Source organism: Arachis hypogaea, chromosome 9, assembly GCF_003086295.3.
Source record: "Arachis hypogaea cultivar Tifrunner chromosome 9, arahy.Tifrunner.gnm2.J5K5, whole genome shotgun sequence".
Taxonomy (NCBI): Eukaryota; Viridiplantae; Streptophyta; class Magnoliopsida; order Fabales; family Fabaceae; genus Arachis; species Arachis hypogaea.
The window spans coordinates 56,256,252-56,400,430 of NC_092044.1; the positions used below are offsets into that span (position 1 = coordinate 56,256,252).

The following is a 144,179-nucleotide window of genomic DNA, read 5'->3' on the forward strand; positions in this document are numbered from 1 at the left end:
TTGCACCTGTTCATTCTTCTATTCTACTGTGTTGTTGGTTGCTTGCCTTGGAAGATAGTCATTACTTGTCTTGCTTGTTTCTTCATTACTTTGTGATTCTGGAAACACTTTCAAGGTGATGCTTTCCTCATGCATCCTGAGGGTTAGCTCTCCCTGCTCTATATCTACAATGGCTCTAGCAGTGGCCAAAAATGGTCGACCAAGTATTATGGAGTCATTCTCGTTCTCTGCTAAATCTAGGATCACAAAGTCTGCAGGAAAGATGAACTTATCAACCTTAACTAAAAGGTTTTCAATCAACCCTTTAGGATATACCACTGATTGGTCCACCAATTCCAAGGACATCTGTATTGGTTTTGCCTCTCCTATGCCAAGCTTTTTCACTAAAGAGGATGGAATTAGATTTATGCTTGCTCCTAAGTCACACATCCCCTTGTTGATGAATAGACTTCCAATAGTGCAAGGTAGGAAGAAACCTCCAGGATCTTCAAGCTTGGGAGGGAGCCCTTTTCTGATTAGTGCACTGCATTCTTCACTGAGCATTACAGTCTCCTTCTCATTCTAACTCCTTTTCTTATTGATGAGCTCCTTTAAGAACTTGGCATATAAAGGCATTTGCTCCAATGCCTCAGCCAAGGGTATGTTGATCTCTAGCTTCTTGAAAGTCTCAAGGAATTTGTGGAAATGTTGATCTTCTACTTCTTTTTGGAATCTCTGTGGGTAAGGTAGTGGAGGTGTAAGACTCTTCTCCACTTGCTGCTGTTTTGGAATTGGTTCTTCCATGATCTGCTTTCCTTTCTTTAAATTATGTGGTTGATTGTTCTCTTCTGTGAGTCTTTCTGGGACATTCTTACTTGTTATGTCCTTGTTGTTAGCTTTATCTTTCTCTGTTGGTTCTTTGTCACTCTCCATGAACTTCTTGGTTGCCCCTTTGTTACTATCTACCAATGTCTTCCCACTCCTTAGTTGTACACCTTTGCATTCTTCTTTTGGATTAGGAATGGTATCACTTGGTAGTGAGCTTGAAGGTCTCTCAATAGAAATCTGCTTGGAGATTTGCCCAATCTGCCTTTCTAGGCTCTTCATGGAAGCTTCTTGGTTCTTTGTTATCAATTCTTGGTTCTTCATCATCTTTTCCATGAGCATCTCCAGATTAGTAATCCTTTGAGAGTCTTGTGAGATTGGTTGGTTTTGGGGTGTTGATGGATGATGGTAAGTGATTTGGTTAGTTGGTTGGTTATTGGATGGATAGTGGTTGGGATTGGGGTAATTATTTTGGGGTTTTCTGTAAAAATTTTGGTTAGTTGGCTGCTGGATGTGATTTTGGTTGTTTCTTGGAGTGTTTTGAGCTGAGTTTCTTTACCATGGTTGTTGGTTTTGGTGGTGGTTGTCTCTCCACCTAAGGTTTGGGTGATTTTCCCAAGAGGGATTGTAAGTGTCACCATAGACCTCATTTATCCCAGAATTTTGGTTGTACATGTATTGGACTTGCTCTTGCTGTTGCTCCTCTTGAGTTTCTTCATTTTGCCCCCATGTGGTTGATGGCTGGCTTGTGTTGACTGCTGCAACTTGGAGACTATCAATCCTTTTGGCCATTTGCTCAAACTGTTGTTGAATTTGCTGTTGCATCATTTTATTCTGAGCTAGGATTGAATCCACTCCTTCCAATTCTAACACTCCCTTCCTCTGTGATGGTTGGCGTTGCCTTTGGTGAGCAAAGAAGTATTGGTTGTTGGCCACCATATCAATGAGGTTTTGAGCTTCCTCTGCAGTTTTCATCAATTGCAATGATCCTCCTGCTGAGTGATCAAGTGCCTCTTGAGCCTTCAGAGTAAGTCCTTCATAGAAGTTCTGCAACTTGTCCCACTCAGTGAACATCTCTGGTGGACATTTCCTCAGCAGAGCCTTATATCTTTCCCATGCTTCATATAAATTTTCAGCATCCATTTGAGTGAATGTCTGCACCTCAGTCTTCAATCTTATGATCCTTTGAAGGGGATAAAATTTGGCCAGAAACTTGGTTACCAAATCATCCCAATTGTTGATGCTGTCTCTTGGGAAGGATTCCAACCATTGAGTGGCTTTGTCTTTGAGAGAGAATGGAAAGAGCAGTAGCTTGTAGCTATCAGAAGGCACACCATTGGTTTTGACCGTGTCACAAATCCTCAAGAAGGTAGATAAGTGTTGATTGGGGTCTTCAAGTGGTCCTCCTCCATAGGAGCAATTATTTTGAACTAGAGTGATAAGTTGTGGCTTTAGTTCAAAATTGTTTGCATTGACATTTGGAGTTAAGATGCTGCTTCCACAATGTTTGGGATTTGCAAATGTGTAGGAGGCCAAAACTCTCCTCTGTGGTGGATTGTTGTTGTTGTTAGCTACTCCTCCTGGTGGATTGGTTGAATGTTCCTCCATGTCTTGAAATTCTTCTTCTGACTCCTCCTCTCCAACAATGTTTTTCCCTCTTTCAGCTCTTCTTAATCTCCTGAGGGTTCGTTCGTCTTGTTCATGAAAGATGGGTGTAGCTCTTCTTGTATCTGTCATATAAACAAAACATAAGAAACACACAAAACCAGTGACACTTCAATCTATTGCTAGAGTGAAGTTTTAGTTAGTTTAAGCAAAAACTCAAACAGTTAGTGTGTTAGTCAAAAATTAAAGAAACAGAAAAAAAATGCTTGATCTAGATCTCCACTTCACTTAATCATTGTCAATCTATTTCAATCCCCGGCAACGGCGCCAAAAACTTGATGTGTGGAGAACGATCCAACACAAAACTCACCGGCAAGTGTACCGGGTCGCATCAAGTAATAAAACTCACGGGAGTGAGGTCGATCCCACAGGGATTGAAGGATTGAGCAATTTTAGTTCGGTGGTTGAGTTAGTCAAGCGAATCAAGTATTTGTTGAGTGATTTTGTATCCAACAGTAAGTAAATAGCAGAAAATGTAAAGGGAGATGGATGAATTGTAGAAAATAAAAAGAACTGAAAGTAAAAGAACTGAATCTTAAAGAACAAGAAATTAAATGACTGAAACTTAAAGTGCAAGAAACGTAAATTGCAGTAACTTAAAGTGCAAGAAATATAAATTGCTTGAATGGAAAAGGGATTTGAGGACTGGGATTTCAGAATTCAAGCAAGGGAAATTAAATTGCAACAATTATCAAAGCAAGGGATGATTTGAATTCTGTTAGATCTCAAACAGAAAGGGAAATTAAATTGCAGCAGGGGTTCACAGAAGAACCAAAAGAGAAATGGGATCTCAGGACTCCAGAGACTAGATAGCAAAGTCTAGATCTCAATTGCCTTCCCAGATCCAAACTCACAAAGCAATTAACAAGAAATTAAAGAAGAAGCAGTAAAGGAATTGGGATTCAACTCAATTATGTAGTAGAGAAATCAAGAGATCTTAAATGGAGATTGAGACAGAAATTCCTCAATTCTTCACATTCAAGATTCAAACAAGAAAAGTAAAAATGCTCAAGCAAGAACGAGGAAGAAGAGAGATCAATTCTCCTTCCCAATTCTCTCAAATCTCAGTTCAAAGCTCTCAGAGAAAATGAAGTTTCAAAATGTAAAAATTCAAAAATCAAAAGAAGGGTGTTCAAAGTCAAAAAAAGATATCCTAATTACATCAAACTATCTCCTATTTATACACTTTCTATTCTTGGATTTTGGAATTTGGATGGACTTTTGATTTGGTGAAGAAATGAATTAAATTGGATTTTTAATCCAATTTTCAGCCCATGAGAAAGTAGCTTCCAAGAGGCTGCCCTGCCCTTGTGGAGGGCAGAGCAGGAAATGGTGCGTGCGGCCCTCGTTGCGTGCGTGCTTGGTGCGTCAGGATGCTGCCCTGCCCTTGTGGTGGGCAGGGCAGAGTTGCCATGGTGCGCGTTTGTTGCTGGCCGAAACTCCTTTGGTGCGCGACAATTGTGCAAGCTGGCCGTGCCAATTTTTGTGCCATGCACCAAGAATTGCTGCCCTGCCCTTGCGGAGGGCAGGGCAATGTTGCCAAAAGGTGAGGTTCCAAGTTTGAAACTTGGTGGAGGCACACGCTGCTCCTTTTCCTTGGTTTTCTTGGCACCAAAGTAATGCCTAGTTCCTTGCTTCATCATGGTGCCATGTTCGATCCTGGGAGATTGAAAGCAAGCCAATTTTTGCTTGTTTTCCTTGTGCTTGAGCGCTACTCCTTTCCTCCTTGTTCTTGGGTTCGAAACCCATAGGAAGCACTAGGAAGCAATTTCCTTTGAATTATTCTTGGATGAAGCCCGATATTGCTTTTGAGGAGGGCAGGGCAGAGTTTTTTGCTTCCTTTGGTTCTTGGCATCAAATTGTGCTCCGCCCTTGTTGTGGGCAGGGCAGTGATGCTTTTCAAGGTTTGGTTCAATATGCTGCTCTCCTGGAGGGCAGTGTAGCTTCCTCCCTTCCATGCACCACATTCTCTTTTCCTTGGGCCACGCTTTCTTAAGCCACGTTTTACTTCTTTTCTTCCTTTCTTCACCTTCAAGAAACCAAAACAACCAATCAAAGTATCTCTAAACTCATAAGGTTTATAATTCATTAAAAATCAATAAATTTTAGCTCAAACCTCATGATTTAGCATCAATTTAATGGTGGTTGTTTGATTTAAAGAAGTTATGCATTTTCATTCCAAATTACTTACTTAGGATGCAAGAAAGTGCATAAAGACTAATGAAACAAGTGAAATTAGCTTGAAAAATGGGTATATGATGACTTGTCATCAAGAGTGACCTTCTTAGATAAGATAAGTTAGTTATCTTATCTTATCTTTATCTTCGAGCGAGGTCATCTTATCTTTAAGGGAACCGCCTTTATCTCTATAGGCTTGGGCTGTCCTTTGATTCGGGTCGTGTTCCTCTGCTTGGGCCCTTTATTGGGCTTTCCTGTGACTTGGTCGAGCTCTTTAAGAAGAGGTCGGGTTGTCCTAGCCTGAAGAGGTCGGTCGCTTTGTCTGTAGAACATCCCGGGACGGACAGCTCAACCCAGGGTATGAACAGAAACCAAGAGCAAGAATGCATTCCTTGGTTCATCTTCACAGTAGTAGCGAGCTCCCACGGCAGTGGCGAGGAGAACACCCACCAACGCGTCCTTCGACTCCCTCCTCTCTCTTGGCCAGTCGCAGATCTTCCCTGCTCTCTCAACGTCGCTCTCCATTTCTCCTTCAAGCTCGATGGCAATGGAACCAATGGCAGTGGCGGCAACGCATGGAAGCGACCAGGATGAATGGCGTGAGCGTCTCTGTCAATCTCTCTCTTTGCTGTTATGCTTCTTTCTCCGTCTCTCTTCTCCACGACAGTGACGGTGGGCGGCGAGCCTCTCCCTTTCTTTCGTTTCTTTCTCTCTCTCTCTCTATGTGTGTGTGTGTGTGTATGTGTGTATTTTTTTTTTGGTTGTATTGTGTGTATAACTAGGGAGGGTTGGCAGTGGGTGAGGCGGTGAGAAGAATGAGCGTGACTCACTGAGAGGTAACCAGTTGGGGGAGTACGTGTGTGAGTTGGGTAATAGAGGTTTATACACACAATATAAAACTCTTTATTAAAATTGTCTTAGTTTATAAAATTAATCAAAACCTTTAACTATTCAATTTTAAATTGTATAAAACTCTCTATTAAGATTTATAAATTGTAAACTTAAAACATAATGAAATATAATTTAACTATTTTTAGGACAATAATTTTCTTTAAATAAAAGTATCAACGAATATAGTAAATTATAAATAACTTACTATTTAATTTTAAAAAATCTGGGTCTTACGTTTGCCTACAAAAATAGCTACCATGCGAGTATCGGAATAACACCATACGAAGCATCCTATGGACATAATTGTCAATCCCTGCTTTACTGGTACGAAAGAAAGAAATCTAGTAGTTTGAGATCAGAATTGATCCAGGAAACAACTGAATAGATAAGGAGGATTCACGAGAAGATTCTAACGACGCAAAGCCAATAAAAGAGCTACAACAATAAGAAGAGGAGATCCTTAAAATTTAGTGAGCGCAATCACGTTTTCCTCAAGGTTATCCCCGCTATGAGAGTAGGCTAGAGTCTTAAAACCAAAAGGTTAAATCCTAGGTATATAAGCCCCTTCTAGATCCTCAAAAGAGTATGTCTCATAGCTTACCAAATAGTCCTAAGGTCAATTGAATAGTAATATCTGATGTCTAGCATTCATGATGATGTGCTAGAAGTCGGGTCATTACAAATAACAAACTAAAAAATTTAACAAAATGGTTTGGCTCTAAAACTTAGATTCATGAACAATAAAAAAAAACACTATATATAACACTTAGTCCCATGAAATTAATTATGAAATGTTCAATCAATATATGTGTTATTAATGCACACGTGCATAACAGAGTTATAAACGTAAATATCATATAAATACTAATTATTTATAATTGACAATTATATTAGAAAAATTGATAATTAGAATGATTGACCATTAGTATAATTAAAATTAGAATGATTTATAATTAAAATAGTTGATAATTAGTATAATTATTTATTAAATGCTAATTTTATTCAATTTTAAAAAAAATATACTTTTTTAAAATAAGTTTAAAAGAAAAAAACATGTATACTAGTACTAGAACTAGAACGTGCCACGTCAATATTTTTGGTATTAGAATGTGACCCGTAATAGAATAATATAATGATAATGGTAATGATATATATAATTAAATTTATTAAAAAGTTAAAATTATATTTTACTTTAAAATTTAATATAACGATAATTTTTAAAATAAGATTATCAATTATTACAAAATTATTTTAATCATATATTGTTTTTATCAAATAATTTTATTACAAATTGTTAGTAGTAACATCATCTTCAGGTCAACTTACAGATCAAAACCTAGTTGTAATTTGTTATGTTGTCATGGATGTTGGCTTCCTTTTTCTTTCCACCATCAATAACGTTAATAATACATACAGTCATAATAACATAAATAAAGCGAAGAAGCTAAGGCTCTTATGCATGCAAAATTATCCTCTTAGTCTCACGAATTTTTGTTTATACTATTCATAATCGTTCTTTTTAAGCCGAGAGTTAAGCAAAGAGATGAAAATAAAACCCAAGAATAGAACTGCAGCCCCTCCAGCAACTATTGCTGCTAACTTTGGGGTGTTATGGCTGTTACTGCGCGATCCTGTGTATTCATAAAATCATATTTAATAGATCAGTGCAAAGATTATTATGGGTAATGAACATATTTCATTACTAATCTATGATGTATAGAAACTAACACAAACATAGGATATAACACGATAAATTTTTATAAGATACGAAGACACAATATATATATAAAATATGAAGCATTTTTTTAGATAAATTATAATAATATTTTAGTATTTTATTGATTTAAAAAATAAATTAATATTTTTATTATTTTTAATATTTTTAATTATATAAAATATTTAAAATAATTTTTATTTTAATAATTAATAATATATATTATTTATAAACTCATTTTAAGAATATATATTAAGAATAAAATTAAACATACTGACATATGATGATATTTAAATATGTTTAAATATATTTAATAAAAATTATTTTTTATTAAAATACAATTTAAATATAAAAAATACACATATTAAGTAAATATTAACGAGTACCATATCCAAAATCGAACACAACAAAATCAAAAAATTGTCCATGATTCATAGTTACTAATATTATGAGTTCAATACACATATCCATATTCTCAATATTCTTTTCTTTTCCCAACTAGATATTCTTAGTAGTTAGTGCTACTGATACGATGAAAATATACCATAGTAAAATTAGATTTTTTTTTAAATGATTTTATTATATATTTTAAATGTTTATTCTTGTTTCATTCAACTGTTGAAAAAAAAAAAAAAATATATATATATATATATATATATATATATATATATATATCCACCACCTATATATGCTTAGTTGCTATTTCTCTTTAGACGTTGAACTTGTAGCTTAAGATTCTTTTTCTATATGATTTATTTACATGAATTTTTATTTAAAATATCATTTTGAATAATTATCAACTTTCTGAAACTTTTAAAATTAGATATTTTAATCTTTTAAATTTTAAAATATATAAAATAATTTATAACATTTATTTTTATTAAACAATACAGTATAATTTCTCTTTATTAATTATTAATAATTATCGTTGATGTGAAATATTAATTCACACACGTGACCGTTAAATATTTATGTGTGTCAGTTAGACTAATTAATCTCCAAAATAAAATATAAAATAGTCTTTAAAAAATTTAAAAATTTTCAAAACAATTTCTAACATTCAAAAAATTTTAAAATAGTCCATTCAAATATTTGTTACCTGGTCTTTTTCAAAAATCAACATCTTATAATATTTTTATTAATCAAAATAATAAAATATTATTAAAAATAAATAATATAAAAAATAACAAAATATATACTAAAAGATAATTTTATTTATTAACTCTAAAATAAAATATCATAAAAAATAATATTATTTAATTATTAACCTATGATATCTATATAGATGTGATATAGAAACTATAATAATAATAAATAAATCTAAGAGGTCATTGTATTATAAATATCATTATTTATATACCTAAATTTTTAAGATATTGACAAAGAATTACAAATTCAACTTTATAAATAAATTAGTTCGCATTGCATGTAAGTTCCAAAGTGTTACTTTCATACGTATTTGCACAAATAATATTTTATATTTTTAATTGTTTATGTGAAAATTTTTATATTAAATGAGAGTTTTTCTATCTTTTCAAACAACAATAGCATATTTCCTTCTTCATCATTAAAGAATGACTATAAAATATGGTATCCTCAAATTAACTTAATATCTTGTATAATTAAAAATAAACGTAAGTATATTTCTTTTAAATTATTCTTTTAAAAAAAATAGGATCTTTTCAAAATTAATTTATAATTTAGGATTTTAAAAAATATAAAAAAATTCAGTATATATAAATAATAAAATTTGGAATAAATAAATAAAAAGTTTTAGAAATAAACCTTTATTGATTAAGAAATAATTATATATAAGTAATTTGAAGGCACCATTTTAAAAAGTTTAATTATTTTGTTGGTTTTATAGTTTTGCAAAATTTTCAATTAGGTTCTTATACATTTTTTCTTTTAATTTGGTCCCTGCACCAATTTTTTTTTCAATTAGGTCCTTTTTCACAGTAATCGGTTTAATTGAATAGGGACCTAATTAAAAAAATATTGATGCAGGGACACAAATAAAAGAAAAAAAAGTATATAGACCTAATTAAAAAAAATTAGTGCAAAAACTCAATTAGAAAGAAAAAAGTATAGAGAACTAATTAAAAATTTCGCAAAACTATAAAGACCAATAGAGTAATTAAACCTTTTAAAATTTTATTTGGGACTATTTTGATATTTATTAAACTCTTTAGAGACTATTTTATACTCATCCTATGGACAGATTTATCCTGATCGCACATATGATCATTTAATGATCACGTGCGCGAGTCAATGTTCTACTCAACCGTCTACTCAACCGTCGTTGTTGGTAACTAACAAATAAGAATTGTATTATCTAACAGAAGTAAATGTTACGGGTTATTTTATGTATTTTAAAACATAAGAAATTAAAATGTTCAATTTTAAAAATTTTAAAGACCGATTTATATAATTACTCTATCATTTTTATATATTCATATTAAAAAAATCTACATAGACTTCAAAAATCAATCACCACTTATATGGTGTTTAGAAACCTCCTAAAATTCAATTTTCATAAAAATTGAATTGAATTATACAATGTTTAAAATAAAAAAGATAAAATTAATTTAAATAAAATTTAATTCAATTCTACTATTTTTTTCTAAAATAAATTCCTATCCAATTGAATGTGATTTAAAATTTTATTCTATTAAAATGTCATATAAAACATAAAATGTCCAAAATATTCGTATAACCTAATTCTTTTCTTTTTACACATTCACTTTCAAAGTTTCCTACATTTTAACATACACGTCTTCCACGGCACCTCCATCCTCCTTCTCTTTACTGCTTCACCGACTAAAGCATAAGGTATGTATATGTTTTGTGAATTTAACGTAAGTGTATTCCTCCCCTTGCTTATGTTTCAATTTATATATGTTTTGTGCATTTATTCGTATGTGTATGCTTTGGGAATTTCAGGTATGTGTATTGCTTTTTGTTTCAACTTATTATATATTTTCGGACTTCTACTTTTTTATTTTGCAAACAGAAGTAGACAAATTTTAATTGAAGAAAAATTTAATTGGAAAATAATTTTTTTAAGTTATTTTATATAATTTAATAAATAAATATATTTATTATTTAAATATAATATTATATTAATAAAGATTAAAGATATTTACTATAAAATTTCAATTTATTTGATAAACATTTTAAATACTGAAATTCAATTCAATTCCTAATACAATTCAATTTAATTTTATATTATTACAAGTTTTTGTTTTCTTTATAGGAATACATATTTGATATTTATAAAAAGAAAAGATTATTATTATACCGTGACATACTTAATATTTAATTATTTTACTATAAAAAAATTGATCTTTATAGTATTGTTCATACCCGATCCAAAAACATTAAACTAGATTCAAAAAAACTAAAAGCCCACTTAAAAAGGTGCAGGCCTCCTCACTTACCTGACCTCACAGAAGTCGGACATGATAAAGGTGGTTCTACCCTATTTATCTAAATAAACAATTGACTCCTGAAATATCTTCTACTATTTCTCCACTTTATCTGGAATAGAGATCTCAATAAATTAACAAGAATAAGGAACAGTTATTCACCATCAAAGGTGGAACTACTTTAAAAATTTGGTTATCTTTCTACTATAAATACATTGACAAAACTTCAGGTATATTCAGACCCAACCTACTAAAAACCTACTTAAAACCTTTGCTAACATAAGTATCGGAGTCTGTTGCAAGTATCACTGATAAACCACTAATTCATGGTTTATCTTGTGCTTAATTGAGTGGATTTTATCAATCTTTCGTACACTTATTCATACTAATTGCATGAGTTTACGTTTTCCGTCCTGATTTTGTGCTATGATTGAAAACATGCTTTTTTGGCCTTATATTTGCTAATATTAATCCTCTCTTATTACCATTAGATGTCGTGATATGTGTGTTAAGTGATTTCAGAGATTACAGGGCAGTAATGACTTAGAGGATGGAAAGGAAGCATGCAAAAGTGGAAGGAATACAAGAAGTTGAAGAAACTGTAAAGCTGTCAGCCTGACCCTCTCAAACTAAAACGACCATAACTTGAGCTATAGATGTCCAAATGATGCGGTTCCAGTTGCGTTGGAAAGCTAACGTCCGGGGCTTCAATTTGATATATAATTTGCCATAATAGCCGTACATCAAGGCGACGTGAACGCGTGCTTCACGCGGACACATCGTAGTGACGTAAATCAGCGTGTTGGAATTCGCATCCAGCAATTTCTGGGCTGTTTTTGACCCAGTTCTCAGCCCAGAAAATACAGATTAAAGGCTGCAAAGTAGAGGAATGAAGAGAGATAACTCATAATTCACTTTTCATAATTTAGATGTAGTTTTTAGAGAGAGAGGCTCTCTCATCTCTCTTAAGATTTAGAATTTAGGATTTAGGATTTCTCTTATTTTAGGATCTCTTCTTCAGTCACAGGTTCAATATTCCTTTTATTTTATATTTCTCTTCTACTTTTAAATACTCTAATGCTTTTATTTGTTAATTACTTATGTTGCCAAATTGGCTTATGGACCATTCATGTTATGATTTTCTTAATTAATATAATTTGAGGTACTTCAGACTCATGCTTGCTCTCTTCTATTTATTATATAAAAAATTTAGATTTTTTTCTTTTGGCTTTGGTTGATTAATTGGTAACTCTTGAGTTGTCAAACTCATCGTGATTGATAATTGATATCTTTGCTGATTGATTTAGATTCCTATAACTCTAGTCTTTCCTCAGGAGTTGACTAGGACTTTAGGTGTTAAATTGATTTACCCACTTGACTTACCTTTATAATTAGAGGTTGACTGAGTGGTAGCAACAATATAATTCTCATCACCATTGACAAGGATAACTAGGATAGGACTTCCAGTTTTCACACCTTGCCAAGAGTTTTATTAGTTATTAATTTATTAATTCCTGCAATCTATGTCTCTTGTTCAAAACCCTTTCAAAACCCAAAATACTATTTTCCATAACCAATAATAAATCATACTTCCCTGCAATTCCTTGAGAAGACGATCCGAGGTTTGAATACTTCGGTTTATAAATTTTATTGGGTTTGTTACTTGTGACAATCAAATGTTTGTACGAAAGGATTTTATGTTGGTTTAGAAGCTATACTTACAACGCGATTATATTCTTGTGAAATTCTTTACCGATAGGAAATCTGATCATCAAAATGGTGCCGTTGCCGGGGAGTTGCAAACGTGTGCCTTATTATTGGTTATTATAAATATTTTTTTTACTTGTTTATTTGTTTTTGTTTCCCCTTTTTATCTCTACTAGCTACTATGAGTTCTCACCCCTCTCGCTTTGAGTTTGGATCTAATTTTGTTGAAAAGAATGGAAGCTATAATAGGAACATGCATCAAGGTCAACACAATCAAAGATGGACGGAGCCACGAGGATTTGATCAACCCTCATGGCAACAACCACCTCCAATGGACTATCAACAACCATTCTGTGATGCATGCCAAGATAACGGCTATGGTGAGCACTCTTTTGATTATCAACAACCACCACCATACGCCTATGAACCCCCTCATCAACATAGCCTTGGACCACCATACTCACAAGTCCCCTACAATCATTCACCTCTATATGACCCTAACCCATATCCACCATACCAACCACCCTATGAACCGTATGAACCATATATAGAACCACCCCAATTCCACCCCAATTACTCCCAAGAATCACCACCTCAATATACACCATCTCCATATCCATCAATCCAAGAGCACTATGATCCTACTTATGACAGCCGAGCGCAACAAGAATCAAGGGATCGTCTCAAGGAAACAGCGGAAAAATTTCATGCAACCCTTCGCCAACTGGATCAAGCGATAAATCGATTACCTTCCCAACGTTCGGACATTCAAGGAATCCCCATGGCTTCATGTGGAGAATCTACTGAAGAACGTGGCATGAAGGAGAAGTTAGAAACTCCAGTGGACAGTGAGTAGCACAATTTTGTATTGGAACAATTGGAAGAAGCTACGCCTGCCATTAAAGAGGAAGAAGTGGTTGAAGACTTAGGAGATGCGGAACCTCCATGGGAAACTCAAGTCACAAAGCCACCTTCTAAGGAGCTTGAATTTGATGTTGATGAGGGTGTACAACCTCCAAGGCATATCATGATTGAAGACTTTGAAGGGGACGATCAAGAGATGGATTCAATCATTAATGAATTCTTATCTACATTTGAATCCTCTCCCATTAGACTTGACATGGAGATTAAAGAAGAAGAAGCACAACCTCCCATGCCCTTGGTGAGAAATGAAGAAGAGATTGAATTGGAAGAAAGCTACCAAGAGGAAGATGTTGATATTGAAGAAGCTTGCAAAGAGGTGGTAGTTGTAAAAGAAGAACACAAAAGAGTGGAGCTTGCAAGTTCATTAGAAACCCCTCTCCCTAAGTTGCCATCATCCTTCACAACATTCAAGTGGGTAAAATTCATATCCCTTAGCTTTCTAATTCCACTTGAATATGGGCTACGGGAGACGGATGATCAACTTAGAGCTCTTTGTGGCATTAAGAGTAAGAGGAAGATGGTCAGGGTAAGAATTGTCCTGCAAGGTTCATTATGGTTGGAAGCTTTAAGTTTAAACGCAAAGGTTGGTGTAGAGCTCAACTGAATGGATCTAGGAAGTTGTTTGGCCGCTTTAGTGAGAATTCAGATTGCTTGCTACCCGGATGGAACAATATTGCTCAAAAGAAGACGGGTGCAAAAGCAAGGTTTGGGATCCTGGAATCCGCTCTGACATTCAACATCCCGAAAGCCTGAGAACCTGTTTGCAACTGCTCAAGGGCTTTACATGCCTTGTTTGGGACCCCGGAGGCTGTTGGAATTCCAAACACTGCTGGAGGTTTTTGGATGAATACAAGCACAAGCCACCATAATAGGAAGCTCACCAAATGTCCAACTTAAGGACTTTAACTAAAAGTGCTAGGTGGGAGACAACCCACCATGGTATGATCGTTCCTTTTTTTTCAGTTTTAATTTTAGTCTGTTTTTGAGTTTTGATTGAACCTGAAATCATGCATAGCATTCATATTAAGCATTGCATTTTGCATACTGCATTATAAAAAAGGCACGCAACGCGACAGCGTCGCCGACGCGTCCGCGTCATAGGTGCCTTAGGAAGAAAAGAAATTTTACAGAAAGTCATGCGAAAGCGCGGCTGGAGGCATGCCTTTGGCACAAATTGATCCACGCGATCGCGACACTGATGCGTTCGCGTCATGTGAGAAAAATGCCTCCCACGCGTCCGCGTCACCCACGCGAACGTGTGGCCCTGTATAAACGACGTCAAGAGGTGTATGGCAGAAAGTTGAGCGACCGCGAGGCTGCCCTCGCGCTAATGGCACAAATCACTCCACGCGAATGTGTGACCCACGCGCTCGCGTCGCCTGCGCTGCACAACTTATTCAGATCAGCGCCAATTATCTTATCTTTTCTTTTCTAATCTTAATTTCTTCTATCTTTTCTTCTTTCTTCTTCCTTTTCTTACTTTCTTCCTCTTCATCTCTTTAACTTATCATCCCTCTTCACTTCCATTCTATTTCATTTAATTTATTTGCATACTTTCATTCATTGTATTATTTTCGTTGGTGTTAAAAATTAATTTGGGTCATTATTTCTTATATTTTGCTTGTGGATTGTTAAGGAATTGTTTGACAATTATATGTTATTTTTTTAAGGGTTCTTGCATGTTCAATTTAATACTTTCAATACCTTATTTACCATGCATGCTATGTGTTTGTGAAAAAGCCCATATGGCATTGTGCACTATTTTTAGATTTCTTTTAATCTACTACTCTAAATGCTTGCTTTTCACAAAACCCTTTTTCTATTTTATTAATTTTATATAATTGTTATTACAAATATATTGTTAATTTGAAAGACTTGGTAATCTAACTTGGACATTGAATGCTTGATCTATGCTACTCATGCCTTTGCCGGCATGCCAATAAATACCTTGCATTTAACTGTCATCACATGCACTTGCTATATTTCCATTGATGACTTTTCACATGTAGTCATGACCATGTGTTAAAGTCATTCTTCTTTACTGTGCATTGATTACCACCTTTCTCGTTCTCTTCCTTGCTCTAACCCTTAGCTTTAAAAGTTACTTTCTTTTTCCCTTTTCAGGATGGCCACCAAGAAAGATAAAGAGAAAGCTACTCCCAAACCACTGGCAAGGAAAGGAACAAAAAGAGCACCAGCTGAAGAACCACAACCCCCATCCACTTGCACATCTTAGCATACACCGAGGACGGTGCAATCTTTAAGTGTGGGGAGGTCGATACCAACTTCCAGGGGTTAGTTACCTTCTTTTCAACATCAATACTCTATTTTCTCTGTTTGTTCATTGTTTCATTTGCATATTTGATTGCATGTTTATTTGATTTTATGCATTTAGTTACTACTTGGATGAAGTAATATTTTCCTTTTCCAAGAAATTTTTATAGTATTTCACTAATTTAAATTGAAAAATTTTTGGAAAACTTGTTTGGAAGTTGTATCTGGAACATAGTTAAAAGCTAGAACACACAACCTGTGAGATTTTGAGCCTAATTACATGGTTACATTATTTAACCATAAATATTTTTATTCTTGTGTGTTTTCTTCTCTATGATTGTAATCTTTATTTTGTTCCAGTCTATATGTCCATTATTTAGTATATTTACATGCTTGCATATGATTGAGGCCATTATTTAAATTTTTACTCACTTATCCCAAATAAGCCTACCCTTTAAATCACCTTTGTTAGCCCCCTTGAGCCTTTTAACCCCCTTCTATTTCATAACCACATTACTAGCCTTAAGCAGAAAAATAAAATAAAAATCCCAAGTTGAATCCTTAGTTAGCTTAAGATAGATATTGTGTATAATTTAAGTGTGGGAAATTTTACGGGAACATGGGATGATAGAAAAAAGTAGGGAATTAAATTGAATAAGTTATTTGAAAATTTGGGAAGCATGCTCATGTGAAATCAAAATAATTAAATTACCATGTGCATTGAAAAAAAAATTATTAAGTAATTAAATAAGGGGGTACAAAAAAAATATTACCCCAAAAGCAAAATAAAAAGAATCAATGCACATGGGACAAAATTCAAAAATAAGTTTGATACATGAACATGTAATACAAAAGTGGGAAAATTTTGGATAGCTAGGTAAAGCATTTTAAATTATATAAAGTATGTATATGTTAGGTGAGATCTTAGACTGATCAAGGATTCACTTTGTTAGCTCACTTAACCTTATATATACATTCTTACCTTTACCTTAGCCCCATTACAACCCTGAGAAGACCTCATGATGTTTGCATTGGTATGCTAAATATTTGTTGATTTGTTAGATGAAGAACAAAGTTTAGAAAGCATTATTAGAGAAGAGTAGAGTGAATTACCCTATACACTTGAGAGACTAGAGTGATATACACTACCAGTGAGGGTTCAATGCTTGATTCTATGTTCCCTGCTTTCATGAGCTATCTTCTTACAGGTTTACTTGTCTTTTACTGTGTAATTTGAATTAGTGGAATTTGATTCATATTTATCTTGGAAAACTTATTTACTTTTAACCAAGTAGGTAGAAACATTTTGCATGTAGTTGCATTCACATAGATAGGTTGCATTGCATACTCTCTATCATTCCTCTTCACTCCTTTATAGCTTCTCTTGAGCTTAGCATGAGGACATGCTAATATTTAAGTGTGGGGAGGTTGATAAACCACTATTTTATGGTTTATCTTGTGCTTAATTGAGTGGATTTTATCAATCTTTCATACACTTATTCATACTAATTGCATGAGTTTACGTTTTCCGTCCTGATTTTGTGCTATGATTGAAAACATATTTTTTTGGGCTTATATTTGCTAATATTAATCCTCTCATATTACCATTAGATGCCATGATATGTGTGTTAAGTGATTTCAGAGATTACAGGGCAGGAGTGGCTTAGAGGATGGAAAGAAAGCATGCAAAAGTGGAAGAAATACAAGAAGTTGAAGGAACTGCAAATCTGTCAGCCTGACTCTCTCGCACTAAAATGACCATAACTTGAGCTACAGAGGTCCAAATGATGCGATCCCAGTTGCGTTAGAAAGCTAATGTCTGGGGCTTCGATTTGATATATAATTTACCATAGTGGCTATACATCTAGGTGACGTGAATGCGTGCTCTACACAGACACATCGTAAAATTAGCGTGTTGAAATTCGCATCCAGCAATTTCTAGGCTGTTTTTGAGCCAGTTCTTGGCCCAGAAAACACAAATTAAAGGCTGCAAAGTTGAGAAATGAAGAGAGACAACTCATAATTCACTTTTCATAATTTAGATATGGTTTTTAGAGAGAAAGGCTCTCTCCTCTCTCTTAGGATTTAGAATTTAGGATTTAGGATTTCTCTTATTTTAGGATTTCTTCTTCAGTCACAGGATTAATATTCCTTTTACTTTATATTTATCTTCTACTTTTAGTTACTCTAATGCTTTTATTTGTTAATTACTTATGTTGCCAAATTGGCTTATGGACCATTCATGTTATGATTTTCTTAATTAATATAATTTGAGGTACTTTAGACTCATGATTGCTCTCTTCTATTTATTATATAAATAATTTAGATTTTTTTCTTTTGGCTTTGGTTGATTAATTGGTAACTCTTGAGTTGTCAAACTCATCGTGATTGATAATTGATATCTTTGCTGATTGATTTAGATTCCTATAACTCTAGTCTTTCCTCAGAAGTTGACTAGGACTTTAGGTGTTAAATTGATTTACCCACTTGACTTACCTTCATAGTTAGAGGTTGATTGAGTGGTAGCAAAAATATAATTTTCATCACCATTGATAAGGATAACTAGGATAGGACTTCCAGTTTTCACACCTTGCCAAGAGTTTTATTAGTTATTAATTTATTAATTCCTGCAATCTATTTCTCTTGTTCAAAACCCTTTCAAAACCCAAAATACTGTTTTCCATAACCAATAATAAATCATACTTGACTGCAATTCCTTGAGAAGACGACCCGAGGTTTGAATACTTCGGTTTATAAATTTTATTGGGTTTGTTACTTGTGACAACCAAACGTTTGTACAAAAGGATTTTCTGTTGGTTTAGAAGCTATACTTACAATGCAATTATATTCTTGTGAAATTTTTTACCGATAGGAAATCCGATCGTCAATCACCCCCACCTCCTCACGAGGAACTCGGACGGCGGCTCCTCGGCACATATAAAAGTCAGACGATGCCTCAAAAAGAGTCTAGACCACACACCTAGACCCAAAAGCAACCTAGTTTCAGGTAACTCTCAGAATATTGGCATCGTTGATGGGGACCTAGAAGTCTACTTCACCTACGTATGACAGACAACTAGTATGAAGATGGTCATATGGCATCTGAGTCAGATCCAGAGCCTCACAACAATGACCTGACGCTTGCATTCCCTCGACCAAGGGAGAGAATAAATTCCCCCCCACGGGGAGGGAACGCCAGGAAACCATCATTTGCAACGAATTCACTCAGAAGTCCACCCACCTAAAGACGAAGAACCTCCCCATCCGATGGAGATATTAGGGTTGGCTCATGGACATCGCGGTCGATTGGAACAACTCAAGCAGGAGGCTGAACGATAACGAGAAGCAGATAGAGAACTACGAAAGGAAGTAAGACAACAAAAGAACTGGAGGAGAAGCTTTCGAAGTTGGAAGCTTACCTTCGAAGACGCTCCAATCGAGCAGATTGGGAGGAAAGTTCTCTTGGAGAGGAAGATCCATTTGTTGAGGAGATCATGCGAGCAAGGTTCTTAGAAATTTCAAGACTCCCGACATAGATCTCTATGATGGAATGTATGGCCCAAGACATCACCTCAGTAACTTCAAAAGTCGGATGTACCTAGCTAATGCTTGTGATGCAACTCATTGCAAGGCCTTCTCGACAATATTGATTAACGCAGTAATGAAATAATTTGGCAACTTTCCACCTAAGCAAGTAACCTGCTTTAATGACCTGGCAAGGAAGTTTCTTACCCAATTTCAATTCATAAAGACAAAGTTAAGCACGCTCCAAACCTGCTTGAGGTCAAACAAGAAATTGCAGAGACACTTTGAGATTATATAGAGAGATTCAACAAAGCCTGCTTGAATATATAAAATTTACCCCCTGAAGCGGTAATAATGAGTTTGGTTAATGGCTTTAAAGAAGGGTCATTCTCCTAATCCATATCCAAGCGACACCCAATTTCCTTGTATGAAGTGCAAGAACGAGAAGAAAAGTACATCAACATGGAGGAGAATTTCCGACTTAGAGAGCCTCTTCCAAGGCCAAGCTTGTCGTACCAAGCTCAGGACAAGGAGAAGGAAGCTAAGAAAAAAGAGGAGTACAAGTCAGAAAAGTCTCGAAGATATCACAACTACACCTCACTTTGAGTTTCTCTTGTAAATGTTTACAAAGAGATATGTCACACCAAAAATTTTTAACCTCTTTGGCCTATCAAACACAAAAAGTCAGAAGTTGAACAGAATATTGCGAGTACTACAAGCTATACAAGCATTCTACAAATGATTGTTTTGACTTAAAGAATGTCATAGAAACGTTGGCTAGGGAAGGTCGGTTAGAAAGGTACCTGGCCATGATGTAAGATGACAAAAGAAAAAGGAAAAGAGATGATGTTGACGTAGGACGGTGAGACCGACCCCGTAAACTATTGAGAGGAACTTACACATGATAAATGGAGGGTTTGCAGAGGAGGAATCTCTAAATTCTCACGTAAAAGGCATCTTAAAGAAGTATACCAAGTCGAGGAAGACAACAGAATTTTTTATTTACCCACAATCTCGTTCACCAAAGAGGATGCACAAGGGGTGACACCTAGACACGACGACCTAATAATAATAACAATGATCCTTGCTAATGAAAATCTCCATAGAATTTTGGTGGACCAAGGGAGTTCGGCGGACATACTGTTTAAGCCCACTTTCGACAAGCTTAGGCTAGAAGAAAAGAATTTGAAGGCGTATCCAGACAACCATTTTGGGTTGGGAGACACGCTGATCCGACCTTTATCTCGTTATACACCCCTTTTACTAAAGGCACGAGGTCAAGAACGTTAAGCGTCGACTACATTGTTGTCAACATCATGTCCACTTATAATGCCCTAATAGGATGGTCTACTTGAAACCGACTAGCGGCAGCTGTCTCTACACCCCACCTATGTATGAAATTTTCAACTACAAAAGGAATCAGTACCATAAAGGGAGATAAAAAATTGGCAAAAAATTGATACAATAAAAGGCTTAATTTAAGAGGCAGTACTGATGGCAAAGAAGTTAACACTATTGAGCTCGGCGGTGTCTGAATTCGAGAAGAATTACGTCCCCAGCCTGAAGGAAAGATAGAAAAGGTACAAATCATGGATCATGCCGAAAAGACAACGAGTATAGGGGCCAACGTGGAAGAAGGTCTAAAGGCATAGCTCGTTGATCTCTTGCAAAGGAACTCCGACCTCTTTGCTTGGAAAGCCTCTGATATGCCTGGTATAGACCCCGACCTCATGTCTCACAAGCTCGCCGTTTATGGATTCTCGACCTGTTCAACAAAATCGGTGAAAGCTCGGACCTGAAAGGACATAGGTCATGGAAGAACATGTGCAAGCTTTGTTAGAAGTCAAATTCATAAGAGGGATAAAGTATCCTTTGTGGCTGGGTAACGTGATTCTAGTAAAAAACAGAACAGAAAATAGAGGATATGTGTTGATTACACCAACTTCAACAAAGCTTACCCTGAGGATCCATACCTTCTCCCTAGCATTGATTATCTGGTTGACTCAGCTTCAGGGTACAGGTATTTGTCCTTTATGGACGCATACTCGGGATATAATCAAATTCTGATGTATAAACTAGAATAGGAAAAGTCCTTTTTTCATCACTCCTAAGGCTAACGATTGTTACATAGTAATGCCTTTCGGATTAAAGAATGCTGGAGCTACAACTAACAATTGATGAATAAGATATTTTTCTCTCACCTAGAAAAACTCATGGAAGTATATATGGACGACATGTTCGTCAAGACCAAGCATGAACTTACTCTTTTGTCTGACCTCTTTGAGGTATTCTCCATAGTAAGGAAGCATGGGATGAGATTAAACCCTTCAAATACACCTTCGTAGTGGAGGCTGGAAAGTTCTTAGGCTTCCAGTGCTATTTTAGAAAACCACAACTAAACCGGCAAGTGTACCAGATCGTACCAAGTAATACCTCAAGTGAGTGAGGGTCTATCCCACGAGAATTAATGGACCAAACAACAATAATTGAGTGATTTGCTTAGTCAGACAAGAATAAAGGAATGTTTTGGGTTCCAATACATTAAACAGTAATTTAGGAATTTAGAAAGCAAATGGTAAATGGGTTGAAAAAAGTATGTGAAAAAACAGTTAAGGTTTCAGAGTTATTTATTTTTTCAAATTAACGATTCTTACCGATTACCTTAATCATGCAAGATTCAATTCATGGCAAACTTCAATTGATAAATCCTTATTTAAAGTAATTAAGCGATTGATTTGAGAATAAATGATTTTTGAATCTTATGAAAGAGGTTTAAACTAGAAACGATTTTTAAGTATTGTTAGGGGATTTTTGTTAAGTGAAAATGAGATTTTACAAAAGAGAAATGACCTTAAGAAAGTGGCATTAGTTTTAAAGAAAAAAGACTTGAGAAAATGATGAAATGAGAATTTAACTTTTTTCAAAAGAATGAATTTGGAAAAAGGTCTATTTTAATTGTGCATCTATGTGATATTATTTGAGTTTAATTAATTATGAAAACGGATTATGCTTTGAGCTTGAAAAAGGAATTGAAGTTGGTTAATTTGATTGAAGCTTTTTGTTCTGAAAAGTTTTAGAAGAGTTAAAATATTTGAACTTGATTTGGTAAAAATGAAATGGGTTTCGAGACCTTTTGAGAATGTCTTAAATTTAAAATTGAAACTAGAAATTGTTTTGGAGAACTTAGTAAAATCAAAAGTGAGTTTATTTGATTGATTCTAATTAAAGAGTTATGACTTAAGGATTTTAATGAATTTAAAGTAGTGAGATTAAAAATGATTATTGATTGGGTTCGGATGAACAACACAAGATAAGGTTTTGGGAGGATCTAGAGAGTTTGGTTCAAGGCATATCTTTGGGAGATAAGATTTTCTTAGGAGGATATTTAAATGGCCATGTTGGGAGAGAAGTGACTGGATATGGGAGTATTCACGGAGGCCATGGTTTCGGGGTGATCAATGCCGAGGGTAAAACTATTTTGGACTTTTCCTCAACTTTTGATCTTCTCATCGCAAATACATGTTTTAAAAAGAGAGACGAACATCTTATAACCTATAAGAGTGGCATGACAAGCTCTCAAATCGACTTCTTCTTGTTGAGGAGAGTCGACCGGAAATTTTGCATTAACTGTAAAATTATCCCGGGAGAGAGTTTGACAACACAACATAGGGTGCTCGTCATGGATTTTCGCGTTGAGCAAAAGTTGAGGAAAAGACATCATACGAAGAACCCAAGGACGAGGTGGTGGCGGATGAAAGGTGAGGAACAAAGAAGCTTCCTAAGACGGGTAGGAGAAGAGGCAAAGTGGGATGGGAATGGAAGCGCGGAAGAAATGTGGAGGGAGATGGCAGAAGTTATTAGAAGAACAGCAAAAGAAAGTTTTGGTGAATCTAAAGGAATAGGACCAAGAGACAAGGAGTCCTGGTGGTGGAATGCGAGTATACAAGAAAAGATAAAGATAAAAAGAGAATGCTTTAAAGAGTGGTCTTTATGCCGCAATGCAGATAACTGGAAAAAATATAAGGCGGCTAAGAAAGAGACAAAAGTGGCTGTAAGTGAAGCAAGAACAAGAGCATATGAGGGTCTCTACCAGTCTTTAGGCACGAAAGAAGGAGAAAAAGGTATATATAGAATTGCAAAGAGCCGGGAAAGAAGAACGATAGATTTAGATCAGGTTAAGTGCATAAAGGATAAGGATGGAGAGGTGTTGGCTCAAGAGGAGAAGATTAATGAAAGGTGGAAGAGCTACTTCTACGAGTTATTTAATGAGGGACAGAAGACTCTTCCGAGCCTTGGTCGATTATGCACAAGCGAAGAAGATCAAAACTTTGACTACTATCGAAGGATTCGAGACTTCGAGGTAAAAGAGGCTCTAAAGCAGATGAAAAATGGCAGGGCAGTAGGACCTGATAATATCCCGATTGAGGTTTGGAAGGGTCTTGAAGGAAAAGGCATCAACTGGTTAACCAAGTTTTTTAATGAGATTTTAAGGTCAAAGAAGATGCCTGATGAGTGGAGAAAGAGCACCTTGGTACCTATCTACAAGAATAAGGGGGATATACAAAGTTGCGGAAATTATAGAGGGATTAAGCTTATGAGTCATACTATGAAGTTATGGGAAAGGGTGATAGAACGGAGGTTGAGAAAAGAGACACAAGTAACAGAGAACCAATTTGGATTTATGCCAGGCAGATCTACCACTGAAGCGATATACCTATTAAGAAGGATGATGGAGAGGTATCGTAGTAATAAAAGGGATCTACACATGGTGTTTATTGATTTGGAAAAAGCGTATGATAGGGTACCAAGGGAGGTCTTATGGAAGGTTTTAGAAAAGAGGAGAGTAAGGATCGCATATATTCGGGCAATTAAAGACATGTATGATGGGGCCACAACTAGTGTGAAGACTCAAGGTGGTGTGACAGAGGAATTCCCTATTGGTATAGGATTACACCAGGGATCATCCTTAAGTCCATACCTTTTCACATTAGTCTTGGAAGTACTCACAGAGCACATCCAAGAGCCTGTGCCATGGTGCATGCTTTTGGCCGATGATATCGTCCTTATGGGAGAGTCAAGGGAAGACCTAAATAAGAAGTTGGAGTTATGGAGAGAAGCTCTAGAAGTGTATGGTCTGCGCATAAGCCGTAGCAAGACGGAATATATGGAATGTAAGTTCAGTCTGAGAAGGGAAAACTCCAATATAGAGGTGAAAATTGGAGAGAACACCCTACGAAAAGTTAAAAGTTTTAAGTATCTCGGGTGCATCATACAGGATAATGGAGAGATTGAACATGATGTAAATCATAGGATCCAAGCAGGTTGGTCAAAATGGCGGAGTGCATCTGGTTTTATATGCGACAAAAAAGTGCCTTTAAAACTTAAAGGTAAATTCTATCGCACCGCTATAAGACCGGCGATGCTGTATGGTACGGAGTGTTGGGCGGCTAAAGGGGAGCACGAACATAAGCTGAGTGTGGCAGAGATGAAGATGTTGAGATGGATGAGTGGTCATACGCGATTGGATAAAATAAGGAATGAAGATATAAGGGAGAGAGTTGGAGTAGCACCCATTGTGGAAAAGATGGTTGAATCGCGTCTCAGGTGGTTTGGACATGTGAGAAGAAGACCGATAGAACATCCAGTCAGGAGGGTGGATGAGATGGAAGATGGACAAAGGGCGAAAGGCAGAGGAAGACCTAAGAAGACCATCCATGAGGTGGTCAGACGAGATCTACATGTAAACGGTCTCACTGTAGACATGATACATGACAGAGCACAATGGCGTCGTTTGATTCATGTAGCCGACCCCACTTAGTGGGACAAGGCTTTGTTGTTGTTGTTGTTGTTGTTGATTGGCAAGGATGAAGGTCTTATCCCGCTTGTGGGTTTGAGATTGAAAATAATTATTGATTAGTAAGGATGGAGGTCTTATTCTGCTTGGTGTTTGAGATTAAAATGACTATTGATCACCAAAGACAGTGGTCTTGTCCCACTTGTGTGATTGACATCCCAAGAGAAGGTGACAAGGCACTCTCTCTTTCTCTCTCTCTCTAAGATCATCTTGTGATAAGCTTGAAATGTTCCTCTTGGGGATGTGGTGGGCCGTTCCGCCCACATTCTCTTTGATTGCAAGGTGACAGAACACTCTCCCTCTGAGACAGGTGACATGGCACTTTTCTTCTGGGACAAAATGATACCTCCAATGAGAAGGTGATAGGACACTCTCCCTCTGAGACCATAATATTTTTCCTTCTGGAGATGGGCAACAAAGAGACCATGTCTGTGTTAGCTACCGGATGTGTCAAATTTTGGCAATTTAACTGACACGTGAGCTCATGGTCAGTAGGACAGGCATGCATCATACTGCATTTATTTGTCATCGTTTGAGTGTGCTTAATTGTCTTTAATTTATCTATGTGAATATTTTTGTTTAACTGCTAATTGCCATATTTGCTGTAATTATGTTTGAACTTCATTACTTGTCATTGTGACTGGTTGATTCAAATTATGGTGAATGCGTTGCGGTGTAAGTTGGGTCGGAGACCGTGATTTGATTATGTTTGGGCCGGAGGCCGTAAATGGGTAAGTTATATATTTTTGTAAGTTTGATGAGAATGGTTCTTTAGTATGTAATAAAGTCTTTTAGATATTATGTTTGATTGGCTTTTATAAATTTAAAATATGAATTTGAATTTTTGACAACTAATTGTTGATTTTCCAAAATGGTCACCGTAGTTGAAAATGACTTTATTTTATATATCTTCTTATTAAATATATGGAAGTCGTCGTAATATCCTCACTATTAAAGTGGCGCAGCCAACAACATGACATTATAATAATAAAGATGTTACAGATATATAGACAGAATTACTAGTCTTTGTTAAAATAAAAAATTTTTATTTTTATTTTAATAAGAATAAAATTATAAAAAAATAATAGGAAAAGATTCTCATAAAGTAAACAATAATAATAGAATGATAATAATTGAGATATAAGTATATATTATATCAAATAATTTAATAAAATATATTAAATTATTTAAAAATATTTTAAATATTATCTTTACATAAAAATTATTCTAATAATCTTTATGAGTAGTAAATCTCAATACTATTGTATAATTTTTCTTTAAATAATTATATATTACGAATAAAAAATATTAAAAAATTAATATTTTTATTAATATTAATTAATATTTGATTAATATCTTATTTTTATGCTATTAAAATTTAAATTTAATATTTAATATTTAATATTTAATATTTAAAGTGTTAGAAAAAATAATAAATTTTATTACTTACAAAATATTCCTTCTTACAAATTATAATATTATATATTACCTGGGAGGGAGTTGGTAGGAATTTCAGGATTTTCATATGATCCCACGTGGTATAAATAGCTTATAAAACACTTGTCAAGATATATCCGAACAGAAATGGAGGCAGAGCATTCTTCCTTAGCAAAACGCACCGCATCACTGACGCACTCGTTGCACTCGCAAGTGTCCGAGTCACCCTCACACTGTGCCATCAACTCCACCCATTCGTAACTGCTTCTGCAGAATCTATCCTCACTCTTTGCAATTTCATTTTCAAGTGCCACAAATGCATTCTCCATCAACTCTCTGAACTTGAAATACGTCTCGTTATCACTGATTGGTTCTCCACACTCTTTATGAATTATAATATTGTTACCTATCTTGCACAATTATACGTATAATAAGTACTGAATACAAAGATTCCATACACAAATATGATAATTAAAAAAAAAATTTAATAACTATTTTGATTCTTAGAGTATGAACTAAATTTTGTGATTTTTAACATTTTAAATATTTTATTATAATCTTAAAAATTTTAAATAAATTTAATGTTGTCTATTGTTAAATTTAATAGGAATAATTTATATATTAAAAAATTAATAATATTTAATTTTAATATATAAGTAAAATTGATTTTTAACGTAAATATGCATTTTTTTTGTTTGTTAAATTTGTCATGGCTTGGAATTTTTCAGGAGAAGAAGAACAAAAAAGAAAAATCTTTTAAAAAGGTTTTGATTATATTTTTCTAATATAGAAATAAAAAGATATGACTTAATTAATAATATTGTTAGTCAAAAAAATTAATAATGTTAACGTTTACGTCACTTACTCAATTAACTATTAATGTTAAAATTTAATTGTAAGATAATATTAAATTAATTTAAAATTTTTTGAGACTAAAATAAAATTAAAATTATAAGAACTAAATTAAGATTTGACCGAATCTTTAAAATAAAAAATAGTACTTTATTTTTAAAAAATAAGAAAAATATTTAATTCTTAATATTTTAGGCTAAATCTTAATTTTATTCTTCGAAAACATCTTATTTTTATTTTAAAAGTCTTATTTTATTTTATTTTAATTTTTTGGTCAAAATAAATCTTTTTAAAGCTATTAATGGGAGAATCTGAGTTTAGGTCTGCCCGCCTAAACCTGCAAGTTATATAAGATGACCCGTTTATTTTTTTTTCACGGATTTTTATTTTTAATTCGTTTACTTTTTTATTTTCCCATGTTTGTATTTTCAAGCATGCACAATTCATGACTAGTCCAACAAGTCAAACGGACTAGGCCATTTATTTCTTTATTTTTTTAAAAAAATTAGATAAAATATCAAATTATTTAGACTAATTTTTTTTTAATAAAAGAATTATTTTTTGCAAAAAATCTTAAACAAAGTAATTTTTTTAGTTGTTCAGGATATCTTTCATCCTGATAGATTAAGTACTAATCTATCGTGAATCTGAGTTTTATTTAAGGGTTTATCATTGGCCAATGAATTGCTGCATGCACAAGATGAGATTCGAAATTCCAATACTTATTTAAGCAGACGAGTGAAACAAACCATCTGTTAAGCTCACAGGCTAACCCGTTTATTTTGCAATTTGTTCGAGTTAATCTAGTTCAGTATGTTTAACCTAAAATTTAAATAGGTTTGATTTAGAGATAAAAGCTCGTCCGTTTAAATGAGTAAACGGATTGACCCAATAAATTTAATTTATTTTGACCGTCTTAATTTTTTTTAAAGTGTCATCTCCTAAATTATAATTTTTTTATGTAGTGGCAAAAATTGTAATTATAATAATTATGATAGTAGTTGTAGTAAATTTAAAATGAAAATGATAGAATAATAAAAAAAATAATAAAATATTTTTAAAAATAGATAATTTTGATCAAATAATAAAATAAAATAAAATAAAATATTTGAGGTAAAAAAATATTTCAAATATTAAAAATAAGATTAGAACTTAGGCTAAATGTTAAAAATTAAATAAAAATATTAAACATTAGACTTGTCACTTACAAATATTATAATATTATAATATTAGACTTAAAAATTGTGCTATAACCTATTTCTCACACACGTACTACCAATTCTTGGTCGGTTTGGTTTTGTCCTCCCCTCTCTCCGTCCTGAGGCTCGAAATCGGTACTTGGTACTGCCAATTATTGATAATAACATAACGTTGTTATTTTCCTCCTGTGGCCTACTTCAACTAAAAATGTAAGTTTAAATATCTTTTAACAAATTACGACACTAAACACATTTTATTTAAGAGAAATTTTAGGTGATTAATATTTTGTTTTTGTCTTATATTTCAACTAATATTAGTCAGTTCCTTTTCTTGACACTTAATTAGGGATTGTCATGATTAAGTTTATTCATAAACTAAATTAAAATTGCATCAAACCACTTTTTTAAATAGTAAGTTGGCTTTAAACTATTTTATAATATGATATACCAGTTTACATCAGTTCACAAAAAATAAAATTAGTTTAAACTAGTTTTAAAAAAAAAACAATTTTTAACATAGAAACCGATCTATATATATATATATATATAACCTCCTTTGACCTCAACATTTTAGCAGAGGAGGAAGATGAGATTGTCCGTTCCCGCCCCCTTCCTCAGCTCGACCCGGGGACAGAGGATCATATATATAGAGCTGTCGATGCAATCATTACAAGTTGCGAAAATGAGAAAGCTCTTATATATATATATATATATATATATATATATATTAACCCAGTAGTTTGCCTGGGCGGGCAGGTCCCTGACGCTGGATCGACCGACATGGTTTTCGGACCGGTTTGGAGAAAAAAAAACACTGCTTGATGAAAACAAGTTTTATTTGGTTTTAACCAAATAAAATTACAAAAACTAATTTTTAATAAATTGAAAAAATACTATAACTTCAGTTTATTTTTTTATTTAAAAAAAATTGTTTTATATAAAATGATTTGATTCAATTTCAGATCGATTTGGTTAAACTGAAAATCCTTTAATTTTAACACTTCTAACCTATATAAGTGTAAGTATTCAAGTTTTTTACTTATTTTTCACTTCTTTTCTCAACCCTAAACGTATACTTTCGTGGCGAAAATTTTTTAAAGACTTGTTTGATATTTTTCTTTCATAAAGACCTACTTAATTATCATACAATTCAAAATATAAAATAGAAATATGTGAATGATTTGTTTATTAATAAAAATAATTTATTTATATATTGTTCATACTCTGACCTAAAAATAAGTTAGGCCCAACATAAAAATTTGTCTTCACTACACCTATCCGACCTCATATAAGTCGGGCGCAACGACAATAACTTAACTCTACTTATTTGAATAAGTAACTAACTCCTAAAATATCTCCCATTTATCTAGAAGAGATATCTCAATAACTTCCTTAGAAAAAGAGAACGACTATCCACCATCAAAGGTGGAACTACACTAAAAGGTAGTTATCTATTATACTATAAATACACTGACATTTCTCAGGTATGTTTAGGACTTAATCTACTAAAAACCTCCTTTAAACCCTCACTAATTTAAGTATCAGAGTCCCTTGTAGGTACCACCTCCACATCCTCACGAGAAACTCGAACAGCGGTATCTCGATACCAGAAGAAGTTGGACACTGCCTCAAAAGGAGTCTGGACCTCACGTCTAGGCCCAAATATAATCCAGTTTCAGGTAACCCTTGGAAAATTGGCGCCGTTGTCGGGGACCTAAAAGTTTACACCCAATCATGGCAGACAATCAGTTCGAGGATGGATACACGGCATCAGAGTCAGAACTAGAACCTCATAATGATGATTGATTGCTCATGATACCCACACGGCCTGATAGAACGAGTGGTCCCCATGGAGAAAGTACATCAAGAAATCCACCACCTCGGCGAATCCATTTAGAGGTACATCCACCAGAAAATAAAAAGACTCCGCATTCAACCGAGATCATGGGACTCGTACACGGGCACTATGGCTGATTAGAGCAACTTGAGAAGGAGATTAAGCGATAAAGAGAAATGGAAAGAGATTTGCGAAAAGAGGTATAACGATAAAGAGAACTGAAAGAAAAATCCTAAAAACTAAAAGTCAATCTTCGAACTTTGAGTAATCAGACGGATCGGGAGGAAACCCTCTTGGAGGAGAAGATCCATTCATTGAAGAGATCATGCAGGCTAGGGTTCATAGGAACTTCAAAAGCCCCGACATGGACATCTACGACGGAACAACCGAACCGAGACACCACCTCAGTAATTTTAAAAGTCAGAAGTACCTGGATGACGTGTCCAATGCAACTCGCTGCGATGAAGTGGTTTGATAGTCTACCACATATATCGGTAACTCGTTTTGACGACCTAGCAAGAAAATTTTTCACCCGCTTTTCGATCCAGAAAGATAAAATCAAACATGATCCTAGCCTATTGGGGGTCAAACAAGAAGTTGAAGAAGCTCTTCGAGTTTACACGGAGTGATTCAACAAAGCCTATTTGGAGATCCAAAATTTACCCATAAAGTTAGCAATAATGGGGTTGTTTAACAGCCTTAGAGAAGGGTCGTTTTCTCAATCTATAATCAAGCGACATCCGACCTCTTTGTATAAGCTACAAGAATTAGCAGAGAAGTACATTAGCATAGAGGAGAATTTCCGACTTAGAGAGCCAGTTCCAAGGAAAAACCCTCCCTACCAAGCTCAAGATGAAGATACAAAAGCGAAGAAAAAAAGGAATACAACTTAGAGAAGCTTCAAAGATATCACAACTACACCCCACCCCGAGTTTCTCTTGTTGACATTTATAGAAAAATCTGCCACGCTGAAAAACTTATAACCCGTCGTCCTATTAACCACAAGAAAGTTAGAAGTTGGATAAAATATTGTGAGTAATATAAACTATATGGGTATTCTACCAATGATTGCTGTGATCTGAAAAATGTGATAGAGAAACTAGCCAGAGAAGGTCGGTTAGAGAAGTACCTCGCTGAAAGGTCAGATGATTCAGAAAAAAGGAAGAAGGGTGATGAAGATAGGGGTTGACGAGATTTTCCACCACAAACCCCTGGTAGGCACATCCACATGATAGTTGGAGAATTTGCAGGAGAAGGGGTAACCAAGTCTTTTCACAAAAGACATCAAAAAGAAGTCTACCAAGTTGATGAAGAATGTGAAGTTTCAGACTTACCCACAATCTCATTCACGAAAGAAGACACTCAAGGAATAACCCCAGGGCAAGACGATCCTGTTGTGATTACAATGATACTTGCCAATGCAAATCTCTACAGAACTCTAGTAGATCAGGGGAGCTCAGCTGACATCTTATTCAAGCCTGCTTTTGACAAGCTACAGTTAGAAGAGAAAGAACTAAGAGACTATCCCGATAATCTATTCAATCCCTTGGCATCATCTGCTTGCATACCACTTTCGGTAAAGGGTTGAAGTCCAGAACTTTGAGCATAGAATACTGATGAGTGGATATTTTATACGCTTTTTGGGGTAATTTCATGTAGATTTTAGCATGTTTTTATTAGTTTTTAATAGAATTTTATTAGTTTTTAAGCAAAAATCATATTTCTGGACTTTACTATGAGTTTGTGTGTTTTTCTGTGATTTCAAGAATTTTCTAGCTGAAATTGAGGGAGCTGAGCAAAAATCTGATTTAGGCTGAAAAAGGACTGCTGATGCTGTTGGATTCTGACCTCTCTGCACTCGGAATGAATTTTTTGGAGCTACAGAAGTCCAATTGCCAAGTTCTCAATAAGGTTGGAAAGTAGACATCCAGGGCTTTCCAGCAATATATAATAGTCGATGCTTTGCGCGAAGATAGACGATGTAAACTGGTGTTTAACGCCAGTTCCATGTTGTAGTCTGGCGTCCAGCGCCAGAAACACGTCACGAACCAGAGTTGAACGCCAGAAACACGTTACAACTTGGCGTTCAACTCCAAAAACAGCCCAAGCACGTGAGAATCTTAAGTCTCAGCCCCAGCACACACCAAGTGGGCCCCAGAAGTGGATTTCTGCACTATCCATCTTAGTTTACTCATTCTCTGTAAACCTAGGTTACTAGTTTAGTATTTAAACAACTTTTAGAGACTTATTTTGTACCTCATGACATTTTTAGATCTGAAATTTGTACCTTTTGGTAGCATGAGTCTTTGAACCCCATTGTTGGGGGTGAGGAGCTCTGCAGTGTCTCGATGAATTAATGCAATTATTTCTGTTTCTCATTCAAATATGCTTGTTCCTATCTAAGATGTTCATTCACACTTCGCTATGAAGGAGGTGATGATCCATGACATTCATCACCTTCCTCACCCCATGAACGTGTGTCTGACAACCATCTCCGTTCTACATCAGATTGAATGAGTATCTCTTAGATTCCTTAATCAGAATCTTCGTGGTATAAGTTGGAATTGATGGCGGCATTCATGAGAATCCGGAAAGTCTAAACTTTGTCTGTGGTATTCCGAGTAGGATTCTGGGATTGAATGACTGTGACGAGCTTCAAACTCGCGAGTGTTGGGCGTGATGACAAACGCAAAAGAATCAATGGATTCTATTCTGACATGATCGAGGACCAACAGCTGATTAGCCGTGCTGTGACAGAGCATTTGGACCGTTTTCACTGAGAGGATGGGAAGTAGCCATTGACAACAGTGACACCCTACATATAGCTTGCCATGGAAGGAGCCTTACAAATTCTGAAAGTAAGAAAGCAGTATGTTGCAGAGATTCAGAGGACAAAGCATCTCCAAAACTCCAACATATTCTCCATTATTAAGTAACAATTATTTATTTTATGCTCTTTTATTTTTCGTAATTCAAACTTATAATTATAATTGATATCCTGACTAAGAATAATAAAATAACCATAGCTTGCTTCAAGCCAACAATCTCTGTGGGATTCGACCCTTACTCACGTAAGGTATTACTTGGACGACCTAGTGCACTTACTGGTTAGTTGTGCGAAGTTGTAAGAAATCTTAATTTTGATATTGGCATTACAATTTCGTGCACCAAGCTTTTGGTACCATTGCCGGGGATTGTTTGAGTTTGAACAACTAAAGGTTTATTTTGTTACTTAGATTAGGAATAATTTATTTTTGTTGCTATAGAGTCATTAAATTCTGAGTCCTTTATTTCTTTTTCAAAAATTTTTCAAAAATATTACTTTTCTTTATCAATTTTAATTTTTTTTCGTGAGTTTAGTGTCTTGTTCTAAGTTTGGTGTCAATTGCACATCTTGTATTTTCCTTTAAATTTTCGAATTAGTGTTCTTTATTTTTCCTTGATCTTCAAATTGTTCTTGTCAATTTTTCTTGTTTGATCTTTGGTCTGTCTTGTTCTGTGTCTTTTCTTGTTTTTCTTGTGCTTTTTCAAAACATTAGTTTTCAAAAATTTATTTTTATCTATAAAAATAATACATCTTTAAAACACGTTACATTTATAGCTCAGTTGGCTAGAGCGTTGGCTTATGTTCTTGGCAATTGGGTATCTTCTTTTTAAAACTTTTTCAAAAATAATTTTTCTTTGATTAATTCTTGTGCCAAACTTTAAGTTTGGTGTTTTCTTGTCAATTTTTTTTATAATTTTTGAAAATTTTATTGAAGTTTTCTAAAAATTTTAAGTTTGGTGTTCTTTCTTTTGTTCATGTTGTTCTTCTGAATCTTCAAAGTGTTCTTGAGTCTTCTTTATGTTTTGATCTTAAAATTTTTAAGTTTGGTGTTCCTTGGTGTTTTCCCTCCAAAATTTTTGAAAACAAGGAGCATTAGATATAAAAATTTTAAGTCTTGTGTCTTTTGTGTGTTTTTCTCTTTCATCATAAAATTCAAAATTCAAAAAAATATCTTTTCTAACTATTTTTAAGCTACTTTTTCGAAATTTTTTTATAAAAATTCAGATTTCAATTTCAAAAATTTTCAAATCTTATCATTTTAAGAAAAAAAATATTATTATATCTTTTTCAAAAATATCCTAACCATTTTCTCTCTCCTCATTTTTTTTGAAAATCTTCATAAAATATTTTCAAATTCTTATTAATTTTTTATTTTAATTTTCTTATTTTATCTTATTTTTATTTTGGTTTTTATTTTATTTTATTTTATTTTATTTCGAAAATCATTTTTTATTTATTTATAAACTAAAAATTTAAATCCACATTACCCCCTTTACTCCAACATGGATATAAGTGGAAATGAACAGTCCAGAAGGACTCTGGGGTCATATGCTAACCCCACTACTGCTTCATATGGGAGTAGTATATGTATACCCTCCATTGGAGTTAGTAGTTTTGAGTTGAATCCTCAGCTCATTATCATGGTGCAGCAAAGTTGCCAGTATTTCGGTCTTTTACAAGAAGAACCTACAGAGTTTCTGGCACAGTGTTTACAAATTGCTGACACAGTACATGATAAGGAGGTAGATCAGGATGTTTATAGGCTATTACTATTTCCATTTGCTGTAAAAGACCAAGCTAAGAGGTGGTTAAATAACCAACTTAAGGACAACATAAAGACATGAAAATAGCTGTCAGAAAAATTCCTGAATCACTATTTTCCTCCGAAACGGATGACACAGCTAAGGCTGAGCATCCAAGGCTTCAAACAAGGGGATAATGAATCTCTCTATGATGCCTGGGAGAGATACAGAGAGATGCTAAGAAAATGCTCATCTGAAATATTTTCAGAGTGGGTGTAGTTAGACATCTTCTACTATGGGCTTACAGAAAGAGCTCAGATTTCTCTAGACCATCAGTTGGTGGATCTATACACATGAAGAAGACAATAGAAGAAGCTCAAGAGCTCATTGATACAGTTGCCAGAAATCAGCATCTGTACCTAAGCAGTGAACCTTCCATGAAAGAAGAGGCTAAAATAGTAACTGCTGAAATGAGTCCTGCAGAATAAGTTACAAAATTCAATTAGCAATTGGATTTTCTAACAAAACAGTTAGCCAAATTCAAAGTGATGTTACAAGAAACAAGAATGGCTAATATGAATATGAAAGTGCAATTGAAGCAAACAGAATAGCAGTTATAAAACAAATAACAGAAGAGTGCCAAGCAGTTCAATTAAGAAGTGGAAAAACATTAAAAACATCACTTCAAGATAGCAGAAAGCCAAGAAATGAGCAAACTACCCAAAATCCCTCTGAGGACATTAAGAGCCCAGAGAGGAATAATTCTGGCGTTCAAACGCCAGAAAATGGGTGGGAAGCTGGCGCTGAACGCCCAAACCATGATCAGTCCTGGCATTCAACGCCAGAAACAAGCAAGGAATTGGCGTTGAACGCCCAAAGGAAGCATAGTTCTGGCGTCCAGACGCCAGAAACAGGTGAGGAGTTGGCGTTTAACGCCACTCCAGCTTCCACCCCTGGCATTCAAATGCCAGTGGGGGATCAGACACATACAAGTGCTGATAATAACCCTTCTAAAAAGGCTTCTCAACCTACATCTGTAGGCAATAAACCTGCAGCAACTAAGGTTGAGGAATACAAAGCCAAAATGCCTTATCCTCAGAAACTCCGCCAAGCGGAACAGGATAAGCAATTTGTCCGCTTTGCAGACTATCTCAGGACTCTTGAAATAAAGATTCTGTTTGCAGAGGCACTTGAGCAAATACCCTCTTATGCTAAGTTCATGAAAGAGATCTTAACTCATAAGAAGGATTGGAGGGAAACTGAAAAAGTTTACCTCAGTGAAGAATGCAGTAAAGTCATTCTAAAAAGCTTACCTGAGAAGCTTAAAGATCCCGGAAGCTTTATGATACCATGCACATTAGAGGGTACTTGTACCAAGCAAGCTCTATGTGATCTTGGGGCAAGTATCAACCTAATACCTGCATCTATTATCACAAAGCTTGGTTTGACTGAAGAAGTCAAACTAACCCGGATATGTCTCCAACTTGCTGATGGCTCCATTAAATACCCATCAGGCGTGATTGAAGACATGATTGTCAAGGTTGGGCCATTTGCCTTTCCTACTGACTTTGTGGTGCTAGAAATGGAGGAGCACAAGAGTGCAACTCTCATTCTAGGAAGACCTTTCCTAGCAACTGGCCGAACCCTTATTGATGTCCAAAAAGGGGAAGTAACCTTGAGAGTCAATGAGGAGGAGTTCAAGTTGAATGTTGTCAAAGCTATGCAATATCCAGACACCCCAAATGACTGCATGAGTGTTGATATTATTGACTCTCTGGTAAAAGAGGTCAATATCACTGAGAGTCTCGAATCAGAGCTAGAGGATATCTTTAAAGATGTTCAGCTTGATCTGGAGGAATCAGAGAGAATGATAGAACCTCTGAAAATCCCTCAAGAAGAGGAGAAACCTCCTAAACCCGAGCTCAAACCATTACCACCATCCCTGAAATATGCATTTCTGGGAGAAGGTGATACCTTTCCTGTAATCATCAGCTCTACCTTAGAGCCACAGGAAGAGGAAGCACTAATTCAAGTGCTAAGGACACACAAGACAGTCCTTGGGTGGTCCATCAGTGATCTTAAGGGCATTAGCCCAGCCAGATGCATGCACAAGATTTCTATTGGAAGGTGACGCCAAGCCAGTGGTTCAACCACAAAGGCGACAGAATCCAGCCATGATGGAACTAGTGCAGAAGGAGGTCACTAAATTACTAGAGGTTGTGATAATTTATCCTATTTCTGATAGCCCCTGGGTGAGCCCTGTCCAAGTCGTCCCTAAGAAGGGTGGCATGACAGTGGTTCATAATGAAAAAAAATGAACTGCTTCCTACAAGAACAGTTATTGGGTGGTGTATGTGTATTGATCATAGAAGGCTCAATACAGCTACCAGAAATGATCATTTTCCTTTACCATTCATAGACCAGATGCTAGAAAGACTAGCAGGTCATGAATACTACTGCTTCCTGGATGGATATTCAGGTTATAATCAAATTGCAGTAGATCCCCAAGATCAAGAGAAAATGGCATTCACATGTCCATCTGGAGTATTTGCATACAGAAGGATGCCGTTTGGCCTGTGCAATGCACCTGCAACCTTTCAAAGATGCATGCTCTCAATTTTCTCTGATATGGTGGAAAATTTTCTGGAAGTCTTCATGGATGACTTTTCAGTATTTGGAGACTCATTCAACTCCTATCTTGACCATCTAGCACTTGTTCTAAAGAGGTACCAAGAGACTAACCTAGTTTTAAACTGGGAGAAATGTCACTTTATGGTGACTGAAGGAATTGTCCTTGGGCACAAAATATCAAACAGGGGAATAGAGGTGGATCAAGCTAAGGTAGAGGTAATTGAAAAATTACCACCACCAGCCAATGTTAAGGCAATCAAAAGCTTTCTGGGGCATGCATGATTCTATAGGAGATTTATTAAGGATTTTTCAAAAATTGCCAAATCTATAAGTAATCTGCTAGCTGCTGACACGCCATTTATCTTTGATAAGGAGTGTCTGCAGACGTTTGAGACTCTGAAAGCTAAGCTGGTCACAGCACCAGTCATCTCTGCACCAGACTGGACATTACCTTTTGAATTGATGTGTGATGCCAGTGACCATGCCATTGGTGCAGTGTTGGGACAAAGACATGACAAGCTTCTGCACGTCATTTGCTATTCCAGTCGTATTTTAAATGATGTACAGAAGAACTACACAACCACAAAAAAAGAGCTACTTGCAGTGGTTTACGCCATTGACAAGTTCAGATCCTATTTAGTAGGATCAAAAGTGATTGTGTACACTGATCATGCTGCTCTAAAATACCTACTCACAAAGCAGGATTTAAAACCCAGACTCATAAGATGGGTGTTGCTTCTGCAAGAGTTTGATATAGAAATAAGAGACAGAAAATGGACAGAGAATCAAGTAGCAGATCACCTGTCCCAAATAGAACCAGTAGAAGGAGCATCCCTCCTTCTTACTGAGATCTCTGAAAACTTTCTGGATGAGCAATTCTTTGCCATCCAGGAAGTTCCATGGTTTGCAGACATTGCGAACTACAAGGCAGTGAGATTCATACCCAAAGAATACAGTAGGCAGCAATCAAAGAAGCTGATCACGGATGCAAAGTATTATCTTTGGGATGAGCCGTATCTCTTCAAGAGATGTGCAGATGGAGTAATCTGTAGATGTGTGCCTAAAGAAAAAGTGCAGAAGATCCTATGACATTGCCATGGATCACAATATGGAGGACATTTTGGAAGTGAGCGAACAGCCACAAGAGTCCTCCAATGTGGCTTCTACTGGCCTACTCTCTATAAAGATTCCCGAGTATTTGTACTTAATTGTGACAGTTGCCAAAGATCTGGTAATCTGCCTCACAATTATGCCATGCCTCAACAAGGGATCTTGGAGATTGAGTTGTTTGATATATGGGGTATTGACTTCATGGGGCCTTTCCCACCATCATACTCAAACACTTATATTTTGGTGGCAGTGGATTATGTATCCAAATGGGTGGAAGCTATTGCAACACCCACTAATGACACTAAGACAGTGTTAAAATTCCTCAAGAAATACATCTTCAGCAAATTTGGCACCCCTAGAGTGCTAATCAGTGATGGGGCACTCATTTCTGCAATAAACAGCTTTATTCTGCTTTGGTTCGTTATGGAGTTAGCCACAGGATAGCCACGCCATATCATCCACAGACAAATGGGCAAGCTGAAGTCTCTAACAGAGAACTTAAAAGAATCATGGAACGAACTGTAATTAACCGTAGAAGGGATTGGGCAAGAAGCTTGGATGATGCTCTATGGGCATACAGAACAGCATTCAAAACCCCTATAGGGACCTCCCCATACCAGCTTGTGTATGGAAAGGCATGTCACTTGCCAGTGGAACTGGAACATAAGGCCTACTAGGCAACCAGATTCTTAAACCTTGATCCCAAGTTAGCTGGAGAAAAGCGTTTGCTCCAGTTAAATGAGCTAGAGGAATTTAGACTCAATGCTTTCGAAAATGCAAAAATTTACAAAGAGAAAGCAAAAAGATGGCATGATAAGAAACTGTCATCCAGAGTTTTGAGCCTGGACAGAAAGTTCTGCTATTTAATTCTAGGCTCAAATTATTCCCCGAGAAACTGAAATCTCGGTGGAGAGGACCGTATGTGATTACAAGTGTGTCACCATATGGATACGTAGAGCTTCAGGATAATGATTCTAACAAAAGTTCATTGTTAATGGACAGAGAGTTAAACATTATCTTGAAAGCAATTTTGAGCTAGAATGCTCAAAACTGAGGCTTGATTAAAGCTCAGTAATAGTCCAGCTAAAGACAATAAAGAAGCGCTTACTGGGAGGCAACCCACTCAGTTACAAAGTTTATTTATTTATTAATTAATTTTTACAGGTATATCTCAGTTATCTTCAAGGTAGAATAGCAATTGCTTGAGTTCACAGAGTTACAGGGGAATTTGGAAGCTCACTGGCGTGAAAATCAATAAGAAATATTTTGGGCGTTGAACGCCCAAAAAAAGCATCGACTGGGCGTTCAACGCCAGTAAAGATAGCCATCTGGGCGTTAAACGCCAGAAAGAAGCATCTTCTGGGCATTGAATGCCAGAAAGAAGCTCCTTCTGGGCGTTTAACGCCAGAATTACAACGTCCTGGGCGTTCAGAAAAACGCCCAGTGACAAAGGACTTCCTGGCATTCAACGCCAGAAAAAAGCAACAGCTGGGCGTTGAACGCCCAGGAGAAGAAGCAATTGGGCGTTAAACGCCCAAAACATGCAGCGTTTGGGCGTTTAACGCTAGGATGGTGGGGAGGAGGTAAAATTCGTTTTTCTTCACAAATTTTCTAATTTTTTATGTTTCAATTCATGTTTTTTTGCATAAACATGTTCAAAATTCATCCTTCAATTTCAAAAAAAAAAATTTCTAAAAACCCTAATTTCTAAAATCCCTTTTTCAAAAATATCAAATATATCTTAATACATAAATACAAATCTTTTTCCAATCTAATCCAACTCTTTTTCAAATTTTTCAAAACTCAATTATCTTTTAAAATCTTTTTCAAATTAAAAATTCAGATTTATCTTTTTCAAATATCATTCACAACTTTTTAATTTTAAATTATATCTTTTTCTTATCATATTTATCTTTTATAAATCATATCTTCTATCTTATCTTTTTAAAATTTTTGAAAACCCACCCCCCTCCTTTTTAAATTCACTTTCGGCCTCCCTCTTCTCATCCACCATTCGACATTAGCTCTCTTTCTATCCCTCTCCTTTCTTTTCTTTTGCTTGAGGACAAGCAAACCTCTAAGTTTGGTGTGTTTATCCGTGATCACAAAAATATACTCACTAAGATCATGGCTCCTAAAGGAAAACAACCCACTCCAAGAGGCAAGAAAGAGAATATTCCATATCCACTTTGGAATCAAGGGAGATTCTTAACCAAAGAACATTCAGACCATTACTACAAAATAATGGGTCTAAGGTCAGTGATCCCGAAAGTCAAGTTCGATCTGAAAGAAGATGAATATCCGGAGATCCAAGAGCAAATTCGAAACAGGAACTGGGAAATCCTAGCTAATCCTGAAACAAAATTGGGAAGGAATATGGTTCAGGAGTTCTATGCTAATCTGTGGCAAACAGACAGACAGAGAATATCTGGAACTGCCCTCTATGACTACCGAACCTTGGTCAGAGGAAAGATTGTTCACATCCACCCTGACAAAATCAGGGAGATCTTTAAGCTGCCTCAGCTAAAAGATGACCCAGACTCCTTCAATAGGAGAATGATGAGAACAAACATAGGCCTGGACAAGATTCTAGAGGATATATGCATCCCTGGAGCCAGGTGGACCACCAGCACCACGGGTGTCCCAAATCAACTCAAGAGAGAAGATCTCAAACCAGTAGCCAGAGGCTGGCTGGACTTCATTGGGCGTTCCATATTGCCCACTAGCAACCGTTCTGAAGTCACTGTTAAAAGAGCAGTGATGATTCACTGCATTATGTTGGAAAAAGAAGTAGAAATTCATCAGTTAATTTCGTGTGAACTCTACATAATAGCAAACAAGAAATCCAAAGACGCCAAGTTGGCTTATCCAAGCCTAATTTCTATGCTTTGCAAAGATGTCGGAGTAAGGACGGGAATAACTGAGTATATCTCAGTTGAGCGGCTAATCACTAAAATATCAATGGAAAAACAACAGTTGCAGGATGACTCCATCAAGAGGAGATCACAGGAATACCTCCCAGAAATCCCTCAATTTGAATACTGGGAGCATCTTGAGGCATCTGTTTCCAAGTTGCAAGAAGCTATGGACCAAATAAAGGAATAACAGAATAATCAAAATAGCATGCTTTGCAAATTGCTTAGGGAACAAGAGGAGTAAGGGCGTGACTTAAGGGAACTGAAGCGTCTAAAATTAATTCTTGAAGGACTAAGCACCCCACAGACTAGAGGAACATCCACTTCCCAAAATACAGGTTGTTAAGTTCTAATTTTAGCTTTAACTCTGAGATAGTTGTTGTTATAGGAATTTACCTTAGAAGATATATAGGAGTAGTGGTAATTAGTACATCTATTTTGATTTTATTTTCAATTAAGTTATAATTTATTTTTCTCATCATCATCAAACATGAATAAAATAGTAGATTTTTAGAATAAAGAGGTAATTTATATTTTTTGAGTTCTTAATAAGAAAAATTATAATTAATTACATGTGGTGGCAATACTTTTTGTCTTCTGAATGAATGCTTGAACAGTGCATATTTTTTATCTTGAATTTCATGAATGTTAAAATTGTTGGCTCTTGAAAGAATGAGGAACACAAAAAATATTATTGATGATCTGAAAAATCATGAATTTGATTCTTGAAGCAAGAAAAAGCAGTGAAAAAAAAAGAGAGAGAAAAATTACAAGGAATCATTGGATCAAGAAAAAGAAAAAAAAGCCAATAGCCCTTAAAACCAAAAAGCAAGGGTGAAAAGGATCCAAGGCTTTGAGCATCAGTGGATAGGAGGGCCCAAGGAAGTACTTCCAGGCCTAAGCGGCTAAATCAAGCTGTCTCTAACCATGTGCTTGTGGCATGCAGGTCCAAGTGAAAAGCTTGAGACTGAGTGGCTAAAGTCGTGATCCAAGGCAAAAGAGTGTGCTTAAGAACTCTGGACACCTCTAATTGGGGACTTTAGCAAAGCTAAGTCACAATCTGAAAAGGTTCACCCAATTATGTGTCTGTGGCATTTATGTATTCGGTGGTAATACTGGAAAACAAAGTGCTTAGGGCCACGGCCAAGACTCATAAAGTAACTGTGTTCAAGAATCAACATACTACACTAGGAGAATCAATAATACTATCTGAATTCTGAGTTCCTATGAATGCCAATCTAAATAAGAATTTCAAAGGATAAAGTGAGATGCCAAAACTGTTCGGAAGTCAAAAAAGCTACTAGTCCCACCCATCTAAATAAGAATCTGAGCTCCACTTAAAACTCTGAAATATTATTGCTTCTTAATTTCTTTTCATCCTATTTTATTTATCTAGTTGCTTGAGGACAAGCAACAGTTTAAGTTTGGTGTTGTGATGAGCGGATCTTTTATACGCTTTTTGGGGGTAATTTCATGTAGATTTTAGCATGTTTTTATTTGTTTTTAATAGAATTTTATTAGTTTTTAAGCAAAAATCATATTTCTGGACTTTACTATGAGTTTGTGTATTTTTCTATAATTTCAGGAATTTTCTGGCTGAAATTGAGGGAGCTGAGCAAAAATCTTATTTAGGCTGAAAAAGGACTGCTGATGCTGTTGGATTCTGACCTCCCTGCACTCGGAATGGATTTTTTGGAGCTACAGAAGTTCAATTGGCAAGCTCTCAATTGGGTTGGAAAGTAGACATCCAGGGCTTTCCAGAAATATATAATAGTCTATACTTTTCACGAAGATAGACGATGTAAACTGGCGTTTAACGCCAGTTCCATGTTGCAGTCTGGTGTCCAGCGCCAGAAACACATCACGAACCAGAGTTGAACGCCAGAAACACGTTACAACTTGGCGTTCAACTCCAAAAACAGCCCAGTCACGTGAGAAGCTTAAGTCTCAGCCCCAGCACACACCAAGTGGGCCCTAGAAGTGGATTTCTGCACTATCCATCTTAGTTTACTCATTCTCTGTAAACCTAGGTTACTAGTTTAGTATTTAAACAACTTTTAGAGACTTATTTTGTACCTCATGACATTTTTAGATCTGAAATTTGTACCTTTTGGCAGCATGAGTCTCTAAACCCCATTGTTGGGGGTGAGGAGCTTTGCAGCGTCTCGATGAATTAATGCAATTATTTCTGTTTCTCATTCAAATATGCTTGTTCCTATCTAAGATGTTCATTCACGCTTCACTATGAAGGAGGTGATGATCCGTGACATTCATCACCTTCCTCACCCCATGAACTTGTGTCTGACAACCACCTCCATTCTACATCAGATTGAATGAGTATCTCTTAGATTCCTTAATCAGAATCTTCGTGGTATAAGCTGGAATTGATGGCGGCATTCATGAGAATTCGGAAAGTCTAAACCTTGTCTGTGGTATTCTGAGTAGGATTCTGGGATTGGATGACTGTGACGAGCTTCAAACTCACGAGTGTTGGGCGTGATGACAAACGCAAAAGAATCAATGGATTCTATTCTGACATGATCGAGGACCAACAGCTGATTAGCCGTGCTGTGACAGAGCATTTGGACCGTTTCACTGAGAGGATGGGAAGTAGCCATTGACAACGATGACGCCCTACATATAGCTTGCCATGGAAGGAGCCTTGCAAATTCTGAAAGTAAGAAAGTAGTATGTTGCAGAGATTCAGAGGACAAAGCATCTCCAAAACTCCAACATATTCTCCATTATTAAGTAACAATTATTTATTTTATGCTCTTTTTATTTTTCGTAATTCAAACTAATAATTATAATTGATATCCTGACTAAGAATAATAAAATAACCATATCTTGCTTCAAGCCAACAATCTCCGTGGGATTCGACCCTTACTCACGTCAGGTATTACTTGGACGACCCAGTGCACTTGCTGGTTAGTTGTGCGAAGTTGTAAGAAATCTTGATTTTGATATTGGCATTACAATTCCGTGCACCAAATACATTTTGGTCGACGTAGCATTAGCCTACAATGCATTGATAGGTTGGACAATGTTGAACCGACTAGCTGTGGTTGTTTTCACCCCTCATCTCTGCATGAAAATTTTCACGTCAAAGGAAATTGCCACCATAAGAGGAGATCAGAGGTTGGCATGAAAATACTATAATGAGAGATTAAATTTACGAGAAAGCATAAAGGGTAAAGAAGTTAACATTATTGAGCTCGGCAGTTTTGAACACGAGAAGAGCTATGACTATAACTTGGTGAAAAAATTGAAGAGGCAGAGAAAATAACAAGTATAGGAGCCTACATCAGGGAAGAATTAAAAGTAGACCTCATTAAACTCTTACAACAAAACTCCAACCTCTTCGCACGGAATGCCTCCGATACGGCAGGGAACCTTGACCTTATGTGTCATAAGCTTGCTGTCTTCCCGAGCTCATGACCTGTTCAACAGAAGTGACAGAAGCTCGGTCCTACCAAAAGCATGATAACTTCCACGTGACACCCCCAGAATAGTTCATTACCATTAATTCACCTTGGTCATTTGCAAAATGGGACTTAGACCTCCTCAGGCCATTGCCATAGGCCCCAGACAAGTAAAGTACCTCATAGTGGGTATTGATTATTTCACTAAGTGGATCGAGGCAGAACCTTTGGCAACCATCACAACTCAAAGAAGTTAGAGGTTTGTCTACAATAACATTGTCACCCGGTTTGGAGTTCCACGCTCTATCACCACGGATAATGGAACTTAGTTCACCAACTCAGCCTTCAGAAGCTTGGTGGCAAGCTTCAAGATTAAGCACCAATTCACGTTAGTGGAACACCCCCAAGTCAACGGACAAGCAGAAGTTGCGAATAAAGTTAGTTTGGCCGGATTAAAATGCCGACTACAAGACATAAAGGGAGCATGAGTGGATGAACACCCTCAAGTTTTGTGGGTATATTGGACAATCCCCCACTCAACAGCAAAAGAATCTCCTTTTCGACTTGCTTAAAGCATAGTGGCCATGAAACCTATAGAAGTCAATGAAGAATCTCCAAGGGTTAGATTCTACGATAAGGTAGGAAACATTTGAGCTCAAAAGGAAGAACTTGACCTCCTCCCAGAAGTCCGAGAATAAGCTCGGATAAAGGAGGAAGCCTTGAAGCAAAGAATGGTCACAAGGTACAACAAGAAATTCGTCAAAAGAAGCTTCGCCATGAATGACCTCATATCGATCCAAAATGACATTGGAACATAGAAGTCTGGTGAAGAAAAGTTGGCTGCAAACTGGAAAAGATTTTATAAGATCACTGAGGTCCTAGAAGAAGGTTACTACAAAATGTCTGACCTGAAGGGTAATGATCTTCCAAGGTCATGGTATGCATGTAACTTAAAATGCTACTACAATTAGAAAGCGAGTCTTGCTCCCTGGTGTACTCTTTTTTCCGAGTTCATGATTTTTTTCCGAGAAGGTTTTTTCTAGAGGAGGTTTTAATGAGGCACCATAACAAGTGTTAAAGGCTAAATATAAAACTCTTAGAAGCAACAAAACTTACGTAAATCATTCTTTATTAATGATAGTTCATTTTTCATAAAGTTTTCCATTCAGTTGCACTATTTTAAGTTCGAAAAATCACAAAAATAATTGGCTGACCTAAATGGTCGGCAAGATGAAGCGACGAAATACAAATTAGTGTAAGAAGTTATATAAGCAGATCGTGGTCCAACCTCATTACAATCTAAAGAGTTGGGCCTAAAAGGAAATACAAAAGTAACTTGTTAAAACTGACTACTTAAAGTTAGAGCACAATCAATTAAGGGAAATAGCATTAACTTTATAAACAAAAAGTTCAACAAAACAACTGAGCTACTTTGGCTAATGTCTTAAGGGACTTAACAAAATTAGAAGTAAAAGTTTTCAAGTGACTAAAAAATCATTAAGTCATCGAGAACTAAACTACGAGGTGATTTAACAATCATTCATATTAAAAGCTACTACTATAGGGAGAAGAAGTTCTTAAAATAGCGAAATAAAAAAGAAAAAAATTATTCCAACTACAACTATTACAAAACCAAATTGTTCATAAAGACCCACAAGTCGGGCCATCCAAATACTTTGAAATTAAAACTAAGGAGGAGGCATCTATTCGCTGAAGGTCATGTTAGTATTTTTTAGATTGTACAGAGGAGGTCAGGAGCATTTCTGGCTGAGAAGGAGTAGGCTCATCGTCCACTCGAGGAGCTCCTTCAACTCAGACTTCAGAAGCCTTTGGATCGAGCATAGGAGTATCCTCCTCATCTTCTGGTGCAGAGACAATCTTCCCATTCAACATAATATTGTTAGGGCTAACGGGAGAGGTCTACCTCGGGCACTATAACTAGGAATTGGGCCTTTAAATTTTCAGCCAGCTCGTCCATTTCCTGAGCTATAGTGTCTTCCAAATCTGCATACTTCTCTCCCATGACTTGGCAACCTCATCCATTAAGTCCAACTTCTCCCCAAGGACCCTGGCATAGCTTTTTTCAGCTTTCTTTTTCAAGCCCTCCACCATGGCACAGGCAGCCTTGGATTGTTTCACCCTCTCCCGAGCCCTGGCAAGTTCGGAAACAAGTGCCTCCTTTTCACCCTCCAACTCCTTTTTAGACTCCCTCAAGGACGCCACTTAAGCTTGAAGGTTGGCCAGAGTATGCCGAGTGGCACCAAGGAGAGTCTTCTCCAACTCTCTAAATATAACAGATGCTACCCCAATCATCCGAATTCTACCTCAGGCAAGTACTTAAAGATGGTTCTTTATAGAAACATCATCCACACTAATGAAGCTGTGTGGAAGGATGTGTTTCTCATAGAACTCTATACCATCAAAACTAGTTTCATAAACGCTTCCCAACTCAAAAGTCTTACGTTTTTTAGGATTAGGCTTGGAAGGAGGAGGTGAGAGGAAATTGCTTAATTATCAGAGTTTGAAGGAGGAGTGAGAGGAGGAGGAGTTGGATCAAGAGTAACTTTGGGGGAGGTCGAGGCACCCGAGTCCGATTTGAAAAGAGAAGGAAGGTTGCCTGACTCGCCGACTTCTTTTAACTGGATAGTACGAGCAACAACATTCTTCTTGGCAGTCCAAAGAGTTTTTGTGTCAATTGACTTAGGAACCGTTTTTTCTGTAAAGCATCAAAGTTGGGTTATGACAAGCTAGTAAAATAATCAACAAAGTGTATCTAAAAAATTAAAAGGAAATGCTACCTAGCTTGGACGTTATTTGCTTGGATTTTCTAAAAATTTCTTCATATCCAGGTAGGGAGCTCAGCCTCAACACTCCTGAAATAAGGCGACTACACTCTCCTCAACTACATCCAAGTCATCCAAGTCGTACTTAACAACTACAAGATTTTCCTCCCAATACAAACTAAAAATAGGCTCATCCCTCACATCCAGAAAGAAAGATTAGACACTTTCAACAGATTGGATCTTAAAAAATTACTTTTTGAAGTCATGAAAAGAATCATCAAAAATAGCAAAGACGTCCTCCCTTGAAAAGTTTGGAAGGAAACTCAGCCCCATTTCTTAGAGCTAAAAAGTTTTGTAAAAACAAAAAGGTAAAAGAAAACTTTAATAGAAGGACAAACGTCAAGTTTTCGACAAAAAAGTTGATAAATTTCGAGAAAACTACAAGAATTAGGATGAAGGTGGGAAGGGGCAACATTATAGATCTTAAGGACCATGGATTCAAAGTCAGAGAAAGGAAGGCTAACTCCCAATTTTGCGAAAAAAAAAATCATACACATATATAAAATGATGTTCTGACTTATCAAGTCGGAGAAAACCAACCCTCTCTTCTGGGTCAGTAACCACAATCTCATATTTTCTCTCATCCTCTCGACTCAAACATAACCTATGATGCATATGAAAAGTCTCGGCATACTTTTTATTAACATCAAGGATGGGAGTAAGAACAGATATATCTACCAGGTCAGGTCGGACAGAACTTTAGAAGATATCTTGTGAATTACTGAACAAGACATAAAATCTATACCTACAAATAAAACAAAGGGAAATTTATCACGAAAAGTTGGAGAAAACAAAAGCATTCGGATAAAATTGCAAAATGTCGGGTCGTCTTCATCAAACACAAAAGAAAGTTACGACCTCTCGTATGCAAAACAAACAAATCACGTTATCAAGTGTGAAAATGACGCCATCTTCAAAAACGCAAAAAGACACCATTTGAGGGCAACATAGAATAGAACCCCCCACACTCAGATTCATAGCGGCAACAACAAAAGTTCAAAGTCAAGAAAGAAGCAAAGTTTTTGAAACTTCATTTTTCAAAGCAAACAAAGAAACATTGCCAAAGCCAACAAAAATAATAAAGCAAAAGCATCACCTAGAGCGTAAAAGCAGAAACTAAAATTCCAAAGGGATAAAACGCCAACCTTGAAGGAATGCAAAGCAAGAAAAGAACACTTGAACAGCAAGACATGGACAATCCAAGAACCTCCAATGAACAAAGAAAAATTTCCAAGCAGAAATTCAAATTTTGAAATGCAAAAGGAGTTATGGAGAAACCTGAGAGAAAACAAAGAGTGCAAACGTTTCAGGAAGGAGCGAAAAGATAAAAGAGAAAAGAGAAAGGAGTTTGGGTATTTATAAGGCACTAGGAGCAAAAGAGTAATTCCACACCCCCTTGTTTATGGCGCACGGTTATTGATGCGTGAGCATCTTTCCTATCTTTTCCTAGTGAATTTGTATTTAATTTGTTGAGTTTAATCAAGAATTAATTATCTTTTAGCCACTATGGAGGCTACTTTGAGTTGTCTACAATTCTGTTTATTTTAGGTAGCATTCGGATGGATTTGATGGAGTTTCTGCAGAAAAAGAGAAGAAGGCAAATGATGCTGTCAACCCTGACCTCTCTGCACTCAAACCTGAATAACTCAAGCTACAAAGGTCCAGTTGACATGATTTTAGTGGCGTTGGAAAGCTAACTTCCAGAGCTTTTCAACAATGTATAATAGTTTATACTTCTTTTCAACGATGTATGCGTGAGCTTCTCAAGTTAGGTGCAAGACATAACAACAACATGCAAGATTGGTTGGTTCCTCCAAGTTAGGCATGGATCCTAGTGAAGCCAAGTGGTTCCCACGTTACAATGCGAAGATCTTTAATTAATTCTTATTTAAATTTAAATTTTATTTTTTTTTAAAATAGGAAAAGATATCATTTTAATTTTAGAAATTAGATTTTAAATTAATTAGGATTAGATATAAAAGAGAAAAGAAACTTCTCTTTTGGGGATTATTCCACCTCATTCCAAGTTTTTCTAAGAGAATCCTAGTTTTCACTCTGAACCATGAGCAACTAGCCCTCCACTGTTAAGGTTAGGAGCTCTGTCTATTGTATGGATTGATTCTGTTTCTTGTTTTTTCTATTTTAATTTATGTAATGATTTATATTTCAAGAATTGTTTTCGTTCCTTATTTTATGAAATTGGGTGGAACGGAAGTATGACCCTCTTTCTAATTGAGTTCTTGGAAAAACTCTTTACTTGAAGAACAGCTTGAAAACATATTCTCTTAAATTTCTAATTATCTGAATTTAACGGGATACGTGATATATAATCCTCTTATATTTGGGTAATTAGGATTTCCGTGGCATATAACTAGAATTGATCTTCACCCTCTAATTGGAATTAATTGACCAAGAAATTGGCGGTTGATGAATTTTAGAGGAGACTAAAAAGGTCTAAGAAATTAGGGTTTAATCATATATAGTTTGCCAGGAATTAAATCTTGCATGATTAAAATAAATTAATAAGAAAATTCAATCCGAAAAATAGATAACTCTGAAGCCTTAACTGCTTTCTCCATATTTTATTCCCAACTTATTTATTTGCCTGTCTTTTGATATTCTGAGTTTCTTGTTTAATGCTTTTTGAACTCTCAAACACCATTTTCTATTTGCCTAATTAAGTAAATCACTTAACCATTGTTGCTTAGTCATCAATCCTCGTGGGATCGACCCTCATTCACTTGAGGTACTACTTGGTACGACCCGGTGCACTTACCGGTTAGTTTGTGGGTTATAAATTCCGCACCAAGTTTTTGGAACAATCCAACCTCTACCCCAACAAGCAAGGTGAATCAAGCTAATCACAATAAAAGAAAGCTTGTTAGGAGGAATTTATTTCAGGGGCCCCTAATTTTCACCTCTCCCCCCTTGAAGACATTTTAACCAACTGGAAGAAGAGGAAGAAAATTCAACAATCAAATGTCAAGCTAGTGACATTAAAGAAGCGCTTGTTGGGAGGCAACCCAACTACTAGTATCCTTGTTTTTGTAGTTACTGTGGTTTTAACTTTATAGTTATTTTGATTTTAGCATTATAGTTATTTTAGTGTTGATTTTAAATTACTTTATCTCTTTTTTTAAAGAATTTTTCTTGTTTTACATGTGTTCTAGTCATGCAGAATGATTAGAATAGGAACAGGAGCAATTAAGAAGAATTTTTGACACCCTGTTTTCAGATTTCCTTTGCTTGAGGACAAGCAAACTTTTAAGTTTGGTGTTGTCGCTTCGCTTTTGGCATTTTCTCTTTATTTTAGTAGCACCAAATGGAGATGAATATTTTTCATGGAGGAATGAGATGGCCACCAGCATAACTAAGGTGGTTGAGTTCTTTTCATTCTATTTCTCTTCCGTTCTTATTTTGTTGTCTTCTGTTTTCTGTTGCTTTGATTGCCTGCATGATCTTTAGTACTTTCAGTTCTTAGATTTAGTTTCATTATGTCATTTGCTTTTAGTTAAAAAAATTTGCCTCATCTATTACTCACTGAGCTTGAATAAAAAAAACAAGTGATGTATCGTATGAGAAATTGAGTTTATATTTAAGAGTAATCATATTTACTTAATTGTGGTGGTGTTATTTGTAACTCTGAATGAATGACATAAACAGAGCATATTTGAAGTTGAATTAAGGGATGTTGATGTTTGAGGAACATGGATTTAGAGAATTATTATGACTTCTCTGAAATAAACAAAAATTTAATCCTTGAAGCAAAAAAGACAGCAAAATAAGCATAAAAGCAAGGTCCAAGGCTCTGAGCATCAATGACTAGAGAGTCTAAAATAATCAAAAGCTCAAAGAGTTGTTTTCCTTGTTATATGCTTGTGAAATTCTTGTTTCAAGTAACCTTTGAGACAGAATATTTAGAGTCGTGACCAAATGCATTCAGCAGAGTATGCCAAAGGTTTTGAGCACCACTGTCTGGGGAAAACTGAAAAAGCAATAAGAACTTAGAAAAAGTTTCCCAGTCAAGTGGTTGTGGTATTTTTGTGTCAAGTAAAACTTGAGACAAAACATTTAAAGTCGCGGCTAGAATAAAGGTGCAAAGCACCAAAGAAAAGAGAATTAAAGTAAATTTTACGGTGTTCAAGGATTAAACTAAAGTCTAAAAGACTAGAGAATTCATAATATTATCCAGATTCTAATTCTAAATGACAATAACATCTTTCTGATTCAAAGGAGAGTGAGATGCCAAAATTATTCAGGATTGCAGTTGTAAACCCCACTATAAGAAGAGACATGGCTTAATCAAACTCTCATTCTCATGCAAATTCACATCCTAAGCGTATATTAGTTTTGGTTGCTTGAGGACAAGCAACAATTCAAGTTTGGTTTTGTGATGCGTGAGCATCTTTCTTATCTTTTCCTAGTGAATTTGCATTTAATTTGTTGAGTATAATCAAGAATTAATTATCTTTTAACCACTATGGAGGTTACTTTGAGTCGTGTGCAATTTTGTTTATTTTAGGTAGTATTCGGATAGATTTGATGGAGTTTCTGCAGAAAAAGAGAAGAAAGCGAATGATGCTGTCAACCTTGACCTCTCTGCACTCAAACCTGAATAATTCGAGCTACAAAGGTCCAATTGACATGGTTTCAGTGGCATTGGAAAGCTAACTTTTAGAACTTGTCAACGATTTCTAATAGTCCATACTTCTTCTCCAAACACGCTGCTGCCTTCTCAAGTTAGGCGCAAGACACAACAACAACATGCAAGATTGGTTGGTTCCTCCAAGATAGGCGTGGATCCTAGTGAAGCCAAGTGGTCCCCACATTACAATGCGAAGATCTTTAATTAATTCTGATTTAAATTTAAATTTTATTTATTTTTAAATAGGAAAAGGTATTATTTTAATTTTAGAAATTAGATTTTAAATTAATTAGGATTAGATATAAAAGAGAAAAGAAACGTCTCTTCTGGGGATTATTCCACCTCGTTCCAAGTTTTTCTAAGAGAATCCTAGTTTCCACTCTGAACCATGAGCAACTAACCCTCCACTGTTAAGGTTAGGAGCTCTGTCTATTGTATGGATTGATTTTGTTTCTTTTTTTTCTATTTTAATTTATGTACTGATTTATATTTCAAGAATTGTTTTCGTTCCTTATTTTATGAAATTGGGCGGAACGGAAGTATGACCCTCTTTCTAATTGAGTTCTAGGAAAAGCTCTTTACTTAAACAACAGCTTGAAAATATATTCTCTTAAATTTCTAATTATCTGGATTTAACGGGTTACGTGACATATAATCCTCTTATATTTGGGTAATTAGGATTTCTGTGGCATATAACTAGAATTGATCTTCACCCTCTAATTGGAATTAATTGACCAAGGAATTGGCGGTTGATGAATTTTATAGGAGACTAAAAAGGTCTAAGAAATTAGGGTTTAGTCATATATAGTTTTCCAAGAATTAAATCTTGCATGATTAAAATAAATTAATAAGAAAAGTCAATCCGGAAAATAGATAACTCTGAAGTCTTAACTGCTTTCTCCATATTTTATTCCCAACTTATTTATTTGCCTGTCTTCTGATATTCTGAGTTTCTTATTTAATGCTTTTTGAACTCTTAAACACCATTTTCTGTTTGTCTAACTAAGTAAATCACATAACCATTGTTGCTTAGTACATCAATCCTCGTGGGATCGACCCTCATTCACTTGAGGTACTACTTGGTACGACCCGTGCACTTGCCGGTTAATTTGTGGGTTATAAATTCCGCACCAGTTATCAAGGTAATCATAGGGTAACGTGTACAGTACTATGAAAAGATGCAACGTTTTAAATTTTTGAAAAAATACATCGAGCACCCGACTTACCTTAAAAAGGCGGCATACCCGACATGGCGTGACCACATCCCAAAGATTAGGCAAATCTACAAATGCTCGAGTCTAACCTTGTAAAGCTCGGACTCAATCAGAGGCACTATTCATACCCTGGCCCAAAGATAAAGCCAGGCTCAAAACAAATAAAGCCCCAACACATAAATCCGCCTTCACTACAGCTACCCGACCTCAAAGAGGTCAGATGCAACAACAATAACTCAGCTCTACTTATATGAATAAGTAACTAACTCCTAAGATATCTCTCATTTATCTAGAATGGAGGTCTCAATAACTTTCCTAGAAAAAAGGAATGGCTATCTACCATCAAAGGTGGAACTACACTAAAAGATGGTTGTCTATTCTACTATAAATATATTGACATTCCTCAAGTATGTTCAAGACGCAATATACTAAAAATCTGCTTTAAACCATTGCTAACTTAATCATTGGAGTTTCTTACAGGTACAACCTCACCTCCTCATGAGGAACTCGGACGGTGGCACCTCGATACCAGAAGAAGTCCACTGTCTCAAAAGGAATTTGGACCTCACGTCTAGACGCAAATACAACCCAATTTCAAGTAACTCTCGAAACATATGTAATAACTAGAGTATTTATGTACAAAATATTTATCCTTTTTGCCATATATAAAATCATAAAACCTGTCACTTTCACAATTTTATTTCAAATAACATTTATGGTTGTCAATGTACTTTAAAGAATAGTCACAAAACATATTCACTTTAAAGAATTTATATCAATAATCAAAATTAAAAAGGGCGTGTCAATAGACACACATCAAAATATTTATAGTAGATTTTTAAACAATTATTTTAGGTATTTTCAGGTTATCCAAAGAATAGACACTACTTTAAAAATGGAATGGAAACTTTTCAAAAAATTAAGACACAAAGTAAGAAATGTTAGATAGCGCGCACATCATGTAAAAAGGTAAACAAAATTAAAAAAATATGTGTGAACCATATATTGATTATTGTTACTATTACCATTGTTACGGCCCTCAGTTTCATCACCATTTGTTGTCTCTGCTGAAAGATTCTCGGTATTATATTGAATGTGGCAACCCTGAAGTTGTACCCTTGCAGACGTGGAACTGGTGCACAATGTGTTTGATGAAATGTAAGGAGGAAGAGAGTTCACACAGCTAAAACAATCTTCTATGGCAATGTCCTCTCTGCATTGGAAAAGGCCGGAGATGACGGCGCTTTCGTCTAAAGCGAGTTCCTTGGTTCTAAAGAACTTGGACTGGGAAGACTGGGCAATGAGTTGGTTGAACAGAGAAGTGAGTGTTTGTGAATAAGACCGAGATGATAACAATAATTGATTATTATTGTTGTTGAATGAGGTTCTGTTTGAACAGGTTTTGTAGACTAGTGTGCTGTAATGGGAAGATGATCTTGAAGAAAATGGAAGAAGCAAGAAAGTGATGAGGAAGAGGATGATGAAGATGGTTGAATGGGAAAGATCCATATTTGGGAGACGGGTTATTGTTTAATGTTGAGACATTGACATTGGAGATAACAATCGGTGAAAATTCATTAGGTTGGGTTGATATATATTATATATATATATATATAGATATAGATAGATATTAATATTATTTTATGGAAATGATGATGGTGGCTATGAGGAGTTGGGTTTTGGTATGCTTTTTTCTTTCCTAATCCTATCTACCGAATGATCTAGCAGAAAGTGAACTATAGCAATTAGCAATGCGTAAAATTAAAGTGTATGAGAGGTATTGTATTTTGGACGTTTGGGCATGCTAATGAAAAGTTGCATATAATAAAGTCAAAAAAGCTAATCCTAATCCAATCCTATGCTAGCTTTATCTTTAATTTAACTATAGTAACCGATACTAAAATAAATTATTAAAATCGACTACTAACATAAAATATATATTAAAAATAAATTAAACAATATATATATATATATATATATATATATATATATATATATATCGTAATTGATTTTAATAATTAATTTTAATATATAAATAAAATTTTTTTATTTAACAAGGATGGGAAATAGGAATTCATGCCGTGTAGTTAAAATTAATAATATGGAATTTGTTGAATTTTGACATCAATTTCACCTTTGCAAGAAACTTTTGGATCACCCGTTTAATTAGCAGAATACAGCCAATTATTGTATAAGATTAACAATCAAAAGGCCATCCTAAGTTCCTAACAAATCTCGTTTACATGGTTTAGACATTGTTCTCTTTACCTAGCTTGAACAACACTAATAAACCTAAACTTTATTGGTGCTTTAATTTGAGAGATCAGTACTATATTTGTTCTAGATACTACCCAAATAACACGAATAAAAAAGCTCCATATATCAAATATGATTTCAACGGAAGAACCGCCGTAATAAAGAGGCTTAATTATCCGAGAATCCGATAACAAGAAATTCAATGCGAAAATCTTGTAACGGCTAAAAGTCATTAAGGTCGGAAAAAACGGCTCTATGAAAGGGTAATGTATTTGAAATGTATAAGAAGGATTGAGGGAAGGGATAATGAGAAAACAGTAAGTATCTTTCCAAAAAAATTCTTATATTTGGGACACATTCAGAACGACTTGAAGCAATCCGAACATTTGACTTCATATGTGAAAAATTCTGAACTCTAAAGTAAATTTGAACACTACTAAAAAATTGTTTATTACAGATAAATTTAGTCTTTATTAAAAACGAATTTTTAGTTATCAATGGACTTTGTCTATTAGTAAAAGCCTCGCGTCATATTTTTTAACAGATTTTTTGTCGATAACCAACGTCAAACTTTTCGATAAATTTTTTGTCAGTAATTGGAACCTGGAAAAGCATTCACAACCCTAAATACAAATGGATTTTTTTAGATTTTCCATTGCAAAATAAACTTGATTTCATAATCAAAACAAATTTTCATCTAACTTGTATTCGATCATTCATAGTATTTCAAAAAATAAATAAGTTCATTGTATTATCAAACTAGAAGAAAAGTACCATAAACAAGCAAGTCAATTCAAAACATAGACAAAATATATTGATACATCAACTATAAATCTCAGTGTATTGTTCAACCATACTAAAAAAATACCAGCTATAATAATTTCTTCATACTTACTTCAATCATAATAAACAAAAGACAAATTGACATCTTCAAATACATTAAAATAACTAATAAAAATTCTTCAAGATTAGTAATCATACATAGCAAAATCAAGAGTACTGAGAATACTTGTTATAATTGATGTCAATTAGCATAAGAAGAATGTTTCACCAATAGCTAAATTTGGAATCACAACAGCATCAACTTAAATGAAAAACTCAATTTCAATATCCTGATAAAAGGGCTCATTTGAAGAATATAAATACAAAGTCATGAAAAGTTTTCATTGAATTTGAGAATTCACGACATGCACGTAATGTAATTTCAGGAGAGAAACCAATCTATAAGATACCCAGTGAAATAAAGAGTGTCTAGTCCCAATCTGTATTTCTCATAAATCTAAAAAAGTAACATTTGAAGGAGAAAGAACACAATTTGGCTTATGTAATACAAAGAAAAAGATCCATTCCTTTTCTTTTTCCTCATGAATGTGTTAAGTTACATGCCTCCAAAGTAAATTAAAATCTCTATTGTACTCATGAAATCTCTAATATTTTCACATTTTTTTTTCGGGCATTATGATATCTATAACACTAGTATCTTTAGCTACACTTCAAAGTCCAATATTGTATTATGTGAAAAAAAATTAAATTATGCAAACTTCTACAAGCCAATCAACTAGTATCCCGCGCATATTTTGAGTAATGTCGTGCTGCTTTGTGTCCATAAAGTTAGGATTTGGCCTTCTTGCAAGTTGGAAAATAAAAATATGTTAGACAAACAAGTTCAAGACAATAAATATATATATATATATATATATATAAGAAATGCATATGATATGATAGAATAATTATGCTAATTATTCCAGTTGTATGAAACTATTAGAATCCAGGAAACTCACAATGTCATGAGACTCGTAATGTCAATTATAAAGTTTATAACTATCTTCTGCTTATTAAGAGCAATGTTTCTTAGGGTGATAGAGGCAATAAGATGCATAGTTCCTAAAAGCTGGTACAAAGATGTACAAGGTTCATTTCGATACACAATTCACTACCTTTTTGTGATTACATTACAAGTATTCCTTCAGAAAATTTGGTATGCAACGTACAGACAAATGAGAACACCAAGGTAATTAGAAATTATCATAAAGCAGAAGAGTGCTGCATATGATGGCATGAAATTTATAACACAAACCTCATAAACTCGCATGGTGTTATAGATATTAGCAGCATAAAGGCTGCACAGCTGAGGATCTTTGTTATCATATCTATGTTAGTGATCTCTGGATCTCTTAGGGTCCGTTTGGGAAACACCAATAAGCTACTTTTTTAACTTTTGACTTATAAAAAGTTACATTAATAGTGTTTGGTATAATTTTTTAGATAAACTTTTAACTTTCCAAAAAATTATTTAAGAGCTTTTGAAGAAGTTAAAAAATGTGACTTCTCCTATTTTCAAAAGCTATTTTATCACTCCTATTCAATGCACAACTTTAAAACAAGGACTTCTATAATAACTTTTCAAACACAAAATAACTTATTTAAAAGTTGTTATTAATAAAAGTCCTTATATTTTAAGCTCCTTTTTCAAAAAAACTTATTTAAGAAGTTTAACTAAACTGGCCCTTAATGTTAGTAAAAGTATACGGTAGAAAAAAAGACATAAAAAAGATAATATTCAATATGGTAACTAAAATCACTAAAGTTAGAGTATTTGAATTTTGAGGCTTGAGCAATGCATACACCATATCCTACTTAATATACAGGGTAACATATAAACATTACAGACTTGGGCTGCGATAAAAAAGATAGCAAAAACCTTTCTTCTGAGAAATCAAAGGCAGAGGAGAGATTCCTGACACATGAGTTTTATCATCCTTGCCACTCTCTTTCACACTTATTATTAATTGAACAAGATGCATCTTCTGATTTAAGACCTGACTTCGAAAAACTCTTTGTTTTGCAGTGAACTCGCACATGTTGCTGCACAGCAGTAGAAGGCGCCACTTTGGATACATCGATTTGACTAGCCTTAGCCAGCTTGCTCTTCTTACCCTGGCAGTAGTCACAAACATCACTCTTCATCAAGGACAATGATACTGAGAAACTTTCCATGAATGCAGCATAAACCAACCAACAAGAAAATACTTTTGTTAAGAACCTGAACTTTAGTTGAATTGAAACAGCTCCTATATGTATTCTCATAGAAAACATTGGTAACATCCTGAAGAACAACTCTCTTCTTGCGCTGAAGACAAGCGTTATTAGAAACTGCTCTTTTTGGATTGGCTCACAGATGCAGCTGCTTCTGATTGTCCTGCTTTGCTAGTAGTGGACGAAATTGGAAATCACAATTCTTCACAACTTCGCACAACTAACCAGCAAGTGCGCTGGGTCGTTCAAGTAATACCTGACGTGAGTAAGGGTCGAATCCCACGGAGATTGTTGGCTTGAAGCAAGCTATGGTTATCCTGTGATGAGCGGATAATTTATACGCTTTTTGGCATTGTTTTTAGGTAGTTTTTAGTATAATCTAGTTACTTTTAGGGATGTTTTCATTAGTTTTTATGCTAAATTCACATTTCTGGACTTTACTATGAGTTTGTGTGTTTTTCGGTGATTTCAGGTATTTTCTGGCTGAAATTGAGGGACCTGAGCAAAACTCTGAGAAAAGGCTGACAAAGGACTGCTGATGCTGATTTTGACCTCCCTGCACTCAAAATAGATTTTCTGGAGCTACAAAACTTCACATGGCGCGCTCTCAATGGCGTTGGAAGGTAGACATCCAGAGCTTTCCAGCAATATATAATAGTCCATACTTTATTCGTGATTAGACGACGTAAACTGGCGCTCAACGCCAGTTCCATGTTGCTGTCTGGAGTCAAACGCCAGAAACACGTCACGAACCGGAGTTGAACGCCCAAAACACGTTACAACTTGGCGTTCAACTCCAAAAGAAGCCTCAGCTCGTGGATAGATCAAACTCAGCCTAAGCACACACCAAGTGGGCCCCGGAAGTGGATTTATGCATCAATTACTTACTCTTGTAAACCCTAGTAGCTAGTCTAGTATAAATAGGATAGTTTACTATTGTATTAGATATCTCTGGACGCCTAGTCCTTAGACTTTCATGGGGGCTGGGCATTCGGCCATGCCTGAACCTCTTTCACTTATGTATTTTCAACGGTGGAATTTCTACACAGCATAGATTAAGGGTGTGGAGCTCTGCTGTACCTCAAGTTTTAATGCAATTACTATTATTTTCTATCCAATTCGATTTATTCCTATTCTAAGATATTCGTTGCACTTCAACTTGATGAATGTGATGATCCGTGACACTCATCATCATTCTCACCTATGAACGCGCGTGACTGACAACCACTTCCGTTCTACCTTAGACCGGGCGCATATCGCTTGGATTTCTTAATCAGAATCTTCGTGGTATAAGTTAGAATTGATGGCGGCATTCATGGGAATCCGGAAAGTCTAACCTTGTCTGTGGTATTCCGAGTAGGATTCCGTGATTGAATGACTGTGACGAGCTTCAAATTCCTGAAGGCTGGGTGTTAGTGACAGATGCAAAAGAATCACTGGATTCTATTCCAATCTGATTGAGAACTAACAGACGATTAGCCGTGTTGTGACAGAGCATTTGGACCTTTTTCACTGAGAGGATGGGATGTAGCCATTGACAACGGTGATGCCCTACATACAGCTTGCCATGGAAAGGAGTAAGAAGGATTGGATGAATGTAATAAGAAAGTAGAGATTCGGAAGGAACACAGCACCTCCATGCACCTATCTGAAATTCCCACCATTGGATTACATGAGTAACTTTACCTTTATTTCCTGTTTATTTTATTTATCTTTTAATTATCTAATCCAATCACATTTGAATCAACCTGACTGAGATCTACAAGATGACCATAGATTGCTTCATACCAACAATCTCTGTGGGATCGACCCTTACTCACGTAAGGTATTACTTGGACGACCCAGTGCACTTGCTGGTTAGTTGTGCGGAGTCGTGACTAAGTGTAATTCACGTGTGAGAGCCATTGTTGATGATCACAATTTTGTTGATGATCACAATTTTGTGCACCATCCTGTAACTCTTAGTCAGGATATAATATCAATAATGATTCTTAGTTTTAATTGTAAAAAGTTAATGGGCATAAAATAAATAATTGTTATGTAATAATAGAGAATATGTTGGAGTTTTAGAGATGCTTTGTCCTCTAAATTCCTGTAACATAATGCTTTCTCACTTTCATAAATGCAAGGCTCCTTCCATGGCAAGCTGTATGTAGGACATCACCGTTGTCAATGGCTACTTCCCATTCTCTCAGTGAAAATGGTCCAAATGCTCTGTCACAGCACAGCTACTCATCTGTTGGTTCTCGATCATGTCGGAATAGGATCCCTTGATCCTTTTGCGTCTGTCACTACGCCTAACACTCGTGAGTTTGAAGCTCGTCACAATCATCCAATCCTAGAATCCTACTCGGAATACCACAGACAAGGTTTAGACTTTTCAGATTCTCAAGGATGCTGCCAATGGATTCTAGCTTATACCACGAAGATTCTGATTAAGAAATCTAAGTGATTCTCATTCAATCTAATGTAGAACGGAGGTGGTTTTCAGGCACATGTTCATGGATTGAGGAAGGTGATGTGTGTCACGGATTATCACCTTCTTCATAGTGAAGCGCAAATGAACATCTTAAATAGGAACAAGCGTATTTGAATGGAAAACATAAATAATTGCATTAATTCATCGAGACGCTGCAGAGCTCCTCACCCCCAACAATGGAGTTTAGAGACTCATGCCATCAAAAGGTATATAATTCATATCTAAATATGTCATGAGATACAAAATAAGTCTCTAAAAGTTGTTTAAATACTAAACTAGTAACCTAGGTTTACAGAAAATGAGTAAACTAAGATGGATAGTGCAGAAATCCACTTCTGGGGCCCACTTGGTGTGTGCTGGGGCTGAGACTTAAGCTTCTCACGTGCCTAGGCTGTTTCTGGAGTTGAACGCCAGGTTGTAACCTGTTTCTGGCGTTGAGCTCCAACTTGCAACCTGTTTCTGGCGTTGAATGCCAGACTGCAACATGGAACTGACATTAAACGCCAGTTTATGTCATCTATCTTCACGCAAAGTATGAACTATTATATATTGCTGGAAAGCCCTGAATGTCTAATTTTTAACCCAATTGAGAGCGCGCCAATTTGACTCCTGTAGCTCCAAAAAATCCATTCCGAGTGCAGGAAGGTCAGAATCCAACAGTATCAGTAGTCCTTTTTCAGCCTAAATCAGATTTTAACTCAGCACCCTCAATTTCAGCCAGAAAATACCTGAAATTACAAAAAAACACACAAACTCATAGTAAAGTCCAGAAATATGAATTTTGCCTAAAAACTAATAAAATTATACTAAGAACTAACTAAAACATACTAAAATCTACATGAAATTATCCCAAAAAGCGTATAAAATATCCGCTCATCAGCTAGTCCTTCAGTGGTGGAAGTTGTCCTGATGCACAAAATTCCACAGCTCAAGCACGATTCAATTGACAAGGGAGCTCTCCAGCTTTCAAAGTGACACTATTTTCTTTCTTCATGTCTGCAAAGATTCTGTTCCACAATAGAAAACAGTGCAGACACTAAATCTTGATTTAAGAATAGTCCTGCAACCAGAATGCATGAAATTCTAATTAAGAAAATAATATAATTTTCAACTTATCAGCTAACAAAGATTTCTCAAATCTACATAAAAAAATTGCAAGTGCCATTTAGGACTTATAAGGATTAGAATCAATAAACTTAAGAGATATGAAACTGACTATGTACGCTACATATAAGGAAGAGAATAACTAAGACTTGAAATAGGGCTCATTCCAATACCTATGGAACTCTATAAGAAGACCTTTCCTCACGAGATATTATGCAGCATAAATTTGGTATAACTCATTATATACTATCTCATACCAAGCTTTAAATGCTCAGTAAAACATGCAGAAGTTTCCCATACTTGAGTATTAATTTATGGTAAAGTAATTCATTTCCAAAACCCAACAGAAATGAAAATTGACACTAACAAAAGAAACATCGAAACGAACAGAGATGGAGTAAACATTGGAAAAATTTTATTTTTTTCTGACTTCATTATAGCTTAGAAAACAATTACAGAATAAAAATTAAAAATTTCACAACTTCCCTTCAAAATTGATCAGTTACAATTTTGATACATAACATCAGTTGGACTAACAAAGGCTAATGGCAGATGCAGATAAAAGGAAGACATGAAGTTTGCAGAAGAGAATGAACAGTATGAACAGGGTTGCTAGTCAATCCAACTAAAGAGTTCATGGGTCCTATAATTTATCGTATATCAAACACCAAGACAGAACCATTATGCAGGACAGATAGATAAATATAATGATTAGCATTTGAAGTTCCTACATCCCATGAATACAAAACTACAGTGCTGACCTAAAGTCCAGCATATATGTAATGTGAACTGTTGAGATCCCAAGAACATGACCAAGGAAGAACCTGAAAATAATGATAGTAAGACTAAAACCTCACAAAAAGAATAGTGAACTCTAACTTCTGTGAGAGTTCAAAGTTCAGGTAATATCATTACACCATTTGAACAACTGTGTAAAACAGAAATGGAAAGTATTGAGTTTGAAAACTAATATTCAATTAAAATGATGAACAAATATTATTAAAATTATTATTAAGTGTTACCAATTGTTTGTGTAATGAATTTGGTTTAGTGTGTGCAAAAAAGCAATTTAAGTTTTGGTCCAATTAAGCAAGCCCATCTTAATCAAAGCACAAATTCAGTCTTATACCAAATTGATTCAAACTAGTGGTTGGAGAAAGAAAACAAAAGGGCCCAAAGAAAGAAACCAAGTCCACCTAGTAAAGAGACCACAAGTTTCATACGGTTCTCTCACCCTTGGTAACTGGAATTTGAAATTCACTTCAATTAAATCTTGAAGCTTCCATAGAAAGTTTCTCTCCTCTCTCTCTTTGCTTCGTTATCACATCACCCATTCATCCAAGAAAGGAAGAAAGAAAAAAAAAGGAAAGCACAGAGGCTATGGAATAATGAAAGGCAAAAAGAAATCTACCAAATCAAAGCAAAGAAAAGGGGATACAACTAAGTAGCTAGTATCTCTCGGTCAAAGCAATCCAAAGTTTATTTCCTTATTTGTGCTATGCCGAGGAACCAAGAAGAAAATCCACAAGGTTACAAGTATGGAAGAAGCAACGATGGAGAACGTGAAGCAATCTTGGATCAGAACCACATCAAAGCTTAGAATCAATACTTGGGGTCAAGGTCAAGTTCAATGGTTAAGATGGAATAATCTAGAAGAAAAAGGATGAGAGAAAACATTTGACATGCATGAAATAGACACGGCTCTCTCTCTCCTCTCTGATGAAGCCGTAACAAACTCTGATGTCGAAGAAGAAGATAGTGTTAGGGTTGAACTTGATTCAACCTTGGAAGCTTCACCCTTCTATTTTAAGGATGAACGACCAAGGGTTGAAGACAAGGAGAGTAAGTGAAAAGCACAGAGTTCACTCTCATAGCTATCCAGAGTTGTTTGAATTTTTCTCCTTCATGGTGTTCATTTAGTATTTCTTTTTCTTAGTTTTGTCTGTCTGAGTCTCATAGTAAAAGAAAAACATGGTGAGGTTTGTAAAAAAGAGCCAATGAGAAAAAAAGCAGTGAGTAAAATTAAAGAAAAAGCCAAAAGATGTTTTAGATATGCTTTGTACATCTTTCTGTTTTGTTTCATGATCTTGTGGAGATTTTCTTACAAGTTGGGTTAGCACTTTACTGTTGAAAGTTAGGTTTGAGTCCTAATCAAATTTGGATTGAGTTAGAATCTAAATTTATCCATGATAAGATTGGGTAGTTTCTAGGGAAGCCTTGGTGTTTGTAATCTTGAAAAAGAGATAGTGAAATTCCATCATAGTTGTGATGAAAACTGGATATAGGCTACATTGCACTGAGTAGCTGAACTAGGATACATCTGGTGTTACTTCTTCTTCTCTGTTTTGTTTCTGTTTTTGTTGTTCAGGAGGCAAAATAAAAATGTCTCTCAACTCATTACGAGACAAAAGCAAAAATATCTCCTAAGTTTCTTTGAAAAATCAAAAGTACTATTTAACAGAAAAAGAAGCTAAGATTCAACCCATCCCTTCTCTTAGCCACTGATAACTATCAATTGGTATCAGAGTTTGGTCTCCAAGAGATCAAGCTTTGCAACTTAGAGGAAAGATCCTGATGGCGAACAACAATGGTTCAAATCTGGTGACCTATACTCTGACTGAAGGGCAATCTAACAATAGACCTCTATTCTTCAATGGAAAGAACTACAGCTACTAGAAGGAGAGAATGAAGATCTTTGCACAGTCAATAGACTACAACATATAGAAGATAATCTTAAATGGTCCACAAGTCCCAACCATATCAAGAGCTGATGGTGTAGTTGTTCCTAAGGCTGAGGCTAATTGGAATGACGATGACAAAAAGAAGATGGAGCTCAATGCTAAAGCTATCAACATGCTCAACTGTGCAATCAGATTCGAATAATACCGAAAGGTATTAAGATGCAAAACAGCAAAAAAAATCTGGGACAAGTTTCAAGTTACTCATGAAGGCATAATCCAAGTCAAAAGAACCAGAATGGACATGCTAAATAAAGAGTACGAAATGTTCTCAATGAAGGAAGGGAAAATAATTGATGTAATGTTTGAAAGATTCAATGTTATCATCACTGGCTTGGATGTTATGGGAACCACACACTCCGAATCTATGCTAGTAAGAAAAATCCGGAGATGTCTCACTAAAGAGTGGGAAACCAAGGCTATAGTAATAGCCGAGAGCAGTGGCATTGAAGAAATGACTTATGATGATCTGAGAGGAAATTTACTTGCTTTTGAAACCACTTATTTGAAAAAAGATACAAAAAAGAAAGGAATTGCTCTAAAATTAGTCACTAAATCTCTGGATGATGAATTCAGTAATAATTTATCTGACGATGAGTTTGTTATTTTTTGCTGAAAAATTTAGAAAAATGATGAAGGTAAAGGAACGAAACGAAGGAGGGAGTTCAAGAAGACCAAAGAGGGACCTAAGCAAGATTATATGCCACAACTACAAAGAAGCTGGAAATTACAAGTTTGACTGTCCAAAATTGAAGAAGGATGACAAGGTTAAGAAGGAAAAGAAGAAGGGACTCATGACCTCTTGAGAAGACCTAGAAAACGATTCTGATGAAGGCGATGAATTAGAGACCAAATCCCAAACTTGTCTCATGACTGATCAAACTGATGAGGTAATTTTTATTGAACCTTTTTTTTTTTTGGTCTTGATTTTCATTGAACCTTCTACTGAATATTTTCATCTTATGATCGATCATCTCACTGAAAACTTAGATGCTTCTTGAATGAAAATCATAAACTTGAATCTCAAAATGACATTCTAAAGGTAGAAAATAGTTTTTTCAAAGATAAATTGAGTGAAGCTGAACTCGCTGTTAATCTTGTTGAAGAAAATAAACGGTTAAAGGCTGAACTTAAGGGCTGTGATAAACAACATTCTGTGATTGCATATTTGAACTGTTTTGAAGAAAATGAAAGGTTGCACAAAAAGGTAAGCTAACTTTGCTCAAAGTTCTAAAAATTTGAATCAACTTTTAGTTAGTCAAAAATCTCTCTAAGATAAAGCTGGTTTGGGTTTTCACAAAAAATCTGAAATATTTATTGAAAAATCACCTTTTTCAAATATCGCTTCCACTTCAGATGACATAAAATTTCAAAACCCAACAAATTTAAAAAACAGTAACAAAAAAGATTTTGTTTGTTATGCAATCGGAATGGACATTTTTCTATTCAATGCTTCATAAGTGAGAAAATGATTAGAGAGAAAGTATACAAGTGTACAAGGTAGTAGGCAACTACAATGGTCTTGGCCAAAGAAGATGGTTTAACATTAAAGGATCTAAAAAAATTTGAATACCTAAAGTCACTTGAGTATCTTTTGTAGATTTGCCTAGCATTCAAGAGAAAAGACAACATGTGATACATAGATAGTGAATGCTCTAAGCATACAACGTTTGGTTCGTGGCGCTTCAAGTCCGACAATCCTCCGGTCATCCTCAGGGGATCCTTAACATCCGGGGAAGGATGGTGTCATGGTGAGATAAGAATGACAGAGAATAATATGATCGATAGGTTGCAGTCTAAACCAGGTGACGCCGGTTTACGACCACCTCGGACAGCATCCTAAGAGGGGGAAGGCAATGAGTGTAAAGGGTAAGAACCAAAGAAGGCACAATGCTAACAATGCCATGTTTTCTTGCTTCGGCACTGCGTTGGGGTTCATTGTAGGGTATGTCTCCATAGGAGTACATGGTCAGGCCTTATGTCTCCTCTGATTCAGATATTTATTTTTTATGATTGGTTTGATTCTCTTTTTGTTTTCTTTGCTTTACTTTTCTTTTCTATTATTCTTTTTTCATCTCCTACTATATTGTCTCGTAAAGACAAGACCATGTATATTGGTTATTATTTAATGATTTAACAGTGATAAAATAACATGAATATCATCATAAAGTTGGTTGGTGCTACTTACGAGTTTGTAGTTAGGGTGGTCTTCTTTTCAAATCCCCTCATCATGAATGGATTCAAACTGTTGATTTAATTTTCTTGGTTTTAATCTTTTTATTATGCAATGAAATTCTAACTCCTTAATTTCTGTTCCGATCCTCAAAACTTTTTATTTTAACATTAAAAAAAATATTTATTTGACAACTACAAATGGAACTTGAATAATCAAGCGGCCCGGTGGATGTACATAATGTCGTATTTAAATGGAATGTTGTGTTGTTTGTAGACCGTGTTTAGATATCCAATTAAAAAAGGTGTTTGCTATGGTACGACGATAAATTTATACCTAAAATCCTAAAATCCTAAATTCTCAACGCACTCCAATCCCACTCTCCTCTCCTCTCGAAAACTGAAAATTGAAAAGGGAACAAAGAACTCTAACACCCCCAACCTCCCGCAGCCCCGCAGCCACCGCAACCCCCGCAGCCACCGGAGGCCCCGCAGTCACCGCAGCTCCCGCAGCCCCACTTCGTTGTCATCGCGGAACCCTCCTCCGCTGGGAAGCTCCGTCGCCAAGGTAATTAATTTGTCACCAATTCCAACATGCATGCTTACCGTTATATAATGTTATTGTTGGTTAATTGATGATTATATGATGAAGCAACTATAAGATGCGAGAGCAAGAAAAGTGTGGGTTCTGAGTACATTGCCATTGGGGTGCTTTACCAGGAGGTAGAACTGCAGCAGGAGGACCTTTAAGATTGTGTTCTGATATTGTCAATGGAGAAGCTCAATTATTCAATGGTCAATTAGCATCGACTGTTAGTTCTTTGCAAGCCACACTTTCTGGTTCTACCTTTTAATTCATTGATTTCTATGTTGCACTGCTCAAGATCATACAAAATCCTTTTAGTTCAGGTTATGTGGCTCTCATGTGCTATTTAATTTGGTGGCAATTGATAATCACCATATCATGTATGTTTTAAGTTAATTAATCATTTCAGGGTCTATAAATGTTACAAACGGATGTTGTGGAACTGGACTGGTAGGGATTGCAGAGACATATAACTCAGCCCTTTCAATTCATTGATTTCTATGCTGGAATCAATTGAGTTGTTTATGCCATGATTCTGATTTTGAATTGTTTATGCTGATTTTTCTTATTTGTTGATTTTGGTTGTTTATTTGTCTGATCTGAGTTGTTGAAGATACTGTGGTGCGGCGCTATGTTGGAATTTTTCTTTGTTTATTTTGATTTTTCTGATTGAGTTATTTATGCTGATGTTTCTTATTCTTATTTGTCATTTATGAGCATTTTGAGCCCGTGTAATTGAGGCCATGGCTTGTATCACAGAACAGGTTCTTTATAGATGTTTTTATTTTATGTATTCTAGTTCATAATCAATTTTCATACACTGGTTATTCATTATTTAATTTATTTTTCCTCACACATCTATGAATATGTTTTGAAGGACTACAAGATAGCTAAAAGAATAGAACAAGAAGGGAAAAGTTGTGTAATAGTTGTTAACAAGTGGGATACAATACCAAATAAGAACCAGCAGACTGCAACATACTATGAGCAAGATGTCAGAGAGAAGCTTCGAATACTTGACTGGGCTCCAATTGTTTATTCTACTGCAATAGCTGGCCATAGTGTTGACAAGTATGTTTTAGGTGAAATATTATTGATAAATTTAGTCTGCATCATATACGAATCGTTCATTCTGTGACTTACTCCATCTTTTCCTTAAAAACAGGTTCACCCTTCTACGGAGTTCATCTTTATAAATAAATATCAGCTTGAAATTGACATTGTGAATGAGCCCAACTTTTTATATTTTGTTGAAATTTAGGGTTTGCTATATAGGAATGGTGGAAGTTACATCATCTCCATTGCATAACTTGTCTATACTAGACTAGTGCTACCAAAACGATTTCATAAATTATTTATAGGGCTTGAGTTATGCTAATGGAAATGGACTCAGCTATTTCAAGCAAATTCTCTATTTCAGTTACAGCCTTACAGGCTTTCTTCTCCCCCTTATTATAGAGTGTAATTAATGTTTTAGATCAATTATAATGGTGGATAGGTTTCTTGGAGGTAGACAATAATTTAGTGTCATATTTGTCATGATATTATGACTTACTCAGGATTGAAATCTTTTATTGGAGTTGATCCTCTGAGAGAATTGCTGATTCTATATTGCTTTTTTGAACAAAGGATTATTGATGCTGCTAGTGAAGTTGAAAAGGAGAGATCAAGAAGACTTGGAACTTCTATACTAAATCAAGTAGTGCTGGAAGCAGTGGCTTTTAAGCCTCCTCCTAGGACACGAGCTGGTAAAAGAGGGCGTGTTTACTATTGTACACAGGTATGTTCATGTAATGATGCTTGTAATAGTTGCTATTGTATGCCTTTAGCTTAGATGTTTGTATGAATCCCTGTTTGTTGTCCTGTTGCCTTTATTTTTAATGCCGAAGTATTGCCCTTTGCATTTGTTAAGATGTTAAAATGAATAATGTATTTTACTGGTGAAAACTTTTACCAATGAGAGCATGAATGATATGATTAATGCCAACTGGATCAATCATGAGGTGGGTTATTTCTGCTTGACATACTCACAAGTCATCCAATTTAATTACTTATTATCAAATACATTCTTGCTGGGTGTTGTGGCTGCTATGTGGCTGGGGATTTCAAGTGTTTGGTTCATAGAACAAGTCAAGTGATTCTTGCATATCTGAAATAGTTTTAGTTGTTCTGTTCTTGGTTGGTTTTGTGTAGTGCAGTTCAAGCCTGAGGAAATTACTGCTATAATGAAATACAACTATTCATGTAATTCCAGTATTATATAATTCACATTCTACTATTCACTATTATATAATCAACTATTTAAATTAGGAAATTACTGCTATCATGAAATTACCTTGTTTTCAATTTGGCTCATTTTCTTTTACAATTCTGAATTTGTGCACTATGTATAGGAAATGCTTGATTACAAGTAAAGCAAGTTGATTCTGTCTAGTTGGGGCAAAATATGCATCTTTTTTACCCTCATCAAGAGCTTCTTTTGGGCATTTCATTAGGGGAAGGGGAGCAGTGACAAATCTGGAGTGAGTGCTATCTGGCAGCATCAAATTTGCACCAATAGGACTAACAAATATGCTCAATAATGGAGGTGTAATTCAAGAAGTGGAATATGTTGAGGGTGTTGCTATGCTCAAGGTTAAGGGTGATGGCCAATTTTCGGGTTACTCAAGTGAACCTCCAAAGAAGTTCCAAGTGAATGGTTCTTATGTGGATTTTGAGTGGCTTCCTAATGGCAAATTGATGGTTAACCTTTCTTGGATTCAAGAGGATCATGGTGTTTGTGATTTAGCAATTTTCTTCTAGTTTTTATTTTATAGGATTGTGGAGTGGAGTTTCTTATTTTGAAGTCCTAATTTTTCATTTTTAGTTTACGCTCAGTTTGGGTAAATAATTTAAATAAGCTCTTTTGGAAAAAGAGCTTAACGTACGAGGACTTTTATTAATAGCAACTTATAAATTTTGTGTTTGGATTTTTAGTTATAAAAGTACTTATTTTAAAGTTGTAGCGTTTGGATAAATAACTCAAGAACTTGTTATAACTAACTATAAAAATAATAGTAAGCTATACAAAAAACAAAATCACATGTGAAAAAAATAAAATTAAAACTGAGATTTCATATGACATACAACGTTAAATACAAATTTAATAATAAAAATAGAGTGGTAAAATGATAAGAAAAATAATTGGAAGAAATATATGAAGTAGGTGATTCAGATGGAACATTGTTTTAAAATGGTGTTGGAAGGTCAATACTTTCATCAGATGAATCATCATGTGAAAGGTTAGAAGCATCTTCATAGAGTCAAAAATAAAAGTAGATATTTTATTTTAAATTTTAAAGTCAATTTTCCTAGGGAGATGATAGAATATGCAGAGCAAGATCTTCAGTTCCTCAACTTGTGTCACAGTGCAGTCTCCATGGATCAGGGAAATAATCAATTTTGCTCTCAGCATCAGACACTATAGCTGCTTTATCGAGGCACCTACATTGCATTTAAAACAAAAATCAATTGGAGTTATAGAAGGTGCTGAGCAGGAAAACCTGTTCTGAAGTTAATTGGCCTGTGAAAAATAAAAAGGGTAAAAAGAAAAAATTCTAAAGCAGCTTAGAACACTTGAGCCATTATCAATTGCATATCACTACGTCCCTACCAGATGAAATACCACACCGCCTCTTTTTAACTACTCTTTTTTCTTTCCTGTTCTTAGCTAATCCAAAATCTCATATCACTAACTGTCAGATGAAATACCACATTAGCATTTTGGCCTTTTTCATGTTCATTTATGATTTACTATTATAACTTTTTCTTATTGACTTTAGAAGATTCATGAAAAGAATAAAGTCAGAGATAATATGGTGAGAGAAGTAAGAACTTCTTTGAGTCCAAATGAGACAAAAATAGAAGAAGTGGAACAATCTTTGGTGATTGCAGCTTCTCATGCTAGGAAAAGTAAAGTGATCCTAAAAAATGATAAGCTCCTTTTGCCTATGGCTATGAAAAAGGCAGACATACATACATATACAAACAGTACATAATGAAAATAAGACATAGCAAAGTGTAGCTATATTTCAATTATCTTATTTGCTTTTATTAAGAAGATACACTAATGTAAGAGTAATTTCATTTTTTTCTTTGGATCGGTTGTAGTATATTGCATACAGGAACTAGCCAATATCAACACATTGCACTATTGGACACTAAGCCCTTTGGAAAGGTAAGCATCTTCTTTATACAAAAGAATTAAATCTACCTTTATGAAGAGGAAACTAAGTTTATGTGGCTGTTACAGGCATTGGTAATTGATGGGAAGTTTCAAAGTGCTGAGACAGATGAATTCATCTACCATGAATGTCTTGTTCATCCAACCCTCCTTCACCATCCTAAGTAACTCCCTCCTATATGCTCTTTAAGAATCTAATTTCATTCCCAATCCCATGTGATTTACCTAAAACTTTTATTCATTCAGCCCAAAGAATGTTTTTATTATGGGGGGAGGAGAGGGATCCACCGCAAGGGAATCGCTCAAGCATAATACCATTGACAAAGTTATAATGTGTGATATAGATGAGGTAAATTATATAACGGTAAGCATGCATGTTGGAATTGGTGACAAATTAATTACCTTGGCGACGGAGCTTCCCAGCGGAGGAGGGTTTCGCGATTACAACGAAGTGGGGCTGCGGGAGCTGCGGTGACTGCGGGGCCTCCAGTGGCTCCGGGTGTTGCGGTGGCTGCGGGGCTGCGGGAGACTGGGGGTGCTAGAGTTCTTTGTTCCCTTTTCAATTTTCAGTTTCCGAGAGGAGAGGAGAGCGGGATTGGAGTACGTTGGAAATTTAGGATTTTAGAGTTCATGATAAACAAAATAATTTTGTAGTGTATATGAATAATGAAATGTATTTTGGTTTTGATTTTTGAATTGATTTAAATTTAAAATTATAAAACTAAAGTTAATTGAAATTATGATTAAATTAAAGAGTTAAGGTTGTTTTTGTCCAATACTAAAAGAAGGATATTTAAGTCTTTTTATAAAAATTAAATTAAATTTATTTTTATTTTTATTTTTATTAAAGTATAAGGATAATTTAGTAAAATTATTGATATAATATGTATTTAAAAAAATAATAATAATTATTGACATGAAAAACATAATTCACATATCGTGTTTTAATTTGTCCATATTTTTATTGTACTGGTACGTATAAATTTATCGTCGTACCGTAGTAAACACCGTTAAAAAATGATAAGAAACCCTATATTTAAAGGCAACTTGTTTCAAATCCAAAAAAAAAAAAGGCAACTTGTTTCAACTTTCATTGGCAGTTAGATGCCCCAAAAATAAAAACATCTGTTGCTTAATTTGATCTCTAATACAACAACATCCAATGAGAGCGCATTCTTCGTAGCACTTAAAACAAACAAGAAACAAATAGAAAGGGTTAAAGAAGAAGAAAAAAGAAAAGAAACACGCTTTCCATCAACACATACATTAAGGTGAGGTGTGAGGTGTGAGGTGGTGGGCGAGATAGAAGTATCTCCCCCACCCTCATTGCAATAATTAATTCTTCTCACCGAGCAACAATCCAAAAGGGAAACACTTACATACAAAGATGTCTACGCTTGCGCCCCCATTCCAGCTTCTAGAACTCAACATCATCTCCGGACAAGACCTTGCGCCAGTTGTCAAGAACATGAAAGCCTACGCGGTTGCATGGATTCACCCTGATCGCAAGCTAACCACCCAAATCGACCCCGACGGCGAGAACAACCCAATGTGGAACGAGAAATTTGTCTTCCGCGTCGACGACGACTTCCTCAACGCCGAGGACTCCGTCATCATGATCGAGATCTACGCCTCCGCTTGGCTACGCGATGTCCTCATCGGAACCGTCGGCATCCTCGTCAGCAACCTCTTGCCACCTTCCACGCGCCTCAACCGTAAATCCTCCAAGGTTCGGTTCGTGGCGCTTCAAGTCCGACGACCCTCGGGTCGTCCTCAAGGGATCCTTAACATCGGCGTCAATCTTGTTGACGCTGCAATGAGAAGCATGCCGATGTATTCGGAGCTTAGCGCCTCCGTGGTCGAGGAGTGGGATTTGATGGATCCGAAGAAGGAGAATAACAAGCCCAATCAAACTCCTCGAAGCGATAACAGCGGTGTGTATGATTTCAAGTTGTACCCATTACAACGTTGCCAGAGCGAGAAGAATGATTCTACCATTAACGATTATGCGTATACACCTGGTAAACAGACCCGTTATTATGAAGATGAGCATGGGATGGGATCTGAAATCGGGATTCCACTTACAAAGAACGGAAAGATTGTGAATGCAAACGGATCTTTGTGTTCTGATGTTGGACCCTCGCCGTCCGTTGTGGCAGCAGCAATAGCTAAAGGATTGTACCCTGTGCCATTGCCGGTGCCGAGGGCGACGCCGGCCAACCCATTGATTCTTGATTGGCCGGGGAAGGACGGTGAGATGGGGATGACGAAGAATAATATGATCGATAGGTGGCGGTCTGAACCGGATATGACGCCGGTATACGACCACCTCGGACAGCATCCTAAGAGGGGGAAGGCCATGAGTGTAAAGGGTAAGAACCAGAGAAGGCACAATGCTAACAATGGCATGTTTTCGTGCTTCGGCACCGCGTTGGGGTGCGAGTTTTCGATTACTTGCGGCGGGGGTAACCGGAAGCAGAAGAGGGTTGGAGGTGGCAAGGGTCATCATAATAATACTGCTCCATCTGAGATGACCTATGATGAAATATCATACATTTGAGAAATTAAGAACACGATGGTTCATTACAAAAAGGAAATAATAATCAGATTCATTGATTTCTTGATCATTTATATACTTATATTCACATGCATGATATAAGATTTTAAATAAATCTTTCACATACATGCATGACATTCATTATTGGCCTCTTGCATGTGTGTCTAGTGAACGAAGTAGCCTTTTTGCTTCATTGATCACTATTTGGAGAAGTGTTTGTAATGATATAAATCTTCATTTGGTGCATGCATACATTATCTACCACTCTGATCTTCTTCAAAGGCATCATGTAATAATGTTTTATCTTTTTTTCTTGGGAGAATTTCATGTGAGGCATGCACTATGTATTGTTGCAATTGATGAAATTTATAAATAGATTGGATTTAGAATAATTAGGAGTGGTTCATTGTAGGGTATGTCTCCACAGGAGTACATGGTCAGGCCTTATGTCTCCTCCGATTCATATATTTTATTTTTTATGATTGGTTTGATTCTCTTTTTCTTTTCTTTGCTTTACTTCTCTTTTCTTTTCTTTTCTTATTTCCTACCATATTGTCTCGTAAAGACAAGACCATGTATATTGATTATTATTTAATGATTTAATAGTGATAAAATAACATGAATATCATCATCAAGATGGTGGTTCTACTTACGAGTTTTTCAAATCGCCTCATGATAAATGGATTCAAACTGTTGATTTAATTTTCTTGGTTTTAATCTTTTTATTATGCAATGAAATTATAACTCCTTAATTTCTGTTCCGATCCTCAAAACTTTTTAGAGTAGTATTATTTTAACATAAAAAAATATTTATTTGACAACTACAAATGGAACTTGAATAATCAAGCGGCCCGGTGGATGTACATAATGTCGTATTTTTCTAGCTAATTGGATGATACCTATTATTTGATGTATAATTTTTTTAATTTATTTTTTATAATAAATTTTAAATATTTAAAGATTATTTATTTTTATATTTTTTAAATTAAATATTAATTTTTTTATTTTTTAATTAGTTAACTACTCACTATCTTTTAGACACTATAACAATTTTTTTTTCTTGAAAGAAGAATGGCATGTAAAATGACCCAATTTTTATAATTGTTTGTCGAAAAATTCATTATCTCATTATTATAAATTGATGATAAGGACTATTCAAGATGAAATTTAGATTCCCTTTAATAATAGCCAAGATAAAATTTAGATTCTATTTAAAATGAGTTCACTTTTACTCTTTTGTCCCAATCATTATATAAGCGTGACCCTTTTTTCTTCCTCTTTTTCGTTTCTTCTTCTTCGAAAAAACTTTCAATTTTCTCTACAAAAAAACTGCAATATCTTTCTCACTTCTAGATTCTACACAACCGTCTCTTTTCATTTTTGGTGGTTGCCCCCTATTCGAGGTTGCTTCTTTCATTTTTCAGTAGTTGCTATTTTTCATAGTTGGTCGTGTGCTATCTTTATACTACTCCTTTACCAAGGTTGGTATTTCATTACTTTTGTTTTCTGTCTTATGTTTTTCGTTTTTTGTTGGCATTTGGTGTGGAGATGGATTCTTAAAATGTTGAACCCTTCGATGACTTTGTTGTGAGAGTTTGCTAAACGTGATTGCATAATTTATGTATTGTGTTTGTGGATTTAATTCGTTGTAACAAAATACATCATTTAGTTAGAAATGATACGGAAATTTTTGATAAATGAGACAAATTTATTTTTAAAAATTACAACCCCAAAACTTTAACTCACTCAATCAATAAAATATATTTAAATATGTTTTAGAAACAAAAAAATATATTAATTTATTGTAAATGACATAAAAATGACTAAATCTCTTATATATGAATTCAATATCACTTAACTAGTTTCACGAAAAAAAAAAGTAAATCATTTAGATAGAAATGATATGATTAAGATTTTTGTATCACAATTAAAAAATTTCGTTGTCAAAATTAAAAAATTTTCTGTGTCACAGTTAAAAAATTTCAATACTATTTTTTTGTTAAAATATACAATTCAAAACTCTTCTTTCTTCTCCTCAACGTTCTCTTCTTCTTCGTTAACATCATTATCAATCTATGATCATCTTTTTCTTCTTGTTTCACATTTTCATAATTCTTGTTTCATCCTCTTAACAAGAACCTTTGTCACAATTAAGAAATTCCGGTGTTAAAATTAAGAATCTGCTTCTTGCGTTACGATTAAATAATTTTAGTGCTATTTTCTTATAACTTATGCATAACTCAATTTTTCTTTTTTTCTTCTCTTCCTCATCATTATCATCATTATTTTTTTCCTTTTTTATTCATCTTCATCTTCTTATTTTACTTTTTCATAATTTTTAATTTACTCTCTTAATAAGAATACAAATAAAAAAAATCAAATAAAAAAAAGAAATATATAATGTTACAAAATCATCAGAAGAAAAAAAATGAAAAAGAAACAAAAAAAAATATAGCAATAGTAACAACAATAAAGGAATAAGAATGACAAAGAAACATATAAAAAAAACGCAAAAAAAAAATGTATAATTTATGTACTCGTGGTATGAGTTGATTTATTAAATTTGGACCAATTTAATCAAATTTATTGACAAAAATATATGTGAAATAAGAGCGTATATTTTAATAGATTTTTTGTACCGAAATCCATTTCAAAGTAACCATAGGTTATTCAGGTATTGATTAAAAAAAAAACTTAGGGCAATCAACCATCTAATCTACTAATTAAACAAAACAAATGCATTGATGCTATAAGATAAAACAAATATATTAGTGGAGGATGGTGACTTGCTTGGTCAATAATTTACCTTAATCTTATTTAAAATTGGATAGATTATTTTATAATTCCTAATACCATCACGTGGATTGAACTCAATTTGACATTTCATGTCCAAAGCCTATTGGGGCGGCTGTCCAGCCTGCCGGCTTTTTTTTTTATATTATTTAATTTAAATTTTCTACTTTGTTATATTTCTTCCTTACCAATAGAAGACGATTTATCATTTATGTCATCACTTTTTCTTTTTTCTTTTTTATTTTTGGTGAAGGACGTCATCAATTTTCTTTTTTCAACTGACAATCGCAATTTGGCGGATATAAGATGAGAATACCACTAATGACCATAAGTCCAACTTGAGGGAAAATTTCAATGTTGTGGACCCATTCTAATAAAGTTTGATCCAAATTGGTGGGGATATTTTCGTTAATCTTTACGTCCATATTTTCTTTTTCATGTGATTGCAGTTATGTTCATTTTTACCACAATAAGTCTAGGTATAAACACTTCTTTTTAATGTGAACTTTATGACTATATCAAAATTCACTAAAAGTACAAGCATAATGTCTTGTGTGCTTTACTCAATTATCATACCAAATCTTATACATCCAGTAGTATATTCTTCTACCCTAAGTAAATTAATGTTCACATTAGATTATATAAAACATAGAAGCATGCATGCATGATAATTAATTAATAATTATCCTAAATGTTTTGGTGGACCAATTCGGCATAAATATATATTTTTCTTGCAGATAATAGAGGACACCAAAAGCGAAATCCTACGTGGCAAGTGCCTGTTAGCCAATCTCATTAGGAAATGATATATGCAACGGAATATTCACTCCTCAATGAAATTATTCCAAGCATAAACTATTCTTCAAGTTTCAACTTTCGATCTCTTAGTTTAGCGTTTCAAACATGGAAAGCAAGTTCAAATTTTTTAAACACTTTAATTTTTTACTTAGTTTTTTTTATAAACACAGATATGATTTTATATTTTAACTCACATACATATGAAGCAAAATATTTTTGTTTTTATTTTTATTTATTAGTATTGAATCATTAACTAAAAAAAATTATTTTTTTGAATCAATATTATCCTTCATATATGTTATTATTTTGTTTATAGCGTTTTTATTGTTTCTGTTTATATAAACTCTTTTTCTATTATTTACTATTTTTTATTAATTTTATTTGGTTTTGACATTATAATTATGATTTTTGTATATTATATATTGTTACCTTTTTATAATATGAATTATTGATCTAATTAGATAAAAATAATTAAACAAAAAATTAATCATAAATAAAAATAGTGAAAAATCATAGCATATTAAAAAAGAATACTAAGAATATAAGAAAAAAATACTATATAAAAAACATATTAAAAAAAATATAAAAAAAAAGTAAACAAATTTAAAAAAATAACATTAAAATTTAATGTCTTGTCTTTTTATTTATTTAAAAGTGATTTTAATATTATCTAAATAATATTTATTCTATTAAAATTAATTTTAATACAGAGTTGTCAAATATAAATTACATTGACATTAACTTATTTTTATTTAAAATCAATTTTATCAAATTAAATTCACTTAAATTTTTGTTAGACAAACGTCCAAACACACAAAAGATTTAATTGAAAAATTTAATAGAAAAGAAAATGGAAAACATGGCATGCAATGAAATAAATAAAAAAAGAGTTAATTTTGGTCAGGTTAATTCCCGAATAAAAAGTGATATAGTATATGATAAAACACAATATAAACAACTCATTTTTGAAAGGAAAAAATAATCTCTTTTGAGTGTTAGATATGACATGCAATGAAAAGTTAATTTCTTATTAGAAAACATGAAAGTAAAAGAATAATGCAGAGGTAATTTCTTATTATGCGTTCTGAATATCTTTAGTTAGATTATATTAAGGTAAAGTATTGTTTTTTTCTTCAATGTTTTAGATCAATTTTATTTTAATTTTTAACGTTTTAATCATTTTATTTTTATTTTAAAATGTTTTAAATTAAAGACATTAATATTAATTTATTGTCAAAATTTTCACTATCAATCAATAAAATTGATGTAATGTTAATAATATTTTTGTTCAAACTAATTTTGCTCAACCCATTTTCCTATTTTTATCCTTTCAACAAGTTTAAATTTTATTTTTTTTACTCTTTTCTTTCTCTCTCTTTTACACTATGAACTCTCTAAAAGGGGTCTGAAAGAGAAACAAAAAGAGAGTGAAAAAATGGATTTAGTGATGGTGAGAGATGGGTTGAACAAACGTAATTTTAACAAAAACATTAATAACAGTATATCAATTTCGTTAAGTGTTAGTGAAAGATTTGATGATGAAATAACATTAATGTTATTTTAAATATTTTGGGATAAAAATCGGACGATTAAAACGTTAGAGGCTGAAATAAGATCCACCCTAAATATTAGGGACCAAAACAATACTTTACCCGATTATATTATTATAACATAGATTATTTATTTCAAAATTTTGAAATATATTAAGTGAAAAACCATATAAGAGTCAACAATTAACATTTAAAAAAATTAAGCTATTTTTGTCAGTTTATTTTTTGGTAGATTCTCAACTCAAATGAAATTCACAAACTAAATAAAAAAAAGAAGTGAAAGAAAAAAATGCATTCAACATGCAAAAAAGAAAGTGATGAAAAGATTACTGCTATTATTTATAAAGATATTCTTATCACCTATAATAAAAATTATGTTAATCATGTTTGTGATGATTCTACTTGAATTATGGATTCTGGTACCTCTTGTCATGTCACTCCAAGACGTGAATTTTTCACTTTTTATACTGCTAGAAATTTTAGTAACATCAAACTGGGAGATAAAGGAGTGTGTGACATCATTAATATGGGTGATGTGTGGCTTGAAACCAACAAGGTATACAAGTTGTAGTTGAAGAATGTTAAGGATGCACCAGATATGCAGTTTAGTCTAATTTCAGTGAAAGTACTGAATCAAGAAGGGTATTGCAATTTTTTTGGTAGCGAAAAATATAAGATTACTAAAAGGACTCTCATTATTGCTAAAGAAGACAATAGTAGAGACATTCAGTTTAGGTAATTCAATTACCCATCTGAACCCAAACTGAACAAATTAAATTGGTTCTGGAGTCAATACGTAATCAAGTAGAATCTGAACCAACCCGATGACATTCTCTATTAATTGGTCTGGATAATGGTCCGTAGACTCAAACCCTTTATTAAATAAATTAAAAAATATAATTCAATATATATAGTGAGATCATTAACTTTGTCCTAAAACCATTACAGCCTCCCCACCCACACTCATTGTATTTCTTTCTCCAAAGAACCCTAGCAAATTGGTGGTGGTAGAAGGTAAAGGGCAGTCTGCACCAAGTTAGGAATGTCGTCGTCGTATTCATCAGCGACTCAACGTCGTCTTCATTAGCTCATCTTCTCTGATAGCCTCATCTTCTCTCCGGTAGCGTCGTCCTCGTCGGCAGCATCGTCTACTCGTCAACAATGTCGTCTTCTTCATCTGTAGTGAACTACTGATCGTCTTCTCCGATCAAGTAAGGATCTAGTGTTTTTAAGTTAAGTATTAATTTTTATTAAATGTTAATTTTTGTGTTCAATTTTACGCTCTACTAAATTGTTTAATAGTAAGTGTCGTTAGATGTTAATTTTCTTGTTCAATTTTTACTATTTGTTTATTTTTTTGTTAAAATTCTGAATTCTTAGTTTTTGTTGAAACTCATGTTAGTCACAAAGTCTGAGTTCTTATAAAATATATATAACATTAAAAATATTGAGTGGTTGATGGTTTTGTTATGTGTTTTGTAGCTTTAAAAATGAAAAAAAAAACTAAAAGTGTCTATTAATGTTTACTATATTTATAGGAGTTTTAAAATAAATTTTTCATTTTTTCATTTTTTTTGAATTCTTGTTTTATTGGGTACCCAATTATCCAAACCAAACTAACCCGTTCTTAGTCAGTTTTGTTTAGTTCGGGTACACACACGAAAAAATGTAAAACTGAACCAATATAAACCAATTACAACTCATATGGTTTGATTCTTATTTCAGTCTAAACCCGAACCAACCCAACTTGTGCATACTCCTAGACTATCTCATTACTCTCTACTGGTTGCAAGCAAAATTTTGTAAAGAAGAGGTGAATGTAACATATGATTTCTCTTCTGATTTGTGGCATATGCGTCTTGGTTACTTGAGGGACAAAGGAATTAGCGTCTTAGCCAAGAAGCACTTACTTCTACTGAAAGGTATAACTTTAAATACTTGTACTCATTGTTTTGTTGAAAAGCATGCTAAGGTATCATTTCATAGTTTTGGACCTCATAGAAAATCACATGTTCTAGATTTAGTTCACATTGATGTATGCACTATGAATGCTAAAAGCTAGGAAGAACATCATATTTTGTTACTTTTATTTATGATTATTCTCAAAAAGTGTGAACTTTTGTTTTGGAATCTAAAGACAGGTGCTCGATGTCTTAAAGCACTTTACTGTAAGTATTGATACAGAAACAGGAAGGAACTTGAAATGTGTTCGACCAAAAAATGGTGGTAAATACAAGGGTCCATTTGAAGAGTATTGCAAAGGACATGGGATCAAGTTTGAGAAGACAGTTCCTAAGACTCCTCAATATAATGGAGTTACAAAGAGAATAAATTGCACTATTAATGATAGTGTCAGGTGTATATTCTCTCATACAAAGTTGCCTAAATTCTTTTAGGGTGAAGCAATGAGAAACGTAGTAAATTTGATCAACCTTTCTCCTTCACTTCTACTAAATGGTGATGTTCTAGAAAAAGTTTAGAGAGAAAAAGATGTCTCCTATAGTCACTAGTGAGTATTTGATTATAGGATTTTTGATCACATTTCCAGATATAAAATGTCCAAACATGATGAGAAGTTAAAGCAGTGTATCTTCATGGATTATGGTTACGAAGACTTTGCTTATAAGTTATGGGATCCAGTAAGCAAAAAAACAATTAGAAGTTGAGATGTGATTTTCTTGAAGACCAAACTGTTGAAGACTTTGAAAAGTTGGATAAGTCAATAACAATTTGTAGACGTTTTACTGATGATGTACCTAGTCCTTCCACTAGACCTACTGTTAATGGGAAAAATGCACAAATTGATAATAATGGTGATTGTTCATATCCTGGGTTAAGTTGTCCGACTCGGGATGTTTGGCGATAAAGCGACCGACCTCTTAGGGTCAGACTATCCGACCTCTTCTCAAAAAGCTCGGCCAAATTACCAGGGAAGCCCAGAAAAGGGCCCAAATAGAGGAACACGACCCAAATCCAGAGGCAACCCAAGCCTACAGAGAGAAGGGTGGTTCCTCTGAAGATAAGATGACCTCACTCAAAGATAAGATAAGATAACTAACTTATCTTATCTAAAAAGGTCAATCCACACCATTATAAATATGCTGGAGCACCCAGGTATAACTCATACTCTGATTCTACAAAAAAACTTGCTTCATACCCTTGTTAACTTAAGCATCGGAGTCCCTTGCAGGTACCCCCACCCTCCGGTGACGAAGGATCAGCACCACCACTAAGTCCAACAAGTCGGATACAACAGCTCCGACCAGCACAGAAGATCTCATCCGAGATCGACCTACAATTTCAGGTAACCCTTGGAACATTGGTGCTGTTGCCGGGGATCCTGGAAGTCATCCCATCATCATGGAAGACGACCATGACAACGACTACAATTCAGATCTAGAGGATAGAACGCCGCACAAAAACGCGGACACTACACCGAAGGATACTCCTCAACTTAACAACAAAAAATAATTCTCCAAACGCAGGAGCCATGGAGGTGCTTCAAGACCGTTTAAAACAACTTGAAGAAGAAGCCCTACGTTAACGAGAGGCCGAGAAAGATCTATAAAAGGAAATAAGGCGATGCCGGGAATTAGAAGACAAATTCCTAAAACTCGAAGCCGATCTCAAGACCAAAGCCAACCGATCCCCTCATGAGGACAGCTCCCGCAAGGAACGAGATCCATTCACCAAGGAGATCATGAAGCCCAAAATCCCAAAAGACTTTAAACTCCTAGATATGACTCTGTACGACGGCACTACGGATCCCGGTCATCATCTCAGCAATTTCAGAAGTAGAATTTACCTTACCGACGCCTCAGATGCAGTTCGTTGCAAAGCCTTTCTGACTACTTAACAAAGACGGCAATAAGATGGTTCGACAATTTGCCTCCTAGGTCCATCTCGAGTTTTGACGACTTGGCCAAAAAGTTTTTGGCCACAATCTCCATCCAAAAAGACAAGGCTAAGCACGCCCCAAGTCTATTAGGAATCAGGCAAGGAGAACGGGAGAGTCTTCACAACTACATGGAAAGATTCAACAAAATATGCTTGGACATACAGAGCCTACCAACAGAGGCTGCCATTATGGGCCTCATCAATGGCTTAAGAGAGGGACCTTTTAGCCAATCTATATCAAAAAAATACCCCGCATCTCTAAACAAAGTGCAAGAATGAGCAGAGAAGTATATCAACATGGAGGAAAACTCTCGGCTAGGAGAGACCTTAAAATCCGGATTCACCTCCTGGGATAAGGACAAAGAGTCCAAAAAGAAGGAAGATCGACATGAAGAAAATATTAAAAAATACGATAATTACACCCCTCTTCGGGTGTCCCTTGTGGGATGTCTACAGAGAGGTTTGCCACACTGAAAAATACCTCCAGCTCAACCACTCAAAGGCAAAAAAGGAGAAGGAAATCAGGGCAAATATTGTGAGTATCATCGCATCCGCGGTCACCACACCAACAAATGTTTTGACTTAAAAAATGTCAAAGAAAAGCTTGTAAGAGAGGGAAAGCTAGATCGGTATCTAGCCAGCCGGGACGATGAGCAAAGAAAAAGAAGAAGGGAAGAAGATGTCGGACGAACCGAGCGGTCACCTCGTACACCAGAAAGACACGTCCACATGATACACAGTGGATTTGCGGGAGGAGGAGTCTCCAAATTGTCTCGCAAAAGATATCTTAAAGATGTATATCATGTCGAGGGGAAGGAGGAAGCACCCGACATTCCCGCGATTACCTTCACCAGAGAAGACACGTCCGGTATAATATCAGGACACGACAATCCCATGGTCATCACTGTTATACTGGCGAATGCAAATCTCCACTGCACACTGATAGACCAACGGAGCTCCACCGACATCTTGTTCAAAACTGTCTTCGACAAGCTTGGCTTGGAAGAAAAAGAACTCAGAGCATATCCAAAGAGCCTGTTCGGACTAGGAGACACCCCGGTTCAATCGCTTGGATACATCTCGCTACACACAACCTTCGAAAAAGAAAACCAGTCAAGAACACTCAAGATAGATTACATCGTGGTCGACGTAAGTTCAGCCTACAACGCCTTAATAGGTCGGACAACATTGAATCAACTCGGCGCAATAGTCTTGATTCCGCATATATGCATGAAATTCTCAACTGCAGAAGGAATAGCTACAATAAAGGCAGACCAGAAGATGGCGCGCCACTGTTACCATGAAAGTCTAAACCTCAGAAGCAAAGGAGAAGAATTCCACACAATCGAACTCGGTGAAGTTCAGAGGCGGGAAGAACTCTGCCCACAACCTGAAGGTGAAATAGAAAAAGTCCAGATCGGGGACACCCCGGATCAAACGACCAATATCAGTACAATCTTAAAAGGAGACATAAAAAAAATCACTCATACAGTTCTTACGAGATAACGTCGACCTCCTTGCGTGGAAGGCCATAGACATGCCACGCATAGACCCCAAGTTAATGTGCCATAAGCTAGCAGTCTACCCAGGATCTCGGCCAGTACAACAGAGGCGTAAAAAGCTCGGACCAGAATGCTCTCAAGCGGTGGAAGAGTAGATACAAGCTCTACTGGAGGCAGGGTTCATAAGAGAAGTCAAATACCCACTATGGCTGGCCAACGTCGTCTTGGTGAAAAAATCAAACAGGAAGTGACGAATGTGCACCGACTACACCGATCTCAACAAAGCCTGCCCAAAAGATCCTTATCCACTCCCAAGTATCGACGCTCTGGTAGATGCCTCCTCCGGATATAAATACCTCTCATTTATGGACGCATACTCGGGATACAATCAAATCCCAATGTATCCACCCGACCAAGAAAAAACTTCTTTCTTAACCCCAAAAGCAAACTATTGCTACATCGTCATGCCTTTTGGTCTTAAAATGTGGGAGCTACTTATCAGAGATTAATGAATAAGGTCTTTTCGGATCACATCGGAAAAATCATGGAAGTCTATGTGGACGACATGCTAATAAAGACAAAAAATGAAGAGATGCTATTTTCCAACTTAACCCAAGTATTCGACACAATAAGACGGCATGGTATGAGACTCAATCCCACAAAATGCACCTTCGCAGTAGAAGCTGGCAAATTCTTGGGTCTTATGCTCACTCAAAGAGGAATCGAAGTAAAACCGGATAAATGCCAGGCCATACTCGACATGAAGAGTCCGACTTGTGTCAAAGAGGTACAATAACTCAACGGGAGGTTGGTAGCCTTGTTCAGATTTCTAGCCGGATCGGCAATAAGATCTCTTCTCTTCTACCCCACTCTAAGGAAGGAAAAGAAGTTTGAATGGACAACGGAGTGCGAGCAAGCCTTCCAAGATTTCAAAAGGTTTCTGGGACAGCCACCTATCCTAACTTGGCCACGGGAAGGAGAACCACTCATATTGTACCTCACGGTAGGAAGTCAGGCAGTGGCCTCAGCACTAGTCCGAGAAGATGACAGTGGGCAACAACCCGTATACTTCATCAGTAAAGCATTACAAGGAGCCGAGCTGAACTATCAAAAAATAGAAAAGTTTGCCTACGCTCTCATACTAACATCTCGATGGCTCCGCCCATATTTCCAAGCCCACACTATTAGTCCAGACCAACCAGCCTATAAATGGGATTTTACAGAAAACAGACCTGGCGGGCAGAATCTTGCAATGGGCGATCGAGTTGTCCAAATTCGATCTTCAATATGAAGCTCGGATAGCCATCAAATGACAATACCTGGCTGACTTCATTGCAGAATTTACAGACACACCAGAAATCCTCACAGAATGGAATCTTTACGTGGACTGTTCCTCAAATAAAACTGGAAACGGCGCGGGTGTGATAATTGAAAGACACCAAGGAACCCAAATCGAACTCTCCCTCAAATTTGGATTCCCTGCCTCAAATAAACAAGCAGAATATGAGGCACTGCTAGCTGGTTTGAAGCTGGTGATGAGTAGATATTTTATACGCTTTTTGGGGGTATTTTCATGTAGATTTTAGCATGTTTTAATTAGTTTTTAATATAATTTTATTAGTTTTTAGGCAAAAATCATATTTCTGGACTTTACTATGAGTTTGTGTGTTTTTCTGTGATTTCAGATATTTTCTGGCTGAAATTGAGGGAGCTGAGCAAAAATCTGAGTTAGGCTGAAAAAGGACTGCTGATGTTGTTGGATCCTGACCTCCCTACACTCGGAATGAATTTTTGGAGCTACAGGAGTCTAATTGACGCGCTCTCAATTGGGTTAGAAAGTAGACATCTAGGGCTTTCCAGCAATATTTAATAGTCCATACTTTACTCGAAAATACATGACGTAAACTGGCGTTCAACGCCAGTTCCATGTTGCAGTCTGGCGTCCAGCGCCAGAAACAGGTTACAAGTTGGAGTTCAACACCCAAAACACGTTACAACCTGGCGTTCAACTCCAGAAACAGCCCAAGCACGTGAGAGGCTTAAGTCTCAGCCCCAGTACACACCGGGTAGGCCCCATAAGTGGATCTCTGCACCAATTATCTTAGTTTACTCATTCTCTGTAAACCTAGGTTGCTAGTTTAGTATTTAAACAACTTTTAGAGACTTATTTTGTACCTCATGACATTTTCAGATCTGAATTATATTCTCTCTAAACTCCATTGTTGGGGGTGAGGAGCTCTGCAGCGTCTCGATGAATTAATGCAATTACTTCTGTTTTCCATTCAAACATGCTTGTTCTTATCTAAGATGTTCCTTCGCGCTTAACTATGAAGAAGGTGATGATCCGTGACACTCATCACCTTCCTCAATCCATGAACATGTGCCTGACAACCACCTCCGTTCTACATCAGATTGAATGAGTATCTCTTAGATTCCTTAATCAGAATCTTCGTGGTATAAGCTGGAATTGATGGCGGCATTCATGAGAATCCGGAAAGTCTAAACCTTGTCTGTGGTATTCCAAGTAGGATTATGGGATTGGATGACTGTGACGAGCTTCAAACTCGCGAGTGTTGGGCGTGATGACAAACGCAAAAGAATCAATGGATTCTATTCCGACATGATCGAGAACCAACAGCTGATTAGCCGTGCTGTGACAGAGCATTTGGACCATTTTCACTGAGAGGATGGGAAGTAGCCATTGACAACGGTGACACCCTACATATAGCTTGCCATGGAAGGAGCCTTGCATGTGGGAAGAGGATTACAAGAGAAAAGCTGAAATAAAGCAGACAAAGCATCTCCAAAACTCCAACATATTCTCCATTATTAAAGTAACAATTATTTATTTTATGCTGTTTTATTTTTCTAATAATTCAAACTGATAATTTTAATTGATATCCTGACTAAGAATAATAAAATAAACATAGCTTGCTTCAAACCAATGATCTCCGTGGGATCGACCCTTACTCACGTAAGGTATTACTTGGATGACCCAGTGCACTTGCTGGTTAGTGGTACGAGATCATAAGAAATCTTGATTTTGATATTGGGATTAAAATTTCGTGCACCATGTTTTTGGCGCCGTTGCCGGAGATTATTCGAGTTTGAACAACTAAAGGTTTATTTTATTGCTTAGATTAGGAATAATTTATTTTTGCTTCTATAGAGTCATTAAATTCTGAGTCCTTTATTCCCTTTTCAAAAAATTTTCAAAAATATTATTTTTCTTTATCAAATTTTTAATTTTTGCGAGTTTAGTGTTTTATTCTAAGTTTGGTGTCAATTACATATTTTATATTTTCCCTTTAAATTTTTGAATTTGTGCTCTTTGATCTTCAAGTTGTTCTTGTTGATTTTTCTTGTTGATCTTTAATTTTTCTTGTTCTGTGTCTTTTCTTGTTTCACTTGTGTTTTTCCTTTCCAAAGCATTAATCTTCCAAAAGGAATATACCTATTCAAAACAAGTGTTACATTTACTGCCCAATTGGCTAGAGTGTTGGTCTATGTTCTTGGTAATTGGGTATCTTCTTCTTAAAATCTTTTTCAAAAATAATTTTTCTTGATTTAATCTTGTGTTAAACTTTAAGTTTGGTGTTTTCTTGTCAATCTTTTTATAATTTTCGAAAATTTTATTGAAGTTTTCTAAAAATTTTAAGTTTGGTGTTCTTTCTTTTGTTCTTGTGTTCTTGTGAATCTTTAAGGTGTTCTTGAGTCTTTCTTGTGTTTTGATCTTAAAATTTTTAAGTTTGGTGTTTCTTGGTGTTTTCCCTCCAAAATTTTCAAAAATAAGGAGCATTAGATCTAAAAATTTTAAGTCTTGTGTCTTTTTTCTCTTTCATAAAAAAAAATTCAAATTTCAAAAAAAATATCTTTTCTAACTAATTTTAAACTATATTTTCGAAATTCTTTATATAGAAATTCAGATTTCAATTTTAAAATTTTTCAAATCTTATCCTTTTAAGATTTCAAAAAAAAAATATTTTATCTTTTTCAAAAATATCCTAACCACTTTCTCTCTCCTCACTTTTTCGAAAATCTTCATAAAATATTTTCAAATCTTTATTAATTTTTATTTTTTATCTTATTTTTATTTCGGTTTTTATTTTATTTTATTTTATTTTGAAAAATAATAAAAATAATAATAAAAAAATATTTTTTTAATCATATTTATCTCCAATTCACAACATCTTTCTTTCTCCATCATGGATTTAAGAGGAAATAGACATTCCAGAAGGACTCTGGGGTCATATGTTAACCCCACTACTGCTTCATATGGGAGTAGTATCTGCATACCCTCCATCGGAGTCAGTAGTTTTGAGTTGAATCCTCAGCTCATCATCATGGTGCAGCAAAGTTGCCAGTATTCCAGTCTTCCACAGGAAGAACCTACAGAGTTTCTGGCACAATTTTTACAAATTGCTTACACAGTACATGATAAGAAAGTAGATCAGGATGTCTACAGATTATTACTATTTCCATTTGCTGTAAAGGACCAAGCTAAGAGATGGTTAAATAACCAACCTAAGGACAGCATAAAGACATGGAAACAGCTGTCAGAAAAATTTCTGAATCACTATTTTCCTCCCAAAAGGATGACACAGCTAAGGCTAAGCATCCAAGGCTTCAAACAAGGAGATAATGAATTCCTTTATGATGCCTGGGAAAGATACAGAGAGATGCTAAGAAAATGCCCCTCTGAAATATTTTCAGAGTGGGTGCAGTTAGACATCTTCTACTATGGGCTTACAGAAAGAGCTCAGATTTCTCTAGACCACTCAGTTGGTGGATCTATACACATGAGAAAGACAATAGAAGAAGCTCAAGAGCTCATTGATACAGTTGTCAGAAATCAGCATCTGTACCTAAGTAGTGAACCTTCCATGAAAGAAGAGGCTAAAACAGCAATTGCTGAAATAAGTCCTGCAGAACAAGTTATAGAATTCAATCAGCAATTGGATTTTCTAACAAAATAGTTAGCCGAATTCAAGGAGATATTACAAGAAACAAGAATGGCTAATATGAATATGGAAGTACAGTTGAAGTAAACAGAACAGCAGCTATCAAAACAAATAACAGAAAAGTGCCAAGTAGCTCAATTAAGAAGTGGAAAAATATTAAAAACGTCACTTCAAGATAGCAGGAAGCCAAGAAATGAGCAAACTACCCAAAATCCCTCTGAGGACAGTAAGAGCCCAGAGAAGAGCAATTCTGGCGCTCAAACGCCAGAGAATGGGTGGAATGCTGGCGTTGAATGCCCAAACCATGCTCAGTCCTGGTGTTCAACGCCAGAAACAAGCAATGATTTGGCGTTGAACGCCCAAAGGGAGCACAGTTCTGGCGTTCAGATGCCAGCAACAAGTAAGGAGTTGGCGTCTAACGCCACTCCAGCTCCCACCCCTGGAATTCAAATGCCAGTGGGGGATCAGACACATACAAGTGCTGATAATAACCCATCTAAAAAGGCTTCTCAACCCACATCTGTAGGCAATAAATCTGCAGCAACTAAGGTTGAGGAATACAAAGGCAAAATGCCTTATCCTCAGAAACTCCGCCAAGCGAAACAGGATAAGCAATTTGCCCGCTTTGCAGACTATCTCAGGACTCTTGAAATAAAGATTCCGTTTTCAGAGGCATTTGAGCAAATACCCTCTTATGCTAAGTTCGTGAAAGAGATCTTGAGTCATAAGAAAGATTGGAGGGAAACTGAAAAAGTTTACCTCACTGAAGAATGCAGTGCAGTCATTCTGAAAAGCTTACCTGAGAAGCTTAAAGATCCGGGAAGCTTTATGATACCATGCACATTAGAAGGTACTTGTACCAAGCAAGCTCTATGTGATCTTAGGGCAAGTATTAATCTAATACTTGCATCTATTATCACAAAGCTTGGTTTGACTGAAGAGGTCAAACCAACCCAGATATGTCTCCAACTTGCTGATGGCTCCATTAAATACCCATCAGGCGTGATTGAAGACATGATTGTCAAGGTTGGGCCATTTACCTTTCCTACTGACTTTGTGGTGCTGGAAATGGAGGAGCACAAGAGTGCAACTCTCATTCTAGGAAGAGTCAATGAGGAAGAGTTCAAGTTGAATGTTGTCAAAGCTATGCAGCATCCAGACACCCAAAATGACTGCATGAGCGTTGATCTTATTGACTCTCTGGTAAAAAAAGTCAATATGGCTGAGAATCTTGAATCAGAGCTAGAGGAAATCTTTAAGGATGTTCAGCCTAATCTGGAGGAATCAGAGAAAATAATAGAACCTCTGAAAATCCCTCAGGAAGAGGAGAAACCTCCTAAACCCGAGCTCAAACCATTACTACCATCCCTGAAATATGCATTTCTGGGAGAAGGTGATACCTTTCCTGTAATCATAAGCTCTACCTTTGAGCCACAGGAAGAGGAAGCACTAATTCAAGTGCTAAAGACACACAAGACAGCTCTTGGGTGGTCCATCAGTGATCTTAAGGGCATTAGCCCAGCCAGATGCATGCACAAGATCTTATTGGAGGGTGACGCTAAACCAGTGGTTCAACCACAAAGGCGGCTGAATCCAGCCATGAAGGAAGTGGTGCAGAAAGAGGTCACTAAGTTACTAGAGGCTGAGATTATTTATCCTATTTCTGATAGCCCCTGGGTAAGCCCTGTCTAAGTCGTCCCTAAAAAAGGTGGCATGACAGTGGTCCATAATGAAAAAAATGAACTGGTCCCCACAAGAACAGTTACAGGGTGGCGTATGTGTATTGATTACAGAAGGCTCAATACAGCCACCAGAAAGGATCATTTTCCTTTACCATTCATAGACCAGATGCTGGAAAGACTAGCAGGTCATGAATACTACTGCTTCCTGGATGGATATTCAGGTTATAATCAAATTGTAGTAGATCCCCAGGATCAAGAGAAAACAGCATTCACATGTCCATCTGGAGTATTTGCATACAGAAGGATGCCATTTGGCTTGTGCAATGCACCTGCAACCTTTCAAAGGTGCATGCTCTCAATTTCTCTGATATGGTGGAAAAATTTTTGGAAGTCTTCATGGATGACTTTTCAGTATTTGGAGACTCATTCAGCTCATGTCTTGACCATCTAGCACTTGTTCTAAAAAGGTGCCAAGAGACTAACCTGGTTTTAAACTGGGAAAAATGTCACTTTATAGTGACTGAAGGAATTGTCCTTGGGCACAAAATCTCGAACAAGAGAATAGAGGTGGATCAAGCTAAGGTAGAGGTAATTGAAAAATTACCACCACCAGCCAATGTTAAGGCAATCAGAAGCTTTCTGGGGCATGCAGGATTCTATTGGAGGTTTATAAAGAATTTTTCAAAAATCGCCAAACCTCTAAGTAATCTGCTAGCTGCTGACACGCCATTTATCTTTGATAAGGAGTGTCTGCAGGCGTTTGAGACTCTAAAAGCTAAGCTGGTCACAACACCAGTCATTTCTACACCAGACTGGACATTACCATTTGAATTAATGTGTGATGCCAGTGACCATGCCATTGGTGTAGTGTTGGGACAAAGGCATGAAAAGCTTCTGCACGTTATTTACTATGCCAGTCGTGTTTTAAATGACGCACAGAAGAATTACACAACCACAGAAAAAGAGTTGCTTGCAGTGGTTTACGCCATTGACAGGTTTAGATCCTATTTAGTAGGATCAAAAGTGATTGTGTACACTGATCATGCTGCTCTTAAATATCTACTCACAAAGCAGGATTCAAAACCCAGACTTATCAGATGGGTGTTACTTCTGTAAGAGTTTGATATAGAAATAAGAGACAGAAAAGGGACAGAGAACCAAGTAGCAGATCACCTATCCCGAATAGAACCAGTAGAAGGGGCGTCCCTCCCTCTTACTGAGATCTCTGAAACCTTTCCGGATGAGCAACTCTTTGCCATCCAGGAAGTGCCATGGTTTGCAGACATTGCAAACTACAAGGCAGTGAGGTTCATACCCAAAGAGTACAGTAGGCAGCAATCAAAGAAATTGATCACAGATGCAAAGTACTATCTTTGGGATGAACGATATCTTTTCAAGAGATGTACAGACGGAGTAATCCGTAGATGTGTGCCTAAAGAAGAAGTGCAGAAGATCCTATGGCATTGCCATGGATCACAATATGGAGGACATTTTAGAAGTGAGCGAATAGCCATAAGAGTCCTCCAATGTGGCTTCTACTGGCCTACTCTCTATAAAGATTCCCGAGTGTTTGTACTTAATTGTGATAGTTGCCAAAGATCTGGTAATCTGCGTCACAGTTATGCCATGCCTCAACAAGAGATCTTGGAGATTGAGTTGTTTGATGTATGGGGTATTGACTTCATGGGGCCTTTCCCACCATGATACTCAAACACTTATATTCTGGTGGCAGTGGATTATGTATCCAAATGGGTGGAAGCTATTGCTACACCCACTAATGACACTAAGACAGTGTTAAAATTCCTCCAGAAATACATCTTCAGCAGATTTGGCACCCCTAGAGTACTAATTAGTGATGGGGGCACTCATTTCTGCAATAAACAGCTTTACTCTGCTTTGGTTCGTTATGGAGTTAGCCACAGGGGGCCACCCCATATCACCCATAGACAAATGGGCAAGCTGAAGTCTCAAATAGAGAACTCAAAAGAATCTTGGAATAGACTGTAATTAACCGTAGAAGGGATTGGGCAAGAAGCTTGGATGATGCTCTGTGGGTATACAGAACAGCATTCAAGACCCCTATAGGGACCTCTCCATACCAGCTTGTGTATGGAAAGGCATGTTACTTGCCAGTGGAACTGGAACATAAGGCCTACTGGGCAACCAGATTCCTGAACCTTGATGCCAAGTTAGCTGGAGAAAAATGATTGCTCCAGTTAAATGAGCTAGAGGAATTTAGACTCAATGCTTTCGAGAATGCAAAAATTTACAAAGAAAAAGCAAAAAGATGGCATGATAAGAAATTGTCATCCAGAGTCTTTGAGCCAGGGCAGAAAGTTCTGCTATTTAATTCTAGGCTCAGATTATTCCCCGAAAAATTAAAATCCCGGTGGAGAGGACCATATGTGATTACAAGCGTGTTACCATATGGATACGTAGAGCTTCTAGATAATGATTCTAATAAAAATTTCATTGTTAATGGACAGAGAGTCAAACATTATCTTGAAGGCAATTTTGAGCAAGAATGCTCAAAACTGAGGCTTGATTAAAGCTCAGTAATAGTCCAGCTAAAGACAATAAAGAAGCGCTTGCTGGGTGGCAACCCAGCCATTTACAAAGTTTATTTATTAATTAATTGATTTTTACAGGTATATGTTAAGTATCTTCAAGGTGAAATAGCAGTTGATTGAATTCACAGAGTTACAAGGGAATTTGGAAGCACCCTGGCGTGAAAAAGCCAGTAAGAAATATTTTGGGCGTTGAACGCCCAAAAGAAACACCTACTGGGCGTTCAACGCCAGTAAGGATAGCCATCTGGGCGTTAAACACCAGAAAGGAGCATCTTCTGGGCGTTGAACGCCAGAAAGAAGCACCTTTTGGGCGTTCAACGCCAGATTTGCAGCATCCTGGGCATTCAGAAAAACGCCAGTGACAAAGGACCTCCTGGCGTTCAATGCCAAAAAGAAGCAACAGCTGGGCGTTGAACGCCCAGAAGAAGCAGCAATTGGGCGTTAAACGCCCAAAACATGCAGCGTTTGGGCGTTTAACGCCATAATGGTGAGGAGGAGGTAAAATTTGTTTTTCTTCACAAATTTTCTAATTTTTATGTTTCAATTCATGATTTCTTGCATAAACATGTTTCAAAATATCATCCTTCAATTCCAAAAAAATTAATCCTAATTTCTAAAAACCCAAATTTTAAAATCCCTTTTTTCAAATATATCAAATGTATCTTAATCCATAAAGACAAATCTTTTTTCCAATCCAATCCAACTCTTTTTTTAAACTCAATTATCTTTTAAAATCTTCTTTCAAAATAAAAATTCAAATTTATCTTTTCCAAATATAATTAACATCTTTTTATTTTTAAATTATATATTTTTTCTTATCATATTTATCTTTTATAAATCATATCTTCTATCTTATCTTTTTTTTCTTATTTTCGAAACCCGCCCTCCCCCCTTTATATCCACATTCGGCGCCCCTCCCATCATCCACCATTCCACACTTGCTCTACTCCTATCCCTTTCCTTTCTTTTCTTTTGCTTGAGGAAAAGCAAACCTCTAAGTTTGGTGTGTTTATCCGTGATCACTAAGATCATGGCTCCTAAAGGAAAACAACCCACTCCAAGAGGCAAGAAAGAGAGTATTCCAAAACCACTTTGGAATCAAGGGAAGTTCTTAACCAAAGAACATTCAGACCATTACTACAGAATAATGGGTCTAAGATCAGTGATCCCGGAAGTCAAGTTTGATATGAAAGAAGATGAATATCCAGAGATCCAAGAGCAAATTCGAAACAGGAACTGGAAAATCCTAGCTAATCCTAAAACAAAGTGGGAAGGAATATGGTTCAGGAGTTCTACGCTAATCTGTGGCAGACAGACAGGCAAAGAATAACTTAAACTGCCCTCTATGACTATCGAACCTTAGTCAGAGGAAAGATTGTTCACATCCACCCTAACAAAATCAGGGAAATCTTTAAGCTTCCTCAACTGAAAGATGACCCAGACTCCTTTAATAGGAGAATGATGAGGGTAAACAAAGGCCTGGACAAGATTCTAGAGCATATATGCATCCCTGGAGCCAGGTAGACCACCAGCACCACTGGCATCCCAAATTAACTCAAGAGGGAAGATCTCAACCCAGTTGCCAGAGGCTGGCTAGACTTCATTGGGCGTTCTATATTGCCCACCAGCAACCGTTCTGAAGTCACTGTTAAAAGAGCAGTGATGATTCACTGCATCATGTTGGGAAGAGAAGTAGAAGTTCATCAACTAATCTCGTGTGAACTCTACAAAATAGCAAACAAGAACTCCAAAGATGCGAAATTGGCCAATCCAAGCTTAATTTCTATGCTCTGCAGAGATGCTGGAGTAAGGATGGGAATAACTGAGTATATCTCAGTTGAGCGGCCAATCACTAAAATATCAATGTAAAGACAACAGTTGCAGGATGACCCAATCAAGAGGCGAGCACAAGAATTCCTCCCAGAACTCCCTCAATTCGAATATTGGGAGCATCTTGAGGCATCTGTTTCCAAGTTGCAAGAAGCTATGAACCTAATAAAGGAAGAACAGAATAATCAAAGTAGCATGCTTTGCAAATTGCTTAGGTAACAAGAGGAGCAAGGGCATGACTTGAGGGAGCTGAAGCGTCAGAAATTAATTCTTGAAGGACCAAGCACCCCACAGACTAGAGGAACACCCACTTCCCAAAATACAGGTTGTTGAGTTCTAATTTTATCTTTAACTCTGTGATAGTGTTATTATAGAAGTTATATAGGAGTAGTAGTAATTAGCATATCTATTTTGGTTTTATTTCCAATTAAGTTATAATTTATTTTTCTCATCATCATCAAACATGAATAAAATAGTAGATTTTTTAGAATAAAGAAGTAATTTATATTTTTTGAGTTCTTAAAAAGAAAAATTATAATTAATTATATGTGGTGGCAATACTTTTTGTTCTCTGAATGAATGCTTGAACAATGCATATTTTTTTTTATTTTGAATTTTATGAATATTGGCTCTTGAAAGAATGAGGAACACGAAAAATATTATTGCTGATATGAAAAATCATGAATTTGATCCTTGAAGCAAGAAAAAGAAAAAAAAAGCCAATAGCCCTTAAAACCAAAAGACAAGGGTAAAAAGGATCCAAGGCTTTGAGCATTAGTGGATAGGAGGGCCCAAGGAAGTAAATCCAGGCCTAAGCGGCTAAACCAAGCTGTCCCTAACCATGTGCTTGTGGCATGCAGGTCCAAGTGAAAAGCTTGAGACTGAGTGGTTAAAGTCGTGATCCAAAACAAAAAGAGTGTGCTTAAGAACTCTGGACACCTCTAATTGGGGACTTTAGCAAAGCTAAGTCACAATCTGAAAAGGTTCACCCAGTTATGTGTCTGTGGCATTTTTGTATCCGGTGGTAATACTGGAAAACAAAGTGCTTAGGGCCACGACCAAGACTCATAAAGTAACTGTGTTCAAGAATCAACATACTACACTAGGAGAATCATTAATACTATCTGAATTCTGACTTCCTATAGATGCCAATCATTATGAATTTCAAAGGATAAAATGAGATGCCAAAACTGTTCAGAAGCACAAAGCTACCAGCCCCGCTCATCTAACTAAAATTTGAGCTTCACTTGAAACTCTAAGATATTATTGCTTCTTAATTTCTTTTCATCATGTTTTATTTATCTAGTTGCTTGAGGACAAGCAACAGTTTAAGTTTGGTGTTGTGATGAGCGGATATTTTATACGCTTTTTGGGGGGTATTTTCATGTAGATTTTAGCATGTTTTAATTAGTTTTTAATATAATTTTATTAGTTTTTAGGCAAAAATCATATTTCTAGACTTTACTATGAGTTTGTGTGTTTTTCTATGATTTTAGGTATTTTCTGGATAAAATTGAGGGAGCTGAGCAAAAATCTGAGTTAGGCTAAAAAAGGACTGCTAATGCTGTTGGATCCTGACCTCCCTGCACTCGGAATGGATTTTTTGGAGCTACAGAAGTTCAATTGATGTGCTCTAAATTGGGTTGGAAAGTAGACATCCAGGGCTTTCCAGAAATATATAATAGTTCATACTTTGCGTGAAAATAGACGACATAAACTGGCGTTCAACGCCAGTTCCATGTTGTAGTCTGGCGTCCAGCGCCAGAAACAGGTTACAATTTGGAGTTCAACGCCCAAAACATGTTACAACCTGGCGTTCAACTCCAGAAACAGCCCAAGCATGTGAGAGGCTTAAGTCTCAGCCCCAGCACACACCAAGTGGGCCCCAGAAGTGGATCTCTGCACCAATTATCTTAGTTTACTCATTCTCTGTAAACCTAGGTTGCTAGTTTAGTATTTAAACAACTTTTAGAGACTTATTTTGTACCTCATGACATTTTCAGATCTGAATTATATACTCTCTGATGGCATGAGTCTCAAAACTCCATTGTTGGGGGTGAGGAGCTCTGCAGCGTCTCGATGAATTAAAGCAATTACTTCTGTTTTCCATTCAAACACGCTTGTTCTTATCTAAGATGTTCATTCGCGCTTAACTATGAAGAAGGTGATGATCCGTGACACTCATCACCTTCGTCAATCCATGAACGTGTGCCTGACAACCACCTCCGTTCTACATCAGATTGAATGAGTATCTCTTAGATTCCTTAATCAGAATCTTCGTGGTATAAGCTGGAATTGATGGTGGCATTCATGAGAATCCGGAAAGTCTAAACCTTGTCTGTGGTATTCCAAGTAGGATTCTGGGATTGGATGACTGTGACGAGCTTCAAACTCGTGAGTGTTAGGCGTGATGACAAACGCAAAAGAATCAATGGATTCTATTTCGACATGATCGAGACCCAACAGCTGATTAGCCGTGCTGTGACAGAGCATTTGAACCATTTTCATTGAGAGAATGGGAAGTAGCCATTGACAACGGTGACACCCTACATATAGCTTGCCATGGAAGGAGCCTTGCGTGTGGGAAGAGGATTACAAGAGAAAAGCTGAAATAAAGCAGCCAAATCATCTCCAAAACTCCAACATATTCTCCATTATTAAAGTAACAATTATTTTTTTATGCCCTTTTATTTTTCTAATAATTCAAACTGATAATTTTAATTGATATCCTGACTAAGAATAATAAAATAAACATAGCTTGCTTCAAACCAATAATCTCCGTGGGATTGACCCTTACTCACGTAAGGTATTACTTGGACGACCCAATGCACTTGCTGGTTAGTGGTACGAGATCATAAGAAATCTTGATTTTGATATTGGGTTTAAAATTTCGTGCACCAGCTGGCTAGGGAGGTTGGAGCTCAAAAGCTCATCATCTTCAGCGACTCACAGGTAGTTACTTCGCAAATAGCAAGAAGCTACCAAGCCAAAGATCCCACCATGAAAAAGTACTTGGACAAAACCAGGGAACAGCTCGAACAACTCGGAGAATATGAGATCCGTCATATACCCCGAGAACAGAATGCCCGAGCCGACGCACTCTCAAAACTAGCCAGCACCAAACCAAGGGGCAACAATAGAAGCCTCATCCAAGAAATTCTACAGAATCCATCAATCTCGGAAGAAGAAAAAGTCCTGGCCATAACAGGTCATGATCAAGGATGGATGACTCCCATAATTAACTACCTCAAAACAGAAACACTCCCCACAGAGGAAAAGGAGCCAAAGAGGTTGAAACGGGAGGCACAATACTACACTATCACAAACAATACTCTATACAAAAGAGGGATTTCAATACTATTGTTAAAATGCGTACCGACTTCTAACATAAAGGAAGTTCTTGAAGAAATACACAGTGGCATTTGTGGCAATCACCTCGGAGTGCAAGCACTTACCAAAAAAGTACTTCTGGCAGGGTTTTATTGGCCAACTCTGTAAAAGGAAGCCACAGAGTTTGTAAATACATGTCCATCATGTCAGAAACATGCCAACTTTTACATCGCCCCACCAGAGGAACTCATCAGTGTAACCTCACCTTGGCCATTCGCAAAATGGGGACTCAACCTTCTCGGACCCTTCCCTCAGGGATCGGGACAAGTTAAATTCCTTATAGTAGGGATAGACTACTTCACAAAGTGGATCGTGGCAGAACCCCTAGCTAATGCCACGGCTCAAAGAAGTCAAAAATTCTTATATAGGAACATTGTCACGAGGTTCGGGGTTCCATCACCACAGACAATGGTACCCAGTTCACAGATGCAGGCTTCAGAAAGCTAGCGGCCGACTTAAACATAAAACAACAATTCACTTCCGTAGAACATCCCCAAGCCAATGGACAAGCCGGAGCTACCAACAAAGTCATACTAGCTGGGCTAAAATGGAGACTGCAGGATGCAAAGGGAGCCTGGGCCAAGGAGCTCCCACAAGTCCTATGGGCATATCGAACAATGCCACATTCCACCACAAAGGAATCACCCTTCCGATTAGCGTACGGAATGGAAGCAATGATCCCAGTGGAGATTGAACAAAGGTCGCCCAGAGTGATTCACTATAGTGAAGGAGCCAACTCCCAACTTCAAAGTGAAGAACTCGATCTACTCCCGAAAGTCTGAGAAAGAGCTCGAATTAGGGAAGAAGCATTAAAACGATGAATGGCAGTGAGATACAATCAAAAGATAGTACATCGTACTTTTGCTGAGAACGATCTTATCCTAATCCGAAATGATATCGAAACAACCCGACCTGGAGAAGGAAAGCTGGCAGCCAACTAGAAAGGACCCTACCGAGTCATAGAAGTACTTGGAAAGGGCTACTACAGACTGTCCAAACTCGATGGGCGAGAGCTTCCTAGGTCTGGCACGCCTACAACCTAAGAAGGTACTATAGTTAGGGATGATAAAGGATCTTAGGATAAGGCGCACTTTTTTTCCTGAAAAGATTTTTTAATGAGGCACCAAGCCAAGACCTACAAATCACCCAACTTAGAGGATTAACCTCCTGCATGTATATATTTGTATTTTATTTATTAATAAAATCTGTTCAGATCTTTTACAAATGCTCAAGCCGCATTAATCTGAAACATTCATCGTCCGATTATAAAGCTATAGATCGACAGAAAGTGAAAGTCAAATTCACTACGCGATCACGATAAAGACCGAAAATTAAAACCAAATTCATTAAAAGGTTTACCAAACGAGGGTTAAACCCAATCTCTACAAAATCGGCAAAGATGAAAACAGAATAATGCAAGAGTTATAGAAAGTGATCCATAGAAAGGACCTGACGATGTCCTAATAAAATGGATTGCTATAAAATAACTTAAAGACTGACCGACGTAAAGAAGTCGGACCAGTCGCAATAACTGAAGTTATAAGTAAATCCCTGGAAAGAGGTCTAAGCAGCCCTATAAAAGAGGATTACTATAACTTATAAGGGCCTGACGTGATGAAGTCGGTCCAAAACATAGAAGTTATAAAAGTAATCCCTGAAAGAGACCTGAACAAGGTCCAAGAAAGAGGATTACAAAATAACTTAGAAGGGCCCGACATAATGAAGTCGACCCAAAGTATAAAAGTTATAAAAGTAATCCCTAAAAGAGATCTGAACAAGGTCCAAGAAAGAGGATTGCAAAATAACTTAGAAGAGCCCGACGTGATAAAGTCGGCCCAAAATATAAAAGTTATAAAAGTAATCCCTGAAAGAGACCTGAACAAGGTCCAAGAAAGAGGATTACAAAATAACTTAGAAGAGCCCGACGTGATGAAGTCGGCCCAAAGTATAAAAGTTATAAAAGTAATCCCTGAAAGAGATCTGAACAAGGTCCAAGAAAGAGGATTACAAAATAACTTAGAAGGGCCCGCCATGACGAGATCGGCCCAAAACATAAAAGTTATAAAAGTAATCCCTGAAAGAGACCTGAACAAGGTCCAAGAAAGAGGATTACAAAATAACTTAGAGAAGACCGACATGATGAAGTCAGCCCAAAGCATAAAGCTACAAAAGTAACCCCTGAAAGAGACCTAAACAAGGTCCAAAAAAGAGGGTTACAAGCAAATACTTGGATAACACCGACCTGACAAAATCGGCAACCTCAGCATTATACAAAGAAATTACTAATAAGGACCTGAACAAAATCCTAACAAAATGAATTGCTGGAAATAACATCAGGCAAAGGAATCAAGCCAATCCAAAGAGGTCAGACAAAGTTCCAACACTCCCAAATCCTAGAAAGGTACCAAGACGAGTGCAGACAGACATGATATGAAAACACAAAGTTATAATAAAAGCAAGCTTCAGAGGCCACCAAGATCAGCCCAAAAAGCTTGGGAACTAATTTGTTTTTCAAAATAAAGTTGCTAAACGAGCAACTAAAAGAGTGTCAACAGTCAGCAAAACAACATTTACAAAATAAAGAGTTTAAAAGCCCACAAGTCGGGCTATCTACACAAGCAAATTCAGTTAACATCCGAAGGCTTCTCGGCATCATCAACACAGGGTGAAGGAGGACGAGTCTGAAGAGGCATTGCATCTACAGTCCCATTATCCCGGTTCAAGATGTGGCAGTCTAGTTCTGACTCAGGACGATCGATCTCACCAGTGGAAGTCAAAGAGGTCAACACGACAGAGGCTTTGGTGGCAGGCAGTGAAGGATGATAATCATCATCATCATCAGGATCATCAGGAACAATCTTACCATCCCTAACAATGTTGTCCAAGCTAAAAAGGGAAAGGTCGAGCTCTGGCGCAAGAACTCGAACTTGCTCCTTCAAATTCTCATAAGCAGCAGTAACGCTGCCTACAAGGTGACTTTGAAGCTCGGTATAATCGGCCCGAACAGATTCCAAGCTGTTCCTGAGATCCATCATCTCTTTATAAGTGGTAACATAGCTATCCTTATGTTTTAACGCCGTGTCCTCAGCTAGTTGCACAGCAGCCGCCAGAACAATAGCCCGAGTTTTTTCCCCCTCTAACTCCTTCTCCAGCTTGGTAACTTTCACATCAAGCTCCTCTTTCAAACCCTTAATCCGGTCAAACTCCAATTTTGCCTCCTTCATAAAGGCCTTTGTAGCATGGATAGGAAGATCTTGAGCAGTCCGGTATAAAGCTGCTCTCATGTATGCCAATTTAATGCCAATTCGAGTAATAAAATCCAAGTGATGAAGAATGGATACATCATCAGTAGGCATGACACCGTAGAGAACAATCTATTGATCTATAAATCTGACAACATCAAAGTTGGGAGCATCCAGACTAAAAGGCTCGACGGATCGAGGTCTTTTTGGAGGAGGAGCTGTGGAAGGAGAAGAGGTACCAGCAGAAGTCTGTGAAGGATCAACCAAACGAACTCGAGGAGTAGTGATAACCCTCCTCGGCCCAAGAGAACTCGCAACTAAAGGCTTCAACGAAACCTGAGAAGACCCCTCCCCGGCCGCCTTGGCCGAGGCATTCTGAGTTGCAGTAGCTTTCCTCGCCCTTTTAAAGGCCTTCAAAGATTCGTTGTTTTTAACCATCTTTGCAAGCAAACATCACAGCAGGAAACCAAGCTACGAGTCAGAAAAAGATCTTATAAGAGACAAACTCGACAAAAATAAGTAAAACCAAAAAGAAGAATTGAAGACTACCCAGCTCAGCTTGAAGGAGAGAGGGGTTCGCTAAAAATTTCTTTGTATCAAGATGGGGGGGCTGACGCCAGTTTTCTTCCAGCACAGTCACAAAAGCTTGCTCAGCCTCATCTAACATCTCCCACGCATATCTAGAAACCATTACATTCTTTTTCCATTCCAAAGGAAAGGTGGGATCATCATTTTCACCCAGAAAGAAGGGCCGAGATCCTTCAACAGCTCGGACCCTAAAAAAGTAATTTTTGAAATCGCGAAAAGATTCATGAAACATGGAAAAAACCTTTTTCCCCTGGGAAGCTCGGAAAGAAACCCAAGCGGATTTTTTCTTCACTACACTAGGCTTTGTCAAAACGAAAAGATAAAAGAAGAGAGATTGTGAAGCAGGGATACCAAACTCATGACACAGTAGCTGAAAGATTTTTATAAAACCCCAGGAATTGGGGGTGAAGTTGGGATGGAGCTACATTATAGGACCATAACAGGTTGGTCTCAAAATGAAGATAAAGTCTACATCTGAAAGAGGTGAAAGGAAGACTTTCAGGTTTGTGTCCTTTCAGAGGTTAGTCTCAAATTACGGTTTCAGTCTACTAGCAAAGAGAACTATCAAACATCAATAACATGGCAAAGCGGAAAAATTGTCAAAAACAAGATCTTTCTTCAAAATCAAACAAAGCCATTTGTACAGAAACAGGCAACAACATGCAAAACCCTAGAAGCTTTAACCATCAAGGAAATGCCAGAAAAGAAGAAACCAGAAATCACAGTGACAAGTGGTGGACGAAATTGTGATTCGTACTCTTTATTGTTGTATGGAATTAATTCCCCGATAATGGCTCCAAAAACTTGGTGCTCAATATCATGGTGTCTAAAATTTAATTCACAACTTCGCACAACTAACCAGCAAGTGCACTGGGTCATCCAAGTAATACCTTACGTGAGTAAGGGTCGATCCCACGGAGATTGTTGGTATGAAGCAAGCTATGGTCACCTTGTAAATCTCAGTCAGGCGGATAATAATTGGTTATGGGAAATATAAAGAGAGACTTGCTTAAATAATAAAGGATAGAAATACTTATGTAAATTAATGGTGGGAATTTCAGATAAGCGTATGAAGATGCTTTTCCCTGTTGAATCTCTGCTTTCCTACTGCTTTCATCCAATCCTTCTTACTCCTTTCCATGGCATGCTGTATGTAGGACATCACCGTTGTCAATGGCTACATCCCATCCTCTCAGTGAAAATGGTCCAAATGCTCTGTCACAGCACGGCTAATCATCTGTCGGTTCTCAATCAGGCTGGAATAGAATCCCATGATTCTTTTGCGTCTGTCACTAACGACCAGCCTTAAGGAGTTTGAAGCTCGTCAGAGTCATTCAATCCTGGAATCCTACTCGGAATACCACAGACAAGGTTAGACTTTCTGGATTCCCATGAATGCCGCCATCAATTCTAGCTTATACCACAAAGATTCTGATTAAAGAATCCAAGAGATATGCGCCCGGTCTAAGGTAGAACGGAAGTGGTTGTCAGTCACGCGCATTCATAGGTGAGAATGATGATGAGTGTCACGGATCATCACATTCATCAAGTTGAAGTGCAACGAATATGTTAGAACAGGAATAAATCGCATTGAATAGAAAATAGTAGTAATTGCATTAAAACTTGAGGTACAGCAGAGCTCCACACCCTTAATCTATGGTGTGTAGAAACTCCACCGTTGAAAATACATAAGTGAAAGAGGTTCAGGCATGGCCGAATGGCCAGCCCCCATGAAGGTCTAAGGACTAGGCGTCCAGAGATGTCTAATACAATAGTAGACTATCCTATTTATACTAGACTAGCTACTAGGGTTTAAAAGAGTAAGTAATTGATGCATAAATCCACTTCCGGGGCCCACTTGGTGTATGTTTGGGCTGAGCTTGATTTATCCACGAGCTGAGGCTTCTCTTGGAAGTGAACGCCAAGTTGTAACGTGTTTTGGGCGTTCAACTCCGGTTCGTGACGTGTTTCTGGCGTTTGACTCCAGACAGCAACATGGAGCTGGCGTTGAGCGCCAGTTTACGTCATCAATTCTCGAATAAAGTATGGACTATTATATATTGCTGGAAAGCGCTGGATGTCTACTTTCCAACGCTGTTGAGAGAGCACCATTTGGAGTTCTGTAGCTCCAGAAAATATATTTCGAGTGCAGGGAGGTCAGATTCCAACAGCATCAGCAGTCCTTTGTCAGCCTCCTATCAGAGTTTTGCTCAGGTCCCTCAATTTCAGCCAGAAAATACCTGAAATCACAGAAAAATACACAAAACCATAGTAAAGTCCAGAAATGTGAATTTATCATAAAAACTAATGAAAACATCCCTAAAAGTAACTAGATCATACTAAAAACTAACTAAAAACAATGCCAAATAGCGTATAAATTATCCGCTCATCACAACACCAAACTTAAATTGTTGCTTGTCCCCAAGCAACTGAAGATAAATTAGGATAAAAAGAAGGCAATATACTATAAATCCAAAAATATCAATGAATATTAATTCTAATTAGATGAGTGGGACTTGTAGCTTTTTGCTTCTGAACAGTTTTAGCATCTCACTTTTTCCTTTGAAGTTTAGAATGATTGGCTTCTCTAGGAACTTAGAATTTCGGATAGTGTTATTGATTCTCCTAGTTAAGTATGTTGATTCTTGAACACAGCTACTTTTATGAGTCTTGGCCGTGGCCCTAAGCACTTTGTTTTCCAGTATTACCACCGGATACATAAATGCCACAGACACATGACTGGGTGAACCTTTTCAGATTGTGACTTAGCTTTGCTAGAGTCTCCATTTAGAGGTGTCCAGAGCTCTTAAGCACACTCTTTTTGCTTTGGATCACGACTTTAACCACTCAGTCTCAAGCTTTTCACTTGGACCTGTATGCCACAAGCACATGGTTAGGGACAGCTTGATTTAGCCGCTTAGGCCTGGATTTTGGTTCCTTGGGCCCTCCTATCCATTAATGCTCAAAGCCTTGGATCCTTTTTACCCTTGCCTTTTGGTTTTAAGGGCTATTGGCTTTTTCTTCTTGCTTTTTCTTTTTCTTTCTATTTTTTTCGCAAGCTTTTTCTTTTTCACTGCTTTTTCTTGCTTCAAGAATCAATTTCATGATTTTTTAGATCATCAATAACATTTCTCTTTGTTCATCATTGTTTCAAGAGCCAAAAATTTTAACATTCATAAACAACAAGATCAAAAATATGCACTGTTCAAGCATTCATTCAGAAAACAAAAAGTATTGTCACCACATCAATATAATTAAATTAAATTCAAGGACAATTTTCGAAATTTGTGTACTTCTTGTTCTTTTTGAATTAAAAACATTTTTTATTTAAGAGAGGTGAAAGATTTATGGAATTTTATTCATAGCTTTAAGACATAGTTACTACATACTAATGATCATGAAGTAGAGACACAAAACATAGATGAACATGAAGCATAAAAATAAAAAAACAGAAAGATAAGAGCAAGGTGGTTAAGGAATGAGTCCACCTTAGTGAGGGTGGCGTCTTCTTGAAGGACCAATGGTGCTTTTTGAGCTCCTTTATGTCTCTTCCTTGCCTCTGTTGCATGATCCTTAGTGATTTTGGTGCTCTTATCCTTAGTTGTTCCCAATAATTGTATGGAGGAAAATTTATCCCTTGAGGTATCTCAGGGATCTCTTGATTTGCAGGCAAATGTTCTACCACTGAGATATAGACCCTTTAGATAAATCTTTCCATCTCCATAACTCAGAGGTGGAAGCTTTTGTCTTCCCTTTTCTTTCTTCTTTTTTTAAGGTTTCTCTGGCCTTAGGTGCCATCAATGGTTATGGAAAAACAAAAAGCTATGCTTTTACCACACCAAACTTAGAATGTTGCTCGCCCTCGAGCAAAAGAAGAAAGAATAGAAGAAGAAGAAGATATGGAGGAGAGGGAGAGAGGTGTGTATTTGGCTATGTAGGGTGGGAAAGAGATGATGGATGTGAGTGGTGAGTGAAAAATAGAAGGGATGACCGTGAATGGAGAGGGAGAGGGCGATGTATGTGGGGATCCTGTGGGTTTCACAGATCCTAAGATGATCCTGTGGGGTCCACAGATCCTAAGGTGTCAAGGATTTACATCCCTGCACCAATTAGGCATGTAAAATGCCTTAGCATACCATTCTGGCATTTAAACGCCGAAGTGATGCACGTTTTGGGCGTTCAACGCCCATGTGTAGCATGTTTCTGGCGTTGAACACCAGTTCCATGCTTGTTACTGGCGTTCAGCGCCAGCTTTCCTCAGGGCACATTCCTGGCGTCCAAACGCCAGGATGTTGCTTGCTTCTGGCGTTGAACGCCATCCAGATGCTCTTTACTGGTGTTTAAACGCCAGTAAGTCCTTCCTCCAGGGTGTGATTTTTCTTCTGCTATTTTTGATTCTGTTTTTAATTTTAATATTTTTTTCGTGACTCCACATGATCATGAACCTACTAAAACACAAAATAACAATTAAATAAAAATAAAATTAGATAAATAAAAATTGGGTTGCCTCCCAATAAGCGCTTCTTTAATGTCACTAGCTTGACAGTGGGCTCTCATGGAGCCTTAGAGAAGTTCAGAGCATGATGAAGGTTTTCCAACACCAAACTTAGAGTTTGAATGTGGGGTCTTCTCAACACCAAACTTAGAGTTTGGTTGTGGCCTCCCAACACCAAACTTAGAGTTTGATTGTGGGGGCTCTTTTGGACTCTGTACTGAGAGAAGCTCTGCATGCTTACTCTCTTTTGTTACAGAGGGATGGCCGTGTGCCTTAAACACAAGGTAGTCCCCATTCAATTGAAGGACTAATTCTCCTCTGTTAACATCTATTACAGCACCTGCTGTGGCTAGGAAAGGTCTTCCAAGGATGATGCATTCATCCTCTTCCTTCCTAGTGTCTAGGATTATGAAATCAGCAGGGTTGTAAAGGCCTTCAACCTTTACCAACACATCCTCTACTAATCCATAAGCCTGTCTTACTGACTTGTCTACCAATTGTAATGAGAATAAGGCAGGCTGTACCTCAATGATCCCTAATTTCTCCATTACAGAAAGTGGCATAAGATTTATCCCTGACCCCAGGTCACACAGAGCCTTGTTAAAGGTCATGGTGCCCATGGTACAGGGTATTGAGAATATCCCAGGATCTTGTTTTTTTTGAGGTAGAGTTTGCTGAACCCATGTATCAAGTTCACTAATGAGCAAGGGAGGTTTACTTTCCCAAGTCTCATTACCAAATAACTTGGCATTCAGCTTCATGATGGCTCCTAGATATTGAGCAACTTGCTCTCCAGTTACGTCTTCATCCTCTTCAGAGGAAGAATAATCTTCAGAGCTCATGAATGGAAGAAGGAGATTTAATGGAATCTCTATGGTCTCTATATGAGCCTCTGATTCTTTTAGGTCCTCAATAGGGAACTCCTTCTTATTTGAGAGACGTCCCAGGAGGTCTTCCTCACTAGGATTTTCGTCCTTCTCCTCCCTTGTGCATTCGGCCATATTGATTACATCAATGGCCTTGCACTCTCCTTTTGGATTCTCTTCTGTATTGCTTGGGAGAATACTGGGAGGAGTTTCAATGACTTTCTTACTCAGCTGGCCCACTTGTGCCTCCAAATTTCTAATGGAGGATCTTGTTTCACTCATGAAACTTAAAGTGGCCTTAGACAGATCAGAGACTATGTTTGGTAAGTTAGAGGGGCTCTATTCAGAATTCTCTATCTGTTGCTGAGAAGATGATGGAAAAGGCTTGTTATTACTTAACCTGTTTCTTCCACCATTATTAAAGCCTTGTTGAGGCTTTTGTTGATCCTTCCATGAGAAATTTGGATGATTTTTCCATGATGAATTATAGGTGTTTCCATAAGGTTCACCCATGTAATTTACCTCTACCATTGCAGGGTTCTCGAATAAAGTATGGACTATTATATATTGCTGGAAAGATCTGGATGTCTACTTTCCAACACCATTAAAAGCGCGCCATTTGGAGTTCTGTAGCTCCAGAAAATATATTTCGAGTGCAGGGAGGTCAGATTCCAACAGCATCAGCAGTCCTTTGTCAGCCTCTTATCAGAGTTTTGCTCAGGTCCCTCAATTTCAGCCAGAAAATACCTGAAATCACAGAAAAACACACAAAATCATAGTAAAGTCCAGAAATGTGAATTTAGCATAAAAACTAATGAAAACATCCTTAAAAGTAACTAGATCATACTAAAAACTAACTAAAAATAATGCCAAAAAGCGGCGTATAAATTATCCGCTCATCAACAAGAAACACGAAAATGCAGATAACAGGCGAAAATAGAAAAATGAGAAAGAAAAGGGGAAGTTACAGAGAAGAGGAAAAACCGTTTCTGTGTGTAAAGTTCAAAATAAAAGAAGCAAGAGAAACGGGGCATTAAAAACCAATTAATGAGGGCATTAAAACCCTCGCACATTCCCAAGGCTAGGACGCTAATACAAAAGCGCGCGTTGTCAGAGGAAACAAAAGAGAAAACGTTCCGTATTCAAAAAGGAACTTTACAAAGATAAAATCGACAAAATGCTCGAGTTCGGCTTCACCTGAGAAGGTTCGAAGTCCTAAAACTAAGACTCGACCTCCGAAATAAAGCCCAACCTCGAGCAGGGGCACTGTCCATAGCTGTCCGACCCGGGATGTTTGGCGATAAAGCGACCGACCTCTCAGGGTCAGACTATCCGACCTCTTCTCAAAGAGCTTGGCCAAATTGTCAGGGAAGCCCAGAAAAAGGGCCCAAATAGAGGAACACAACCTAAATCCAGAGGCAGCCTAAGTCTACAGAGAGAAGGGCGGTTCCCCTGAAGATAAGATGACCTCACTCAAAGATAAGATAAGATAACTAACTTATCTTATCTAAAAAGGTCACTCCACACCATTATAAATACACTGGAGCACCCAGGTATAACTCATACTCTGATTCTACAAAAAACTTGCTTAATACCCTTGCTAACTTAAGCATCAGAGTCCTTTGCAGGTACTCCCACCCTCCGGTGACGAAGGATAAGCACTACCACCAAGTCCAACAAGTCGGACACAACAGCTCCGACCAGCACAGAAGATCTCATCCGAGATCGACCTACAGTTTCAGGTAACCCTCGGAACAATGATGATTTTCATGATGAAGCTACACCTCAACCTGAGATGCTAGATGTAAAAGTTCTACCAGATTTTGAAATATCAACCAAACCACTAATTGAGTCTGAATTGAGAAGATCTACTAAAAAATTTCATCCTTCTTTAAGATACTCTCCTCAAGACTATGTAATGAACACTGAGACTGGGGAGCCAAAGATCTACCAAGAATCTATGTCTGATGGTAGTTTAAGACCATGTAAGTAGAAATAAAATCCTTGCATAAGAATCATACGTTTGAATTGGTAAAGTTGGCAAAGGGTAAGAGAACATTCAAGAATAAATGGGTGTTTAAATTGAAAGCAAATGACGATATTTCATGGCCAAGGTACAAAGCTTGATTGGTTGTAAAAGGCTTTGAGCAGAAGAAAGATATTGATTTTAAAGAGATTTTTCTCCAGTTGTAAAGATGTCCTCTATTCGAGTTGTGCTTGGATTAATGGCTAGCTTGAATTTAGAGGTTGAGCAGCTTGATGTGAAGACTACGTCCATTCATGGTGACATAGATAAAGAAATTTATATGGAGTAACCAGAGAGTTTTGAGATTAAAGTAAAGAAGTATCTTGTATGCAAGTTGAAGAAGAGCTTATATGGGTTGAAACAAGCTCCAAGGCAGTGGTACACGAAGTTTGATTCCCTCAAGAAAGGTCAGAGGTATAGTAAGACTTCTTCTTATCATTGTGTGTATGTCAAAGAATTCTCTGATGGTGACTTTATAATTCTCTTTCTTTATGTTGATGATATGTTGATGGTTGGCTACGACACTAAGAAGATTGAAAGTTTTAAGAAAGTTTTGAACAAATCCCTTGCTATGAAGGATTTGGGTCTTGCAAAGAAAATCCTTGGCATGAGTATCACTCGTGACAGGAAGAAAAAAAATTGTGGTCGTCGCAACAAAAGTATATTGAGAAAGTTAGAGAAGAAAGCATGAGTAATTCTAAATCTGTTAGTACTTTACTTGCTAGTCATTTCAAGCTGAGTTCGTAGCAATATCCTACATGTCAAGAAAAAAAAGAAGAAATGAAGAAGGTTTCATATTCATCTGTGGTTGGCTGTTTGATGTACCCTATGGTTTGCATCAAGCCACATATTGCTTATATTGTTGGAGTTGTTAGTCGATTTCTCTCTAATCCTAGCAAAGAATACTGACAAGCAGTGAAGTGAATTCTTAGATATCTTAATAGTACTTTGATGCGTGAGCATCTTGTACCTATTTTCCATTAGTTTTCTAGTCGTTTTTAGTTAGAATTTATTAGGTTTTATATTATTTTAGGGCAAAACTCCTCTTTGAATGCTACTTTGAGTGTTTTAGTGTTTTCATTTATTTCAGGTGAAATTCGGAGCAATTTGGCAAAGTTTTGAGTAAAAAGAAGAATACTTGAAGCAACCCGCTTGGGCGCTAAACGCTAAGCTGGCATTTAGCGCTAGCAACTAGCAAGAAAAAGGGACGTTTCTGTCTCTTTGGGCTAAATGCCCAATTGGCGTTTAGCGCTAGGCAATCTGAATTAGAACCTCATCATTGGAGCATCTCTAGTGGATTTAGCTTTTATTAGCTATCTTTTATTTTATCTTTGTAATTTTTATTTACAAACAATATCTATTAGTTTTAAGAATTTATTATTTTATTTTATTTTTAAATCAAATTAGGTTAGTCATAAAAGAGAAAAAATTCACCCTTAAGGAGAATCTTCTCTCCTCTGTACTTTCACACTTTCAGAACCCTTGTTTTCTCTATAAGTCATGAGCTACTAAACCTCCTTGGTTAAGTTTAGAAGCTCTATTTATTTTTATGGTTTAAGATTATTACTTTTCTATTTTAGTTAATTTATTTATTCAATTTCAAGGATAACTTTCATTCTTCATTTTATGAATCTGGGTGGAACGAGAGTATGACCCTTATTCTAGATGTGTTCTTATGACCCTTAGAAGAGGTCCCTCACCTGAACACAGCTGGAAAGTAAACTCCTCCTAAATTGCTAAGTACTTGAACTAATCTGGATATGTGACATATAATCCGTTTAACTTTGGGTAATTAGGATTTTTGTGGCCATAAACTAGATTTGAACTTAACACTCTAATCAGAATCAAGTGACTACGGGATTGGCGGTTGATGATGGTTAGAGGAGACTAAATCACTAAGGGATTAAGGTTTAGTCAATTGAATCTTGCATGATTAAAATAGTTGGGAAGAAAACTTAATCCGGAAAAGTAAACATCTCTGGTACCTTAACTGTGTTCTCTCATTGATTTCTCACTAAGTCTTTTATTTGCTTCCTTTATTATTGATTTACTATTTCATGCTATTTCAAATCACCAAACCAACTTCTCTGTCTGCCCAACTAAACCAATTAATCAACCATTGTTGCTCAGTCCATCAGTCTTCGTGGGATCGACCCTCACTCACCTGAGGTATTACTTGAACGATCCGGTGCACTTGCGGGTCTAGTTGGATATTCTCGAACTTCCAGAGTTTGTTTATGTTTCCAGGGTGGTCAACATGTGTTTGATAGTTACATAGATGCGGATATGACTGGGGATATTAATTCAAGAAAGTCTACTGCTAATTATATGATGGATTTTGTAGGGGGAGCTATGTCGTGGCAATCCCGACTTCAGAAATGTGTTACTTTATCTACTATAGAGGCAGAACACATTGCTATTGTTGAAGCTTCTAAAGAACTCTTGTGGATGAAGAAATTTCGACAAGAGTTAGACATCAATCAAGAGTTGTATTATTTTGTGACAGCGAATATAAAGACCCAGTTTTTGATAAACTGACTTTTCTGGTTGTTTTGCAACTTATTCTTGAAAACTCCAGACCGAGATCCATCAAGAATTGGTGAGGCAGGACCAATGGTAAAAAAATGTAGAAAATTGAGTAATTAATAAGTCAAACTTGACTTTATGAGGGTAATTAATTCCTCTAAGTTAAATTTGAATAGTAAAAGTAAAATACTCAATTACCATTGATTTATTTTCTTCACTATAGACTTTTTAAGATAGAATTCACTTTTAGTGATAGTTTTGTGCGTGCCAGAAAAAGTCAGTGCCCCAAAAACCTCAGTATCAGTGATAAAAGTAATTTCTACCACGGTAATGATGCCCTAGGATTAATCCTAGGCATTCATCCGTGATTTATTCCTTTAAGAATAAATTATGTTACCATGCAATAAAAGTTAATTAGACACAAACTTTCAACTATTATTTCGCAAATACCACCTAGAGATTCTGAATCCTCTTACTTATTTTCCAAGTAACACATCCCTCTCTGTCTCTTTCTCCCTCATATGGCCGAGATTATCTCTGCCTTTTACCCATATGCAGTTATTTTTAACTTCGAGTAACTAACTGCGGTTAACAGCAGATGAACACGTCATTATGAGGCTGACTCACCTCCTTGGAATCACGCCCCTTCCCTTTATTATTTATCCTATTCTCTTCTAAAATTAATCACCTTTTTACTGATGAGTGGATAATTTATACGCTTTTTGGCATTGTTTTTAGGTAGTTTCTAATAGGATCTAGCTAGTTTTTGGGATGTTTTCATTAGTTTTTATGCAAAATTCACATTTCTGGACTTTACTATGAGTTTGTGTGTTTTTTTGTGATTTCAGGTATTTTCTAGTTGAAATTGAGGGACCTAAGCAAAAATCTGATTCAGACTGACAAAGGACTGCTAATGTTGTTGGATTCTGACCTCCCTGCACTCGAAATGGATTTTCTGGAGCTACAGAACTCCAAATGGCGCGCTCTCAATGGCGTTGGAAAGTAGACATCCAGAGCTTTCTAGAAATATATAATGATCCATACTTTGTTCGAGCTTAAATGACACAAACTGGCGTTCAACGCCAGTTCCATGCTGCATTCTGGAGTAAAACGCCAGAAACACGTCACAAACCAGAGTTAAACGCTAAAAACACGTTACAACTTGGCATTTAACTCCAAAAGAAGCCTCTGCACGTGTAAAGCTCAAGCTCAACCCAAGTACACACCAAAGTAGGCCCCGGAAGTGGATTTCTGCATTAGACATCTTGGTATCTATCTTTGGACGTTTAGTTCTTAGACTTTGGGGGCTGGCCATTCGGCCATGCCTGAACCTTGATCACTTATGTATTTTCAACGATGGAGTTTCTACACACCATAGATTAAGGTTTGGAGCTCTGCTGTACCTTGAGAAATAATGCAATTACTATTGTTCTTCTATTCGATTCAAGCTTATTCTTATTCTAAGATATTCATTGCACTTCAACCTGATGGATGTGATGATCCATGACACTCATTATCATCCATTCTTATGAACGCGTTCTTGACAACCACTTCCATTTTACCTTAGACCGAGCGTGTATCTCTTGGATTCCTTAATTAGAAACTTCGTGGTATAAGCTAGAACCCTTTGGCGGCCATTCTTGAGAATCCGAAAAGTCTAAACCTTGTCTGTGGTATTCCGAGTAGGATTTAGGGATTGAATGACTGTGACAGGCTTCAAACTTGCGATTGTTGGGTGTAGTGATAGACCCAAAAGAATCAATGGATTCTATTTCGACATGATCAAGAACCGACAGATGATTAGCCGTGCTGTAACAGAGCATTTGGACCATTTTCACTGAGAGGATGGTAAGTAGCCATTGACAAGGGTGATGCCCTACATACAGCTTGCCATAGAATGGAGTAAGAATGATTGGAGGAAGACAGTAGGAAAGCAGAGATTCAGAAGGGACAAAGGATCTCCATACACTTATCTGAAATTTCCACCAAGGATTTACATAAGTATCTCTTTCATCTATTTTATGCTTTATTTATTATTATTTTTGAAAACCATTATAACCATTTGAATCCGCCTAACTGAGATTTACAAGATGATCATTGCTTGCTTCATACCAACAATCTGCATGGGATCGACCCTTACTCACGTAAGGTATTACTTGGACGACCCAGTGCACTTGCCGGTTAGTTGTGCAGAGTTGTGACAAAGTGTGATTCACGTTTGAGAGCTCCAAGTTTATTGGCGCCATTGTTGATCATCACAATCTTCATGAGGCAACCCAATTTTTATTTATCTATATTTCTATTGTTCTTTTATGTTTTATAAGGTTTATGATCATGTGGAGTCACAAAACAATTGCTAAAATTAAAAACAGAATAAAAAACAGCAGAAGAAACAGCACACCCTGGAGGACGAGCTTACTGGCGTTTAAACGCCAGTAAGGAGCATCTGGCTGGCGTTCAACGCCAGAACAGAGAATGAATCTGGCGTTGAACACCAGAAATAAGCAGCAGTCTGGCGTTTAAACGCCAGGATTGCACTCTGAGGAAAGCTGGCATTTAACGCCAGCAACAAGCATCAGGCTGGCGTTAAATGCCAGAAACATGCTACATTTGGGCGTTTAACGCCAAAAATAAGCTGCAGTCTGGCATTAAATGCCAGGATTGCATGAAGAGGGCATTTTACACACCTACTTGGTGCAGGGATAATAAATCCTTGACATCTCAGGATCTGTAGATCCCACAGGATCACCTCAGGATCTGTGGACCCCACAGGATCCCCACCTACCTTCTCCCCCTCTCTCACACCTTTTCATAACACTCTTCCCCAAACATCATTCACCAATCACCTCAATCACTCTTTCCCATCACCTCTTCACCACTCACATCCATCCACTCTTCCCCATAAACCCCACCAACCTTCAAATTCAAAATCTCTTTCCCACCCAAACCCACCCTAAATGACCGAACCCTATCCCCTCTCCCTCCACTATATAAACCCCTCATCCTTCTTCATTTTCATACAACACCACCCTCTCTTCTCCCCCTTGGCCGAAACCAAACCTCTCTCCCTCTCCTCCATATCTTCTTCTTCTTCTATTCTTTTCTTCTTTTGCTCGAGGGTGAGCAACATTCTAAGTTTGGTGTGGTAAAAGCATAGCTTTTTTTTTTCATAACCATTTATGGTACCTAAGGCCAGAAAAACCTCTAGAAAGAGGAAAGGAAAGACAATTGCTTCCACTTCTGAGTCACGAAAGATGGAGAGATTCATCTCAAGGGTCTATAGCTCAGTAGTAAAGCATTTGACTGCACATCAAGAGAGCCCACTCATGGACCTCAACAAGAGCATGAAGAATTCCCTCATCAAGAAATTCCTGAGATACCTCAGGGGATACATTTTCCTCCACACTATTATTGGGAGCAACTAAGGATAGGAGCACCAAAATCACTAGAGATCAAGTAACAAAGGCAAGGAAGAGACATAGAGGAGCTCAAGAACACCATTGGTCCTCCAAGAAGAAGGTGCCACCATCACTAAGGTGGACTCATTCCTTAACTTCCTTGTTTTTATCTCTCTGTTTTTCGGTTTATGAACTTCATGTTTGTCTATGTTTATGTCTTTACTACATGATCATTAGTATTTAGTAACTATGTCTTAAGGCTATGAATAATTCCATGAATCCTTCACCTTTCTTAAATGAAACATGTTTTTAATACAAAAGAACAAGAAGTACATGAGTTTCGAATTCATCCTTGAAATTAGTTTAATTATATTGATGTGGTGACAATACTTGTTGTTTTATGAATGAATGCTTGAACAGTGCATATTTTTTATCTTGTTGTTTATGAATGTTAAAATTGTTGGCTCTTGAAAGAATGATGAACAAGAGAAATGTTATTGATGATATGAAAAATCATAAAATTGATTCTTGAAGCAAGAAAAAGTAGTGAATAACAAAAGCTTGCGAAAAAAAAGTGACGAAAAAAATATAAAAGAAAAAGAAAAAGCAAGCAGAAAAGCCAATAGCCCTTAAAACCAAAAGGCAAGGGTAAAAAGGATCCAAGGCTTTGAGCATCAATGGATAGGAGGGCCCAAGGAAATAAATTCCAGGCCTAAGCGGCTAAAATCAAGCTGTCCCTAACCATGTGCTTGTGGCATGCAGGTCCAAGTGAAAAGCTTGAGACTGAGTGGTTAAAGTCATGATCCAAAGCAAAAAGAGTGTACTCAAGAGCTCTGGACACCTCTAACTGGGGACTTTAGCAAAGCTGAGTCACAATCTGAAAAGGTTCACCCAGTCATGTGTTTGTGGCATTTATGTATCCGGTGGTAATACTGGAAAACAAAATGCTTAGGGCCACGACCAAGACTCATAAAAGTAGTTGTGTTCAAGAATCAACATACTTAACTAGGAGAATTAATAACACTATATGAATTCTGAGTTCTTATAGATGCTAATCATTCTAAACTTCAAAGGATAAAGTGAGATACCAAAACTGTTCAGAAGCAAAAAGCTACCAGTCCCGATCATCTAGTTAGAACTAATATTCATTAATGTTTTGAGATTCATAGTATTTTCTCTTATTTTTATCCTAATTGATTTTCAGTTGCTTGGCGACAAGCAACAATTTAAGTTTGGTGTTGTGATGAACGGATAATTTATACGCTTTTTGGCATAGTTTTTAGGTAGTTTCTAGTAGGATCTAGATACTTTTAGGGATGTTTTCATTAGTTTTTATGCAAAATTCACATTTCTGGACTTTACTATGAGTTTGTGTGGCTTTCTGTGATTTCAGGTTTTTTCTGGCTGAAATTGAGGGACCTGAGCAAAAATCTGATTCAGGCTGACAAAAGACTGCTAATGTTGTTGGATTCTGACCTCTCTGTACTCGAAATGAATTTTTTGGAGCTACAGAACTCCAAATGGCACGCTCTCAACTGCGTTGGAAAGTAGACATCTAGGGCTTTCCAGAAATATATAATGGTTTATACTTTGTTTGACCTTAGACGATGCAAACTGGCGTTCAACGCCAGTTCCATGCTACATTCTGGAGTAAAACACCAGAAACACGTCGCAAATCAGAGTTAAACGCCAAAAACATGTTACAACTTGGAGTTTAACTCCAAAAGAAGCCTTTGCACGTGTAAAGCTCAAGCTCAGCCCAAGTACACACCAAAATGGGCCCCGGAAGTAGATTTCTGCATTTAGACTTATTTCTGTAAACCCTAGTAACTAGTCTAGTATAAGTAGGACATTTTACTATTGTATTAGACATCTTGGTATCTATCTTTGGACGTTTAGTTCTTAGACTTTGGGGGCTGGCAATTCGGCCATGCCTGAACCTTGATCACTTATGTATTTTCAACGGTGGAGTGTCTACACACCATAGATTAAGGTGTGGAGCTCTGCTGTACCTCGAGAATTAATGCAATTACTATTGTTCTTCTATTCGATTCAAGCTTATTCTTATTCTAAGATATTCGTTGCACTTCAACCTGATGGATCTGATGATCCGTTACACTCATCATCATCCATCCTTATGAACGTGTGCTTGACAACCACTTCCGTTTTACCTTAGATCGAGCGTGTATCTCTTGAATTCATTAATCAGAATCTTCGTGGTATAAGCTAGAACCCTTTGGCGGCCATTCTTGAGAATCTAGAAAGTCTAAACCTTGTTTGTGGTATTCTGAGTAGGATTCAGGGATTGAATGACTGTGACGAGCTTCAAACTCGCGATTGTTGGGCGTAGTGACAGACGCAAAAGAATCGATGGATTCTATTCTGACATGATTGAGAATCGATAGATGATTAGCCGTGCTGTGACAGAGCATTTGGACCATTTTCACTGAGAGAATGGGAAGTAACCATTGACAACGGTGATGCCCTACATACAGCTTGCCATAGAAAGGAGTAAGAATGATTGGAGGAAGACAGTAGGAAAGCAGAGATTCAGAAGGGACAAAGGATCTCCATACACTTATCTGAAATTTCCACCAAGGATTTACATAAGTATCTCTTTCATCTATTTTATGCTTTATTTATTATTATTTTTGAAAACCATTATAACCATTTGAATCTGCCTAACTAAGATTTACAAGATGACCATAGCTTGCTTTATACCAACAATCTCCGTGGAATCGACCCTTACTCACGTAAGGTATTACATGGACGACCCAGTGCACTTGCTGGTTAGTTGTGCGGAGTTGTGACAAAGTGTGATTCACATTTGAGAGCTCCAAGTCTATTGGTGCCATTGTTAATGATCACAATTTATGCGCACCATTTACCATATTAAATGAAATTTTACTTCAACATTTTATTTAAGGAACCACTTAGACAAAATTTCACAAATATTTACCACAAAAGAGAGAGAAGTACTGTGTTTTAGAGAGAGGAAGAGAGAACTTTTGAATCTATTTGTCACATTTTTAGCAAGTATTCAAGTAGTTCTTCCATTATTCTTCACTTGTTCTACAAGAATTCAAGCCATTCAAGTACGATTCCTTGCTTATTCTAGCTAATTCTTGCATTTTCACACAAAATTTCAGCAAGGTAAACCCTTGTTCTTCACCTCTTCTTGCTGAATTCAAGGTTAATTCTTGTTCTCTTTCATGTCTAGAAAATCACTCTTGAAGGAAATATGGAGCAGCCTAAGGACTCAATGAAATTCAAGTTCAAAGTGGGTGAAGTTTATCACTTTTTCAGTACACCAATTCGGTCAAGAGCTCGAAAAAACCAGTAATTATCTTCCTCTATTTGTTTGGTTTATTTCTGGTGTATGGGGATTTTAAGGAATAAATTAAATAAGAGGTAAGGTTTAGAATTAGTTAGAATATATTTGTGCTTGATTTGGTGCATATATGAGCCACTTTGTGGTGAATTTGTGCTTAATTTGTAATTCAGAAAATTTTTAAAGCACATCTATTTTTGACTAGTTATATATATAAAATATGAAGGTATGATGCTTATGATTATTGTATGAGACATCCAAAAATATGGAAGCAATTGGAATTTACATTTCAAGCCCTAAAAGTCACTGGAAAGTGGAGAAACAGCTGGAAAAATGCATCTGAAAAATCAGTCAAAAAAGTGTAAAATGGTGCAACAGCTTGTGTATTTTACTATAATATTCACAGGTTGAATTTTGAAGTGAAACTAATTTTATTTGAAATTTTATTCAATCTAGTTTAATAACCTAAAATTTCAGATTTTTAAGAGTAAAGAATTGGGAGATATATTTTGAAAAAAAACTCACTGCCTAAAATAAGGAAAATCAGATTTCAGCACTTGTGTTAGTGACTTCCAATGCTCATAACTCCTAAAACTGAACAGATTTTGGGTGCAACTGATGCATAGTTGTTGTTGGGTGAATTGAGAGTCTCCAATCCAAAATTAGGTTAATTTCAGCCTTATCGTGAGAGTTATGCAAATCGGAAGTAACAATATTTGCTAAATCGAAAAGAAGGTTCGCTAAATCTTTACTCAACTTTCAAAGGGCATAACTCCCACCTTAGTAAAGAAATGGATATGATGTTAGTTGGGTATGGAAGAGGGATGTGCATAGATGGGTCTCAAGAATTTTGGGTTAGAAGTGTTAAATTGAAGTTTTAATGATTTTCTTACAAAATGGTGAACGCAGTAGTCTTGCTGCCAAAAAAGTCATATTTTTTCTTTACTTCTAAACCTATATAATGGTTAGAAAATTATGGTCATTAGCTTGCTAAAAATCTTGGTCTGAGATGGTCCCGTGGTTATAAAGTTTGTATGATTCGGAGTTCGTTTAATATTTTTAGGATAATAAGGAAACTGAGTCGCCAAAGTTGTTTTGGAAAATGACTTGGTATGGAACTTAGGGATAAAATATTCTTTTGCATAAATTATATGGACAAATAGGGATGGCAATTTTTTTTGGCAGAGCAGGTATCCACGAGGATTTACCTACCGAAGAGCAAGTTTGAGGAGCATTTTTCCTCCACGAGTGGTGGGTATAGAGCTACTCATCCCGTGGGTACCCATTTAATATTCGTGAATATGAAATTCCGAAAATAACCTTATAGATATATATGTTGAAACCTAAAACCTAATTCACAATTTTACACTCAGTCACTTTTCTCTCTCTTACACGAGCCTTTCTCTCACTTACAATCTCACCACCTCCTTCATTCCTTCTTCCTTCTCACTACGTCACCAGCGTCTTCCCTCTCAGCCCCTCACATCATCGTCCCTCATCTTCCTCTCATTGCGTCGCTCGCTGTTTGCTACTCACAGCTTCAATGCCGCCTCCGCCTCTATTCTGCAACAACGCCTTAGATTTGTGACATCAATAACAACTCTGCTTCAACAACACCTCTGCTCCATGATGACTCTGTGTTGCCTCTGCTACATGACGACGCCTCATATCTGCGATGTCGACGACAACTCTTCTCCAGCAATACCTCTACTCCACGACACTGACGATGCCGCTTCTCCACGATGACTATGTGTCGCCTCTATTCAGTGAAGATGATGACTTTACTCCGTAGTGGGTTTTTGTTAATTAATAAAATTGATTTTAATATTTGTTTTGATTTTTACTTGATGAAATTGCTATGAATTTGGATTTAGGCTATGAATTTTGGGTTTAGTATTAGGATTTTAATTTTGTTAATTGATAAATTTGGATTATAATACTGAATTTATTATGAAATTTTACTATTTGTTATAATAGTATTTGTGAAATTCTTACTGATTCTAATTTTTTCTTACTTTTTTCTTCCAAACCTGCGGATATCCATGGATATCAGAATATCCGGAGGATACCAAGTCCCCGTTACCCGTCATGGGGACGAGGAGTGTTTCTGGACGCGGGGGATGGGGACTCGTTGTTATCCCTAGGAAAAATGGTAATTTAGTAACCCTACAAGTAAAAGCGTTACTATAAAGCCTAAGGAGAGTAATTAAAGAAAATGTTAGAAATAATGGTAAAATAGGAAATCAATAAAATACTAGAGGCAAAATGGTATTTTGTGACAAATGCTTGTGAGATTCAAAGATAAGACCAGACACAAGATTTATTTAAAAGACTACGGGCACATAAGTCTCTCAGAGAGAGAATTTATTAAGATGTATCACAGAATGAAACTTTAAACCCCCATCATGCTGGAGATTACTTGGTAGAGCAGACTTTCATCCTACCTAACTAGAGACTATATGATGGCAAGGACACCCGTCAGAATGCACACTATTCCTCCAACTTTTGGCATACTATAGCGTCAAGCTTTGCGATGATTGTCATTTGCCAGAATTCATATGGCTTTGTCCATTAGGCACGTATGCAGAATGTACACAGTTGGAAAAACCATATCTAAGACTAGTTCCTAGGTAATGTCGGGTTGCAGGGTATAAACCAACATATGAGCTCATGGCCTGCATAGGACCAAGCATGCATCATAATTGGTTGCTGCATTTCTCTGTGTTTGTCATTGCTTACTTTTATATGTAACTGTTATTTTGTTGTATATTTATGCTTGTACTTATTTTCATGACTTACCAACATAACTGTGCGAATTCTTAAACTTAGGCTACGGAACCTCGTAGTTTCCTACTTCGTACCCTGCTAGAAACCTTAGGTTCTCATCCCCTTTGTTTTCCATTCTGCAGATGGAAAACAGCATGATCCTCTTTGAGTTTCCAGCATTTGGAAAGGCAAGCAACAACAGCATCACAGTGTGTCCAAGTGATTCTCTCCTTGTTTCAGCACAGTGTTTCCTTAGCTATCAACATTTTCATGAGCAGCAGCAGCAGTAGTAGTAGTAATTATTTTTCCCTTCTTTCTATATAAACTTTTAGAGGGCTAGTTGCTTTTATAAATATCTATATATGTAAGCTAGAACGGGTCCTAGACTAGGATAACTCTTGTGATTCGGGCATGTTAGTATAAATAATAGAGTATGTAAATATTAATAAATAAGCAGCGGTGAATTTCTGTATAAGTTATGGTGAGGTACTAATCTGAGCCTCCTGTTATATACACATGATATTGTTATGCTTTCCTATGTTTATACGCTTCATGTGTTATTTGCCTAACCTATATCTATTCTACTATATCTGCTTGAGACCCAATCTCGAGAAGCGATACAGGCTCGTACGTACATATTTAATATAAGGTCTAGATTTCTTAAGGTGAGCCGTGAAGTAGCACCTGACAACTAGAATTTGTCATGACGTGTTAAAAGTTGAGTCGTTAGAGCCAAAATGCTATCCATCTTAGCAAGAATCTGACGTTTCATTCCATATCGAAGTACATAGAGGTGAAGTATCATTGGATATGTCAAGCACTTGAGATGAAGTCATATGTACTTGAGAAGATTCATACTGATGACAATGGTTCAGATATGATGACTAAAAGTTACCTGTAGTGAAGTTTAATTCTTGCAAGGAGAAGACGGGGCTTGATGGAGTAACTTATATCTGCTTGAAACTTTCAATCCGAAAAGAGGAATTAGACAAAGAGATCCCTTATCCCCTTACCTCTTTGTTCTTTGTATAGAAAAACTTTCTCAACTTATTTTTAAATTAGCGGAGGAAAAAAATTAGAATCTATTATGTTAACTAGAAATGGGCTTAAAATTTTGCATCTCTGTTTTGCAGATGATCTAGTCCTATTTGCTAGAGTAAGCAAGGAACAAGTGAAGATAATTAAAGAGGCTTTCTATTTGTTTTATGGGAGTTCAAGACAAAAAAATCAGTCTCAACAAGTCTTGCGTCTATTTCTTCAAGAATGTCAATCATAGCATTAGACAACAATTGAGCCAAAATCTTGGAATTGCGTTAACAGCGAACTTAGGAGCATATTTAGTAGTTTTCTTCATATAAGAAAAATGCAACCAACAACACTTTTAGTTTATCCTGGACAAAATTCAAGCTAAATTGTTAAGATGGAATAAGAAAACTCTTTCGTTGGCAGGAAGGTGTACACTAGTATAATCTATTCTTACTACTATTCCTAGCTACTACATGCAAACTATGAAAATTCTAACAGTAGTTTGTAATAAAATTGACAAGCTTTGTAGGGATTTTATATGGGATAGTAGCAGTGAGGAGAAAAAGATTCATTTGGTGAGTTGGGACAACATTTATAAACCTAGAAGAAGGGTGGTTTGGGGATTCGCAAAGTCCATGAAACTAATCAAATTTTTCTCATGAAACTCATTTGGGATCTCATCCACAATAGGAAAACTCTATGGGTCTAAATCACGAGAGATAAATATAATTATGGAGATAGTACGGTACCGAAAGTTCATCTCAAAACTAGCAGTTCTAATACTTGGAGAGGAATAGTCAAAATCTGGGAGATATTTCCTTTTGGAAAGACCACTGGATTCCAAAAATAAACAACTTGAAAAAGCTTAACTACTACAACTCTAGATGATGAAAGTTGGAAGAAAACAGTAGTTGATTATACCACTGGGCAAGGCAAATGGAATTGGGAAGCTATCTTGCAAGTTTTGTCAGAAGAGATTTTGGATATCTTCCGCACCATTAAAGCGCCAAACCCAAATACTGGTACAAACTCTATTTGTTTGTTACTTACACCTAATGGGGTGTTCTCTATAAAGTCAGCATATAATTACTACTTCAATGAGGATATAGAAGGAAACATGACTTTCAAACAAATAAGGAAAGTTAAAATTTCGCAAAGACTCAAAGCATTTGGATTGCTCTTATATTATGAAGCTTTACTTACTAATAAGAAAAGAAGAAGAAGAAGAAGACTTACAGAAGATGATAGATGCCCAAGATGCCAAGATGAAGAAGAGACCTTGCTCCATACTTTGAGGGACTGACCGTTCATCCGGACTATGTAGAATAGCTTGGTTGACAGGAATTCCCATGCAAGTTTTCTTAGCCAATCTTTTCGAAATGGTTAAAGACAAACTTGAAAAAAGTCTCTCTAAATCAAAATGGAAACTTATGGCCCGTTACCTTTAAAACAATCTGTAATACAGCATGGAGATGCAGGAATGAACTTATTTTCAAAGAGGAGAACACACAGAGCAATCAAGCTTTAAAAATGAACAAAGTTCTAGTAGAAAATTATAATCTGGTTCTTAATCTAACAGATAAAAGTAAAAAGCTTCTAAATTTATACAAATAGGAACAAGTAGGTTGGGAACCACCAGAAGAAGGATAGATCAAATTTAATGTGAATGGATAAGTTCTTCAACCAGGAAGCAAAGGAGTTTGCGGTGGATTATTAAAGGACTTTAGGGGTAGAATGCTTGTGGGATTCATTATGAATATTGGAACATGTACCATAACTATGATTGAGCTTTGGGGCATATATATTGGAATTAAAATGGTTGTCAATAAGCTGAATGTGGAATCTGATTCAAGGGTAGCACTCTCCCTATTCCAGAAGAACTCGATTGAGCTTCACGCAAATATCTTGAGTGAATTATCAACTCGGTTCCTATCCATTTCTCAGAATAACAACGTGACCCCTCACAATAAAAACGATCCACTTTGGCCCCTGTCTTCTACTTCCGTGACACAACGTGGTCCTTGTGGATGTTTCTCCGTCAACTCTAAATGGAAAACACTGATGTGTCAGGTTCAGAAATAAACAAAGATCTAATTGTCTCTAAATTCAAATTGTTTAAGGATTTATCTGTCCTTATTCTTTTTCAAATTATCTTTTTATTATTATACTAATATTATTTCAATATTTTATTAAATATATGGTATAATAAGTACAAACTAATTAATAAATTATTCAAATTTAAAAATATTATTTATTATGAAACTAAATAAATAATTCTCAAATATAATTTTTAAATATATAAATAATCAATATTAAAATACGGTTAATACATTAATAATAATAACCCTATAATATAATATTAGTATTTTGATCTAGATAATTTTCATAATAAAATAAAAACTAATAAACATATTATTTGATATATAGTAAAAAATTTTTTTGGAGTAATAACAAATTTAATTTTTTCTCTCTTTAGACTAAATTAATAATTCTATTTGATATCTTTGCACTAAAATACACTATAAATAGGCTACTAACACGAAATGAAATATATATATATATATATATATATATATATATATATATATATATATATATATATATATATATATATATTAAAGACCATTTATAAACTCAACAAACTCAAAGCATCAATAATATTATTGATCTATTAATTTAGTTTATTTAAAGAGATAAAAAAATTAAATTTGTTATTACTCAAAAAAATAATATATTCATTAGTTTTTATTTTATTGTTAAAATTATCTAGATCATAATACAAATAGTATATTATAGGGTTATTATTATTAATGCATTAACCAAATTTTAATATTTTTTATTTATATATATTTGAAAATTATTCGTAATAAATGATATTTTTAAATTTGAATAATTTATTAATTAGTTTGTACTTATTATACTAGGCTTTTTTATATAAACAAATAAAAAATACATTATTTACCAAAATACGCACCGACAGAAATCCTTCCACAAATATGCAGGGCCATCTCACGGAGGGCGTACGCGAAATGGAGATACACACTAATCTGTGTCCGGCAGCCAAGAAATGAGTCTGACACCTGCAGCTCCCATATTATATTCGGCGTCCGCAAAATGGGAGGGGGCATCCACGAAATGAACCCCAACTCAGTGGTACCACACGCGAGATGGTGCATTTCATCTGTACCGCCAATGAATTTGGATCTTGATTATGCCTATATAAATGCTGGTGCACTGTTCACCGAAGGAGCCATCCTATCTCAACTCTCTTCTCTGAAATTTCTCTCAATGTCATTACCTTCTATCTCTCTAAAATTTTGTAGGTGTTGATGAAGTTTTTTGTTATAATGGCTTCGAAAAATGTATATGTAATTGTATACCCAAATGGGGAAATTTCTCATACGACATAGGGTGTAACACTCGTTTGCGACGATCCGCTTTGGATAATGATTCCACCACAGACCTCGCTGCAAGATTTAAAGAATTCAATTATCATGAATACGGAAATGGTTGGGAAAAAGGAAATCGTGAAGCTGACTTACAGCATGCAAGTTGTAGTTGCTAACTCGTTTGCATATCAAAAAATACAGATTAAATCTGATCAGCATGTTTTGATGATGTTCTCTTATCATCGTAGCATCAGAAGCATTTATTCACCGGAACATTGTTTGAATCTGCAAGATATCGGTGGAAGCTCATCTAGTTCTAATAATGTGGATGGTGTTAGGAATCTTGGATCGGGAGATGTCGCTCCGGGTCGGGTGACCGGTAGGGCCCGTAGCCCAAGCTTTAATACATTTGTGACCCCGGAACACAATACAGATATTCATCAAGCATGCCCCTCCCCTTCAAGCCGTGTTGGATTCGATAGATATTAAGATACTGGCATTGTAGAAACATCTGGTGAAGATGAGATCGAAGATTTTAGCAGTGATGAGGCAGAAGCTGTTCTCGAAACCCAGCCGGCTTATCACGAGACAGTTCCTCCAAATCATGTCGAATCGAAGGGTGGTGGTGTATCCGACAGCACACCAGCACACTATTTGTCTTTAAATCTTTGAGCAATGTGTTCGAGCACCATAGAGGACAGACCGAGCAGCTACGCGTTGTCAGGTGAGATGGAGCTCGAGGTTGGATTAGAGTTTCTCAATAGAGAAACAGCGATGCTTGCTGTTAAAAATTATGACATCTGCAGTAGTGCAGAATACAGGGTGGTAGAGTCAGACCAAAGTAGGTATGTATGTCGATGCATGTAGTTTGGAGATCAATGTCATTGGATGGTACGAGTCGCAAAGATGAGGTCATTGAGATTTCGGAAAATTCAGAAATACCAAGGGCCTCATAGTTTCTTGGCAAGTTCGATGTCTAAAGATCATGCTCAACTTGATAGCAATGTCATATGCCAACATATCTTCCCCATGGTGCATGCTGATGCGACCATTTGCTAGGCACATAGCTCGATATAACAAACATAGCACGACGCTACCCCAGCTGTATGTAACAACGTGCATACCTCATGAGGGCATTGGCTTTTAGGTCTAGCGGTATCTGCTGAAGACGACTCCTGAGCCACTTCAACTTGATGTTGAATTTCGTTGTCCCTACATGGCCAGCGGGATCCTCCCCTAGAAGTTCGTAGAACGATTCCCAAATATCTCTTGGGTGGAACTTGCTCCATGACCTCAAAGTGCCACTAACAGGTAGACCTAATTGCATTACAACATCCTCCAGGGTTATGGTGCGCTCACCTCAAGGGAGGTGAAATGTATGCATCTCAGGACGCCATCATTCCACAAAAGCGCTTATAAGTGGATTGTCATACTCATAGCACTTTATCAAAGAGGCATGGTAAAATCATGTTCGTCTTAAATAAGGCTCAAGCATCTGCCACCTCATTTTCAATCGTGCATGAGGTCCCCTCCCCAATCCCCTTTTATATTCATCCTAGCTCCCTTCCCAAGTGTCATTTGCCAACCAACACAACCAATGCATGTGAGGTACGGGTACCGGTGCTTGCTGAAATCCAACAGCTTTTACCCTCCAATTCGGGTGCGCCACACACGAGAACACCAATTCGTGGCCGCCGCCAGCGTTATGGGGCCAACTCGCTGGCGCAGCCCTTGATGTTGCCCAACTCGTGCACACCAGGGCTAACTTGGGCATTTCGTGCATGCCAGGAGCAACATTGGGGAATTACACGCATTCTGCAGGTGTCAGGCTCATTTTACGGTCGCCCTCCCTGGGTTGGCCCTGCGTGTTTTGTAAGATCCAGAACTTTTGAAAAAGGGCTATCTTGATCTAATTTCAAATTCAGTAACTCTATAGCTTAAATTTCAGACATTTCTTTATTAAAGAAAATTAAAGCAAATTTTGATTAATTGAATTTGAAATAAAGTAGGATTTATTATCCAATTTTATAATTATTGAAGTATTTTCTATATTTAAATTATAAAGTTGATAGTTATGAAATAATACGAATTTTATATATGATTAGGATTAAACAATTAATATTTTAAATATTAATATTGCTGTTTTGGAAAATGAAGAAATTAAGTGTATTATTTCTAATTCTTGGATTTGGACATTTTATTGAAAATAATTTTTAAAATTGATGAGCAAATAGTATTTTTCTATATATGTTTAGTGTTAGATTTTATTTGGGTTTCAATTACTATATTATTTCTAATTTTATGTGAAATTACTATATTACCCCTAACCCTAATCTACACACACACACACCCCCACCAAACCATTGACCTAGCCACCGAAATCCCCCCTTCCCCTAACCCAGCAGCAAGCACGCTGAAGGAATGGGAAAACAAAGAGAAAGGGATTCAAAGAAGAGAAGAGGGGGAAATAGAGAGCGGTAAACGGGAAGTGGAAATGGAGTAGAGGGGACTCGTGGACAAAAAAAGATGGAATCGCGCCTACCATTGACCCACACCTCGTCGCTGTCGCACCGCGTCCCGCCGTTACCGACGTCGCGCAGCGCACGTTAAGCCAGCTCTATCATCATCAGGTCATGGAGAGGGAGAACCGCGAATGAGCCAAGGGCCAGGGGAAAGGAGCTGCCGATTGACGTCGTCGTTAGATCCTTATTCCTCGCCATCGAAGGACCTGCTCCAGCCACGGTGGTTATCGATGTTCGCGCCACTGTTGTTGGAGAAACCCGAGGTGAGAGAGACAAAACAACGGGAGAGAGAGTGGGTGAGGCCACCCATGACGCAGCTGCCACCGCCGAACCAAATGCTGTAGTGGTTGTCGCTCGTCTTGTACGGCCGTCGGAGAAGTTGTTGTGGCCATCGGAACCACACCGGAGCCACTGCCATTCATCTCCGCTGATGTCCGTCATCGTTGCTTGCCATTCGGAGTGGCTGCATCGCTGCTTCTGCCGTTCTGCTCACCGGGTGTGGCGCGGTTGATGCTAGAACCGCCGCCGCAACTTCTGGTCATTTCTGCCCCTTGAGACCCTACTGCCATCGCCAAAAAATTTTGCCGGTAAGCGTTTTAAGTTTGATTTTAGTTCTTTTGGAATTTCAGAAGGTTTTGATGCTGCGTGGTTATTATAGTTGATCCACCAGAGTATCTGGCCACTACTAGAGTTGTTACCGGGTCGGTTTGGAATTCGCAGCTGCTTCATTTTGTTATTTCAGTAAGCGTTTTCGATTTGAAACCCCTTTAGTTACTATTTTGTTATCATACGCTGAGGTTTTGTGGCGTTAATTGCTATAAGATTGAGTTTCAGTTGTTGTATGCTGCAATTAGAGTCGTTGAGATTGTTGAGAAAGCAAGTGGAGCCGAGTTGTTGGCTGCAGTTGGTTTTGGGTTGAGGCAGAAAGGACTCTGTGAGGCATTTTGGTTGTGGTTTCACGTGTCGAGGTAGGGGCGCTTTCCGAAAACTATATTTTATGTATTAGAATTATTACATATGGATACTTATGTGAGACAATGTGTATTTGGTGATTATATCGGCCTTACCTCAAATAACATTCATTCAAAGCAGTCAAATCTAACATGGAAAATATTCATAAGCCAATTGGGCAACATAAATCAAACATAAATAAAAGCATTAAAGTATCTCAAAGTAGAAGAGAGGTCAAATTAAAGGAATATTGAACCTGGAGCTCAGAAGAAATTGTAAGTTGAAATAATAATAAATCCTAAATCCTTTAAGAGGAATCCTAATCCTAAATCCTAAGAGAGAGGAGAGAACCTCTCTCTCTAAAAACTACATCTAAAACCTAAAATTGTGAATTATGAAAAGCATGTTGAGTCTCTGCATGTTTCCTAATTTTAATCTGTGTTTCTGGGCCAAAAATTGGGTTGAAATGCGTCCCAGAATCTCTGCCAACGACTTTTGTAATTCTGCAGATCGCGCACATCACGCGTCCGCATCGTTTACGCAATTGCGTCACTCAGCATTTTTCGTACCACGCATGCGCGTCGTCCACACATTCGCGTCGTTCATGCAGCTTCCAATCCGCGCGGTCGCGTCAGGCACGCGAACGCGTCACTCTGATTTCTTCCATTTCGCGCGGTCATGTGAGCCATGCAACCGCGTGACTTCTCGCTGGTCATCTCCTCAATTCCTTGTGTTCCTTCCATTTTTGCACGCTTCCTCTTCATTCTCTAAGCCATTCCTGCCCTATGAAGCCTGAAACACTTAACACATAGATCAAGGCATCGAATGGTAATAAGAGAGGATTAAGATTAGCTAAATTAAGACCAAAGAAGCATGTTTTCAATCATAGAACTAAACTAGGAAGGAATTGTAAAATCATGCAAATCATATGAATAAGTGGGTGAAAAGCTTGATAAAACTACTCAATTAAATACAATATAAACCATAAAATAGTGGTTTATCAACCTCCCCACACTTAAACATTAGCATGTCCTCATGCTAAACTCAAGGAGACCAAATAAATGAGTAGGGAAAGGCAAGACTCATGCAATGCAACCTATGAATGTGAATGCAACTACATGCTAAAATGATTCTACCTACTTGGTGAAAAAAGTAAATAAATCCTTCAAGAATAAATATAAACTGGATTTCACTAATTCAAATCACAAAATACAATATAAATAACTTGTAAGAAGAAGATATCTCATGAAAGCAAGGAACATAGAATTAAGCACTGAACCCTCACTCGTAGTGTATATCACTCTAATCTCTCAAGTGTCTAGGGTCAATCACTCTATTCTTCCCTAATCATGCTTTCTAAACTTTGTCCTTCATCTAACCAATCAACAAATATTTAGTATACCCACGCACACATCATGAGGTCTTTTCAAGGTTGTAATGGGGCCAAGATAAGGGTGAGCTATAAATTGAATCTTTGAGTAACCTGGGCTATCACCTAACTTACATACATTCTATATAATTTCTAAAATCATGCCTAGCTACCCATAATTCCCACTTTTATATCACATACTCATGTGTCAACTTTTCTTTTGATTTGTGTCACATACGCATTGATCTTTTATTAACTTAAGATTGGGGTAATTTTGTCACCTTATTTATTTATTTATATTATATATATTTTTTTCTTTTCTCTTTTTTTTATAGAGACATAAAAACTAAAATAACATATCAATGCATATGGAATTTTTTAATTTTCTATTTTACATGAGTAGATACCCAAATTTCCCAATATTCAGAATTAGAAACATGATACATTCCCTTATTAACCCATGTTCCCACAGTTTTCCCACACTTAGTTAATGCACAACCTCTATCCTAAGCCAACCAAAGATTCAATTGGGATATTTAATTTATTTTTCTGCTTAAAGCTAGTAATGTGGTTATAAAATAAAAGGGGATTAAAAAGCTCAAGGTGGCTAACAAGCGTGATATAAAAGGGTAGGCTTTATTTGGGATAAGTGAGTTAATAATCAAATATAGCCTCAATCATATGCAAGTATGTAAATACACTAAATAATGGACATATAGAATGGAACAAAGCAACGATTGCAATCATAGAGAAGAAAACACACAAGAATAAAAATTTATGGTTAAATAATGTAACCATGTAAATAAGCTCAAATCTCACAGGTTGTGTGTTCTTTGGCTCAAAAACCATGTTCCAAATACAACTTCAAAAAAATTTAACACATAAAAAATTTTTAATTAATTTTTTTTAATTTAAATTAGTGAAAATTTTCAAAAATAAGGTCTTTAAAAGAAACTTATTTTCAACCAAGTAGTACTTAAATGCAAACAATCAACTACACATGCAATCTATTATGCAATGCAATAATGAACAAACAAAGAAAATAGAATATTGGTGTTGAGAAGAGAATAACTAACCCGTGGAGATTGATATCGACCTCCCCACACTTAAAGATTGCACCGTCCTCGGTGCATATTGAGATGGACAGGTGGACGGGTTGCACCAACTGATGCTTTTCTCCAAAGATTGTGTGGTAAACTTGTTCACAGTTCCAGTTAGAAAATTGTCTTTTTCTCTCTTGGTGGCCAGCCTGAAGGAAGAGGAAAAAGAAGAAAAAGTAACCCAGCAATAAAAATAAGAATATAAATAAAGTCTGGGTGGGTTAATGCCAAATAATGAGGGTCTCAATTATATGGTAGCTACAACATGCAAGTGAGAAAATAAGAGAAGCACATGGCATATCAACTAAAAAGTAAACAAGTTAAGAAGCACCTAAAAGAATGCAGGAGATATGCAACAGATGAGTAAAAAGATTGTAACACCAATGTAAAACAGCAAATATAGAAAAGGAAGGGAGAAGAAGAGAAAGAAGAGAGTAAAGAGAGAAGAAGAAAAAGAATGAATAAGGTGAAGAATAGAGATAATAGAAGAAAGGAAAGAAGGAAGAAGAAAGAATTAAGAAAGGGGAAAGAAAAAGATTAAGAAAAGATAAGATAGTTGGCGCTGGGATGGATAGGCTGTGCGGCGTAGGGGACGCGGACATGCGGGGCACGCAGTCACGTGGATAGCGCGTCGAGGAAGTGACGCGAACGCGTGAATTGATTTTTGCTAGTGGCGCGAGTGCAGCGTTGCGTTCGCACAACTCTCTGTTTAAATGCATTTTGCCAAAAATCTGGGTGACGCGATCGCGTGGGGGACGCGATCACGTGGATGGCCTATTTTGAAAAAATGACGCAGACGCGTGGGGCACGCGTACGCGTGGTAGGGCTTGTGCTTCTAGCACGAGTCCAGCCCAATTCTAGCTCAACTTTCGGCCATACACCCTTTTTTACGTCAAATTTCAGGTCACGCGTTCGCGTGGGTGACGCAGACGCGTGGGAGGTGTTTTTCCCACATGACGCGGACGCGTCAGCGACGCGGTCGCGTAGATCCATTTGTGCCAAAGGCACGCCTCCAGCCACGCTTTCGCGTGACTCTCTATTCAATTTATTTTCTTCCCAACGCACCTATGACGCGAACGCGTCGGTGACGCGGTCGCGTCGCGTGTGATTTTATTTTATTTATTTATTTTTTTAATGCAGTATGCAAAATGCAATTCGTAATATGAATGCTATACATGATTACAGGTTCAATAAAAATCCAAAAACAAACAACACAGACTAAAATTAAAACTGAAAAAGGATCGATCATACCATGGTGGGTTGTCTCCCACCTAGCACTTTTAGTTAAAGTCCTTAAGTTGGACATTTGATGAGCTTCCTGCTATGGTGGCTTATGCTTGAATTCGTCCAGAAATCTCCACGAGTGTTTGGAATGCCAGCATCCTCCAGGGTCCCAAACAAGGTATGTAAAGCCCTTACGTGAGTTCAAAAAGGCTTCAAGACTCCCGGAGTGTTGAATGTCGGGATAGATTCCAGGATCCCAAACTCTACTTTTAAATCCGCCTTTGGCTTGATCTATATTTTTCCATCCGAGCGGCTCAGAAATTGTATTCTCACCAAGATCACCAAACGTTTTCCAAGATCCATTCGATTGAACATGATACCAATCCGTGCACTTCATGTTGAAGCGTAGAACCTTATTGAACCTTGTGCACCAGCTCTGAGTATAAGCAATTTCCCATTTACTCTTAAAGCCGCAAAGAGCCCTAAGCTGGCCATCTGTTTCAAGTAAACCATATTCAAGTGGAAAATTGAAGAGAAAGGTCAAGGAGTTTACCCACTTGAAGGTTGTGTTGGGTGGTAGTGGCCTTGGGATAGGTGTTTCTAGTGGTTCTGCAAGCTTTACTCCCTTGTAGTCTTCAGTGAATTCCTCCACCTCTTTGCAAATTTCTTCAACTTCACCCATATCTTGATCAAAGTCATTGATATCTTCCTCATCACTTGAGTCATAAACAGGAGGTTGAGAAAAGTCGACCTCTGCATCATCTTCGTATTCACTTGGGGAAGATTCTTCTGTCTCAAAGAATTCACTTGCAGATGCAAGTTCATTGCTAAGAGAACTTGACTTGTGATCATCATCATCAACGAAACATGTGTCTTGGGTAATTCCGTCTAGTTCTCCATAAGATACCTGCTTTGGGGGTTGTGCACTATCCTCCTTAGCATCAATTGTAGCGTACTTGACGGAATTCTCCACAACTCTAGATTTAGGTGGTGGTTTGGCATCTCCTAAATCTTCAACCAACTCTTCTTCTTCTACAATGACAGTGTCCTCTACTTGTTCTAGTACGAAGTTATGCTCTATGATGTCCACTGGAGTTTCTAGTGGCTTCTTCACACTACGTTCTTCATTAGATTCTCCACATGAAGCCATGGGAGTCTGTTGAGTGCCTGAACGTCTAGAAGATAATTGATTTATTGCTTGATCCATTTGATGAAGGGTTGCATTAAATTGTTTTACTGATTCTTCGAGGCAAACCTGTGATTCTTGACTTGATGGATATGGACATGGTGCATAGGTGTGTGGTGGTTCTTGGGAGTGATTGGATTGGCGTTAGGACAGATAAGGATCATATGGTGGCGAATGGTGAAGAGAAGCTTGTGAGTATGGTGGGTTAAGGTTATGTTGAAAGGATGGTCTCTGAGCACATGGTGAGGCTTGTTGGTAGCTACAAGGCGGTCCACTATATCTATCAGCTTGGTATGCATTGTAGGACGGTCTCTGTCCATGGTATGCATTGTAGGATGTTGTCCATGATATCCAAGGGTTGATCAGATCCTCTTGGCTCCATCCATCTTTGATTGCCTAGAACTTGATGCATAGTCCTGTTATAGCTTCCATTCCTTGCAATAAAATTAGAACCAAACTCAAAGCGAGAGGGGTGAGAATTCATAATAGCTATCAGAAATAAGAGGGAGGAGAGAAAATAAATAAACAAGTAAAAGAAAAATATTTTTTTTGAAAAATATTTACAATAACCAATAATAAGACACATGTTTGCAATTCCCCGGCAAAGGCGCCATTTTGAAGAGAAGAACTTTGCGTGGTCTAAGAATCTTTACAATTTGGTACTCGTTGCAAGTATAGCTCCTAAAACAACAGAAGTCCTTTCTTACAAACGTTTTGGTTGTCACAAGTAACAAACCCTTTTTAAAATTGATAACCGAGTATTCAAACCTCGAGTCGTCTTCTCAAGGAATTGCAGGGAGGTATGTTCTTATTATTGGTTACGGGTTTTGTAAATTGGGATTTTGAAAGTGAGGAACAAGTAAATTAAATGACAAATAAAATAAATAATTAACTATAAAATAAACTCTTGGCAAGATATGAAAATTCGGAAGTCCTATCCTAGTTACTCCTATGAGAATGGAAGTTAATCCCACTTAGTTAACCTTTGCGTAAGCAAGGGAAAGTCAAGTGAACCAATTGGTTAGATTTCCCAAGTCCTAGCCAACTCCTAAGGAAAGACTAGAGTTAGTGGAATTCCAATTAATCAGCCGACATAACAATCAATCCTGAATAGTTGATAACTCAAGAGCTTCCCGTTAATCAATTAAAGCCAATAATATAAAAAGCTAAATAAGAATCATAAATATCTGGAATACCTCAAATAACATTCATTCAAAGCAGTCAAATCTAACATGGAAAATATTCATAAGCCAATTGGGCAACATAAATCAAACATAAATAAAAGCATTAAAGTATCTCAAAGAAGAAGAGAGGTCAAATTAAAGGAATATTGAACTTGGAGCTCAGAAGAAATTGTAAGTTGAAATAATAATAAATCCTAAATCCTTTAAGAGGAATCCTAATCCTAAATCCTAAGAGAGAGGAGAGAACCTCTTTCTCTAAAAACTACATCTAAAACCTAAAATTGTGAATTATGAAAAGCATGTTGAGTCTCTGCATGTTTCCTGATTTTAATTTGTGTTTCTGGGCCGAAAACTGGGTTGAAATGCGCCCAGAATCTCTGCCAGCAACTTTTGTAATTCTGCAGATCACGCACGTCACACGTCTGTGTCATCCCCGCGATCGCATCACTCAGCATTTTTTGTACCACGCGTGCGCGTCGTCCACGCATTCGCGTCGTTCGTGCAGCTTCCAATCCGCGCAGTCGCGTCAGGCAGGCAAACGCGTCACTCTGATTTCTTCCATTTCGCGTGGTCGCGTGAGCCATGCGACCGCGTGACTTCTCGCTGGTCATCTCCTCAATTCCTTGTGTTCCTTCCATTTTTGCACGCTTCCTCTTCATTCTCTAAGCCATTCCTGCCGTATGAAGCATGAAACACTTAACACACAGATCAAGGCATCGAATGGTAATAAGAGAGGATTAACATTAGTTAAATTAAGACCAAAGAAGCATGTTTTCAATCATAGAACTAAACTAGGAAGGAATTGTAAAATCATGCAAATCATATGAATAACTGGGTGAAAAGCTTGATAAAACTACTCAATTAAATACAATATAAACCATAAAATAGTGGTTTATCAGATCCAGTGACTCCTCTTCCTTTGATGATGGAAACCTTGTTTTTTACATGCTCATTAGTTAAATCAACATGAAAATGATGAAATATGCATGTAAGAAAAATGTCGTAAGGCAGATTAGCCTTTTTGTCACTGCACACACAATTGCACATGTGTCGCACCATCAAATAAGCAAAAGAAATAAGAGAGGAAGTAAGGATTACAAAAAGAAATAAAGTATCACAAACAATTACTCTTTGGAAGGAACCACTCTGAGGCATCAAGATATGATTGATGATTGATGAGTGGATAATTTATACACTTTTTGGCATTGTTTTTAGATAGTTTTTAGTATGATTTAGTTAGTTTTTAGTATATTTTTATTAATTTTTAAGCAAAATTCACATTTCTAGACTTTACTATGAGTTTGTGTGTTTTTCTATGAGGTATTTTCTGGCTGAAATTAACTGACCTGAGCAAAAATCTGATTCAGAGGCTGAAAAAGGACTATTGATGCTGTTGGATTCTGACCTCCCTGCACTCGAAATAGATTTGGAGCTACAAAAGCCCAATTGGTGCGCTCTCAATTGCGTTGGAAAGTAGACATCCAGGGCTTTCCAGCAATATATAATAGTTCATACTTTGTCCATGTTTTGAGGATACAAACTGGCGTTTAAACGCCAACTTCCTGCCCTATTCTGGCGTTAAACGCCAGAAACAGAATAGAAACTGGAGTTAAACGCCCAAACTGGCATAAAAACAGGCATTTAACTCCAAGAAAAGTCTCTATACATGAAAGGTTCAATGCTCAGCCCAAGCACACACCAAGTGGGCCCGGAAGTGGATTTCTGCACCATTTACTTATTTTTGTAACCCTAGTATCTAGTTTAGTATAAATAGGACTTTTTACTATTGTACTCATATCTTTGATTTTTTTAATCTTTTGGATTTTCCTGAGATCATCTTTTGATCTTTTGATCACTTTTGAGGGCTGGCCATTCGGCCATGCCTGAACCTTCATCACTTATGTATTTTCAACGATGGAGTTTCTACACACCATAGATTAAGGTGTGGAGCTCTGCTGTACCTCAAGTATTAATGCAATTACTACTATTTTTCTATTCAATTAAGTCTTATTCTTGTTCTAAGATATTTACTCATACACAAGAACCTGATGAATGTGATGATTATGTGACGCTCATCATTATTCTCAACCTATGAACGAGTTCCTGATAACCATTTCCGTTCTACATGAAAACAAGCTTGAATGTATATCTCTTGGATTCCCGGTTCATGACGCATGGTTGACTCTCCTGACAACAGAGCCTTCCATTCCGTGAGATCAGAGTCTTCGTGGTATAAGCTAGAACTAATTGGCAGCATTCTTGAGATCCGAAAAGTCTAAACCTTGTCTGTGGTATTCCGAGTAGGATCTGGGATGGGATGACTGTGGCGAGCTTCAAACTCATGACTGTTGGCATAGTGATAGACGCAAAAGGATTACTGGATCCTATTCCAACACAAGTGATAACTGACAGATGATTAGGCCTACGTAACCCGTAGCTGGACCATTTTCATTGAGAGGATGGATGGTAGCCATTGACAATGGTAATCCCCCTACATACAGCTTGCCAGGAAAAGGAGTATGAATGATTGAATGAAGACAGTAGGAAAGTAGAGATTCAGAAGGAATAACACATCTCTATACGCTTATCTGAAATTCCCACCAATGAATTATATAAGTATCTCTATCTTTATTTTATGTTTATTTATCTTTTAATTATCAAAGCTTCATAACCATTTGAATCTGCCTGACTGAGATTTACAAGATGACCATAGCTTGCTTCAAGCCGACAATCTCTGTGGAATCGACCCTTACTCATGTAAGGTATTAGTTGGACGACCCAGTGCACTTGTTGGTTAGTTGTGTGAAGTTATGAGGAAAGTATTGAGATTACGATCGTGTGTACCAAGTTTTTGGTCCCGTTGTCAGAGATCATAATTTCGTGCGCCAATGATTCTGTGAAGTAGCACTCTTACAGGTCCAAGAGCTTTATGCGTTAAAACCGTCCCATCCAGGGCAGAGAAGTTTTCACAGGTTCGATTCAGAGCAATCTGATAAGTGACCCCAACTTGTGAATCCCACTTTCCAGTCATGTAAGCAGTTGGTCCTTCATCAGTGTATCCCAATGCAGCGCTGATGGTTTCTCTATTCAGAGATAAGTGAATCCTCTTAACATATGAGTGGATTGCTCCGTCAAGATACACCATGTTCGAATAGAACTCGCGAAGCAGGGATGGATAAACAAGCTTCTGAATATGGAATAAAGGGGTCCACTTTAGGTTATCAAACAGTGTGGTAAAGTTGAGGACTTTTGCAGTCAGTGCCTCCAAATTTACTAAGTGAGAATCACATAGATGACGTTTAGCCAGGACTTGATTGTGAAATTCATATGCAGCACAAGAGTTTAATCTGCCCGGATCAAAATGAGAATGCCCCTTGTTGAACTTGTTTTTGAAATCAAGAGATTCCAAATTTGGCAGTTCCCGAGTGTTGCGCAGAGTGTAGCCTTTTGCGCGTTGAGGGCTGCGGCCAGATGGGTGAGGGGTTGATTTTCTTGGTGGTGAATGAGGTAGAGAAGATTAGGACTACTCTCTTCTTCTTCTACAACCGGTTCTTTATCCTTTCCAATCTTCTTTCAAGATGAAGTTTTATGAGCAATAACCTCTCTCCTCATGGTTTCGGTTTGCTTGGAAGAGGGTGAAGGAGATGAAGAAGAGGTACAATGTATGTGAATGTGAGTATGTGTTTAAGGAGTAGAAGAAAATGGAGGATTTTTAGAGAGAGAAGTTTGTCTACTTCTTTTAGGAGCCATTTTCTTTTTCAAGATATAAAAGTGAAGACTGGAGAGGGAAGATAAAGGAGTAGCCGACGAGATTGGAGAGAGGTGGGAGGTTATAAGAGCATTTAATGCTGAGTGGAGAGAGATGGTTAAAGGAGTAATGGACCATTAAGTGGCGTGGTTATTGTTCCGAGGGTTACCTGAAACTGTAGGTCGATCTCGGATGAGATCTTCTGCAATGGTCGGAGATGCTGTGTCCGATTTATTGGACTTGGTGACTGTGCTGATTCCATCGTCCCCAGAGGGTGGGAGGTACCTGCAAGGGACTCCGATGCTTAAGTTAGCAAGGGTATTAAGCAGATATTGAGTAGAATTAGAGTATGAGTTATACCTGGGTGCTCCAGTGTATTTATAATGGTGTAGAGTGATGCATGAAAACTTGTCTCTCAACAAATTTCCCTTCGGCAAGTATACCGAATTGTCGTCAAGTAAAACTCACAATAGAGTGAGGTCGAATCCCACAGGGATTGATTGGTCAAGCAACTTTAGTTAGAAGAATATGCTAGTTAAGCTAAACAGAATTGAGATTGAGATGCAGGAATTTAAATGACTAGAAAGTAAATAACAGAAATTAAAGTGCAGAATCTTAAATGGGGAGTTGGGACAATGAGCAGGAATTTAAATGGCAGAAAGTAAATAGAATGGGTAAGATCAGAAATGGGGAGATCATTGGGTTTAGGAGATGTTGCATTCTCCGGATCAAGTTCATTCTTATCTCTTCCTCAATCAATGCATTCATTAATCTCCTTGGCAATCTTAAGTGATTGGATCCCAATTCCTTGGCAATCTTAAGTGATTGGATCCCAATTCCTTGGCAATCCAATCTCTCTAAGCTTGAAAAATTGCCCAATTCCTTGATTTAATTGCTCATGGGAAGAGATGAAAGTGTGTTCACTAATTATACCACATGTATTTCCAAATCAAAGTGTTGGGAGGATTAAATGTCACAATATCCATCCAAACCCCAATTTGGTCCAACATGAGAAAGCATTTCTAGCATGATTTCCTCATCCCTTTTCCAAGGTTCAAAGGAGATCCAATTATGGAGAGTTTCTTTTCCAAGACAACTAACCAATTGAATTAAGATCGAAAGCTTTCTAGTAAGATCAAGAGAAAAGAAAGAAGAAGAAGAATGAAAACTATAATTGATCCATCAAATTACAACAGAGCTCCCTAACCCAATGAAAGGGGTTTAGTTGTTCATAGCTTTAGGAATCAAAAATGGCAGAAAAGAAGAATCCATGCTAGAAGTATAGAAAAGTAAATATGCAGAGAGTAGTTCCCAAAAGTGCTAAAAACTCCTCTCTAGTTCAAAACTACTCCTATTTATACTACTCCTCATGATCTTCTAGTGAGTTCTTCAAGTCTTGGATGTGGGCTTTGGACCTTGAGTTGAAGCAATTCTCATCTTTAGTGGGCCCAGCATACAGAGAAATATGAATTAGGCTTGGGCATTTAGTGAGATTAACGTTGGGTAATATTTTGAGTGCGAGAACGTTAGTGGCATTCACTTTTTCCACTAACGTTCCACCCTTATATACCCACGTTAGTTCCAATGTTAGTAATCTTAACGTGAATACTAACGTTTCTTACTCAATCCTTGGCCAACGTTAATGGGACTCACTTTTCCCATTAACGTTGGCTTGTGCCCCTTTTCGCAAACGTTAATGGGAATCACTTTTCCCATTAACGTTGCTTGCCTCTTGCCCCTACGTTAGATCTCACGTTAGCTTGGATAACGTAGCTCTTAACGTGGATCTCTATCACCTTCGAGAGCGTTAGTGACACTCACCTTTGTCACTAACGCTCCAATTGCCTTAAGTCCCTACGTTAGAACCCACGTTAACTAAGTTAACGTAGCTCCTAATGTAGTAATGAAGCCATCTCCCAACGTTAGTGACAAAAGTGAGTGTCACTAACGTTGGCTCTTTGAACCAAACTCCACGTTAACTTTCACATTAACAATCTTAACGTGAGAGTTAACGTAGTGACAAAAGTGAGTGTCACTAAAGTTGGCGTTGTTGATCCTCTTCCACGTTAGAGTTCACGTTAACTAAGTTAACGTGACTCTTAACGTGGGCATTGCCTAGTTTCCCAACGTTAGTGGTGTTCACTTTTACCACTAACGTTAAGGAGAAACGTTATTGGAGTTCATGTTTCTCGTTAACGTGGAGTCCTCTTTTTCTTCTACGTTAAGTACCACGTTAACTTAGTTAACGTGGCTCTTAACGTAAGCTATGAATGGCTTCGCAGGCGTTATTGGTGATCACTTTTCTCATTAACGTTGCAAGCTCTTTGCCATCCCACGTTAGTAGTCACGTTAACTAAGTTAACGTGAATGCTAACGTGGTTCTTCCATGCTTCATTTGTCCTGAAATCAAGCAATTAAAGTTCATCAAAGCTCTAGCCAAAGTCATGAGATTATGCATCATCAAGTTATCATGCAATTCTGGCAAAAAATCTCATGAAATCATGCAAAATTCACAATAGTTGCTTGAATGAAGGTGTAAGTGTATTTTCACCCAAAACTTGCCTTATTCACTAGGAAAATGCATGAAACTACCCTAAAACAGTAAAGAGCAGGTCAGTGAAACTGGCCTAGATGCCCTGGCATCACAACACCAAACTTAAAGCTTGCTTGTCCCTTAGCAAGCACTGAAGCATAAGAAAAATGAAATGAAAGAACAAGAAGATAAAATGGAAGTAGCATTCCTGGTTCATGGAGTTTCATGCATAGCAGCTTAGGTTTTTTCCTTTTAGGTTTCAAGCCTTTTTCAAATTCCTAGTCACTCTTTTGATTGCATCCCTTGAGGCTTCTTTCTTATTGATCCTTCTCTTCTTTTTTTTTCAAAGTTTATTTTTCTTTTTGCTAGGTGCTTTGTAAGAGGACGACTCTTTATGATAAGCTTTCAGCCAACACTCTCAAACCAGTTGGTTTTAAGGTGCTAGGTGTTAAGACACTCCTAAGGACTTACTCCCTCAAGTCTCTTTCCCTCATACATACACACCACAGGCACATGGTTTGTTATTCTTTCTTTCTTGAGACCTTGGTGTCTAGCACCTCTTTGGGTTACTAAGTGCTCTGTAACAAGGGTTACTCTTGATAGTGGATTTTCAGCTGAAAATCCCGGATTAGTTAATCCAAGTTACCAAGTGATAAGGCACCCCTAAGAGCTTATTCATCCAAGTATATCCCTTGTACATAAACACCACAGACACATGCCTCAATTTTGAAACCCTTGGTGCCTAGCATTGTTTCTTATTGTGTTTCCTTTCTTATTTTCACTTGTATTACTCTTTTTCTTCTCTTGTTGGGATCTTATTATTTAGCTAGCCTCAAAGAATGTGTCTCAAACATAGGACTTAGGATGGATAGTTTCTTTCTTTCCTTTCTTGGTGAACCAACTTAGCTTACTAATCAACCTACCACAAACATTCAGAATGCACTTCAC

The 144,179-nt window shown here is 36.6% G+C and overlaps 2 protein-coding genes and 1 long non-coding RNA gene across 3 annotated transcripts; 1 reads left to right on the forward strand and 2 right to left on the reverse strand.

Moving 5' to 3' along the window:
* Positions 1–6,862: 6,862 nt before the first annotated feature.
* On the reverse strand, positions 6,863–55,198 carry LOC112710915 (plasmodesmata-located protein 4). Its single transcript, XM_025763389.3, has 3 exons — positions 54,664–55,198; positions 26,454–26,807; positions 6,863–7,169 (listed from the first exon to the last, which is right to left on the reverse strand). The coding sequence occupies exons 1-3, from the start codon at positions 55,145–55,147 to the stop codon at positions 7,039–7,041; spliced, it is 969 nt and encodes a 322-aa protein (XP_025619174.1). The 5' UTR covers positions 55,148–55,198; the 3' UTR covers positions 6,863–7,038.
* Positions 55,199–71,089: 15,891 nt separating this feature from the next.
* Positions 71,090–72,897, reverse strand: LOC112710914 (uncharacterized). The gene is made up of 2 exons (XR_003157094.3): positions 72,634–72,897; positions 71,090–71,492 (listed from the first exon to the last, which is right to left on the reverse strand). It is a non-coding gene; the product is annotated as an uncharacterized lncRNA (long non-coding RNA).
* A 721-nt stretch (positions 72,898–73,618) lies between these two features.
* Positions 73,619–74,791, forward strand: LOC112709131 (uncharacterized). Its single transcript, XM_025761026.1, has one exon. It carries the CDS (start codon positions 73,619–73,621, stop codon positions 74,789–74,791), a length of 1,173 nt encoding a protein of 390 aa, XP_025616811.1.
* The last annotated feature ends 69,388 nt before the right edge of the window (positions 74,792–144,179 follow it).

Coding starts and splice junctions, on each gene's coding strand:
- LOC112710915 (XM_025763389.3), bottom strand. CDS start 55,147: ATGGATCTTTCCCATTCAACCATCTTCATCATCCTCTTCCTCATCACT. Junction 26,808..54,663: donor AACTGAGGGCCGTAACAATG/GTAATAGTAACA, acceptor TGTGCAAGATAG/GTAACAATATTATAATTCAT. Junction 7,170..26,453: donor TCCTACCAACTCCCTCCCAG/GTAATATATAAT, acceptor ATGAATACACAG/GATCGCGCAGTAACAGCCAT.
- LOC112709131 (XM_025761026.1), top strand. CDS start 73,619: ATGTCTACGCTTGCGCCCCCATTCCAGCTTCTAGAACTCAACATCATC.